The sequence below is a fragment of the Haemaphysalis longicornis genome, unplaced genomic scaffold (assembly GCF_048455015.1).
Source record: "Haemaphysalis longicornis isolate Haplotype H1 unplaced genomic scaffold, Haemaphysalis longicornis Haplotype H1 scaffold_7, whole genome shotgun sequence".
Lineage (NCBI taxonomy): Eukaryota > Metazoa > Arthropoda > Arachnida > Ixodida > Ixodidae > Haemaphysalis > Haemaphysalis longicornis.
In genome coordinates this window covers 16,778,936-16,923,114 of record NW_027526422.1, presented here as the reverse complement: position 1 = coordinate 16,923,114, position 144,179 = coordinate 16,778,936, and the positions used below count along the sequence as shown (strand labels likewise).

The following is a 144,179-nucleotide window of genomic DNA, read 5'->3' as shown; positions in this document are numbered from 1 at the left end:
CTCAACTGTACCCCCAGATATTTTAAACGCAACTGTGCCTGTTCAAGTGCTTCTTCAGTTCATGCATACCAGAAAAAAATACTTGAATAAACATCTATTGTGTAGAAACCACATGTACTCAAAATTTCGTGTATAGTCCGGGAGCAGTTAAAAGTCGCGCTGTTCGTTCAATGCCTCAAGATGATAGATTTACAAGTTGCATATTGAAAATAAAACATCCACGTGGCTGACATTGGCCACCATCCCTTTGTACGCTAGTTTCCCTTTGTCAGCTTCTGGTCAACACGAGGTTTAATCTTACTTTATTGTATAACGATACCTGGAAGCACCTAGAACTAACGCTCTAGTTTTCCCAGAACACGACAAGGTGATCGAACCAGCTTTCGCAAAATGCAATGAAGCAGTAAACGATGAAGTCTTGTTTGAAGGGTTGAAGGATCGTGTACAAAGTGTATTTGTACCAGCTGTTCTTTTCCTCCGTGGAATTGGACTCTGATTGGTGTTTCACTGTTTTTTGTCTCTCGTATGTTGTTCCCCTGTTGCATGCATTTAGGTTGTGTGCTACCTGTACAAGTATTCCTGTTTGCGTGGGGTCTTTCCCCCCTTTATCTCTTACTCATTTTCGCCGTTCTGAATTATGTTTTGACTCAGGCAAATCGCCTTTCCTCCCGCTTGTCTCGGAATCTTCAGGTAAATTGTATGTAACAGAGTAAATAGGTTAATATAAAACGATTTCAATATTTGACCGTACATATGCAGGCTTTGCACGGCGAAACTTTTTTGACAAAGACAGCATTCCTTGTGGTCAGGCTTCGTGGTCCAATGAGGAGACATCTTCATGCCATGAAGCGGAAAATTACCTTTACTGTCTTTCGTCTTGACGCGCGAGGACTTCGTAATCGTAAAACGTGGTAACCAAAGACGCTCCTGACCGCATTTTACGACCAGTTAGCCTTCAGCAAACGCTGCCAACGTGTGCCATATACTAGCACGTGGCGTGTCTTACCTCGTACAACTAACTGCCTTTAGAGGAAGCTAATGCAACATTCCCTCACGAGCGTTGGCTCGTTTCTTCTTAGATTCGTTACTCAGTGGTCCGATCCTCCAGACACATTTTATAGCGTCATTTTCTGTCGCGTGTTCGCGCCCTCAGCGGCACAGTTTTCCTGGTTCGCCTACGTCGGGCGCTAATTTAATGTCGCGTACGCAGAATGGCCAATGGCGAGTTATATCCTTCACTGCTGAACACAGGAAAACACTGTCGTTACACGTTCCATAAGGTGCATATAAATTCCGTCTCCGTTGTCGCTATTCTATATTTCTGAGTGGCCAGAAGCACAGAAACAGAAATAAAAAAAGTCAGACTTCCCTCACAACCCTGAGCGGAGCGTTGTTTTAGTTGAGTGAAAGAAGACACGACATGCCGTTATAATATGAAAAACATAGTGGAGTAATGTCAGTTACACTAGTGTTTCATACCTTCCTTTCTCAGTTTCCGTGCTGTACACTTTACAAAAGGTCAGTGCGTAGGCGCCATCCAGGAAATATCGCGCAGAAGCTTATTTTCTTGGGTTACATTAGCCATCTTCTGCACAAAGTTAGGCACTGCTAGTTATTTCATTGTTTTCTGATTAAATCATTTGCAGTCACGATGTCGTTTCAGCTTGGGCATGGGCCATACGGGAATATGTGTGCATGGGTCGAGGCGCAGATGTCCTTGCAGATATCGGGTATGCCCCTTTCGGTCAATCTCCCTCGTGCACATGTGTCGTGTGTGTGTGTGTGTGTGTGTGTGTGTGTGTGTGTGTGTGTGTGTGTGTGTGTGTGTGTGTGTGTGTGTGTGTGTGCGTGTGCGTGTGCGTGTGCGTGTGCGTGTGCGTGTGTGTGTGTGTGTGTGTGTGTGTGTGTGTGTGTGTGTGTGTGTGTGTGTGTGTGTGTGTGTGTGTGTGTGTGTGTGTGTGTGTGTGTGTGTGTGTGTGTGTGTGTGTGTGTGTGTGTGTAACACATCATAGGTTAGCGCGACGGATCTCCTCTTTTGACATTTCATCGTCAAGGGTGCCGATTCACTTCCTGTGCTTATTTCCCGCACATGGCCGCGTCGCCGTTGCCCTCAAGGCGAGACGGCAGCTTCTGTAGCAATGCATCACGTCTAACGCTTTGCTAATTAAGGCAGCTAGCCGACGTGGAATACTCGACAAGGCATCGGCTTTGGTTCCGAGAAAACCTGGGTCCGACTCCGGCCACGTCTGCGGATTCTTGTTGTTTACTAGCTGTCAGTGAACCTCATTAAAAAAAAACACGGCCCATCCCCACTATCCGCGTTTACATGAATGCGACAGATGGCGCAAGGCATCGCATCGCTTCAACTTTACAGCGGCTAGAACTACCGCCCCCTCACACGTCTCTTCCTTCACCCTTGCAAAGATTATGGCGACAAATTACAGACCCATTCCCTCCCCACCAGACACGTCCTCCACCACATCTGTCCCACATTATATCCCCACCCAAACTGCCCGGCATGTGGCGCTCGAGATACCGCGCCACACGTCATTTGGGAATGCCCCTGTTTACCCCCGCTTCGTTTACCCAAGGCTCCCACTACCTGGCTGGAGGTGACCGGGAGCTCCTCGCCCGAGCTACATATCCTGGCCGCCACTAGGGCTCAGGGTTACCTGGCGCGCCTTCCTCACCTGAGGGACACTCGCTAGGACTGAGCATCGCCAGAAATAAAGTTATACTCTCTCTCTCTCTCTCTCTCTCTCTCTCTCTCTCTCTCTCTCTCTCTCTCTCTCTCTCTCTCTCTCTAGCGCATCGCATCCATGTAAACGGGGCTAATGCGCTAGGAGAGCCCATCGCATTAATTCGCCATACAGCGGTGGATTTAGACGCGTAAGTCGACTTTTGAAGTGCATGTAAACGCTAGCGCATCGCAGTAGGAATTATGCTGACAACATCAGTTAGGCATGCAAACGCACTTTGCGTTTACATTATCTGAATCGGGTGTGAGACACCAAACCATGCGACACAAAAAAAAAAAAAAAAAAAAAAACGCGAAGCAGCCGCTCCGGAACCACCGAAAGCGCCAGAAATGCTGTTTCGCTTTCGATGTGCGACACCGTATGGCGCCACCATCGCACCCGGCTAATGCGCTACTCGAGACACGCTGGGAGATGGGTCGCGTTACCGTCGCATTCTGTCGCATTCACGTAAACGTGGCTATTAACGTGAAACCTGTGGAGGGGCGAAGCATGCAGTGTATAAGTTTAGGATTAGGAAAAACTTTATTTGTGCCTGCAAAACGACGGTTTTTAACTACCGCGACGTGGGCCCGTCGTCGTCGTAGGGTTTGCCGTTACTGAGCGCAGCGCCAATGCTTCCCGTTGCCGGGTCGCCTGGTTTGTGCTTTTCGCGCACACGCTGGACTTGCAGGACGGCCTAGAGTTGAGTGTCCTTGCCGTTACTGCGTGCAGCGTCCTGGATCTGCAGCGGATAAGTCCTTCATTGAACTTCGTTTGGAAACCGGGCACAGTCCCAGAAAATGTGCCACCGGTCTGCCAAACCTGCACCACACACCTGACACTCATCCGTTGAATGAAGTTCTGGATGAAACATGTCCAGCGTTGCTGGAGCGAGGATGGACCCGGTCCGAAGCTGCCGTAGAACTGCCTCGTCCCGGTTCAGGCCCTGGTGGGGTGGCATGACCCGTCGAGCCAAGCGGTAGGCCTTGGTGATCTCGTTGTAGCTCACGAGGCGATCTTTTTTCTCGAACCACGACAGACGGTCGGTCTCGGAGGAGGGGAGGGTAAGTGCTCGCGCCTTCGAGTGTGCCGTCTCGTTGTTGCTGGATGCAGTTGCGCATTCGCCCATGTACGCCGGAAACCACTTGACACAAACTTCTCTGCCCTGAAGCCTGGCCTTTCCAATGATGGCGGCCGCCTTGGCGCAACCGCGACCTTTAGCGTATTTGCGTACGGCCATTCTCGAGTCACAGAGCACGGTGCGGCACTCGGCCTCGAAGTTGTCCAGGGCGACGGCGACCTCTTCGGCGTCCGTGGCGTCGGTGCGCCGTACAATCGCAGTAGTGGTCATGGGTCCAGTGGAGGCCTTAACGGCGACCGCGACGTAGTCTTCACGCTGGTATTCTGCCGCGTCAACGTAACGCGCGTGCCCGCCTTGGGCGTGCATTTCGATGAGGGCTTCGGCCCGCTCTGCACGCCTCTCCTTGTTATGCTCCGGGTGGACGTTCTTGGGCATTGGGCCAACGCATATGTGCGCCATCGCTTCCTCTTTTATGTCGCCCTGTTGCCGGTACGGCGTGCGGAGGTTGTAGCCAAGGTTCCTGAGGATTTAGTGTCCCATCTTTGTCGTATAGAGGCGTTCCAGCTGTGCCGCCAACTTCGCCTTCTCGATTTCTTCCAGAGCATTGTGCACTCCTAACTGGAGTAGGCGCGCCGCGCTCGTTTCCGTGAGGCCCAGTGCCGGTTTGTAGGCCTTGCGTATGAACGCATTGATCTTGGCCCATTCCATGGCCCTCCAGTTAGGGTGCGCGGTCACGTTCGTTATGTGGCTGATGACGAAGGACTGGAAGAGTCTCATGAGGTTGTCGTCCTTCGTGCCCGTTCTTCTCGAAGAAATGCGGTTAATGAGGCGAATTGCATCGGCCGTCTCCCTGTTAAGATTGGCGAGGGTTTCGCCGTTGCTGCTGTTCTTGCCTATGATCATTCCCAAAACCTTGATTCTTGTTACTTCGGGGATGCGTTTCCCTGATGTGGTGACTACCTTAATCCGGTCGCATTTGCGCTGCGGCGTCGAGGCCCTGCGTTTCGGTGCGAGCACGCGTAGTTCTGACTTGCTGGGCGAGCAGAAAAAGCCGGGGACAACGAGGCGCTGCTCGATCTTGGGTACCGCTGTTTGCAGTTGATTTTTGATGTATGCGTCGGTGACCCACAGCGTGATGTCGTCGGCGTATATGGTGTGCCGGACGCCCGCTCACGCCAGCGCCTACGCAACCCCGATCATGACGAGGTGGAAGGGGAGCGGCGAGACGACCGATTTTTGCAGCGTGCCTGTTCTGCCGAGCATCTTCTCTTTGAGCTGTAGGTCCACCGCGTGGAGTTGTATACCGTCCGATCCGAAAGGAAGTCCTTGACGTAGTTGTAGCTGGTTTCGCCCATGTTCAACTTGGAGACTTGTGCCAAGATCACCGAACGCTTTACCTTGTCGAAAGCGCTCTGGAGGTCCAGGCCAAGGGTTGCACTCGTGCCTTCCTTGACGATTACTTCCCTCTTACGCTGGGGCATGGCGCATGGAGTGCTCAGTTTGGTTTGGAAGCCTATCATGGAGTTGGATATAGGCCTTACTTTTTGATGAAGTCTTGTCATCGGCGCGCGAGCACGTGCTCCAGTACCTTGCCCACACAGGACGTGAACGAGATGGGGCGGAGGTTCATGTCCGGCGGCTTGCCCGGTTTCGGGATCAGGATGGCCTTGCCTCATTTCCACTGGCAAGGCAGCTTGCCCGATCGTCAGCACTCGTTGTAGTATTGCGCAAGGGTTTATCGATGCATCTTTGAGGTTTCTGAGCATCTTGTTCGTTACGAGGTCCGGGCCGGCTGCCGGGCGCGTGTTTAGCTTGTGCAGCGCAGCTCGCACCAATAGGTAATCATGATGTCCAGGTCGAGCCACGCGTTGGGCGACCCTCCATACGGTGGTTGGCGCTCCGGGGGGATAGTGGGTAGGTATTAAAGACGATAGTCTTTCTTGGGCTACTGAAACGCAGAAATTTTGGTCTGTCTATATGTCTGTTTGTCTGTCTGTCTGTGACTCGATTCAGCCACCCGGCCAAAGTAAAACAAGGCCGGCGCAATAGTCTTATATAGTCACAGCTAAATCTACCCGTCTAAGTCCGGTGTAATGTTCATACTTGTCAACATTGTTGAAGAAGAACAAGACATTACGCAATTATAAGACAACAAATTTGTACAGAAGTGATATTTGCAGTGTTCCTTTATAAAAATCATACAAGCTTGATTTTCGCGAAATTAAATACTTTATCAACTGCAGAAAAAAAAGTTCACTCCGCCGTCGCCTGCTGTCGCCCGCGCCACTATAGCTTCTGGCGCCATTCTAAGAAATCAACCGGCAACAGTTACGAAAGGTTCCACTAGATAGGTTCCACGTTCTGCTTGGAACGCACGTGGAGTAGTGCAACGTGGTTCTATCAGCGTTGAAGTAGGGCGCCTCTATTCACGCGCGTTTCCGCCGTTCGGCAGCGTTGTCATCGATACACCCGGCCTGGAGCAGTGGAACGCGGTAAATTTAAAATGATTTAAGCAAACCATTGGCATCTTTACCTTGGGAGGAGCGCGACGCAAGAGGAACAGCATATAGGTGAGCGGGAAAGCGAAGGGAGGCATTTACTTAGCAAAAGTCGATAAAGACTATCGTCTTTTGTCGACATTTGCAACGAAAGGAGCAGATACGCGGCCAATTTTTGTCCTCCCGCTTCTTCAGCACGGCGTATTTACCATGCTGCTGCATCGCCGTGTGCATGGGCTTGGCGAGGCGGTCGCATTGGTGTGACTTGGTTTTAGTCTCGTCAAGCAGGCGGCGTAGGAGGTTTCACGTTCTGCCGCCATGTAATCGTCTGTCGGCGTTGTTACAGACCTCTTTCTACTGCTGTCTGCACAGGACTTTGCAATACGTCTCGATGGCACGATTGAGCTCCGCCACTTTCTTGCGCAGTTTAAGGTTCAGTCTCTGTTTCTTCCAGCCCGCCATGATGGAGCGTTTGACCTCGATGAGGTGGAAAAGGCGGTGGTCCATGCTTACGATGTCTTCGTCGGTCTTCGCCTTGGTGTTTTTGCCCACCGAGATGAAACGCTTTGGGCGGGGGGTAGAGGCATACAGCTTTGCTGTAAAAGTCTCGTGTCTTTGAAGCACGAAGTGTTCCAGCGCGAGGCGTTGAAAAACGAGTGTCCCGGTGTGTTCTTTTAGTACGCGTTTTTGCCCACGGAGATGCAACGTTCTAGCGCGATGCGTTGGAAAACGAGTGTCCCGGTGTGTTCTTATCGTACGCGTTTTTGCCCACGGAGATGATACGTCGCAGCGGGAGGTGTTGGAAAACGAGTGTCCCGGTGTTTTAGTACGTGACTACATGTGAAGACGATGACAAGAGACGCCGACAGCCCGAGCCCCCAAAGGCTTCACCCTTAAAAAAAGATAAAAATCCGCTTTCCTAGGCTAGATGTGCTCTCGCAGCCGAGTGGTTTGGAGTTCTTCGCTTCGCCTTCTTCCTCAGCCATCTTTCTTCGTTCTTCGCTCCTCCCTCTCGCTATTTTCTTCGGCCACCCCCATTATCCTTCCTCCTCCCAGCTCCCTCTCCCTCCATTTCCCCGCGCGACGTCTCCCGTTATTTCTTCCGACACAGGCTAAAACAATCAAAAGAAGCTTGCGTAACTTTCTATGGCTGTAATATTACTTGAAAGAAATATATACTCCCATTTCACGTATTTTTCCCGCTTTTATTGCACGCAATATTCATTGTATAACTTATTCATGCATGGCAAACGGATTTTATTTCGAGAATATTCTCATCTCATTTCACTTGATTTTTTCGCATTTCCGAATAGATAACAATATGCCCTTTTTGAATGCTCAGGAACAAGTCACAAGAGCATTACTTGGCCATGACAGGCCTATTACCAGCTGTTGTAGCTATTTTGCGGCAATAAATTATTATATTGTTGTCGTTCCTATTATTATAATTGTTGCTACTACTACTACTACTACTACTACTACTACTACTACTACTACTACTACGACTACTACTACCACCAAGACCATAGACAGAATTTTTTTCAGGGGTTATGGGTTATCGGAAGGGAGTAGTTTTGTCGAAAGGGACTTAAGTCTGGCTTACGCGCTGCCTGGAAAAACTTTTTAGGAATGTTTTCACACCCTTAACCCTCCCGACCGACCTCTGATTACGTCCCCGACTACTGCTAGCATTACTACCCTAAAGCGGGAAATTTTTGTAATATGTAGCTAAGAACCTGAAAAGTAGCGCCCGAGTTTTGTTCTATGGTAGGATTTCACGAGTATTATAACTCCGGCTTGGGCCGCGAAGCACCAACTGCATTCTATTCTCACGAATGTATGAATTGTACGTATTTGTTGATGCTTCAATGATGCTTCATGGTCCACAATCTGCCATTGCGCCGCATTTCGCGCTGCCTTACGGACTCTTTAAATGCGCACGAAAAGCATTTATACCGCTACCAGCTCACTGTTTCTTTTAGCTTCCGCGCCACTCAGAAGATAGCTAGGAGTGACTACTCTCTCGTGCCCAGAATGGGGTCAAGGAGCAGAAGAGGCGGTAGCCCTCTTCCTCCGCCCCCTCAAACGGCGGTCAGCTGCTGTGGCTGCCGTCGAGTGGCGTGGCTTTTGATAGCGGAGATTGGAGGGCAAATGCGCCGGGAAGCTAGCGCCCTCTTCTAGCTGAGGAGTGAAGTAGGACAAGTGGGTCGCAATTGCGCGAAGCTGCCATCAAGCCGCGGAGGAATGCATCGAGCGAACTACGGTTTTCATGCTGTGGAACTACGAGCGAAGAAACCCTTGGCGCCCAAATTCAAGCGACGATCTTCCCTGCTTATTCCTGACAATGCTCCCAGACAGTCTGCGCGCCCACTCGTCCACTGCGTCACTCAGCATTACAACCGCTTTACGTGTAGCGTTTGACTTCTTTTAAGTTCCATATTTTCTGTGACAGTAAAAGCAAATTTGGAGGGGTATTGTAACCGCCCCCTCACTCTGTGCTAACCCCAACATCAAGCGGTGCACGTGGGCAAGTTCCAGATGAATTGTCCACCTCCGCCGCCCCCCACTCGCGCCCTCGTTTAGGATCAATGCAAATTTTGGCGCGGGAAAGGCCTACACGATATTGAGTACCCCCATTTGAAATAGAATCCTGGCTGTGCCATTTCGCACATTCACTATATATGAGCCGGACCATGGAAGGGGGAGGGGGGGGGAGGCTTTGGGAGCTTGGGAGCACTGTGAAACGCAAATATATGGCGTCAGTGCTTTAAACAAAGGCAGAAGATGGAACTGTGAGATCCGAGCATTGAATTGATGATGTTGATGGGACCGTTTATTTCATAATTGAAACAAGACAAAAAGTTTGGCCTGCCAAAGCCACGTAGGGCTTGAGTGGCAGAGCCTGGCAATCATAGCAACCAAGGACACTAAGAAAGTACATGGCAAAATAAAAGCAGAATAGAGAACAACAAATTCGGGCAATCGAAGTGTACATAAAGACATGATTCCAAATACACCTAGGGTGGGGGGGGGGGGGGGGGGGGGGGAGCTGGGAGTGCATTTAGTGTCTATTTCTCAAAAAAACTTTTTTAGTTTGTATCTTGAAATTATGCTAGAAATATCACCACGGAGTTGGTTGAACGCAGCCGGAACATAGTAATTGCAATATTGACTGTAGGGTTTAACGCGCCGACGCAACGCAGGCGATGAGGCGCGCCGTAGTGGAGTGCTACGGATTAATTTTGACCACCTGGGGATCTTTAACGTGCGCCGAAATCTCGTACACACTCGTTTTTACTTTTCGCCTCCATCAGAAAAGTGGGCCTGAACATAGTACAGTCTCTTCCTACATCCATACCTCGCATTGCAACGGGAAGATTACGCGTAGGGGAAATACAAAGGCTTAAAATTATTTGACCATAAATGTTTTAAAATATATTTTCGCTCACAAAAAAAAAAAAGAAATCGAAGTTCGGTAAACGTAAGGTTTTGAACCCATCACTCCCACATTCAATTGCCTAATCCATTTAGGAAAAAAAGCCCCTTTTCCATTCCTCCACCCTTTATGTGGGATGTTATCGGGGCCTGTGCATATACGATTACACGGAACCCAGAAGCGTCCAAGTTAGTGCACGCTATTCTGCTGGGGCAAGTCTATAGCCTGCATGTGCTTCGGCACGTCATGCACCAGGCTATTCTTTAATGTTGCGAATACTATAAACTAAAGCTCGGCACAAAGACGGGACAGGTAGGCCTCATTAAATGCAGCCTTGTAAACTGGGGTGGAGGTTGTAAACCACACCCCCCTCCCCTCACCTGGGCAGTGTAACCGCCTAAAATGTGCTCCTGTAATTGTTACAGCGACATCTGTCGATAGTATCTTATGTAGGGCAGGGGTCGGCAACATTTCGAGGTGGGCGGCCGAGTTGCATGAAGCAGACACGGCAAGAGCAAGACGGCAAATCAAGGAGAGGAGGGTAGAGGGGAAGGGGGGGGGGATTTTTTTAGACCGGTGCAAAGAAAGGAAGTGGCGATAGAGGCTATCTGGCTAGGTGTGAAGACGGGGCAACGCCAAATGGAAGCGACCTTGCTTTGTTCATGTCTAACCCCGTGGTCTAACCCCACTTGAGGTTAAAATTGCCATGTCAGCCTTCATATAGGAAGTCACAAGGGCAGGGGGTTCTGACGTCGTGCCGGTGGCCGCATAATACTTGCTCGTGGACCGCTGGTTGCCGACCCCTGATATGGGGTATGTTTCTGGGGGTGCTTCTATTGGGATATTTTTTTTCATCGTGTGTCAATGTGCGTGCGTAACCATGTTACCATTACCATTTGTGTCGCTGTGTGCATGTCTGTCGCCGTGTTTCCATTGACGGTATCAGACTGCAAGCACTGTCGAACGACATATCTGAATAACAATATTCTTTTGACACTTCGAAAGTTCGTGGAAGTCGAGCCCAATTCCCTTTGTTTTTGGAGCTGTATTCATAATCACTCGGCCACGAGTCTTTCTTTTCCTTTGTGCATAGAAGACAGCCTGGCAGCTATAAAATCATACGCTATCTACAATAACAGTGCGTTCGCTAACGTGCATTTTAAATATCGGACAGAAGACGCTTGTATCACTGCCCGCCGCGGTGGCTCAGTGGCTGAGGCGTTGGGCTGCTGAGCCCAAGGAAGCGGGTTCGATTCCCGGCCGCGGTGACTGCTTTTTAGGTGGAGACGAAAAGCAAAAGCGCCCGTGTGTCGAGATTTCGGCGCGCGTTGAAGATCCCCAGGCGGTCAAAATTAATACGGAGCCCTCCATACGGCGCGCCTAGTCGTCTGTGTAGCGTCATCGCGTTAAACCTCACAATCAATCAATCGATCAATCAATCAATCAATCAATCAATCAATCAATCAATCAATCAATCAATCAATCAATCAATCAATCAATCAATCAATCAATCAATCAATCAATCAATCAATCAATCAATCAATCAATCAATCAATCAATCAATCAATCAATCAAGCACTGTATGCAGGCACACACGGTTCACAGAAAATGAACTCGTGCCCTGGGGTTGCTGGGGTTGCGGTGAACCAAATGCCGCTCACAAAGGCTGCGTTTTCATCGCCGCAGTGCCAATCCTGTCTGCGCATCCCAGTATATATGCTCGTGACTCCAAGCAACGTACATGGCTCGTACTCCTTTCACTTGACAAGAACCAGCTTTTGTCCGTCATTGGCAGTGATGCTCAGACAGGTTGCGTGATTGTTCCTCATGGACGTGTCTCCAAACATTCGTGCCCGCTTTTGCATTGCAAAATAAGCATTATGCGTTAAGAGCCGATATTCTAGGCGCCTCTCGATATTTATCACGACTCCTGTACACAGGGCAGAGGTCGTAGTACTTTACTCTAAAAGTTTAATTCAAAGTTTAATATATGGCTTGAGATGGCCCAGGGATGTTGGGCGCACAACACTCATTCATGAAATATCATTCGTATTTTCCGAACTGAAGAGCTCAGGATTAGAGTCTGAATCAACAGCCAATACGGGTGTCTTCCTTGCCGGTCAGTATTCAGCGACTTGTACACGGAAAATAAGCGGCTAATTCACGGCCACTTTATGAAAGAGGCCTCTCTCTCATCGAGTGGCCGTGGCTAAGCGATCAACGGGCCTTGCTTGTCGAAAGAATGCCCTGCATGGCTTCATGTGCGTCCATTCTGAGCAGCTGGTAGACCTTCGAGGCACACGTTGGCACAGCTGACGACGGGCGATTTTCATCTGGCTCGGTGGCATGGAAAAACGATTGATGGTGCCCCTGCTTAGGCTTTTCTTCTTTTCAGGCCGTCGAAAATTTACCGGAGGACAGCTGAACCAATGGATACTTTTTTTGTGTGAGGCGGCATCGCCTCTTTCGAGGAAGTAGGGATTTCGCTGCTCTAGAGTGAAAAAGTGACGTCAGTGAGTTATCGTCTCGTGATTTGCCCATCCAATTGCGATTCCGCAATTAAATGCTGGTCACTTTCAACCATCGTTTGATTCAGAGTAAATCTGCACCTTTATATGGCTAGGGTTTTATGTATCATTCATTTCTGCGAATAAATAACTGCGGCGGGTGCACGAAGCGCGAGGCATTCTTTAACGCGAAGAGCTGTAAAAGGAATATCGTGGTGTGGGATACTAGCACGCTGTCACCAGCCAAGCCGCACGCTGTTCAAAGCATGATCTCGGCCTCAAACTTATACAATAGGCGCCATTTTGAAGATCACAACATGGCTCAAATCCTAAAGGGACCCTGCTACACTTTCGATAAGCGCTTTCACTCTTTCCTTGGCGTCTGGAACCACTGCGAATGCTATAATTATCGCCAGCACGGAGCGACACTGCGTGGTTTTCTCGTCGCACCTTCCATTTCTGCTTTGTCTCTGTAACTTTTTTTAAAAGTTGCTTTTGAAAAGCGTTCATTGCTGCAACTGAAGGAAAACCGGCCAACAGCCGCTACATGGCCTCAGTGACGTAATTCGATCCGTCAAAGAATGTCAAGGCCGCGAAAGAGAGCAAATTTTTGTGAGCGAGTTTACAAGTTATGTGATGGGCATAGAGCAGTAATTTTCTGGCTGATGTACTTTGCGGCCCCCTAATCTAAGCACTGTTGGGTGACTACTTTCTGCAAGTATTTAAGATTTCAAAAACAAAAAGTGGAAAAGAGTGCTGCAGGATCCCTTTAAACTTGTCCGTACATCGCTTGGATAAATGCAGAGTATATTAGTTATCAATAGGAACCATTTCCGGGATCAATAGAGTGAGAATAAAAGTGTGTGTTTCTGCGCATGTATGTGCCCTTCTTAGGGATAACTGGCGTAACCTTCAAGAAAGAAAATTTGCTTATGCCTTTCACTTAAGCTCTGTGTCACCGCTATGCCATGCGCTAAAGAGGCTCTCTGGTCATTCAAAGAGTTGAATGGCTCATGATTTTTCTTTTCTGTTTCGCTCGCAAAAGGAAAAAAAAAACAACGAAGTCAGCAAAACAGATAATGCAGAGCCGTAGAAGCGGGTCGTGTGCATTTAATGCATTTATTCAGGTATTACAAGAACGCAGGTCGTGAGTATAAGGTTCACGTAGCAATAACACAAACACGGACTCTTCGCAGTACCTGTACACTTTCTCTTTTATCGTCTGGACTTGAAAATGCCAGACGCGAATGTAGTGAGATCACAGCTCGAGGAGAACCTCGCGTTGATGGCCCCAGGCGGAGAAAGCCAGTACGATCACGCACAGTTTCTAGACTTCCGGGATCTCGACAAAGAACAAATAGCGCTTCTACTGAATTCATCGTGTATCCTTCCTCGCAGATAAAAAAAAAATATGTACCAGGCTGGACGAAAAGCAGTTCACAAACGTTATCCCTTACATAAAGATGACATCTAAGTAATCAGTGCTGCTTCAGCAATAGTAAAGTAAATCCACTGAAATTTTCGGCTCCCCAGCATTTCCTGGGACGAAATATTTTTTTCTGTTTATTTCACTTTCCAATTTTAGAACTGAACGTCGTCGTTACAATTGACTCCGTGCGTAGCTGCACCGCACCGACATCATTTCGGGTGGGGGAGGGGAGGTGAACGTGAATACTGTGAAGGACTCACATAAAAACGATACGGACAATAATTAAGTTCTGCCTCATGTCACTGTCCTTCGCCCTCAGCAACGGAACTTTGTTATCACACAGGTCGGTGCATAGAAAGCGAGCGCTGTCTGCAGGAGTACCGTGGCACATTTCAACTCAAAACTTTGTGAGAACTGTTTGTGAGAAAACTCTGTTCGTGCTTCAGAACAAGAACCATATTAGAAGCTGTTGATTTTCAGCACACGCTTCCGATTTCGCTGCAACTGTACATAAAAATGAACTCCTTACAACGCAAATTAAGCATTCCTTAAAAGCTAGCAAGGACAAAGCTGCCGGCAATCAAGCATGTATTTTGCAGTTCTTCGTCGAACACACGCTATAGCTTTCGCAGGCGTATGCGCTCGCATTTTAAATTTCGTTAGCAAGCTTGCTGTTGGCACACAGTGCACAATTCGCAATTAAAACACCAATCCCGTCCTCATAAACAGCCTATTTGAAATTATTCGGACCCCTGGCAATATGGTGCAAAAGCTGATAAATTAAATATTCCACATTCAGTAAACACCCGTTATAAAGAAATCGTGGGGACAGAAATCTGCCTTCGCTACAAACGATACTTCCCTACAAGCGGATATTATGCGATCTCTTTACACTGTAGTGTAGGCCATGAAACACTTCAGATAAAGCGACATTTTCAATAAAATGATATAGTTATAACGACGGTTTACTGTAGTTCGTAGTGCAACTAATCCACTAAACTACTAAAGCGTAACACAAATAGCGTAATGTACCAAGCGCACTAAGCTTAACAAAAGTTAAACAAAACGACGGATACACAGGAGTGGAATGTTCGTTACTGAACGACCATGTACGACAGAAGAATATCTCCCAACGATGTCCCTTACTTTACAGTCCCTCACAGTAAACGCTGCCTCAGTGACTGGTCGTCTGCGAACTAACCCACACCGAATACAGGAAGAGCTACTATTTGTAATGTTACAAACACACATGTGGTTTTCGGAATTTACGGTATTATTGTCTTGCCGCCAGCACTGCACAAAACAACGGGACGGAGGAGTGAGTACTTTGCGGTACGGGTTTTGGCAGCCCCTTCAAGCGCTATCTATTTGCGTTTCCCAGTATATCGGATTCTGAAAATGGTGGAGGGCGGGACGCACTTCTCTGTCGCATATTGGCTTCGTCACGATATTTCACATTTCGCAACATAATAATCACGCTTGCATCGTGAGTTTTCCTGCCAGTGCTACAAATAACAGCTGGCACGTTTTTAAAATACAACACACCGCAGCTTCATTGTTGGCAGTGCGTGGGACGGCAGACTACAAAACCGGTCCTGTTCCATAACAAATGTAGGTATGCACTGTGTACATTCCAGCTGACGTTTGCTGCGTGGCCAAGAAGGTGGGTCGCGACAGCAACGTATTCCTGCAGGCCCCGTCCACACCGTAAGGGCTGTTGGGGCGCGAAGAATTCGATGGCTTGTCGGAAAACCCACGTCGGCTACCACGCTGCGATTGTTCCAAAAAAGTAAGTGCGTAGGAAAGGCCCCGTGCCAGCGTGGGTCCTTGCAAGGCGTCCGAAACGCGCTGTTTTACGGGGTTCAGGAGAGTTGTTGAATGGACGACGGTTCCACAAGCCTGACGGAGTAGGTGACTTTCTTCGATGTGAACATGCTGAATGAGTTGTCGAAGTTTAGCACGTCTGCAAAAGAGAGAAAAATGGGGCACGGATTAGCTAGAGCTCGCGGCATCGTAGAATCACACGTGAGTGAAAAATCTGCAGAAATTTAGAGAATTATCTACTAATGCGTGGCATTCTTATGCCGCCTGTCATGAGTGTGAGTTTTTTTTCAGCCTAATCTTTTGGTTTTTCTAAATCCTGTCCGACCAATTATCTCCATTTAAGTTATTATAACGATTACACTTGGAACTTTCGCGAAATCCGCATTGTTGTGGAAATGCAGGGTGTTACACGGTTCTCCAATTTTCGTAATTATTTTATATTTTTATTATTTATTTAGTTTTTCAAGATTTCTTTCGACCAATTATGTCTATTTACGCTATTACAACGATTACAGATGGAACTTTCGCGAAATCTGCTTTATTGTGGAAATACCATGCGGTATACGTTTTGCCACTTTTCGTAATTTCTATTTTTCTTATTTTTTTAGTTTTTCAAAATTTCGTCCTACGAATTATCTCCATTTACGTCATTACAACGATTACATCTCCATTTACGTCATTACAACGATTACATCTGGAACTTCCGCGATATCTGCGTTATTGTGGAAATGCAGGGCGTTACACGGTTCGCCATTTTTCATAATTGTTTTATATTTTTGTTATTTTTTAGTTTTTTTCAAAATTTCGTTTTACCAGTTACACCCACTTACGTTATTATAACGATTACATTCAGAACTTTCGCGAAATCTGTATTATTGTGGAAATGGCATGCGGTATACGTTCTGACATTCTCTCTTGATTTTTTGAAATATTTTTCTTATTTTTTTTTTAGTTTTTCAAAATTCCATGCAACTAGTTATCTGCATTTACGCCATTATAGCGATTACAGGTGGAACTTCCGCGATATCTGCATTTTTCTGGAAATGCAGGGCGTTACACGGTCCTGTCTGGGGGGTACTCGGCAAAGAATGCTACGCATTAATATCCTGCATCCGTGCGGCTTAGGACGGAAACAGAAAGCTCATGTGAGACATACGGGTCCAATTGATCAACGCAACGATGATGAGGATGAGGATGCGCGGCGAAATTGTTTTCTAAGGACGTATTGTCATAAGTGAGAGGACGAGAAACCTGAGCAGCAGCAAATGATGTCAGCAGTGTCCTGTGCTTCTCGGCTTCAGCCAGAATGCCAAAAGAGAGTGTATCGCGACAGAAAGAAAATTGAGGTTAAGCGACTCCTTGGTCTGGGATCTGGACACTGTGGTCCCGTTCAATATGGTCCGGGACAATTTGGTTCCGGACAATATGGTCCCAAGTGGAAACCCAAGCAATATTGTCCCACGTCAGCTTGAAGTCGGCAATGCATTTTGGTGTAAATTATCGCTGTTAATCAGTTCGTACACATTATACAGCATAGAGTTCAGTATTCATTAAAAAAACACAAAAACAACCATAGAAACCGCACGATATATAATAAGGCGCCTGTGAACAATGGGACTCTCATATATATATATATGTGTTCCTGGTAAAGACTAGCTTTGCCGCTGCTCGCGAAAAGGGAAGGGGGGAGGTGACGTCATTCGGGGATGAGTGCATGCGTCAGGCTCTGCCGCCAGAGAAGCCGAGCGCAAATGGCAAGCATACGAATACGACGAGGAGCATTTCATGCCCTCCCCCATCAGAATGTGTAGTGGCTTACAAAAGCTTCGCTGGACAGCACTTTCGCAGGGCGAGATGCCGGCCATTTTATTATTATTTTTTTCTTTCATGCTAGCCGTTCTAGCCCGGATACAGTCTGTTCGTCACTGGCGTTTTGCCATAGGCCTGTTGGTGTGAAGGGGGAGGGAGGGAAGATCCAACCAGAAGGGGAAGTGGGAAGCGAGGCAGGTCAGGTTGCAGGACAGGGTGTGATATCATTGAGTAAACGTCCTGGAACAGGGGTGAGGAATAATGCTCCTGTGGTCCTGTTTTGACCGGATTATTTCTCTCTTCATCATATGAAGGAATTTCGACTTTAATTTAGCGTGACAAAGGCTTCGTTGCATAAAAAGAGGTCATTTTCGCGCCACATCTTACACTTGATTTTGACTTTGTAACTACCACTAGAACTGGTGCTATGCTTTTGCGCAACGGTTACTCCTACACTCGTATCAAGGTTAACGAATAGACGCTGCATTGGCCCTGCAGGAAAAGGGAAGCTTACAAAATGAAAGCTAGAATTTTGACTAATAGATACTTTTTTCAAGTGCAGTCATGAGCCATTACGCGTTCATTTATTAGAGGTGTTCGCATTATTAACAAAACTGCTGCAGCAATTATTAATACAGAATAATTTACGCAGCAACAGTGCATGCTAGCACAGTGTAACCGAATATGAGCGACGTCGGACCGCGGGTCACAGTAAATCACTAAAAACTACATTCTGGCCCATGAAAACAAAACAAATGAAAATAATAATAAAAGAATAACCAAAAAATTTTCGCGCCCCTATAACGATGTTTCCTTTTTTGAATGATCGTATGTGATCAAATCACCTATTGCAAATCGGCCCATGACAAAACGCCGTGTGACAAACCGGCCTACACCCGCATGAAAACATGCAGAATGCGTATGAGGAATGCCTTGCAATATTGCTGTAGCTTCATTTGACACCTTGAAAGTTCAAACGGTTTATTGTCCAGTCGGCTGAGCTCGGCGGCCAAAACATGTCTTTCCGATGTATACTGGGGGCAGCAACAAAGCACACATTCGATTGTCTCTTCAACAACGCAGGCGTCGCAGTGGGCACTACTGGCCATCCCGATGAGGGAGGAGGCTCTCGCAAAGAGCCTCCTCCCTCGTCTGTATGGCCTGTCTCGATGGTCTGTCTCGTGTGGACTGTCTCGATCACAGTCTACAAAGTAAAGTAGCCTGTGATCGAGACAGCCCGCACGGATGACGCGCTGGAGTAGAGGGTCCTGGTTGTGGAGGCGCGGATGAACAAAGTTTGGTGTATTCCATTTATTCTAGGACATCGACCCCTACAATCAACTTCGCAGGAGGCAAAAAAAGCCCTTCTGCGTTTTGTGAAGGACACACGCTTGGATGAAAGACTATCGTGGCCACAAAGGGACTAAAGTGTGTGAAGCCCCGCTCCTATCCCCTTTTTTTCGCCTGCCCTCTCTTTCATCCCCTGAACACCCCTTCCCCAGTGTCGAGCATCAATCCGGGAACTAAGCCTGGATAACCACTCGGCCTTTTTGTTTGTTTTTATCCTCCTCCTCTTTGAAAGTTCAAAAATAACGCTAAAACATCCCGCTATTTCCATGGCCATCACTTACACAAAACGTAATCGCTACAGATGACGATGACTTTTTGTGGAGTAGAAGGATGAATTGGGACCATTTTGTCCGAGTTTTTCACTTGGAACCATATAGTCTGGGACCAAATTGTCCGGGACCATTTTGTCCTACACCCCCTTTGCCTATGTCTGTCTGTTTGTCTGGCTCTCTTTTCTAATTTAAAGTTTTAGTGCAAAGCCAAAACTCCGCATTCAGTTTTATCTTTTGTCCACCTGCTCAAGAGGACACGAAAACTACTAATTAGTGTGTACATACTCATGTCTAATATTTAGATAGCAGCAAGGCGAATCGCTCTCAAAGTTTAGTAATCCCGTCAACTAATGGCACAGAGGCGGAGGTGCTTATGTATAGGCGCTAAACGGCTGCGATAACCTGCGGATTACAACAACCCTGTAGCCATTTTTGCTAAGGAGAAGCATGAGACGAAAGCTACGAGAAACGCAAGGCCGGAAGTTGACTTTGTTCTTTCGGTTTAACCTGCAACCACGCAATAGGGGCGCATACGTACAGATCCCGGGTTTGTCGCAAGTCAGCGATCCGGTCTCCACCGCCTTTCCCCCTGCAGCCTTCAAGCGCGACGGCTTGAGCAGCACCTGGTCGTAGGAGTCGCCGCCCAGCGTGTCGTTGGCGTTCGCGTCCCGGTAGGAGACCCCGAACAGCAGGTCGTCGGAGGCGATCTCCCAGGCGAGGAGCGAGCCAGCCTGTTCGACGCGCACGGGCACGTCCAGCGTCGCCTGCCGATTCACCACGGCGCTGGCGCGCACTATTTCCGAGGGAATCTCGGCCGACGATAGCTGCTCGTTCGCCGTGCCGTTCGTCGCACGGTAGTAACGGACTGGAACTTCGCCACCGTCGGTCACCTGCGAGCGAAATCGAGCGGGCAGGGATTGTTAATGCCGTCCACTCTGCTACACCGTACCACACACGGCAGCTTTTCAGCGTCTGGAAACAGCGCACTCACCAGAGAAGGGCAGCGGGGGTTCCCGTCGGGGTCGCACCGCGTGCCTCCCCAGTATTGCGGCAGCTGGTCGGGCTCGATGGATTCCAAGAGGGCCCGCCTCCAAGCTTGCTCGTCTGGAATAGAGTCACTGAATAAGCTTTCAGAGCACTGCCTCTGAGGCACGCAGCATGCAAGTGAGCAACGGGGGCCATTTTGGTGTTTATCAATGTTGCCCGATTGCCGCATCTACGGCCTCGCAGTTAACTTCGACCGGGTCGCTTGTTAACAACACTATCGAACATGCAGCTAAGCGGCGCCATCTTTGGACACACTCCTGCAGCTAAAATGCTGTTACGCGCGTTATCTTTGATTCGCGTTCACAACGACATCAGTCGCACGCAGCCACAGAGCAAGGAGGGCAAGCTAAGCCTACAAGGGTCGGCCGACTACAACGTGTAAACAACAAAATTCCGGCGCCCTTGAACCGTCGCAGTGTAAGCAAATGTTACGTGATGCGAACTCATAAATGATCATGGAGGCGGCACCGAACAATAGGAGAAAAGAGTGCCGATACTGTGTACGCTTTCACACTAGTCTGGGAGAGGGCCACACAGGTAGAAGACGCGCGTCAGTGTTGGAACGCACTGCGCTGCGTGGAACAAGGAACTCGGGGAGGAAGGGGTCAGCAAGAAACGGTGACACCGCTGAAAATATGACACCAATGTGGCGTTTTGGGGCCATATCTCAATTTGGGTAATTCTCTGGATGTTTCGCATAAACTAGACGTGCTTTAATAAACTGTCCACGGAACATGAATGTGATGTGCGTTACCAGTCATTCAGACACGGCATATTGAAATAGGGCGATATTTCCAGGAAGCTTTGCTCATTGGAGAACAGCGTGTACACTAGAGAAATTAATTCATGGGTCTGTTTCTCCATAACGCCCCTAACTGAACAATAGACTGTGCAAGTTTCACGAATAATAAGGCGCGGCGAGCAATTTGAACAAAAAAATTTCGTCTTCGCTGTGATATCACGGCATGAGAAACACCATCTTTGCAGTTAGTGATGTCGTGGAGCAAGTCATATTTGTACGCTCAGTCCTGCCTATAGCCTTCGACGATAATCTGCAAACATAATGCTTTACCAGGAATACATGTGGTGGTCCCATTGTTCACAGGCGCCTTATCCTCGATAATGCGGTTTCGATGTTTGTCTTGTAGTTTGTTTTTAATGAATACTGAGCTCTATGCTGTATGCCTGATTAGCCTGACGCATGCGGTCGGCGTCTTAGGCGACAACTGCTGGGTCCTCCCAGGGTATTTTGTTTACGACACAAACTTTTCCGACCAACGAGAGACTAACAGCTTCGCTGTAATAAATCTCCATCGCTCCCCTCTTCCCCCCTCCCCCTATCCCTTCTCCAGACTGAGACAAAAGTGCAGCTGTCATGTATATATTATCGGGAAGAAGTTCAACGGTAGGAATGTTAGAAATTTATTCGGGTGGGGTAACTTATAACAAAATGATACACAGTTGCCCACCAGAAAATCAACGTTAAATATGAAATTGTGGGCAATTTTCCCGGGAGAAAAGTCGGAACATCCGCCGAGGTAGCAGCTCAGGCGTTGGACTACAGAACAGGAGATTGCGACTTTTTTTTCAAAAATTAGTACCCTTGTAAGTGCCCTTGATCGTAGCTTAAAACATCACCCGTTTACCACTTTTCCCTGTAATGTTGTCCTCATACATGAATCTAGAAAATTGCCATAGCTCTCGTCGCAATGAATCTAGCTTATTACATGCTGCAGGTAAAAATTCAACATTCACCTAAAAGGCAGCTAAACGGCAGCGAAATAAATTCTGAATTTCAGAGAGACATTTTCCTCTCTGGAACCTTAGTCCTCTTTTGGAATTTCCGCCAAACTGGTTGACTGTTACACGTTACATGTATTCAATAAATATGGTGGATTTTGTTGAGCTGTGCACATAAACACTTTGTGTATTCATAGTTTTGAGACAAAATTTGTTATGTGTTTAGGAACCAAATATCTTCTCTAAAACTGCGGCCTAGCTAATTGGAAAGCGTATGGCTGCAGAAAAGAGTCGCAGCTTCCTCTCCAAGGACCAACCACAACCGAAATCACATGACGCTGGGACTTCAATAGGAAATGTTTGCTAACGCAACATAATTATAGTATCTACCCACAAGCGAAATTTTATTATAGCTGGTACAATGCAGCATTTTATTTACATTCCGAAAGCAACGTTATTTGAGCTTTAGATATATATAATTGCATGATACTGAATGCGGTGTTCTTCCCTGGACATTTTTCATAATCATGTCAGGGGTTCAGCTAAACCACGCAGTAATTAACAGATGCACCATACGTAATCACTCTATCTCGTACATGGCCAATAAACTACCATTCACCACGAGTATTCTCGTTGTGATTGAGCCAATTTATGCTTCAAAAGGGAACACCGGGAAGGCAATTCCTGATATTTTTTTTCTTTTAATCAAGACACCGCACTTAAACTTCCGCGAGGTCAGACGGGCATTCTAAACTGGTCTTTCTCTCTTACAATAATTAGGATGAGATGATATTTAGTTTTCTGGCAACATAACTTTTTCTACCAAATCATTCCATACAAATTCTGTTGTAGTACGTCTGCTACTTGCAGCACGCCGTTCCGCTCGTCTTCCATCGCTAACCGTCCAACACAGTATGCCCTGGGCCATGCGTGCCTCGATGGAAAAAGCATGTAAATCGTCTAGGTCGTGAGCAGCAATTTAAAGCCTAATGGTATGCAGTGACGTACGAAGTATGTCATTTCCGAATGAGCTGCACCCCCCCCCCCAAAAAAAAAAAAAAAGAAAAAGCAGAGAGACCACAAAAAAAGGAGGCGAAACAAAAATCAATTCGAAATTCAGAAGAAAAAAATTTGGGATGGAGTGGGTGCAGTTTTGACAACGTTCGAAATGTTTTCCCAATTTTTGTTCTTTTTAGTGGCACTTCAAAATGGATGATTTGGTACATCGCTGGTGACAGAAAAAAGAAAAGATCTGCGTAGTGGTTGTAGGATGATAGGCAGAGTCAGGAGCCTCTTTAAGTGCATCTCTGAATTATTTGAAATCCGATGCCTCTTTATTATCGTAATTACCAACCATTATCAAGTTTCTACGCGATTTATATTATCAAATTTCTACGAGGCTTATTATGTTTTATGAAGTGTGGAACGCTGTTGTACGCTAGTGCGAAAAAAGGGGGTCCGCAGCTGCGTCAAGCTGGCCTTGAGATAGCTTTTTCTGCCGTCCTCAGGCATTGTGTACTCTGTACATGATGCCAATAAAGTTCATTATTCAAAGTTCATTGTTCAATGCACTGGGAGGTTTGTCCGTCTGTACGTGCCACCTTATAGACGTAGCCCGCTGGGAAGGGGGGAGGAGGCGTCAGACGCTCCTAAATGTTCGCTGTCTTCCACCTCCTTCTCGGTGGCACTAAGACCCCGTGACGAGTGTACATGATACCTTCCTGCACCTGCCGATTCCGGCAGCTGCCTCGCGTACTTCCCCTATGAGCAACTGCTGGTGTGTTTGTGAACCTTCTTGGGCGTGTGGCAAGTAACTGAGACAGGGTTCTTGTTTAAGGTTTCTTTTTTGTTATGAGACCCGAACGGCCGTTCGTCCCTGCACCATATTAACACACCCTGGGCGCTCAGCTGATGTGCAGCCGGTCAATGCAGCATACCTTTGCCGTACAGAGCCACCTTGTTCGCCGTCCGTTCGGTCAGGAAGGGTCGAATGATCCGCCAGAAGACTGGGAAGTACCTGGGAGCTGGACAGAGCGGGACAGGGTCATTGACCTAAACGTTATGCAGGGTGATCCAGCTATCATGCGCCCAGTTTTTTTTAAAAAAAAGAGCAATGGTGGTACTCGAAGAATACCTCGTGCACAATGTTTCCAGTGGAGTGGAGTAGCGGTCAGAAATATTTTCGTTAATGAGATTTAATTAATTAATTGTAAATAGTTATCTTCTTAAGAAGTACTGTCCTAACCATTAAAGTCGCGATGAGGCACCTGCATGTACCCACGAGAGGCATCGAACTGCGGTATTTTCAGCGATGAGCTAATTGTGTACTCATTTATTCCGACTGATAAACAAACCCCGCGAAATATGAAAAATAGCATGTGACGACGTTCCCGCCCACACCATAAAGCAGTGCCCTTAAACAGGCAGCCTTTTGATTAGCCAGAATAAAATAAACAAAAAAAGAAAAGAAAAAATCGCGACCGAGCTTGTGCATGCCTTATCTGCCACACGCACCCCGCGAAACTTGCTGTTGCTGCTACTTCCTTGCATGCCATTATCAAGGTGATGCGCTGTCTCTGCTGGCATATGACAGGCAAAACAGTTGCTTTCAATCAGATTATTTGAGGGCGCTGCTTTGTGGTGCGGGCGGGTGCGTCGTCACGTGGTATTTTTCATATTTCGAGGGGTTTCTTTATCAGTCAGAATAAATGAGTACACAAATGTTTAGCTCATTGCTGAAATTACCGCAGCTAGATTCCTCTCGTGGGTACATACAGGTGTCTCATTGCCACTTAGGTGATTACGAAAGTACTTCTAAACTATTTAAACTATTTAAAATTGATTAATTAAATCTCATTAAAGAAAATATTACTGGCTGCTACTCCACTCCACTGGAAACACTGTGCAATAGCTTTGCTTCAAGTAGCGCCATTGCTCTTTTTAAAATATTGGTGCATGATACCTGCAACCCCCTGTATGCTTTTTATGCAATGTCTAAAAAATGCAAACAAAGATCTAAAAAATTACCATATTGGGAAGCCTGTGACTAAACTTTGCAAGACAGAAATTATGCGACCCAAGCAGAAAAGGAAGTGTTCTCAGTAGAAGCCTAAAGCACCGTAATTTTAGAAAACAACGTAATCCCGCCTGAAGTCCCCTCAGAAACATCTCGATGTTGATAGAATGGTACATTTAACGTTAAGAGTACATTCAGTAACTTTCAACTCACCTGCATTGCCGGTAGCCATATCACGGTGCAGTGATAACCTGACCCTATCCCCTCCACTTCGAAACACCAGAAACACACCGTTTCGAAACACACCGTTACAAGGCCCGTGTGCGTGCGTGCGTTTTTATAATGGCAGCAATTTAAGGCTCCCGTTCCCAGGCGCATGTGTTTATAGGCGCACAAAACAAATCCTTGATAAGTAGGGCAGCCTTGCTTGATGCATTGAAATCAACAATATATCAAGTATGCACCAAAAAGTCACTGTTGGTCGCGGGTTCGATTCCTGGCCGCGGCGGCCGCTTTTCTGATGGAGGCGAAAAGCAAAAACGCCCGTGTGTACGAGATTTCGGCGCACGTTAAAGATCCCCAGGTGGTCAAAATTAATCCGGAGCCCTCCACTACGGCGCGCCTCATCGCCTGCGTTGCGTCGGCGCGTTAAACCCTAAAATCAAATCAAAAAGTCACTGTTCCCGAGACATACCCACGCAACGATGTTCGATGTCTAACGATGTAGGAAGCGGTATTCAATTTTTTAAATGTATAATGCGTGCGTCATTCCTTTTAAGTGTTGATATGGCCTACCGTTGATGACGATCGCCTTGTTCAGCCTCTCAGGGTAGTTGTCCTCAAATGTGCACATTAAAGTTGTCACGTAATCAAGGACTGTGAAAAGAAGATTAGCACAAGATTAGAAAAAATGGCAAAGGTGGTAAATCAAAAAAAAAAGTATCACAGAGCTAGTCTTTTAAAACCATGCGGTTTGGCGTCTTTGTTTGTTTTATGCGGCGTTTATCTTTCCGCACAATGAATAGATAAATACACCGACGTGTGTTAAAGATTCGCTCACAATAACGGTACAAATCGGCAACCCACTAAGAATGGCTCAAGGTATTTGCGATATATGACTAAAATTTGGTCACAAACATGAACTTGCACGGTGAAGCGTTCTGCAAAGCTAAACATTGCTGACAAAAAGAAAATTGTTTAGGCGCCTGGTATTCCTTTTGTTTTTTTTTTTTTGCTGTTTTATTACACTCATTTCTTCAATTGTCGTAAGTAAATTTTATTTGCCCGCTTTAAGCTCAACTTATTGGCTCCCTGTGCTCCCATATTGACGCATGCATGTCCATATCACCTTCTGCGACAAAAGTATTAGTCAAACCTCGTTTAATCGAACTCGAGGGGACAAGAAATCTGTTCGAATTAATCGGAGGTCGAACTAGCGGGGTAAGTTTTAGTGGGGGTCCACATGATACCATTATTCAAATATTGTACGTTTTTAGGAGCGCAATAAGCACGGTATACGTTGTGACTAATTCTTTCGAAATTGGAATAGGTCATTTCTTACACTCTGCAGTACTAGAGCAGGATAAGACGAGGGTCTGTGGTGTGACGTACCTGACTTCGAGGCTAGCGTAGAGAGCGCGAACCCGTCGAAGTCGAAGATGTACGTGACGGTCTCGATGACTCTGCCCAGCTGCAGCCAGGCGTGGTGGGCAGCGTAAGAGAGGGGAGTGAAAACTTCAATTATATGTGACCACGAATGGGAAGTGAACCAAAGCTAAAGCTTGAACTCGGCTGAAAACCGTACAGCGCGATAAGACAAGGACGAAAAAAGGAGTATCATCAATGACACTCTTTTGTCGTACTGATCCTTGCGCTCAAAATCTTGTTGATAGGAGACATCAGTATTTATTGGAGGCTGCTCTTTCTCAGCACTGGGGAAGTGTAAATCCAGCGCTGCACAGCTAATTACATACGCGTCGCTTTCTGGAGGCTGCTGTTACATAGCAATTGAATCTGCGTCATCAATTACACAGCCATATACCTTAGACGGCGTCACTCGTTGCAACACCGTTCCCATGCTTGTACTTCAAATAATTTGGAACGTTTATTATTTATTTTGTTATGCGACTCCGCTCCTGTAATAATCCCTCGACAGCATTGACAGTATGCTGAAATAAATGATATATGAACCGTAGGTGTCAACCGGTGCATACAACGGGACAGACGATTTATATAGCCTCTGTATCCTGTTATCAAGACTCATACATAACGGCCGAAATTGCACGGACAGCCCTAGCACATGTTCGTGAAGCAGGAATGTCTGCTCTTGTTTTACCTGCAAATATCGACTGACAATGTCACTAAGAGCCCTTAGCGTCCAGAGTAAGCACGTCATGTGATATGTGGCCTAGCGGCAAAAACGAAAATATGCAGTGCTTAGCTCGATACGAAGAAAGAATGAGTTAAGACAAGAAAACACGTTCGCATGATATCTTTTGTTTATCAGAAAAGCTGGAGACACGCTAGTAAGAGGATGCCGTATCGAATTGAATCGAGCAGCCTTTCAATAGACCTTTTTAACTTCTTCGTCCTGGCAGGTGCCATTTTATCAGTGGGAAGTGCTAGCAGCCCTACAATTGGCGCAGTCGACAGAAAGATGTCACTGCGCATGCGCAGCACAGCCCAGAACATACCCTGATCATTAAGGATTTACCGATGAAACGGTGTATACCACGCAAAGGGAAACAGTCGCGACTACGAAAAGGCACACACAGGTAAGAGTCAGGGCACACGCATTAAATATGCCAGCTTCCAATTCCAGAGCGGCAGTGATAAGCATTGCGTGTAACGTCGCACGTTCCTCCCTAACGCCCTCATTAGGCTCGGAGAAATGACACCGTGTGCGCAGCCTCCCTTTCTGCATTCACTGCGGGTACAACACCGTGGTCCCGTGGTTACTGTCCTTCCTTTCACACGTGGTATGAGCACTGCTGCAGCGGTAAGTTCCGTGAGTTCTGATCACGCGTCCTGAGTACCTTTATGGACTGCGCCTTGAGGTCTTTCTCGCTGATCTCGAACTGGCTTACCGCGAACCTGATGACGTCATCCACGCTTACGCTCATCAGGAGACCTGCAAAGGGAAAAGAACACTCGTCTCTTCGGGGAAATTTGGCGCAATTATCTGCGCAAGCTTCGTGAAGAATTGCTGCATGGTCAAGTTCATTGCTCTCATGCCGTTTAATGACCCTGAAGTTCCTCATGCGCTTAATCGAGCGCCCGTGGAGTGCTTGAAAAAGGTTGTTTGAAACTCTAAGCACATAGCATGAATCACATAAAATTTAATAATAAAATTTAAGGATAGTGACGTTTTTAGACGTTGAGAGAGCGAGATATCTTTATTTGCCCTTCTATAAAAGCTTATGCATTATTTGGGGTGGACCACCTGTTAACAGTCGTTCCTGGCACTGTCTCAAGCAGATAATCTAGGAGTCAGACCATAGGTATAACGCTTTGTTTTGAATTACGTCAAGTCTCATGTTGCTTTTTATAGCTAAATACCTGCACCGAGCTTAGGAAAGGGAGTCCGGCAGTTTTACCAGAATATACCATGATTGGATAGGAATTAAATGCCTAAATTAATTAACGCGGAACATGAAATTCAATGGAGCATACGAGAGCATAGTTGTTGGACCTGTTCCCGCACTAGGCTCCTGAAATTATAACGTAAAATCTTAGATTTAATACGTCACCTTATATCGCACTTTATAATTATGCGGGTAGAATAAGACAAAATTCCGCGGTTCAACGTTGCGCGGCAAATACATCTCAAGGACGCTAGTCCCACTCCGGCAATGCAAAGCAATTGGAAAGCGCCAAAAGTTTGGACTGCAGATAATCGTGACGAAAAATTGTGTCAGGAACAGATATTTTTAAACTAAATGTTAAAAATCGCAAAAGTTAAAAGAAATGACATAGGACTTCAACCTTGTAGTGTGGTTGTATCTTTAACATCGTAGCTACCATTTACAGTTGGGACAGTTACGAAGGCTTTCGCCCTAGAAAATTTGAAACTCTAACTTCTAAACTCGAAAATTAAAAACTTTGTATTTGGTGATTGTCATATTGTGTTTATCATTCATAATTGGATCGCCTTCGCCGCAATTTATTTTCAGGGTGTTCTTTCCTAATGCATTGCAGCGCTCCAGATGAACTTGGGACAAGAAAATACGCAATAAATATTTCCTGTGAGCTACACTTCTCGGTGTCAGCAGCTGGTTGCACGAGGTCGCGGGTCCGATTCCCGACCGCGGCGGTCGCTTTTCTGATGGAGGCGAAAAACAAAAACGCCCGTGTGTACGAGATTTCGGCGCACGTTAAAAATCCCTAGGCGGTCAAAAATTAATCCGGAGCCCTCCTCTACAGCGCGCCTCATCGCCTGCGTTGTGTCGGCGCGTTAAACCCTACAATCAATCAATCAATCAATCAATCAATCAATCAATCAATCAATCAATCAATCAATCAATCAATCAATCAATCAATCAATCAATCAATCAATCAATCAATCAATCAATCAATCAATCAATCATCAGCGGGTTAGTTCATATGAGGTAGGCCACACCGCTTAACATCGGTTCGGCTATCGGGCGCTGCTCGAGCCAACAGCGCCGACAGTGCCTTTTCTTTATGTTTTGTTTTAGGGGAGAAGCCCCTTAGTGACTCGGGCTGTCGGCGTCTTCTGTCTCGTCATCATCATTTCATGAAGCCATGGTAATAAAACACCGGGACACTGGTTTTACAACACCTCGCGTTAGTAAATTTCATCTCCGGGCTAAAACGCGTACTAAAAAGAACACACCGGGACACTCGTTTTCAAACGCCTCGCGCTAGAACGCTTCATGCTTCAAAAACACGAGACTTTTACAGCAAAGCTGTATACCTCAACCCCCAACGGTTTCATCTCCGTGGGAAAAAACGTCAAGGCGCCACGAATACACTTATACACTGAATGCTTCGCCCCTCCCCGGTTTCACGTTGGTGGGGTTGGCTCGGTTTTTATGTATTGTTTCTTTTTTCCTGTTTTGATTTTAGCCTCTCTTTGACGACATTTTCTAAACCGTGTTTTTATATACTTTCTTAATGGCGAATTCGACGACAATTTTGGAATAACAAAAACGCTGTAATTTTCGTTCAAGGGCGTGAGTTTTACATTGAATGCAGTGACTGAGTGACAAGAGGAAAGAATTGGCTAGCACACGCATGAAATAGTTCCATAAACAATGTGACGCTTTGTTTCTTTTGTTTTATTTCTTTTCTCTGCCTGCGCTCGAGCGCCAAGAATACCGTCGATCAGCGCCGAGGAAAACACTTGGAGGACAAAAGAGCTGTCTTTCCTCCATGCGCGTAACACCAGTGCTGCCGTAAAGAGGGCCTGTTTGCGCGGCGCCTGTCGCAACGTCGCGCGATCACCTCCGAACGCGTGACTACGGAGAAACGGCCGGGAGCATGCGCTCACGTGACCATCCGATGATGCGCCCTGCGCTTTCACTCCTCTCCCTCACTGGCGAGGGCTAGAACCACTAAATAAGCTAACGACACTGACGCGTGGCGGCAGTCATTTTGGTGCCTTACGCCCGGGTGGCCAGCTCTATGCGCCCTATTGCGGCTGACATTGACGGGCGCGATAGGGTCCGGGCGCCGTTTGACAACCATGACAGCTGTTTTTACTTTTCGAAGATTTAGACACAACGTGCCGGTGCGACAGGGTCAGTCTCGGTTACGCTAGCGTAGCTTACTTAGTGGCTCTAGGTTACGCTAGAGACCCTAATTAGGCTACGCTTTTTAAGTGGCTATAGGTTAGGCTAGGCCACTGTCGTTCTTTCCCAGCGGGAAGGGATGCAGGCGTTTTCCACCTTCCAGCCGGTTGACACAGCCCAGTACAGAGCAGCACGGCATTGCTACTCGGTCTGGGGACTCGAAAACTCACTCTCAACGTGGCATACAGACGCACTGCGTTCCGAAAATCATGACTTATCGATGAGCGCGCGCGCGGCAACACAAAAAAATTTCAGCGCCCCTGGGCCTTCCAGGGCAAACAAATGTCACGTGACGCGGTTCGACCAATAGCCGCTGTCGGAGGCATACAACAATAAGAGAAAAGTGTGCCGATACTCTGAAACTTGATCAAGTGAAGGCCAATGAAGACGACTAGTGAAGGCAAATGAAGACGACTGGCTGTGACGCTCACCTTTCAGGTCGCAACGGCCGAACGGAATGATGGACACGGGCCTGCCCTCACGGTCGTAGCCCACGAAGCCTCCCGGGTAGTACTTCCGCAGAACCTGCAGCAACGAGTGGACAGGGTGCGGGATGTGCTACAGAACAGTGGCCCCCCGCTCAGTTTGTGCTCAGTTTTAAAAGGCTGAGACTGAGTATTTTGCGTCACTTGCCTAAATAAGCTAAACTTACCGCATGCATGCGTTAAACTCGGATTCAGTAGGGTTTTGTTTCAGTTTAGATGAGAAGTAATAATGGTCGGTGCATGCGTGGGAAAGAATTGGCTGAAAAGTCCAACAGATTTTTAATAGATGTTGTTGGAGGAAAATATTGCAAACAAAAGCCCTTCACTCAAGTTATTAACTCAAGCAATAATAGTTTATTTTTAGAACCGACCGGTAAAAACGAAGTATGCGCAGTTTACTCCTCCTTTAAGAACAGCCCTCCTCAACAAATTCCTCCTTTAATGACATTGACAACATACAAATTACGCCGATCAAACATGTCGTAAACATCATAGCACCCGTGCTTGCTTTGTGTATAACCTTTCCCTTACTACGGCCATTTTCCCTAAACGTATGCAACATTCTAAAGTTATCTTGTTGTTTAAAGGTGGAGATAAGAACATGTCAAATTATAGACCTATCTCGATCCTCCTGGTTTTTTCTTTGAAGGGCTTTGAAAAAATTATATAGAAGTATATACTATAGCATAACAAAATTTTTCACATAAGCACACATTCTTGTGTTCATCCCAGTACAGCTTTCGGGAAGGAAAGTGAACAGAAACTGCTCAGATAGCCCAGAAAGAAATCATACTGGAAGCCTTTGAAAACATGGACATATGCGTTGGAGTACTCATTGATTTTTCAAAGACTTTCAATCGCATTCATCAAACACTTTTCAAAATAGTAGATATATGGAATTCACGGCTTGCCACTCCACCAGTTAAATTCATATTTCGAGTACCGTCAACTATGTTTAGTAATCGAAAATTAGTTTTCTTCATTGCAGAAAAGTACAACAGTCGTGCCACAAGGCAGCATCTTGGGCCCATTACCATTCCTTTTTATATTAATGACATAATTACAATTGATGAAATTCCCAAATACATGATATACGTGGACGACTCGAATTTATATTTTCAAGCGAATGACGTACGACTGCTGCAGCCTCTCATTAACTATGCGCTCCAGTCACTACACACATGGAGTGTAGCAAATTCGCTTCTTAGCAGTTCCCGTAATACAAAAGCAGTATTTTTTCATCCAAAAGAGCATGTCTGCCATCAATGTACATCGATTAACATTGACGGCTTGGACATTGAAATAGTTGGCATGGTAAAAACACGTGCGTTTTTTCCCACAAAAATATGTCCCGGGACACAAATGTCTGTCACCTTATCAACTCTGTGTCAAAGTGTGTGGGTATTCAAGGAAAATGACGATATTTTGTTCATTTGCGGGCAAAGATTAGAATTGAAAGTGCACTCTTCATGCCCCGTATACATTATTGCCCGTTGCTCCCTTCTACCTCGGTGGTAGAAGGGAGCAACGGGCGCGGGCGCCCACCAGGAAATTTCCCATCAAACCTGCAATCCTGTACGTGGATGCGGCCGAATACTGCCATCACGACGCCTTTACCCTCGCAGTCACTAATAGCTCGAATGACCGCCCTCTGAACTCTCTAGGCGTCCGAACCAGCACCCCTTCAGAGGCAGAGGAGGCGGCAATAGCGCTCGCACTAACTCCGCCGTCACCTACATATAATCACCGATTCAAAAACGGCCATCCAAAACTTCGCCCGCAGGTACATATCGTCCGTGACGTCCAAAATTCTCGTTCAGAATCCCCCGACCTCCCTGGTACACATTGTCTGGACCCCCGCGCACACTGGTTTGAGGGGCAATGAGGCAGCTCACAACGCAGCACGAGGATTCACAATCCGTGCCGGTGCCAGCCTCGTCCCCTACCACGGCGCCAGGTCAGCTAGGGATCAGTTAATCACGTACCATGATATCACCACGCATTACCGCCTCTCTCGTCGTCGGTACCCTGCTGCCTAACCCGATCTAACCAACCATCAGGAGCGCTTATGGCGACTCCTGCAGACAAACTCTTTGGCCTGCCGAGCAATACTGCATCGAATTCATCCCTCGCAATTCCCCTCGCCAAATTGCCCGCTCTGTAGGGACCCAGCCGCGCTGGTCCACTCTATGTGGGCCTGTCCTCAAGATCCCTTTCCCTCCAAAGTTAATGAAGAGCAGTGGTAAGGAGCGCTGGGCAGCTCAGACCCAGAGGTCCAGATACTTCTGGTCACCCGCGCTGACAACGTCGCCTCCGGCCTCAAACCGACGGCCACACCGCTCACATAAACCCGCTTAAGACTCAATTAAGTAATGTCTCTCTCTCTTTGAGGCACGAAGATTTCTAGCGCGAGGCGTTGGAAAACGAGTGTCCCGGTGTGTTCTTTTAGTACGCGTTACGTTCCAGCGCGAGGCGTTGGAAAACGATTGTTCCGGTGTTTTAGTACCCTGACAACATGAAACGACGACGACGACAGAAAACGCCGACAGCCTGAACCCGTTTGGAGCTTCGCCCCTAAAATGGCGGCAACACCCCCTCCTGTTGTGTCATGGTCCCTTCGAAATATTTTGTAGGTGGGCGGAACAACATCTTCATCAAGTATAGCACTGTGAAGCCAGGTTTCAGTGATAATAGCAACGTGCGAGCTATGTGACAGAAGTTCGGCCTCGAGTTGGTTAATCTTGTTGGCTATACTTCGAATAAGAAAAGCTGTTTTCTTTTGAACTTTATCACCTTTCGCGCCCTCCCAAAGGAGTTCGCGCTTTTGCAGTGTGCGCTGCGAAGAATCGTTCTGAACTAGAATCTTGGTACCTTTTACCTTTTTAACGTTCTTCAAACGGACACTTTTTCGTTAGAATTCTGACAGAATAAGACGACAGGCCTGTTGGAAGCTGATTTTCCAAGCCGGCTTTCCCATATTTATGGTTTCAGAAAGGAGCCTTGGATGTCTTGTTATAATGCAGCTACTTGAAGAAATATTGCACCCCATTTCACCGCTAAATACACCCTATGGTCATGCAAATTTCATTTGGCCTGGCGCACCGAAAATTTGCGAGGACACCTTTGCACTTTTTAAGGGTTCTAACTACAAAGCATTTATATCCAATGGAGCGCCTGAGACGCTTTGATTCCACTGTGCGTTCTCGAAGGCCTGCATCCGCTTGCCCCTTGAGACGATTTGCTGCGCAGTCCTCTACCGTCCTACGCTTTCACATGGCTTCAGCCTATCTCCTACGCGTTGGGCCGCTACTCCCTCCTGACGCCATGTACTGGGAGAATTGACAACGATCGTGGGTTTCGCAACCTGTCTGTCATGTCAGTTCACTCGCTGGTTGCTTGTTTTCCCTCCCTTACTGCATCTGCGGTATACTGGCCGGACGTTACTTTTTGCAACTGACGAGTTTAGGCGAGTGCTATGGAACGCTTCGCGCAGTGGAACGCTTCAAAAACACGTATGATCATTTTGCTTTCCTACACACCAATGCCAATGCCGATATCAGCTTTATCGCTCTGTGCCATTTATTGCTTCCTCATTAAAAATACTGCATTTGTGGCGATACCTTCAGACTCTAGTAAAGTTATTCAGACTCTAGTAAAGATACAGGCAGATTATTCTCCTATATACGTGCCACATATTCTGGGGGTGTTCCAATGCTGGAAGTGTTCCAATATTGGATGCTGCCGTCGGCATGCAAGTTGCCAGTTCATACCTCGGGGAAATCCTGCTCTGCCACGATGTCGTCGGTGCCGAACTGCTTTCTCCAGTTGACGTGCTGCGAAGTGCAAAGATCAATAAATATCTCTCCATAATTACGAAAAACGAGTTACAAAATATGCACGCCAGTTCTCCGCAAAAATCTCGGCAAATAATTGACTTATGTGAATATTATTAGATTGCGATATAGGATGGTGGGCATGCCACCGTGCGTTTCGGTCAAATAAAACGTAGAACTAAAATGTGCGTCTCACCATTACTTGATTAACTTGACCTTGCTAGAACGGGGTCCAAAGCAGTTCTGCATTTCTTATTAGTAATAATAATATCATTACAAAGTCTGATCAACCCAAAGCATTCGTTTCGCTGATGTTTGCTAAAGTGAAACTACGTAATCTTAGTAAACTTAGCCCAGCGAGACTTCATTCGCTGTACACGTGGTCTTCATAAGTTTTAAATAAGGTATAAATTGTGTGGAAGTGCACGCTTAATTGTGAATATCACTGTCACTCGACACACATTTAGAAGTGCTTTGAACGCAAGTGTAATATCCGGCAATGTGTTTGTAAGTGAAGACTAGATGAAAGAATCAGGTTAATCTTGATGCGCGCTAGACGGGCAATGTGCGTGGGTGCGCGCGTGAGTGGGTGCGTTTTATTCGTCGAGATTATAGAAAGGACATAATAATTCCGAACAAGCGATATTTCTGAGCCAAAATGTCGACTTTTCGCACTGTACTTTAAGGTAATATCCGTTTTGTAGTTACGCGTACAAACTAAACTACTCACCGAACGTAGCATATGCTCCGCCTTGTTGAGGTTGAACTCCCGCGCTGTGAAACGAACAAGGAAGCAACAAGTGAAATTCATGAAATAACCGTCGTGGCAGGATTGTCACTGCAAACGTTGTTACCTCCCGCCGTAAAACTCAGGCCGCAGTGTGTAAAAGGTCAAGGTGAGTCACACAAGACGTGCTAAAGACTGAGTCACAAATAGCGCAGAAACAGGACGATAGAAGAATCACACAAACACGGCGCTGACTAACAACTGATGTTAATTGTCACGAACACGCCATTAAATCGGTAAGCATTAACAGCACACGTTCCTTGAAAGCTCTGCGAGTAGCGCGTACTTCCGCATATCCGGTCTCTGCTTCCGTGAAAATGGATTGTAAATACCACGTTCCTTCGTACTGCTTTCTTCTGATCATTGTTTTATACGTGCGCCTATGCACGCCATGTAATTCCGATAGGTCTGCACAGAATTAGTTAACCGTGAATGTACCTGTGATGAGGTGCCGGTGGACGACGAAGAGGACACGGAGCGCGCAGCTACAGCGTGCAGAAAATCAAACGGGAGGCCGATCAGTGGACGCCTGGGACGCGCTGGGCTAGAGAGCGCGGCCCTGCGATCACTGTTCGGTAGAACCCGGATCGCAACCGCTGCTGTTCCTGAGAGCCGTCCGCCGCTGATCCCGACAACCCGTGGGCTGTCCCGTATCTGGAGCTGGTGACGCGCTGGGCGAGAGGGCGCGGGTCTGTGTTGATCTGGAGGTGGAACCCTCGGCTCACCGTGACCCGCTGCTACGCTATCGAGCCGTTACCCACGTGCGTGATCTCCGATACCTGCTCGATGTGCCGTGCCAGGATCCGACGTGGCGTAGAGCCGTCCATCGAGCCAGCCGCGCCGTGACGCCCCAGTTCACCCCGCACGCGTCGTGACGACGACGACACCCCGAGGGATAGCGGGCAAACCTCCGTAGGGCGTTTCCTTTTTCTCTATCGCGAACGTTTTCATGATAGCCTGTTGCCTCTGTTAACGCTTCCATCTTTAGTTTCGTGTTCTTTCTTGTTTCCGCTATCGGTCTTTTCTTCTTGCGAATCCTGCATAAAGCAACCTTTACCCGCGCACGCACTGACCACTGTCTCGTGACTTTCACGCCAGTCCTGGGCCCACTCATTATATTCCTCATTTGTAGGTCTGTCGCGCTGCTGGTGATGCGCGAAGAGCGAAGACACATTCTGTGTTCTTCCCCCGGGCCGAGAACTTCAACAAATCTTGGTCCTACAAGTCTTCAATGCGCCATAGACGATCCAATGTCTGACTCTGGAATGTATGTGTCTGCGCAGCGCTGCTCACCTTATGACTGGTGTCGTATATACATCATCATCATCGTCATAATCAACAGCAGCAGTATAATCATCATCGTTATAATAATCAGCATGAGCCTGTCTACGTCACTGCTGGGCAAAGGCTTCTCCCATAGATCTCCAATTATCCCGGTCCTGTGCTAACTGCGGCCAATTTATCCGCGCAAACTTCTTGATCTCATCTGCCCACCTATCTTTCTGCCGCCCCCTGCCACGCTTGCCTTCTCTAGGGATACACTCTGTAACCCTCAATTACCAACGGTTATCTTGCCTTCGCATTAAGTGCCCTGCCCACGCCCATTTCTTCTTAATTTTTACTAATATATCCTTAACACGCGTTCGTTCCCTGACCCACTCCGCTCTTCTCTTGTCGCATAATATTACACCTATCATCGTCAGTTCCATTGCTCACTGAGTCGTCGTCAATTTAAGTTGAACCCTTCTAGTAAGCCCCCAAGGTTCTTCCCTGGAGGCGAGTATCGGTAAGATGCAGCGGTCATACACTTTCCTTTTCAGGGACAATGGTAGGCTGCCATTCATTATCGTTTAATGCCTCCCGAATGCACCCCACCACATTCTTATCCTTCTAATTATTTCCGCCTCATGGTTGGGATCCGGGGTCACTGATAGGCCTAACATTGTACACAAAGATTGTATACCAAGATTGGTATACAATATTTGGACTAATTATATGCGTATACGCTCACTAAAAATACCTCAATTGATATGGTTACCTTTAGATATTCGGATGACATCGTCTGATTTAATTGGTCCATGCAGGGATGGTAAAAACGTTTAATGAACTCAGAAAGCTTGGCATCAGGATTAAAAATTAGCGCACAGAAATAAACTGTTAAATAAGCATCTAAGAAAGGCACCTTCAAGAAGGGGAATGAAGTCCTGGACAATCTGAGTGAATATCACTATCTTGGGCAAGTTATCAGCGCTGATCCATACCATGAAAACAAAATTAAGCGCATAAATTTGAGGGTTCGGCTAAATTTCGGAAGAATTCACAAATTATGAGCAGCAAACTACGTCTACCACTAAATAGATTGGTATACAATCAACCTATGGGCTCCCGCTTATGACACTATTGGCGGTAACTTGGGACTAAGTACTCTGGAGGAAAGCATAGGTAGGCCCAAAAAGCCTTAGCATGAAATGATAGGGTTACCACTTACGCATGAGAGAACTCCGTTATGAATTAGGAACAACTTGGATCGAAGATCGTTTGACTCAATCTAAGAGTAACGAGCGGAAGCGTATATGGCCATGGGATGCAAAAGGCGGGCAACCGCCTGAGCATTCGTTCAACGGACTGAACACCGAGCGACAGCAAGCGATCAGGGGGAGGTAAAATACCCGATGGAGGGACGTAATTCGAAAATTTGGAGGCATAGAATGGATTCTAAACGCCTGGGACAGTAGGAGGAAGAGGAGGAGGCAAAACGTTTTATTGAGCAAAAAAAGAAGAAGGTGGGTGGCATCCTCAGTTCAGGAAGCCGCGCGCTTCCGCAGCTCGGGTGGCCCGGTTGATCAGGCGTTGCTGGTCCTCCGGGTGCAGGCTGGTCAGTGCGCGTTCCCACCGCTCAGGATATGGGGAAGGGAGGGGATCGGGATGGCGCGGGCAGAACCATACAAGATGGGCTGTTGTGGTGGGGAGGTTGCAGGAATGGCAGAAGTAGGATAATGTGGTAGGGGAGATGTGTGACAGTACGGTACAGTTGAAGTATGTGCCTGTCTGTAGCCGGCGCCACGTCCGGGCCTCTGCTGTAGTGAGCGACGGGTGGGGAGGGGGGTAGTGGAAACGAGTGTGGCGGTAGTGGGCAAGCAGGTCGGTGTATCTGAGCGGCAGAGGGTGGAGGAATGGTGCGGATGCCAAGTCGTCTGTCCTTGGACGGGAATCCGGGAAAATGAGTTCACGGGCAGCGGCATGTGCCGCCTCATTCCCTGGTAGGAAGGCATGCCCAGGTGTCCACACTATCTGGATGGTTGGGGGAGTCTTGAGGGATTGAAGTATCTTGAGAGCCTGGTAGGGAATGCAGCCAAGAAGGCAGTAGCGGCAGGCCTGCTGAGAGTCTGTTAAGATGGTGAGGTGGCCCGTACTTGTAGTGGTGGTGGCGGCCAGGGCTATGGCGGTTGCTTCTGCTGTTGCGGTTGTGGTGTTAGGTATGGTGGCCGAGGTGAGTATAGCACCTGTAGAATCCTGCTCGGAAATTTATAGGACAAGTCTTCCCCCTCCAGCAGACGCAAACGGGCTGTGGAGAAGGAGGATGTAGGTGGTGCTTCACAGCAGGGCGCTTCGATGCCATGTCATTGCGATTAAGTATCAAAGTAGGCCAATGGCGAAGCCCTGCGCACGATTTGACTCCAAAAAGTGGTGTGCGCAGTGCGCGCAATGCTAACAAAAGACGTTTTGTACTAAATCGTGTATGCGGGCCTCCTTGTTCTCTTCTTTCTTGGTGGAAGCGATTGGTGATTAAGGCGCACTGTGGCGGGAGGGGCAGATGAACAGTGTGTATACAGCCTTCTCTTGCGCTACGTTGGCTCTGTTACATGTTACTCAAGCTCGATTGATTGATTGATTGATTGATTGATTGATTGATTGATTGATTGATTGATTGATTGATTGATTGATTGATTGATTGATTGATTGATTGATTGATTGATTGTGGGGTTTAACGCGCCGAAGCTACACATGGGCCATGAGGCGCGCCGTAGTCGAGGGCTCCGGATTAATTTCGACCACCTGGGGATCTTTAATCTTTAATTAGCGATGAAATCTCGATCCATGGGTGTTTCCGCTTTTCGCCTCCACATGAACAGCAGCCACCGCGGCCGCGATCGTGTTCTTTACTCAAGCTTGCCCTCCTGCCCCCCCCCCCCCCCCCCCCCCCCCAATAAATCGTCAGAATACCAAACGTCTAACGTACTTGGACCTCCGATAAGAATAGGAGAATAACGATCCTTTGACATCCATCCATCCATCCATCCATCTACCCACCTAATCAAACCCCGCTCAATCAATCAATCAATCAATCAATCAATCAATCAATCAATCAATCAATCAATCAATCAATCAATCAATCAATCAATCAATCAATCAATCAATCAATCAATCAATCAATCAATCAATCGTAGCTGTTCTCGTTGTTAGCCGCTCCCACCCACCTGTTTCCTCTCCACTTATGCACACCATTGTACTCTTTAAAACACAACGCAATCTAACTTCTTTTCAAGAGAGACGACGAACGTGAGTGCATGTGATAAGGGCTTGCAAAGCGCGCAGCCCACCCAAACAGCAGTTACCCACCTCGAAGCCAGCGCAGGAGATAGTGGTCGTCATGTTCGGGCTTCAGCAGGTCCCCAACGGCTTGTCTGAACTGAGATAAGATTAAAAAGAGAAAAACGAAATGAACTAGTTACTAACAAGTAAAACAAAATAAGCCAAAGGTCAGCTAACTTTGCTTTACACAAAATGTGAATTGGGGTTGAGATACACGTTTTCGTGTGCGCCCGTAACCTCGAACTTCATCTGAAGTCTTCCTTCTGGTAAACGTTACGTATATTTTGTCTGTTATTTACAAACTTACTGATCATAGCGGGTGGGATGATTATTGCTGCGATGATAGCAGCAGGATGCAGCGCCAATTTTGTCCCGCCCTAGTTAGAGTGCTTCTATCATCGATTCTTGGTTCAAAAAACAAAAAAAAAAGATAAAGAAAGGTTAAAAAATTCAGTGCCATTCTACTCTGTGAAGGTGGATGGCCAGCGGAGCTGTTTGTGGGTTTGTGGGCAAACGGTTGCTTGGCCACAAACTACCGTGAAAGCCACGCCGTCGTGGCGGGGAAGCGTTCAGCGCGACTGCAATCCAGTCGACGTTTCGACTTTCCCGCCTCGCGGTTTTTTTGGGGTCCCGACGGGCATAGCGCTTACACTTGGAGCCCGCAGCCCGATCGTCGTCCATCTCCTTACCGCCGCGTTGGCGCCCATTGCCGACAAATTTTTCTTTATGCGTACGCATCACTGCGCAACACGTAACGTGGGAAAGAGCTTAAAAAAAAGCTTACACGATTTTTCCAAAGTCGGCTTCACTTCTAAACAGCAATACGTTGCTCGGAAGACATTTCTTAGGTTCCTCTTTGTTTTAATGCGTAGCATTCTTTGCCGAATACCCCCACAGCGAGGAGCGTGTAACGACCTGCATTTCCACAACAAAAATGCAGATTTCGCGAAAGTTCCAAATGTAATCGTTAGAACAACGTAAATGGAGATTTTGAAAACGAACGAAAACGAACGCGATTTTGAACGAAATTTTGAAAAACTAAAAAATTAAGAAAAATGTAAAATAATTACATAAAATGGCTAACGGGGTAACGCCCCGCACTTCAACAATAATGCAGATTTTGCGAAAGTTCCAAATGTAGTCCATATAGTAACGTAAATTGAGATAATTGGTCGGGCTAAATTTTGCAAAACCAAAAAAATAAGAAAATGATTCAAGAATTACTGAAAATGGCAAAACGCATTACGCATGGCATTTCCGCAATATTGAAGATTTCGCGAAAGTTTCACCTGTAATCGTTATAATAGCGTAATTGGAGACAATTGTTCGGACAGGATTTAGAAAAACAAAAAAAAATGGCTGGAAAAAACTCATACTCAAGACAGGCAGCATAAGAATGCTACGCAATCCATCTGAATTTCTGCAGAATTTTTTTTTCCGGACTGGATGCCTGTAGGTGTTATGTCAACGCGCTTTTTATGGCCTGGTGAGAAGCACGGGGATGAGATAGGCAAGATGCGAAAGTGCTGAACAAATGCCTCCCGGCTCTGCATCTTCCATTGCGTGGAAAGCTTTCAGCCACTAGTACGCCTCGGTTGATCCTTTGGGACTGCATGGAACGACACTTGTTCTCTAAAAGTGGCGATGGCAGGCTTATCCTGCTCACTTGTGCAGCCAACAACATGGCAATAGCGGGTCGTAGCTTGTGTTGCGACTTTTCTATTTTGCCCCGTCCGTTTGCGTGCTGTTATGTTCCTACGATCTTGAAGTATCGCTAATGCGCGATCACAGATACGGTAGAGATTTCACTTAAGCGACCGGATAAACGATGAAGGGTGTGTTTATTTGATGCCGCGTACGCAGTGCAAACGCAAAAAAAAAGAGTCCTCTAAGGTATTTCAACTTTCTGAGACAAGGTTGTCCGTACAGCATTATATTCTAGGCGGCCTGTGGGCTCATGGTCACACATTCATGCGTTCTGAGAAGCTAGTTCCACTAGTTCCGCTTGCTAGCCTTACTTCCGTAACGCTAGTTCCGCGTCATGTTTGGGAGCTGGAAATATTCTGCGCTCCGGTATCACGAAACGCTGGCATGTACTTTTCAGGAAAGCTATTACCATTTCACTCGAGTTCACATGTCCTAGAGAAGGCTTGACCGTCGCAAACATGTGTCTGTGTTTTTTAACAGCGAAGCTGTTTATCAAATCGTAATTTTTCGTGTCCGCAGTTAAAAATACCAAGAAATTTCCGCGCGCTCGCACGTGAGCGCGAGCCTCGCGGCGACCACCCGGCAGTTAACAAAACCAAGAAAATGCCTAGCTCCCGTGTGTGCGCACTTCGCGAGCACCGCCCAGCGTCCCCGGCGCATGTTTGTCAAACCAAGCATACCCACTCAGGGAGATTGGCCAAGATTGTCCAAAAAAGCTCCAGCGTTCACCGTAATCGTGAAAGACACGAGAAGGACACGTCATAGCGTACGCCCGTCCAAGGTGATGTCTAATGATTATCACTTCAAAAAATGAAAGAAGCTTACACTTATAGCAACAATGATGCAGTAAAGGTCATTGCGGCAGCGAAGAAGAAGCAAATCGGCCGCAATCGTGGACTTAAAGGGACCCAGAAAAGCTTTGTGAAGGTGGCAATCAAATGCATTCTGGTGGTAGAACACATAACGGGGGATTTTTTAGCCATGTGTGAGCCCCATACGTTGTACGGATAATTTGTAAACAATTTTTGAAGATCGCCTTTCTCAGCCGATGACCGCGCCGCCGCAGCGAGCCGACCACGGCTGACGCAACGCCGACCGCGGCTGACGCAACGGCGAGGCGCCCCTCTGATTCGGCCGATCGTCGGTCGCCGCCAACGTCACTGCCATTGGCTTCCGGGTGCTCTTCCTCCTTCCTGCGCGATCCCGAGGCAAAGGCGGGTCTGCAGCGATTGACGCGTGCCTAGGCGCAGGAATGTAGCTAGCGGAGAACGGAAGTCGAGCGTCGCGATGTCACATGGCTATTCCCAGTGTTTCCAGCTGCTTTGAAAGAAGCAGAGAGGGAGGAGGAATCAATCGGCAAGGAGGGAGAGGTGCACTTAATTGCTTCTGGCGCAGCTGATACTGAATGTAGATCAATAATTCCAACGGCATTGCATCGCTATATTGGTACTATGCGACAATAAAGGCCTTTTGTAACCTTTACAAAAGGCTTTTCTGGGTCCCTTTAAACCTTCGTGATGATCGCGAAGGTTGCGTACAGCTTCGCTACCTTCAAGTCTTACGCGTTAGTGGGAGCTTCCTTCATTTTTTTTACCACCAATGCACAAAAAAGCAGCGCAAATTATCAGAAGCTTAGTGTATAACTTTTAATACAACGTACCAACTCGGAAGAGCTCGTCTAGCGCGTTTCAAGCGCACTGGTTATGCAACGTTCATTGCATTCTTGTAAGTTATTTTCTTCCACGCCTAGACAGCAATAGGGATTCCATCAGAAACCGGGGTGCTATTTTGCGATTAAATTTGAATGTAATTCAAAGAATCAAGTTTTCCCCGACAGCAACGCGGAATGAGTGCAAGCATATATGCTCATGAGGGCTGGAAACCCGGGTTAATCGTAGGGGAAAAAAATGACCCCCATCTCCCCGCGAGGGAACCCTGATGTGATGCGACGCATCAGGGGGGAGCGTTAGGACTGACACTGGTATTGGATTGCGTCAGTCCACTCGCTGAAGGGACTGTCGCTTCCATCACGTCTTCATCGGAAGATCTTGCACGGAGGTATGGTCAAGCAAAGTCAAGTCAAGTGCGAGAGCGAGTGCTGGACTGATCCGGCGCCGTGCGCTCCCCCACTTATATTCCCGCTTTTGAAAGGAGAGGAGCCGGGGGGGAAGGGGGGGGGGGCGGGGAGGGGGAGTCGCGTGCATGCGCACACATGCGCGCACCCAGAGTAGCGAAGCGCACACGCGCAGCTGTTGTTATGATAATGAGACGGTGTGAGAGTGTTGCGCACAGCTGTCGGAGACAAGAGCGGAGGAGAGTTGCACATGTGCAGTGAGCGTGCGGACAACGCCGCGACGACGACAACAAAGGAGGGACATACCCGAGAGCAAGAGATGCGTCGCATCTAATAATATTTTCGGATGACTGAGAATAACGTGACGCGAACGTAGATATTATCCACGTCTGCGTCGCACTATTCTCAGATGCGTTATTCTAAGTCAACCGAACACTGTTCACGTGCTGAGTTCACATTCTGTTTTTAACTTCCTTGGTGCGGCCCGCGGTGTTCTACTTTATCGTTGGCGCTATACGCCCCTAACTGAAACAGAATCAAAACATTATAAGGTGAGTTATTTTCTACATATTCTTTTTAATTGGTCAAAGGAAGCCCTCTTCAGCAGAGCGTGATCATTACTTGTTAGGAACGTTGTCGATTGTTGAATCTGGTGTTCGACCTTCATCACAAACTTAGATGAGAAGAAAAGTACTAGCGCAGACAAAACTTCCAAAAAGGTTTCCTAAAAACGTACGCACAGCCTATTAGTAAATACCTACACCTTCTTTATGCAATATCACTCCTGTAAGCTTCCATCCGTAAAGAATAGAAGATTGCTAAAATAATCGCAGTACATAAATCAGGTGATGCCTCATGAACTTCAAGTTACAGGCCTATCTCCCTCACTTCAACATTTCCGAAAATTTTTAGGCACGTCATCTTATAATTTCTCACTGAAGCCGTTGAAACAGACAGCCGGCTTAATCCGAACCAGCATGGCTTTAGAAAGGGACTATGGACTGTATACCTCTCAGCTCATTGAGACTATGCACGATCTTGCTAGAGCCGTAAATGAACAATTACAAACTGGCGTTATATTTGTGGACTTTTCTAAGGCGTTCAACCCAACGCCTCGGAGAGCGGATATGTGTAGTACGTAGGACCCGAAAGAGTACCTGTTTACGAGAGAGTAGTACCCAGGAGATGGCGCACCGCCCGGAGGCGAGCGCGCGAGCCTGAGAAATGAACACACTTTACGGCTCAACTCCGCTGTCTGCAGACGTGTTTTTCCTACACTCGGATGTCCCGACTGGCCGCCGGTGTACACTACGCTGTGAAGAACACAACAGGATGTTTACTCGCCGCGGTGGCTCCGTGGCTAAGGCGTTGTTGCTGAGCCCAAGGACGCGGATTCGATCTCAGGCGTGGTGGCTGCTATTCCGATAAAGGCGAAAAGGAAAAAAACGCCATGCATTGATATTTCGGCGCTCGTTAAAGATCCCCAGGTGGACAAAATTACGCCAGGTCCCTCCATTACGGCGCACCTCATAGCCCAATGCTTCTGTGCTCATAGCTGCTGCGCGTTAGATCTCACAATCAGAATTTCTAACTTGTATGTTTGTGTTCTTCGATTTCCTTCAATCAATAACCTCAATTTGCCCTGTCGTAACGAATAAACTTGTTAACTTCAGCAATTGCGCTTTTTTTTTTTTTCAGATGCTGAGCGTCACGCGTTGGTGCTGTCCGGTATACTCATCAGAGGCGGCTTACGCATTAAGCATGCCTTTTCTTTCCTTTTCACGCATGCCAGACTACACAAGCAAGCGACCTCTAAGTGAACCGCGCCATGTTCCCAGTACAATGCGATTGCCTTGTTAGATCGTGGAACGAAATCACAATTGCCGTCGGCCACGCTCGAGAGGGTGCGCTTCGCAGTTCAGCGCTAGATGCAAGAGATGCCAAGAAAGCGATACGGACAAGGTCCGCGACTGCCCGTGCTTCGGAAGAGAGCTGCCGCGAGGGCAAGTAGCGGAAGCCGCGAATGCAACGTCGTCCCCTGCATGCGGCATTGCTGTTATAGATGCAGAGCATCTGATTCACTCGCCTTGTCCCTACGGCGTCGTCGTCGTCGTCGTCGGAGTTGTCCATCCCTCCCCCATTCTCCTCGCCGCGCCAGCTGCGCTCTCCGCCCAACACCGACTAGATCGGTGTTGCTCCGCCGCTCACCCCCTCTCCTCTCCGATAGCGAACACTCTCTCGCGGGGGGCATTGGATTGGATTCGATTAGATTGGCTTGGCTTGGCTTGGCTTGGCTTGGCTTGGCTTGGCTTGGCTTGGATTGGATTGGATTAAAGTGGATTGTGTTGGATTGTGTTGCGTCCACGCCGCTTTACAAGTACGCCAACGTCGTCATCGACTGGGACCGGCTTACGCAGTCCCCTCAACGTTATGCGCGCTATAAAACGCGGTCCCTTCGCCGCTCCGCCTATGCGTCGCATCTACCCAGGGGTTCCCGCGAGGGGAGGTGGGAGTTTTTTTCCACGAATACTTTTAAAGACGATAGCCTTTCTTAGGCTACTTAAACCCACCAATTCTCGTCTGTCTTTCTGTCTGTGACTCGATTCAGGCACACCACCAAAGTGACACAGAAGCTGTGCAGTATTCTTATATACTCACAGCCAAATCTGTCTACGTCCGGAGTTAATGTTCATACTTGTCAAGATTGTTGAACGAGAACAGGAAATTACGCAAATATAAGGCAAAAAATTAATACATGACTGATGTTTGCAGTGTTCCTTTATTTAAAAAAAATACACGGATGCTTAGTTTTTGCGGTAGCAAATAAAATACATAAACTGCAGAAACCTTTGCCTGCTGTTGCCCACGCTACCTGGCAGCATTTAAAAAACCGCGGTCGAAATCAAACCTGGGCCCTTCGCGTTATGAAGCCGGCGTCTATCCGATTGCGCCATTCGGACATTTTTTTTTAAATGCAGAGCATTTCAGTAACTCACGATGTCACCCGCGTTGACGTCCGTAGTCGTAGTCCGCGCCCCTCCCCCTACACTATATAAAACTGCGTGGCGTGCGAACTAAACTTTTAAAGAAGGGCGATGACCCCGCGCCGGCGCCGGTGCCCGCGGAGGCCGCAGACGCGGCCGCGGAGACGCCAGCGCCATCTCTCGCCCCCGCCGCGGATCCTCTTGCGGCGAAGTGCGAGGAGGTGGCGCCGCTCGTCGTCACCCCAGCAAAGAAAGAACTGAAACTAAAGCGTGGCAAACTGTTCGCATGGCGACGCAGTGAAACATCCCCCTCGCGAGGGGTACGATCAAATGCAGAGCATTTCCGGGGGCGCACGACGTTAAGTAGTTTGCGTTACGTTAATGTTGTTGCACTTGTGGCAACAGAGAGCGCTCGTCAGCAGTAATTTGAATGAGTCAACGATATAAGGCGCGTTCGTAGCGTCCCATACTGTGTCGGCTTTGTGGCGCAGTGGGTAGAGCACCATCTGCATTGCGTTCCGCCCGCAGGGTCGAGGGATCGAAACCGGGCGCCGGATAGTATTTTCTTTTATATAGTGTAGGGGGAGGGGTGCGGACAACGACGGTGCGTACTACGACGGGACAACGCGGGTGACATCGTGTGTTACTGAAATGCTCAGCATTTAAAAAATTGAAAGGCGACAGCAACGGACGGTTCCACTAGATAGGTTCCACGTTCCGCTCGGAACGTTCGTGGAGTAGGGCAACGTGGTTCTATAAAATTTGTAGTAGGGTGCCTCGAATCACGCGCGTCTCCGCCGTATGGCAGTGCTGGCATCGAGACACCCGTCGTGAGAGTAGTGGAATGCGTTAACTTTAAATTGGCTTGAGCATACCTCTAGCGTGCTATTTTGGGAGGAACGAGACGGGAGAGGAACAGCAGGTGAGCGGGAAAGAGAAGGGAGGCATTTACTTGCCAGGGGCGCCGTTCGACCATCGTCTATCGTCGATATTTGCAACGAAAGGAGCAGATACGCGGCCATTTTTTTTTGTTTCGGGGCGTTGTGAGCTTTTCGCAGATGGACTTTTCAGTCGTCCTCGACACCTGTTTACCTTTCGGTTCGACGGGGAATCCAGTATAAAATAATAAAAAGGCAAACACGTGATTCGCTTTGCAGGCACGCGTGGGGCTACGTCTTCATCGCTGCGTTTATATATGTTATCACACTTACAATAATCTGTGATGTAATGATTGTTACTATGACAGAAAAAGACTGTGAAAATTAACTGCAGCCTATTTTTCGCGCTTGTTTACGAGCATAGGCAGCCTATAGAATACGCAATGATTTGGGACAAATATTCGCACGCTTGATAAAAACTATTTTAGTTTCTTATTCAAAGCAATCAAAGTATTCAAGAGTGTTTGAAGTATTGTGTATTGAAACTGCTACCGGATCGTGTAGTACATATTGTGCAATGAATATTTTGCGATGGTTACTTTTAATTGAAAGGTTGTAGCTCTGTGAGAGAAATTGTGTTCATTTCCCTCAGTGTCGCATTGCAAATGCCATGAAAGGGTTCATGGGCCCAGTCAAGCTGTTGGGTCTGCTTTTAGCTCACGGACCCCTTGCAGATGTATTTCTGGAAAATAGACCTATTGATTGATTGATTGACGGCTGTAATGCACATGTTTATTGCAGAAAATAGAGCCAGTTAATAAATAAAGTTCAGCGCCTGAAGCTCGTCGAAATAAAGTTTATTCACTCACTCACTCACTCACTCACTCACTCACTCACTCACTCACTCACTCACTCACTCACTCACTCACTCACTCACTCACTCACTCACTCACTCACTCACTCACTCCTCTTTAAAAATTCACACCATCTTCCCGCGAGGGGAACCATGGGGTAGATGCAACGCATCGGGGGTTTCCGTTGCGCTTCCGTTATGTTAGCGTGTCCATTGTTGTTGTGTGTCCATATTTTACGCAGCATGTTCACCCCCGATGCGTCGCATCTACCCCATGGTTCCCCTCGCGGGAAGCTGGTGTGAATTTTACGGTTGCACCGACCATCGCGATAGCAGGCCTGATAGTCTCCCTTCAAATCATCGGTGGTCATCGGAGGGTGTCATCGGCGGAGCGGCGGCGGAACGACTGAGCGGAGCGGCGCAGTTACGCAGTTACCGCGTTTATATGCAGCGGAATTAGAGAGAGCAGCGCATAGCAGCGCATGCGCATGTGTTTACCGAGCGCAAGCTGCGCGCAAGCTGCGCGCTAACCCGCCCCCACGCACAGCTGGCACGGTGACGAAGCGAGCGCTGGCGAGGGCTAACACGCAGATGGCGCTGCGGTGAGAGCGGCGCTAGCGCGCAGCTGGCACGGCGAGGAGAATGGGGAGGGATGCGGACTACGCCGGACGACGCCGGAGGGACAAGGCGAGTGAAAGAGATGCGTCGCACCTAAAAAGAATCCCATATCCTACTGGGGGTGACAAATACGAGTCCCAAATATTTCCCCTAATTTACCACATCAAATAGCCCATATAACCCAAGCTCTTGACCAAATGCGTAATGTGAGCAAGAAAGCTAATGTATCGGATGGTAGAACTTTTGCGGCGCGTATCTCGAACTACAAGACCCAATCAGGATTTCGGTAAAGTCTGCTGCCTTTATTTATTTTCTGGCTTCGCTTCCTTGGTTGTTAACATAACAAGTAAATAGTGAACTAACAAAATTTGGTTAGTTGTGCTAATCATTGAGACAACCACTGCGTTCTTTTTGCCTGCCGAGACGAGTAAGCACTCGCAAAAAGTGGGATGCATCTAACTTTAGCCCCCGTTTTGCAAAAATTTAGTGGAAATAGCTGAGCGCGAATGAAACCGCCCTACGATACTGTAAGTTTTCAAAGGACTACGGCCATCTGCTATACCACAAATACTCGGAGCAGATGCGAACCTTGGGACCAGCTAGAGACATGAAAAAAATGCGCTGTTCAAACGGCCTTGATACAGGTATCCGTCGCGCTGTGATATAGGGCGTCCTTGAAACATCCCCCAATGGCCAAGCGCAGCGCTCATAACAAATAACTTTTCCGCATTTTACCGCTTGGGCGAGCGTCACGTGGCCGGATTCTTTGGTTCAGGTAATAGCGTTATACGAGGAAATCATAAAAAATCTTGTCCAGCTTAACTCTGACAGCACAGAAGGGCACGCTTCGTTGCGCATTCTTTCGAAAAGAAAAAAAAAAAACAATGAATGAAAGGTGGGCGCTTGTCAGCACGGGTTTTTTCTCTCTGTCTTTTAAATGAAGATTGTCTGAAAAAGCAGCCAGGGCTGTGCTGAAGAACCCGGCTCCATTGTTTCGCGTTTTTGCAAAGGTGCGTGTGTGCATCGCTGACATTTCCTGCGATCGATATGTGACGGCGACGGATCTCGAGGTACGCGATAAGTTCGCAAATGGTCCTTTGTCGATCTCGCCCCGGCTGGTGCTTGCGGTTGTTTTTATCGATAGACTGAATTTAGACTATGTTTATGTACTATATGCTACTCACATTCGTTTTTCTTCTGGATTGAAGTCCGTCAATAGCTGCGTCAATAGGTCAACGTCGATCGATGCAATAAAATCGAAACGCAATCTAGTTTTTTCCCACACGCTTCTGTACGCAGGACACTACACCAGGATAAATTCGACACTTTCTCCAGCACACTAAAATAGCTTTACACCCACCGCGTTGACTCAGTAGCAACGTCGTTGTGCATCTAAGCCCAATGACGTTGTGATTTCCCGGCAATGACAGCAGCTTTTCTGGTGGATTTGACTAACCACTGGATAAAGATTCTTTGAAAGCGGTCTATCTGTCGGGATAGTTCCCGCTTCAAAGTTGCAATTGTCGCGTTGTGAAACACGGCCCGTCGCGAATGTTGCACGAGCATGGGTCAGCGCATTTGAGCGGGTTCGTTTTCAGCAGCGGAGGCTCAAACAACGAATCGTGTCCGTCACCCACTTGGTAAATGCAGCCAAATCTGAACCCTAACATTTAACGGCGACTACACCCTTTAGTTTACAAGCAAGAAAAAAGAAAATAAAGAGGAAAGTTCTCACACCATTTGTTGTCTCCGTGGAGGAGTCAGATCCCGATTTTAGCTCTCCCTCTTTCTCTCTGTTTTTTTTTTTTTTTTTTGCGAGCCAGAAGTGCGAAGACCTTGGAAGTGTTGACGTTCCTCATACGAGTTTCCTGACAGTTGCCATTTCGCGCGACAAGAGTGGATTGATGAAGAGCGCTCGATACAACCGAGACAGTGTCGCTGTGCGCCTGCTTATCTCTTCCGGGCAAACTTTCGCTAACTTCTCAAAGGCGGTGTTTCCCTCAGTACACCTCTGAGACCGCGCTTTTCAGCTTGATCCTGCAGCTCACATTTTCGGAAAGCTACGTGCTTGCACACCAGCGCTAATACACAAGGACAAGAGAAGAAAACGACGACACGGTGCTTATGAATATTCCGTAAAACGACTAGCCCAGCTTAGCATTCATCAATCTAGGAGATTAGACTTTAACTCGCGCATGCGCCCGCATTCTTACAGTAAAGGATGGGGTGGTTTTGGAAGCGCAACATTTTTTGTAATTTCTTGGAGCATTAATGAGCTCTTGTAAACACCGGTTGGCGACTTCTTGTCACGCACGTTTAAAAAGCTAAATCATAGCCGGCTAACCATCCTCCAAGACCATAGTCGCATACACGCTCTGACCATAGTCGCAATTTGATCAAATTATCACTAGACGGCACCATCATAGCAAGGAAAGAAGAAATTTGAGTGTTCGGCTTTTGGCTTCACCAACAAGGCAAAGCGGACACTTGGGTAAAAAAAAATCACGACTCGGGTCAATCAGACCACGCACATGGTGAAACGGATTTCAAGGAAGCGACATGGGGTAAAAGAACGTGAAATACTACGAATTTTCGAGGCCTTCATCATTCCCCGCATAATGTACGCAGCCCCTTACATACGGCTAACACGCACTCAGATAGACAAATTAGAAACGCAACTGCGCAAACCTATTCGTGTTGCCCTGGGACTCCTAAATTACACCCTACTCCATGAAATTCGACGAATGGGAGTCACACTCCAATATCACTCCGCATAGACATCCACAAAGAAGCGCAAGAGTCTCGGCTGCGCGCCTATAGACAGGGGCGAGCTATACTCCGTTCCCTACGGGTACAAATTGAGGAACCAGAATGCTACATTACAGAACGCCCCCCCTGGGATCACCTGCCGAGGCTGACTGTACATCCTATTCCCCACCACATGAGTGTGGAAAACGACCACGAGCGCGCAGAGCCCACGGAGCGCGTGCCACCCGGTGTTTAGAAGACAACCAGGAAACCTAAGAATAACCAGCTGAACCTTAGCTCTCGCTACGTATATCCTGGCAAAGCCGAGCTTAGCCACTGCTAATTTTTTTGGCCTCCATCTAAAAAAAACAGCCGTCGCGGCGGAAACCCGAACCCACGTCCTTGGGCTCAGCAGCCCAGCAACATAGCCACTGAGTAACCGCGGCCGGGAATTTATGTCGTAATTCTGTTCTGCCACACAGACAGCTTTTCCTCCTGCTTGCGAATGCTTCTGAAATAAAGCGAGCGTTCTATCGCAGCGCAGGCAACCACGCCAGTTTGCCTCTTCTCGACCAGCTCGGAATGGCGCAAGCATTGCTTCTTAGCACTTGATCAGGCAGCACTTCACGTAGATGGTCCAGTCCTTCCGCGTTGGCAGCGGGGAGATGCTTCGATTTGTGCATATCTTCCAGGCGGAAACGGAAAAAATGGTCCCGGAAAAAATGGTCCCGGAGAAAATGGTCCCAGTGACCTTCTATGAAAAAATGGTCCCATGGCCCAGCCAACGTTTTTCCCTTCAAGGTAGTCCGATCTGAACTTCGTTGCAGTTTGATTTTGTCCTTTTGCGTTTGAGCTAAATGTTTGAGAAAGAGATGGAATGCTTTAATATTCCTATAAGGAGCCGAAATTAACGCCTTTGGAGGCTAAAATCTAACAAAGAAAATTGGGTAGACAGACAGACGGACGGACGGACGCTTTGATGGATGGATGGATGGATGGATGGATGGATGGATGGATGGATGGATGGATGGATGGATGGATGGATGGATGGATGGATGGATGGATGGATGGATGGATGGATGGATGGATGGATGGATGGATGGATGGATGGATGGATGGATGGTAGGGCTGAACATGGATTAAACATTTTAATGCAAGTAATTGAATTAAAGCCGCACAAGCAACTGCGAGGCCTGGAACCATCGGTTTAGTAGTTTAGTCGAACACAGCCATCTCCGTGTCTGGAAGGTCATAGAAGCTCTACGCTGCGAGGTTTCGTCAGTATCGGTGAAAATTGCACAAGAAGCCGTGGGGGCTCCATCAAAGAAGCTCACAGCGTCGTCCCGGGTCTAGGACATTTCGGTGCAAGGCATATCGGTGTAGGGCGTTTTGGTGCAGACGTTTCGGTGTACGGATATTTCGGTGTACGTACATATCGGTGTATGAATACCGTTTAGCTGCACGGACACCTCCGCGCGCAAACATTTCGGCGACCGAATTATCGTGTGCTTGCTTGTTTGAAACAGCCATTATATTTTTACTTTCGCTTAACATGGGTTATAGACAACAATCTAGTGCAGCGCTTGCATTTTTAGATTGGTGCCGTCTTCAAGTTTTTCCAGGTATTTTTGGAAATTAACATTTTTTTATTTTTCTTTAATACCTCGTTCATTTTAGCAAGGCAAACGTTCTTGGCTCGATTAACCGGCTTTACTCGAACAAGACTTTTTCGTGCCTTGGCTTCGGGGCCAATTTTTCCGGGACCATTTTTTCCTACCTTGGATTTGGGACCATTTTTTCCGGGACCATTTCTTCCGGGACCATTTTTTCCAGGATCATTTTTTCCGGGACCATTTTTTCCGGGACCATTTTTTCCTACACCCCTTCCAGGTCTTCTTTAGACGCTTAGAGGCGTAGGTGGTTACCTCAAGTGAAACAACCTTTCCAGTGGCTGCTGCAGAATTTAAAGAATATATAACCAGTCGGAACGAAAAGAACATGACTAAAGTCATTAAGCATCAATTAGAGGCGGTCGCTTCGCAGTAATTATAAAAAAAGGCTGGTTGATCTTCGTTGCTCATTTAACCACGCAGGAAGATTAACCATGAGCACGCTATTAACAGTAATTAAGAGGACCGATAAAACTGCGTGTTGCCTGATCTTAGTCTGTGTGTACATCTATCGGTAGGTTCCAACTTATCTTAGCACCTTTTTTTCTTCGCTCGTTATTTGAAGTAAGATTTTGTTTCTTTGTATGTCTGTTTCGCATGCTACGTATATCGCGAGTTCGCAGGACACTTCCGCATATCTTTCTCGGTTATTGAAACTCTGTTCCATCTCGATATTCGCCATTGGCACGCCTCGTTCAGACTGTGCATGGCTTCTTGGTTTCTACTTAATGCTCGCATTTTTCTCATTGTTAACCGCAACCATCCTCCGCTATCAAGTGGTCCGGGTCGTGATAATCGAGCTAGGGCACTACCCTGCCTTTACAGAATTCGCTTCACAATTCAGCGACCTTTCGTATGAGCGACCTTTGGCACGTTTCCTTTTTTCCGGCGCTCCTCGATGAACGAACGCGATTAGCGCTCGACACCAAGCGCATTTCCTGCCTCCACACGGCCGCTGGCGTCCGTCGTGCACGATATCGCACGTGGAGCAGAGCGCTGAGAGCGTGAGGCCTTCGCCTTGCGTTCTCTGTATTTTTAGTTTAGCGTGACACGATGGCCGTCGTATCGACGATTATCCGAAAGGGGCGCCTTTGTAAGCCAAGCCCAGGGAAGGAGACGGGGGGGGGGGGCAACAAGTTCCGCCCGGGAATCGCGGACAGGGCGCTGGCCTTACGTAGGTCCGCGGCCGACCGTGTGCGTTTCCGGGCCCAACAAGGTCGCAACGTGCGAGCGTTCTTGGATGCAAGCGCTCATTCATTGATTCACGCGAGCGAGCGTCTACACGTGGGTAAAAGAAAAGTACGGGAGAGAGAGAAGGGCAGTGATTTTGATAGCAGTGGTGATAGCCGGTTGCGAACAGATGCAATCTTCGTTGATTTCAGCAAGGAGCCCAACTGCGTTTTACGCAATTATGCCGGAAGTGAGTAATAAGGCAGAGGGTGCCTAACGGCAAGGTGGACGAAGTGGCTTTTAGGAGCACCCAGACGAAGGTTAGTTTGTTTAAATCGAAAGACTAACTATTGCTTCCTTGGCACCGATTGCGCAGTTTTGTACGCATATAAGTCTTTCGTTTCAATCAATAAAATTTCAATTGTTAGAGTGCGCTCGTCCTCGTCGTTTTCTTGTTTGTCCTTGCTTGTTTTTGCGCAATCGGTGCCATGGATAGATCCCAACTAGGCCGGCTCGCGGTGTGGCTTTATTGCTTCCTTTACTTTTAACGAAGGCGATGGCCTTACTTGTCCCATGACGAGAAACGGCGGAGGCCTCGCGCCCGGTCACAAAAAATTCATGCCCTTCGACTCTGTGAAGAAGGATGACCAGCCAAGCTTGGCGCAGTTCAGGAGTGCACGAAACAAAACATGTTTTTTTTTTTTTGTAATTTGCGATTGGGCATACTTCCTAGCTAATTGGCTGAACGAAACTGGGAAGGACTCGAGTTTCATCCTTGCCGACAAAGATGGCCCACATGGTTCGGCGAAAGGCTGCACAGTTATCTGCTGCTTTCATCTCTGGGAACTTAAAAAAAAACTGCAAGTGGGTCGCAAGAAAGGGCTGTGATGACGTCATGTGCAAGCTATGTATACATGGGAAACGCCCTCAGCGAATCTGCAGTCGCAGCTTAGGATAGCTACACGTAGAAACATTACTCGAAAGCATTCCATCCATGACACGATATTGCTTTTGAATTCCTACACATAAGCAGCCTCAAGATTTCCGGCTGATGTTTTTTTTTTTTTGTGCGCGCTTGCATGTGTGTTTGTGGGCAATTCTAGAACAGTTTGGAAGAATGACGGGTGAGCACTGGGTATCGAACCGTGGCCCAACTGGTTTCTAAAGTTGCAGGCTTGATCGCTTCCCCCCTTTTGTGGACTCGTTAGATTTCTCAGCCGAATTGTTAAGAGCAACAAATGACAGCCTGAAAGGTCTATAGTATATCAAAGTGTTCAGCTAGATTGAAGGATATTTTACAAAACATGTGTTATTATGTTTTGACTTAAGCAGTGCCCTGTGTTTCCTCTCTTGTATAATCCTACCGGACCACTCGGTATGCCATTGAACCATCAACTTCTTAGGGTAAAAAAAAAAAGATGTAAGCTGTGAGGGTGGCATGGAAGGTGCCGACAGGTCTTCTAATTGTCACAACTATTATTTACTTTACATGAGTTGCACTGCACCAGATTTTTTTCTCAAGTGTTAGGATGTATTCGCTGCCTTGTGCGATCACTGCTCTAATACGATTGCAGAAAAGTGGAACATTAGCTTCAAGGTTACTTATTTTTTTAGGAGAAGGGCAGTCGGTAAAGATGATGTGTTTTGGGAAACAAAATGCTCACAAGGCAAGGCACCTACACCGTTAAGCTCGCTAAAAGAAAAAGCTCCACCTCCCTCCTCCTCTTATTTTCCATCCACTAAAAAAAAATGCGGGGATTCAACCTAAGATTCTATCCGATATTTTTAGTTTGTCATGTTGCTCTTCATTCGCGGCGGCACGACTGAATGGCAAAACGTTGCCAGAAACGTTGTTGTATACAGGCCAGTTAATAGGCTAATGGTTTCACTACTCGATGGAATCGTGCATCACAACAATTACATCTAGTGCGCGAATTATTTTGTAATCATGAGTATCGATCGCACTGTGACAATTCCCACAATAAACGCAATGCATTCGTTCTTGTCGGGCGTCTTGATGCGTTTTCGGGTTTTATATTTGAACACGAAAGTGTTTTATGCCGGAATACATAAAGATTTCGCTGACGTCATATCCGTCACGGGAATGACGCCAGTACACCTTTGCCGTAGTGACCCGCCAGCAGGACGTCGCTCGCCAAGCACACCCACAAGACAGCCGCCGACCCGCAAATCACGCTCAGATGCCGATTTCGCTGCACATTTCACTTTGATGTTTTACTTATTCCTATGACCGAGGAATCAACCACAGTTTTTTTATCTTTTTTTCGCGATGGCTCTAGGTCAGATCGCTCCGGCACTTCCAACCAAACGCCTCGTGATAACTCAACGCATAACTAGAGGTTTTCAGCTCGGCGCATGTAAGTGCGCACTGTAAAACCGGTTCTTTATATCCCGGTGAAAAAAAAAAGAAAAAAAAGAAGGTATTCCGGTATACAGTATACGGAACAGAAGGCTCACGCCTTGCTTCACCCGTCCTCAGAAAAGTCGAATAGATACCACGTTTCTCGGGGATGGATGTGCTAATCGACTTTCACAACACCTGCCAGTGCACTTTCGAAATCGTCTGAGGACAAAATGAATGAAGAACGCTGTGGCCCTGCTTACATTGTCCTTACAAGGAAATAATGCCACGTGCCTTTTTAGGTGCTGCGCAATTTTTATTGGCGCACACAGCCGGATGGAGTTTTTGTCCTAATCTAAAATTCTTACATACGAGACGTTCACAGTTAAAGCTGCTGCTGTCGCCCTGTTGGTAAAACCCTGTCTTCGGGAAATGGAGGAGCATAAGTTGACCTCTCTTTTTTTACGTGCAGCAGTCTATGGAGAATTGTCAAGCACCAGTACAGTGCTCAGCTTCATGCACGCCGAAGACCCAGCGTTGAAGCCGAAATTACGAATGGCGCTTTTACGTATTCAACGCAACGCATGTACGTCCACCTTCAAAATAGCGTAATGGCAACGCAAGTGGCTATATTAAGGGAACAATAGTTGCTAAAACCGGCGATATTTTATAGTTCCTCGGAGTTTCGGGTGCAGTCTTCAGTCTAGCTCGCAAATATTAGCTCAGAATCCGATATTTGAAACGGACGAATATGAAATGATCAACTTGAGTATACGAATCTGCCATTATAAATATCCCAATCGTATTATAAATGTCCAATATTCACACGACTTTAACTTATCGCTAAACGAAATCTGTAAAGATAACTTCATAAAAAGTCTTAATTAGGCCAAGTACGGGACCTGTAACGTTATAGCCGTATAACACATTACACGTATGTTAAAAGGGTTTGAACTGCAATACAAGCTCGTTTACCAGTAATCCTCATCCAGAAACTGCAACTCAACTGTAGTGACATTTAGTCGTTCGACACTGCTTTTGCACGACGGACACCTTTGCGCATTGTAGTTGCTTTTAGCATGTGATAGCGTGCACAGTCATAGAAAAATGAAACGCGAACACGAAAATATGAACCAGAAGACACAAATAGCTGATTTCTTTCTATGCATGCTAAAATTATGCGTAGCTTAGTTACAAAAACGAAGTTGGGAAATGTGGCTTTCCACATATACCAATACCTCGCCATAATTGGACCTCCACGAGCAGTATGTTTCAGTTTTGCGTGTTCTAGTTCATATTCCCGTGTTCGCATTTCGTTTGTTTGTGGTGTACGTCAAAACACAAGACTTCAATCCATCCGTGGCTGCTTTTCGGGTAAGGCAATAATACGTTGGTGCGCATCACAATGCCAACCATAAATACTTGCTTCTCTATTCCGTCTGCGCACTTTGTCGCGAGCCTTTGAGAAGCAGCCGGAATGAAAGACTTAACAAAATAAAACCTGTCAGCGTCGTTGCTTGCTTTGCTGGAACAAAGGGTGCGTTAATTAGGGCTAAATGTGGGACGCTGTTGGGTCGCTGGTCTACTGCATTGTGTACTCCTCCCACAAAAGAAAGAGGAATGGTGTCAATATCATGCGCTCTTCGCAAGTGTACAGCTTTGTTAATTCGGCAAGACTGGGAATCGTTTGAAACATTGAACAAACACTGTTATCGTGGCCGCACCTGGACAACGAGGCATGTCGTGTAAGAGAGCTGTTCAATTTATAGATCCCTGTTGAGTTTACGCACGTCCAAATATCGCAAGCACGGAAGCCACACAATAAAAAAAAAATCACGAGGACACGCCAGTATTTAAGTATTAGTGTCCAATTGTCGAGCAGACGTGCCGGCACACGGCGGACGTCGTCATAGCGCCCTGGATCTCTAGTGACTGCTGCGGTTCTGGGTGGGGCAGCGGAGTAAGCACGAAGCTGAGCCCGGCGCGTGGTGTAACCATGTTCCTTCTCGGGTTAACCGTAATCTTTCATCCTTTACGCCACCTTCTTTTCTCCGTTGCTATGACTGGCAGCCTTGGAATATCCCTTGATTGGCCCATGTGTAGGCCTAATGCTAGGTAAATGCAACGTTAAGCCTCACAAAATGCGAAGGAAAACTGAACGCCCTGTGCGTAAAACTGCAGGTATAATTCACTGAAGAGTTTAGCTGCCAATTTCTACGCTTGCCTATTGTGGAAACGGCCACGAACATGACCGAAGCGCCGAGGACATGGCAAGGCTTGTGGCACTGCGTCCGCACGCCGCAGGAAAAAAAAAAAAAAAAAAAAGAAGACACCGGCGTGCGTCGCCTGCTTCGTTTCAATCCGATTATCAACGGTGGTGTCAACAGAGATGTTATTAATCACACTCACATTGTACTGGAGGCATTACTTCGCGTTCGGCGGGGTAGAGTTTGGAACGTCCAACGCAGATCATGTGCTTAGCGCGGACAAGTACCGCCATACCGCAGAGCCCGACGTAACCAGTGGCGGCGCACTCACATGGTTGCCTGCATGGGGGCCTCGCCAGTGAATACAACCTATTGGCTCATAGCTTAATGTTCGGTCTAACGCCAGGCTGACGCATACCCGTGTTCGCATCGCCAAGCAAAGAGGGCGTTCAGCGGGTGCGTGCTTGTCCAATCCCCCAATTGCCACTTCGGTAACTAGCGTGTTCAAATTAATGATGTAGGCATATGTACATGCCTTTAACATGCGTGTCAACGTCACAGGCCACAATTCATTCACTACGTCCTCGTTTGATCGGCTACAGCCAGACAGCCGTGGGGGCGTCGGGGATGCGCGTTCGTTACATCGTAATTTAGGTATGTCTTGTGTGTTTGCTCATAATGATTATGCTCAGATTTCATTTTTTCTTCGTGATCGGTATAAAGCGTTACTAGTACTTATTACTTCCTATACTGTACCTTGAGGAAGAATGTAGATGCACTGTTATCTTTGCACATTTTGTTAACGTACATTTATGCTTCATTGTCCGTGGTACTTTCTTAAAGTTTGTATGATACGCTTCTTGTGTTACTCTACGTGATTAAGTAATCGGAATTTCATTACATTTGTCTGTGCTTGCTGCTACTGCCTTGTATGTGGTTTCCAGGGCTTTGTCAAGCTGCCCGGGAAAACACACAAGATTCTGGGAAATAAACTCAACTCAACCGAACTCCAGAAATTCGCCCGGAAAACGGTTCCATTCCAATTCATTCTCAATTTACCGAATTTTCTTTTCAACTGAATAGCTCATCCAAAACTTTCGGGGTCTGTCACTTATCGTTTACGGAGCCGTCGACGCTGGATTCTTGGCCAACAGTGTCAACAAATGCGTCGCCTTAAAATCGGTTTCCGCAGGGAAGTTCATTCATTCGTCGGTCCACTTTGCCGACAAAATTCACCCGCGGCATTGTATCAACAAGAATTAGTTAATTTTTTTAGAAGTTCATAGTTTTTCGAAATAAATATGTGCATTGTTTGACCACACAACAACAAAAAGGAAGCGAAACGTCGAGTATATGTGCATGAATAAACAGTAGATTTTGCATAGACAGAAACAACACAGAAGCCGTAGTTATATATGCCGTAAGTGTTGCCAATACTTGCCGGAAATGCTTTTCACTTAACAAGCATTTCTCTCAGCTTTTACGACCCGCCGTGGTGGCTCAGTGGCTAAGGCGTTGTTGGGCTGCTGAGAACGACGACTCGGGTCTGATTGCCGGCCGCGGCGGCCGCTTTTCTGATGTAGGCGAAAAGCAAAAACGCCCGTGTGTACGAGATTTCTCGCACGTTAAATATCCCCACGTGGTCAAAATTATTCCGGAGCCCTCCACTACGGCGCCTCATCGCCTGCGTTGCGTCGGCCCATTGAACCCCACTATAAATCAATCAACATCAGCTTTTACACAAAATTTATTTCGCGAGCACGACTGTGGTAAATGTAAGAAAATATAAGCGGCCTTACAAGCACAGGCTTAACGGGTGCATAAGTGAATATTGCATAAATTTCCATTAAAAAAGGCTACCGTGATTGGTACTCATCCACTAGCGGGTCGTTGCTTCATGAATCTATTTCATAGCTTAACGACACCAATGCAGATTTTCTAATCTGGGTGACAACCTGTGTATAGCATTGCGTATGACAGTGCTCATATAACAACCTGCGTATGACAACCGACGTATGTCAGTTGTCGGAATTCCAGGCCTCCTCTGAAGCAACAGTTGCGGTATTAACACAAATAATAAAAGCAGAATCCAAGAATATGTCGCTGAATCATCAAGTGCGCCTTTCACTTATTTTCAGAGTCATTAAATAAATGGACCCCTTCTACACCACTCATGCTCACTAAAAAAAATCGGTAAAGACAAAAGGTTGGATGCATGGCTTCAGGCTGGTTTTTTTTCTCAGCACCATTTTTTTTTTCTTGTCTTGTCCTTATTGGCATAAGGTTGTTGGCAGGGACGAATTGTTGGCCGATTACGAGTTTTCGTTGAGGTACATTTTTAGAGAAAGGCAATGAATGGGCCGAAGCATTCAGTCGCGGTGTCATTTCTCAAGGGCTATCAAGCTAAATTGATTGCCTTTTGTCGTGCTATAACTCGAAATGGCGCTTAGTGTATCCACAAACATACTTACCTGCAGCAACAAACGTAACCACCCATAATCAAGCAAAGCCAAAGTAAGCACACTTACGTTTTGAAGCGCTATCTCCTGCGCCGGACTCAAGTCCCCAACGTGACCACTCATCGCCGGTCCGTCTCGGTTAACAAACAAGCCAAAGTCTACGCGAGTGGATATCCGGCGTCGTACGAAGTGCAAACGCCTCTCGTTTAAAAGCCCGCACGGTGAAACCGGAACGGCGCGCCCCGACCGCGAAGTGTTCTCGAGGGGCGCTGAAGCGACTGTTGAGCAGAACGCAGAGTGGTCGTCTGCTCGCAAGCGGCCTGGGTATCTGGCGGGGCGAGTTCTCGTTCGTGCGCGTCTGTGTGTTGTAGGGAGGAGTGTGGCCAGCCGCGCCGGGCGCTTTCCGCCTTCCTTGACGGGGAAACCTTGTACGCGGCTGATGCGGTACGGGTAGCCAGTTTTAGTCGACTGACCCCCGGCTGGGCAGCGAATGAGGTGCGGGCAGGGTCGACGGATCGAAAGGCCATCCTTCTCACCGCGAAAGGCGGGGGGTAAAGTGTCGCCCAAGGCTTCAGCGCACCGGCCGAGGCCGCTCCAAGCGTGCGGGCTGGTTTACGTAAGAGTTTGCTAGAAGGAAAAAGATTAGTAGCGATTAAAGATCAAGCATAAGTGTTACGACAACGATAAGAGCAAGGTGGTGCCTTGGTTAAGAAGAAGAAGATGAAGAAGAAGAAGACAAAATGATGAGGATACTCCTTTTATTTACCTGAGCAACCAATATGAGTGCGGCAAGCCAAGAATTCCGGCAGTCTCTAGGATAAAACGAAAACTAATAGAAGAGAAACAAACGCGTAACAAAAATTAAACGTTAGAAAATGGTTCAGCCAAGGCTTTCTCAAAAGAAAGCCAGCTAACTATGCGAGGTTAGGAAAAACAGTTTGTCGGTGAGTTTATTAAAAAGGGCTCGGTTATACCAAAAGTACCCCTTTATGTACCTTAAGGGGTCTACAATCAATCAATCAATCAATCAATCAATCAATCAATCAATCAATCAATCAATCAATCAATCAATCAATCAATCAATCAATCAATCAATCAATCAATCAATCAATCAATCAATCAATCAATTAGGTAGGTAGGCCTTTGTACACGCGCCCGTATTGAAGCCAAACAAAAACAAAAGGAAGGCATAACTATCAGCGTAAAAATGTATACACAATGAGTATTGAAATGCAAATTTCTGAACTAGTCAGAACAGCACAAATATGGCACATCTGTCTCCTTAAAACTCGGATTAGTCCTCTGATTGAGACTCGTTTTCCTTATCCAACTTCAATCCCCAGAAAATAGTTCTACTTATGCTCCTGCAAACGTTCTGGTATTTGTAGATTTGCAAAATGCAGCAGAAATACATCCTCCAGAATTTTAATGGCTATATGTGTGTACTTCGTACGGACTTAAGTTGTTGTTACTGGTGCTTCAGAAATATAGGCAGCCCAGGGGCCGTGTTTTTGTTCACGCACTGTTTCAATGACTGCAGTGACCTTTTGTCGCCTTGTAACAAGATATTGTTAAAATCTCGAGGAGCCTGCTTATCGCTCTTTCCACATACAAAGGCTGCAGCAGCGCAAGCGATGTCTTTGACCATAGCCCAACAGTGCGCTCGTCAGGCCCAGGAAGGCACCTTATCGCAGCGTACAGACACGACTTCGTTATCAAACTCCTTCCCCACTGCGGTCATGGCCTTCTACAAACAGACCGTGCTGCAGAGTTCCGTAATAAATGAGGCAAGGCTAAAAGCGACGGCGGTTTTGCTGGAACAGCAAAATGTTTGGCGGGTTCTCTAACTAATAAGGATTTTCTTTTTGGCGTGTCCTAACGGGCCCCTTTGTAGTCACGAACAGTGCAATAACGCTAATGAGATCGGTGTCCGGTAAGATAACGGTAAATAAGAAAATCTGCAGAGGCTCACAAAGGGTGTACACGCCCCGAAAACTTCTTGGTACTGCTTCGACTTGTCATAATACGTCTTCAGGCGACTCCAAGAGGTGGCCTCACTACGCATGCCATTGATTAAAGGAGTTTGGGTGCCATAATGATGTGTGTTTTTGTGCATCTGTGTGTGCGGGCGTGTGTGCGGGCGTGCGGGCGTGCAGCCCCATATTATCATATGCGACCGTCTACCATCATCATCATCATCATCATCATCACCAGCCTATCTACGCCCACTGCAGGGCAAAGGCCTCTCCCAGTCTTCTCCAATTACCTCGGTCCTGTGCCAACCGTGACCAATTTATCCCCGCAAACTTCTTGATCTCATCTGCCCATCTAATTTTCTGCCGCCCCCTGCAGCGCTTGCCTTCTCTAGGGATCCACTCTGTTACCCTTAACGACCAGCGGTTATCTTGCCTTCGCATTACATGTCCTGCCCACGTCCATTTCTTCTTCTCAATTTCTACCAATATGTCTTTAACACCAGTTTGCTCCCTGACCCACTCCGCTCTCTTCTTGTCCCTTAATGTTACACCTAGCATTTTCCGCTCCATTGCCCGCTGAGTCGTTCTCAATTTAAGTTGAACCCTCTTAGTCAGCCTCCAAGTTTCTGCCCCGTAGGTGAGTACCGGTAATATGCAGCTGTCATACACTTTCTTCTTCAGCGACAATGGTAGGCTGCTATTCATTATCTGGGAATGTCTGCCATATGCACCCCACCCCATTCTGATTCTTCTTATTATCTCTGCCTCATGGTTGGGATCTGGGGTCACAACTTGGCCTAAGTAGATATATTCGCTTACCACTTCCACTGTCTCGCCACCTATCTCAAACTGCTGTGCTGTCCCGAGGTTATTGATCATTACTTTAGTTTTCTGCATATTAATTTTCAGGCCCACGGTTCTACTCTGTTCGCCCAGTGCAGAAAGCATGCTTTGCAATTCGTCCCCCGAGTTACTTAGCAACGCAACGTCGTCAGCAAATCTGAGGTTACTGAGGTATTCTCCATTAACCCTCACTCCCACCTGTTCCCAATCCAGCGTTCTGAATACTTCTTGTAAGCATGCTGTGAATAACATTGGAGAGACTGCGTCTCCTTGTCTGACACCCTTCCTTATAGGTATTTTACTGCTCTCCCTATGGAGGATGATGATAGCTGTAGACCCATTGTAGATATCCTCTAGTATTCTTACGTATTGCTCATCTACCCCCTGGTTCCGTAATGCCTGAATGACTGCTAGGGTTTCGACCGAGTCAAATGCTTTCTCATAATCTATGAAGGCTAAATATAGGGGTTCATTATACTCAGCGCACTTCTCTATCACCTGATTGATCGTGTGAATATGGTCCATTGTTGAGTAACCTTTACGGAGCCCTGCTTGTTCTTTAGGTTGACTGAAATCTAAGGTTGCAGAGATTCGGTTAGCGATTACCTTGGTAAATACCTTGTAGATGACTGACAGTAAGCTGATCGGCCTGTAATTTTTCAAGTCCTTCATGTCGCCTTTCTTATGGATTAGGATGATGTTCGCGTTCTTCCAAGATTCCGGTACCATTGCGGTCATTAGGCATTGCGTATACAGGTTTGCCAGTTTTTCAAGTACAATTTCTCCGCCATCCTTCAAGAGGTCTGCTGTTATCTGATCCTCACCAGGTGCTTTGCCCCCTTTCATTTCTTTCAAAGCCTTCCTTACTTCTTCGGTCGTTACTGGTGGGATGTCTATCTCCTCTGAACTACTGTCTCGTTCGGCATTATCCTGTATGTCCCGGCTACTGTACAGATCTCTATAGAACTCCTCGGCCACTGTGACTATTTTATCCCTATTTGTGATGACATTTCCTTGCTTATCCTTAAGAGTGCATACAGCTGATTTTTCCCCACGCCAAGACGTCTCTTCACTGCTTTCAGGCTACCTCCGTTTTTTACAACGTATTCGATCCTCTCCATATTATACTTCCGTATGTCAGCTGTCTTCCGCTTATTGATTAACTTCGAGAGCTCGGCTAGTTCTATTCTGTCAGCTGCGGTAGAGATTCTCATGGTTTGCCGTTTCCTGATTAGATCTTTCGTCTCCTGTGAAAGTTTACCAGTATCCAGTCTACATTTGCCTCAAAATGCGTCATCCCGGCAACGAAACATAACACTGAAGTGGACTTTAAAGCGGGGTAATGTCAAGCGGTGCGTAGAGATACATCGTGTCTCGTAATAGCATTTAATAAAAAGCACTACGGGCTTTATACATTGTAGTCTCTCTACCTCACAATATGCATGACCCTAGCATTGCACAAGGCATGCACTCATGCACACTGCGAGGAACCACCGTGGGTTCGAGCTAACTATGCACGCTCACGATACTGAAACGCCGTCGCAACACCTCAACACCACCTCTATTGGGCAGGTGGAGTAGGGGCGACAAAGAAATATGCCCAGGGTCGGAGGGAAGACGTTTATTTTACACCAACGTCCCCTGTTACATAATTTACAGTACAGGTACACACTTCCCTTTAGGCGACAGGGGCGATGGAGCGCCACGCGCAAGTGAGCGCGCGCCGTCGGCGCAGAGCTAGTGGGCTCTTCGGTCAGGGCAAAATCCGGGGCGCGGCGCAACCGTTGTGCGCGCGCATCGCCGTGCTGGTCAGATCGGCTCGCAGCAGCGAGGAAGACGCGGTCGGTTTGCTCACAGGAGCGTACCGCACGGCGTGATCGTCAAGTGGTAGGTACGGCCTTAGTATATGCAAGCGTAGGGACAACAGGAGCAGCCTAAGGCACGCGCCGGCAGTCGGAAGGGCTGGTGGGCTTTCGCCGGCGCAACAGACTTGCAGCCGGCTGGTAAAGAAAGCGTCACATACCTTCGGCCAACGCCTTCGGCGTCCTGGAAGCGTCTCCCCGAACGGACCCCCGCGCAGGGCGCGCGTTCGCGTCCCGGCGAAAGGGGGGAAGGGGGGGGGGGGGATTCGGGAATCGTTTAAACGGACCAATGAGGTGAGGTTAGCTCCACTACCAGGGCGGTGCACTTGCTGCGCAACAGTGTTTTATCGCCGCAACGGTCGCTGCAGCCTTCACCTCACGCAAGAGTTTGAGAAGACGGCTCGGCTCTACACAGTGGCGCCCAGACGAGCCGGAATTTCGAGGAGAGAGGGGAAAAGCGCCGCGCAATGGCACAAACCCAGCGATCGCGCAATGGCTTGGGCGCCAGGATCCCCACAACATTGATATCGTACTCAACAAATTGCCACCGAGGAAGTGTTTTCCTGGTAATCCATTTGTACATAGTTGTGAAGCTGTATGTTTAGCATTTTATACATTGGATTTTATGAAAGAATTTAATAAAAGGCCCTGAGACTTACTACTTTGATATCAAAGTGATTATACTGTGCGTAAAGATGCCTTCTTAGCAATTCACTGGTTCACAGTAGTAAAGTCGACTTTAAACGGGCTCGGTGTATAAGCACAAGTCCCGCTTCGGAGTTTCTGCAGTTTTTGTTTTCTTCTCGAAGTGTACCTACCGACCGCAGGTGTCACGTGGCCTCCAGCCGTGACAATCATTCTGGACAGTCCAGGGAGCGAGCTCGTGTCTAGACTAGGAATCAGAGTTCTTCGTATGACTGAATGGTGCGCACCACGAGTGCGACACATGTTATCGGTTGGGCAGAGCACCTTTCAAGGTTCGGCTGCATCTCATCACGGTCGCTGTCGTCACCGCCGCAGTGGAGGACCTTGCCAGCTAGCGATGTCCTCTCCTCTTTCTTGTGTACTTACGTGCATAGAGATGTATATCACACTTGAGGGCCACAGCGTACGCACAGGAGGGGGAGAGGAGAAGGCTGCTGCGTCCCGCGAAAAAGATGGGAACGAGGCTACCGATTCAGCATACCATCAAAAAAGGAGGAGGAGGAGGAGGAGATAGCCTTTATTACATTAGGAAGACGCTAGGTCAAGTGGGGGAAGTGGAAGTAGAGGGTGGGATATTCGAGGCTTGGGACATCTTGAAAATAAACCGTTCAAGTTGAAGCTGGTTGGCTCCTTAAGGCGGAAGAGGCCACGTGGGGTGAGGAGAGCAGGCTCACGGCTCTAAACTGCTCGCGCTAGACCGCTTTCTAGAGAGTAGTGCGCAATTAAAGTCAGCGTGGAGGGTTCCAGTGTTCGAGGGTCGATGTATGAGGAGGAGGCATTTGGAGGAGGCTTGAAGTTTCTGTAACGCGTAAATTTTGGACAGTGCCAAATTAGGTGCTGGAGATTGGCGGGTGTGAGGGAGGCGCAGAAGGGACATCGAGGCGGCAGCCGTCGAAGATGCGTAAGCTGATATAGCGCAACACTTGGTACATAAAAACGATTATCACGAGTCCTTTTTTGATGTACTTGGGAGGGAGTCCATCAAAAAAGGACTCGTGATAATCGTTTTTATGTACCAAGTGTTGCGCTATATCAGCTTACGCATCTTCGACGGCTGCTGTCGCCACACTGATCAGTAAATTACAGTTTCCCCCAAGAAAAACACAAAAAGAAAACAGAACAATCTGGAGGTTGAGCGAATTCCGCTCTTTGCCTCTCAAAGTTTCCGCCTTATTTTAAATTCTAAATGGAGTTCTTCTTCTGGATGTTCTTTTTCCTTATTTCATTTTTCGTCGCATATTCCTGTACATTTTCCTTCCCCCCCCCCCCTTTTTTTGTAGCCCCTGTGAAATTAAAGACAGCGTACGTTAATATTTTGGGGTCGTTGCCACTCGGACAACTCGGTATGATGGCACCTTCTTTCTCGATCTCTCAAAAGAAAACTCCGTTGACCGCACACTCTTGAATTGAAGGCAACGTTCTTGCTGCAATAACAATTGGGTGGTCATAACCAGCAGGCAATAGCTGAAATCCAGGTAAACAGGTCGACGCTCTACTTCATCGTGGCAAGAGAAAAAGAGGTGTGTTGCGCATAAATCTGCAAGTGCTCCATTGATTGCAGTCGTGTTAAAGGGACCCTGCAACACTTTCGATAAGCGCTTTCACTCTTTCCTTCGCGTCTGGAACCACTGCGAAAGCTATAGTTATCGCCAGCACGGAGCGGCACTGTGTGATTTGCTCGTCGCACCAGATACGCCTTCCATTTCCGATTTGTTTTTGTGGCTTTTTTTAAAGCTGCTATCGAAAAGCGTTCATTGCTGCAACTGAAGAAAAACCGGCCAACAGCCGCTACATGTGCTTAGTGACGTAATTCGAGCCGTCGAAGAACATTAAGACCGGTAAAAAGAGAAAAATCTTTCGAACCAGTTTACAAGTTATCTGATGGGCATAGAGCTGTAAGTTTGGGCCGAGCTACTTTTCGACCCCCTAATCTAAGTACTACTGGGTGTGTTGGGTGACTACGTTCTGCGAGCATTGAGGATTTCAAGAAAAGTTGAAAAAAGTGTTGCAGGGTCCCTTTAAACGTCACCGGCAGAATCAAATTCGGAGCGAGTTCACGTGGACGCCGCTTCTTGTGGGACGCAAGAGGACGCTTTTCGGGCGTAATAATTGTAGGACTCTGTCAGCGTGCATCGAAAGAGGCTATGCCGTTTTTCCGAGCGTCTACCTCGTTTTCACATCAGCATGCATTCGCAGTCAACGGCACGTAGGGGGATTTTTTTTCCTTCTTAGAACGCAGGGAACAGCAGCTGCGTCAATGTTACTGAACGAGAGACCGATGGCAACCGGCGAGTCCATAATAAAACAAGACGACCGTGTAAGGCCTCCAAGGGAGAAGCAGTTACCCGTGTGACGTTCATCGGCATTGATAAGTGCGCTAGGTCCGGGAGGGAATTAGCCAAGGTAAATAAATACGGCGTCATTTTTTTTTCTTTTTGCGGTCTTCCGTTTACAGCTGCATCAGGAAGACCAAAGAGCTTCGGCACGCGGACTTAATTTCTAGATTTCATCCCCAGGCTTCTTGTTTTCGGTGATTGATCTCAAGCATGCTTGTGACGCAGATGTATGCTAGTTGTTGCGAATGAAGTGACAGAAAAACAAGGCTGGTGTTCGGTGCGGGTCGTTTTGCGCGAAATTACTTACCGGGAAAAAACTAAGTTGCGTTCGTTCAGAATAGAGCATGTCCGTAAAATAAGCGCGGGAGGGCAGGCAGCTCCCAACTAACTTTTTTTATACCGCATGCGCAAGGCCAAATCAATTCCACGATGAAGCGCGGGAAAAATGAACGCCCAATTTTGAAAATCAGCTATTTGTACTTTACAGATGCCTTCCGTGCCTTTTCCAATACCCGCCTCGGTGGCTCAGCGGCTAAGGCGCTGTTGTGCTGCCGGTGGTGGCTGTTTTTTTTTTTTTTAATGAATCCGAAAAACGATACCGCCTATGAGCCAAGACTTCTTAGCGTTCCTTTTGCGGTGAAAATTAATCCGGAGCCCTCCGCCATGGCGCACCTCACAGCTGCACATTGGGCGTGTGAGACCCTTAGAATTTGCTATTTTCATGTTTTGTGGTAACAGTGGCGTCAGAAGGATTGTGCAATTTAGAAATCAAAAGGCAAAAAAATTAGTTGAAAACAGCTAAATCACTACCTGATAGTTGTAAACAGTTCAAGCAAAATTCGCAAAGCAGTCACTAAAATTATTTAGCTTGTTGAGAACCTGTATACAGTTAAACCTGGATGTAACGAACCTCCATGTAACGAATTCCTGGATTTAACAAATTTTTTCCAATCCCCAACTCCATCTCCATAGAAGTCCATGTATTTGTGACCTCCACGTAACGAAGGTGTTGCGGTAATCGACCTGAATGTAACGAATTCGCGGCACTGATCATTTATGATTTTGAGCCGTAACACTACTAAAAATTTGTAAATACAACGCGCAAGTTCTATATAATAGGGGAAAAAATATGGGGCAAGATGGCGGGTAGAACGCATACGATTGCAGCAAGCAAGTGCGTGCCATCCATGCGAGCATCGATGTTTTGTGACGTCTGGTGGCGCTGCCGTGCCGAACGGGCGAGCGCACTCTGGTTAGGCTGGTCCGGTAGGTGTTCTGTTGTTAGGCGTAGCGCATTCTCAGCGCGGCGACGTCGTGGGTATCGTTGTGGCACTTGTAGAAACTGTTAGAGATCGCGGCGATGATGAAGGTTCGTCAGAGGCGGATACATTCCCGTTGCCTACAGCAAAGGAGGTCTTGGATGCGCTGGACGTGCTGCGCCGTCACGTCGGCTCGCAGGATGATGCGGAAGCTTTGGAGGAGTTCGTTTCTCTGGACCGCCGCGTTGCGTCGTCTTTGACGCGAAACACACAGGCGAAAATAACGCAGTTTTTTTGTGTTAAATAAACATTTGAGGTAAGTTGCGCTAAATCGGCATCTGCCGCATGTTTTTTTTTGGTGTTCGTGATGATTTCCCTGGTGTTTACTTGAAAACTGCATGTAACGAAAACCTGGATGTAACGAAAATTTGCGAACTTTTTTCAATTTCGTTACATCCAGGTTTAACTGTAGAGGTTTTTGTGCCGAAGACGCAATTTAATAAATTTTCATCCAGCCCAGAAAATATCGTTTCATACATGCTGCATAAAAAATAGGAAAAAAAAAAGAAAAACCTCAGGTTTTTCTGTCGTTTCGGCTAAGAAATGTCATTGCAGCAGCCCCCCGCCCCCCTCCCTTCTTCTTTTTTCTAGACGTCTTTCCCTGAAATTTTTTTTTTAATTTCTGTTGAGATTGTATCGAGCTTTTAATGAATAAACGGAAGATCAAAAGAGGCTAAAATATTACTAGGTTGGCCCAACCACTACGCAATAAAATGTCTGCCGTGCAGTGCGCATTACTTTGCCATTGGGGAGTTTTCGGGCATTTTTGTTATACGCTTAATTTACAGCACCCCACGGTAAGTATTTGTAGTTAAGCCATCAACTCATGACCACAGTCAGTTACTCTCCGATTTATCGATACTTTCAATGCCCGGCTTCGTGCATTAACTTATAGCATAATTAGGCTAACACAAATTCTGACATTTGTCCCCGTTTGCTTGACTTAAAAAATTATAAACTCCCCTACCTGCGAGCAAAAATTGATCTGTGTAAGTGTACTTTGTGAATGCTATCGGGCAGAGGCAACAATAAAAGAAAAGAGTGGATAACAAAGACCCAGGTACGGAAATCCCATTAAAGATTCGGGGTGAAACGGAGTTTCCTGCAGTTGTCAAACTGGAAAGGCTGAACACACAGATAAGAGAGCTTTATATGTGCGCATAACTCAATCGGAAGGAATTTCCGTCACAGCCTTGAAAATTTGTGCAGAACTGCTCGATCTGTCGCAGCGACGCACAGCTTCAAGGTTATCACTTTTTCAGAAAATTTCTTTTCTTCACCGGCTTCCATTCTTCCCGGACACGACCATCCTTTCAAAGTGAAGCGTTTAGCATGTCATACTTTGATCTATTCACGGTCGTTCGTTCCGCGTACCATCGTTGACTGGCACACATTGCCATTGAAGCTGTTAAATTTAATCAACTAATACAAACGGAAGTTGTGAATTGAAAACAAAACTATCGCTTTTTCATTGTATAACTTCTGACAGATTGTTCTTTTTCTACGGAGATTTGTTTGTTGGTGCTTCTTCTGAGTTTATTTTTACGCGTTATTTCGAGCTAATATTACCTTTATCATATTTGTGTTCGCGCATGCGCTGTTCTTTTTATCTTCTATTTCTCCCAATGTACATCTTTGTTCGTATGTTTGTTTCTCTTGCATTGACCACGTAATACCCTCCTGCGTGAGGGCCTTTAGGGGTACTTCGAATAAATAAATAAATAAATAAATAAATAAATAAATAAATAAATAAATAAATAAATAAATAAATAAATAAATAAATAAATAAATAAATAAATAAATAAATAAATAAATAAATAAATAAATAAATAAATAAATAAATAAATAAACAAACAATTTTCACGTCATTCAATGAAACACACACACGCAGGCTTTATCAACACGCTGATTTTATTTTTTCCTGAACACAGTGTTCGCGAAGAGACCAAGAGAGCGCCACTGACACGCCACTTTACGTGTGCGGCAGGGCACTGGCAGCCGCCACTACACTACTGCACAGCGTCACCGCCCGTTCAGCTCCCGACCGTCACCGTCACAGGTCGCACGAGCCCAGTCAGCATCGCAACTTATTCGCTCGCTGGCACAGTCTTTCACACGAACTAAGTCTACCTTCGGGGTTACACCCGTTCTCCGCTGTATAGTCAACCGCCGTGTACTACCGCCCATTGCGCGGGATTCGTCCCCGTGGGCATATCACATGTCAGCAACTCTACAGAGCCCGCAGCTCTCTTCATCGTTTACCATTACCCCGTGCACCTGAGGACACGCAGGACTCGTTCGTGGTAGTTTCGTGGTAGTGTCCTAAAGGGACCCTGTAACACTTTCGATAAGCGATTTCACTCTTTCCTTCGCGTTTGGAACCACTGCGAAAGCTATAGTTATCGCCAGCACGCAGCGGCACCGCGTGATTTGCTCGTCCCACCAGATACGCCTTCCATTTCTCCTTCGTTTTTGTGGGTACTTTTTTTTAAATTGCTATCGAAAAGCCTTCATTGCTGCAACTGAAGGAAAACCGGCCAACGGCCGTATCATGGCCTTAATGAGTTAATTCGAGTCGTCGAAGAACGCCGAGACCGGCAAAGTGGGAGCAATCTTTTGAGCGAGCTTGCAAGTCATCTGATGGGCATAGAGCAGTAATTTATGGCTGAGGTGCTTCGCGACCACCTAATATAGGTGTGTTGGGGGACTACGTTCTGCAAGCATTTAAGATTTCAAAAAAAGTTGAAAAAAGTGTTGCAGGGTCCCTTTAAAACTGGAGGACTGGATCATTTCACGTCTCTAAGCCAGCTATATAGATCACCACTTAAAGGTCCGTATGCTTCGTCTGGGTTGTGAATTTTTCCGAGGTCGCGAGTTATTTAGCATTCCATCTCCCTAGATGAACATAAATCAGACGGACAAGGACGCAGGAGGGTGTATTTTCATAATGTTCATGTGGATGTGGAACAAAGTGTAGACGCCCGAAACGTTCATTTTTCTGTCCGATTTACAGTCTCATTTCGTCATTTATCAGGCTTATAAACTGGCCTACACCATTGAAAACTGCTTACGCCATATCTTATTTTGAAGTAGCGTAACAAGCCAAGCAGATGCGACAAAACCAGACGCCTACGGTAGCCTCGACTAGTTGAATTTACGCGCAACTTTGCACGGCTGCATAGCCATATTTTGTGGACGAATATCTCTCCCCGTTTGGACCATGAAATAGCATTAGTAGTTGACGCTTTATTTTGTTTTTTAGCGACAGCTTTGAATAAGTGCCAGAATTGAGTGAACACTGATGAGCAACAAGGGTTCCGTCGTTCCAACTGCTACCCTCATATACGAGTATTTGTACTTCCCGCCTTTACATAGGCTTATTTAGCATACCCATTGTGCAAGACTCCTGACAGTTTCTTTACGGTTTCAATGGCGAAGGACGGCCTCTCGTTCAGAGCATGTCGTCACTGACCTCCTTTACAAGCCTCACAACGTCCGTGCACGACGGATGTTTATCGCATCAAATTACAGCGTGTGTCCTTAGTTGGGAAGATTGCAAAGAGCCCACTAGCCACGACCGAGTCCCACGTGTTCTCGACTGAACGCGCCTGTGCCCTTCCTAGTGTGTCTACGCCTACGTGCATAAGCGGATATATCACATTACACCAACTTACGTAGTCGAAACGTCCCCGCAGTCAGTGCCACGACCAAAAATAAGCGGTCGCCACTGAGCTCCGAGCCTTTATTAACACTGTAACACATCAAAAGCAGGAGAATCAAAATATTTCGTCTCCATTGTTTTCAAAGACACGACGGAACGATCATAGCTCATCGATAGAGCAAAACAGTGGCGTATAGACAGCAAGCAGTGAAACGGCTTTCACGACATGACAGCTGCAACGACCTAAAAAAAAATGAAATCACAGATGATCGTCCCCACGTGACACGACATACAGCAGAACCTGTTGACGGGCAGCTATACGCTTACAATGATTTTCCAAGGAACTTCACGCTGCGCGCTTTACAGCTGCATATTTAAAACGAGGGAAAAAATTAATAAAATATGTCATAAACCCAAGCGTGGGCATGTACCACGTGTCGATATGAGGGTGTTGGCAAATTGCCGGAGGACCCGCGGGCCCATGAGTAAGGTATTGGGACTGCGATTTCTGTTCAGACCACTTCTAGGCACGTATCATATGCCGTGTGGGCATGTGAGTGTAGGTGTGAGCAGCAAAGACGTGGAGTTAGGGTGATCCTATTTTTTCGCTCGCACGACAATCTACAAGCCAGGGCGAATTTTTCTCCCCCTTTCAAGGAATTAAAACATGCTCCAAACCTTGAATACAAAGAGTCATTTATAAGAGGGAGTCAGTGGCTATGACTTCCTCTTCAGAAGCAGGGGGGGGTCTGGGCCAAATCCCCCGCAGTTTCGAAGCGTCAAACGCTCGTTTTTTACTCCTGGGCTCGGCAGCGTAGGCGCAGTTATACAAGCGATGCGTACATGGCAACGAACACGCTGCGATAGACGTATAGGTGCACGAACACGTGGCAGCAAACACAGAATAGCGGAGGCTTCAGCCGGTATCCACACCACACAACTGCCGGTCAGGTGTAGGATTCTTTAGAATGTTCTGGCACAGAGCGCTGTTTACAAGATTGGACATAATATCCGGATGGAACGTAATGTACGTTGCTTTGAATGAGACCAACAAACACTGAGCAAACGTTTTTTCGCTCTGCGCAAAAGTAAACGCGCAGAAAGACAACTAGAGATAATAGAGAGATATAGAGAAGGAGAAAGAAAAACCCCTGAAAATATGCGCGAAATTATTTTAAACAAGGATTGTTAGTCCCTTTCCCAGCTTTTCTAAGAAGCATCAAGCAGGTCGGCGGTCCCTTCACATGCAACCATCCAGCTATGTTTTGCAGTGGTTCAAACCTATGTTTGGAAGTAGCATTTACTTTTTATAATTCTAGGGATTTTGTCTTTTGTATGCCCAACTTACAAATCTTTCTTCGAGCGAGGATGGACGTCTGGGTTTACAGAATTTTGAAGAACGGTGGAACCCAGCCTTGAAGACGCGTACACGAGGAGAGACTAGGATAACACACACGCTGGGATTAGCAGCCGTTTAATGAGTAAAATTCCGAAGGAAAAACAAGGTCAGGGAATGCGCCCTAAAAACTAAAGTAAAAAGACCAGCTGATGACGCAATTCAATATCGCCTCTTTTTCTAATATTCTGCTTCTTTGCCTGATACCGTTAGTGAGGGCACACTCACGCACTTATCCAAACCATGCTTTCGCATTTCATAAGCTTCAATAAGCTCCCTCTCGTTTTTACTTCGAAATGTTATTCATTAAACTATTGCTAGTCCCAGCATGTGCGTTGTCCTACTCTCCCTTCGTGTCCGCGTCTTCAGGGCTGGGTTCCACCGTTTTTCAAAGTATGTACCAACAGGCCCAACACTAAACTCTTCTATGGGTTTACAGGCGGCGCCGTTCGCCGCAATTTCGAAAGGGCAGGGAAGGCCAAACTTTGCGTGGCCCCTGGAAGCCACTTGAATATGTCGCATTTGCGAGACGGGCCATGCCGCTTTGTATCGCGAGGCAACGGTTGTTCAGGGTTGCCCAGACGTTTGAAGCACTTTATCAAGGTTACCTCAAACAGCATAGAGTTTGAGTAGAAAATAATGCTCAAGAAAACAATTTATGTCTTGGAAGTCTTCCAAAAAAAGTAGCACAACGTGAGGAATGGAATTTTCTCTAGACACAAATGCAACATTTTAAGGAACCCGAGCGCTTTTGCTGATATTATTCAACAGCGAAGTGTAATTATTTGATGGAGTAGCGCGTAAAAATCGGGAATGATGAAAACTGAGCGAAAATACGTTCATTTTTTTTTTTCGGAATGGTGCCTAAAGTTTGAAATTTTTGTCTTCTGTTAGATGAAAGGCAGCGAATGACCCAAAAACAAAGCTCTTCCCCTATGAGCCCTACATGCTCGAGGGGGAAGAGCTCTACACGCTGGGAGAACAAATAAGCCAACACCGCCTCGATTAGCATGTGTGCGCATGGCATTGCGAAACGTCAGATTAGCACGGGGATTCAGCACATACCGTTGGTAGCCGTCAGCAATAGCTCGCATTATCCTGAACAGCGACCTCAGCGAACCATGGGCCTTCAGTTTTAACACGAAAGTGTTTTGTTCCCGGTTACACGAAGATTTCGCTGATGTCATGTCCGTCACTGAAGTGACGCCTGTACAACGAAGCAAGCGGCCTGTAAAGGTGCACCCCTGCACGCACGGTCTTCTTGCTGCGAAGCAACCTTTAGTACTAAAGAGTACGTTATACTTAGGGTTGTTCGTTTTCGGGTTTTATATTTTAACACGAAAGTGTTTTATGCCGCGATTCCCCAAGATTTCACTGACGTCATATCCGTCACAGAAACGACGCCAGTACACCTTTGCCAAAGCGACCCGCCAGCAAGACGTCGCTCGCCAAGCACACCCACAAGACAGCCGTCGACCCGCAGATCATGCTCAGACGCAGATTTCGCTGCACATTTCACTTGCGTGTTTGACTGACTCCTATGACAGAGGAATCAACACAGTTTTTTTACTGACGCGTTTCCTTTATATTGCCGCTAAGTTCAGCGTGGTCAACACGACTTGAGCTGCACACAAAAAATATGAGAATTCTATATTTTTCCTAAATTTGCACTTTCTAATTCACGTATTTTATTCTAATGACGTCAGTCGTCCACGCCCAATCTCCACCCGTGTTAAAAAATTCTCCCTCCTTCTTCCGTTCTCGCTCCGGCGTACACTTTAGACAAAGAGAAATAGAACAGAAAAATTACGCCCATCTTCCCGCGAGGGAACCCTGGTGTGATGCGACGCATCGGGGGGTTCGTTTGGAGTGACGCTGGTATTGGATTGTGTCACACCACTCGGTGAAGGGACCATCGCTTCCATCACGTCTTCATCGGAACTTCAAGTTAAGCACGCAGTCGTCAAGCAAAGGGACGCTAAGTCGAACGAGAGCGAGCGCTGACTGAACCACCGCAGCGCGATACCCGCTTTATATTCACAGCGCCTCAAGGAGAGGAGACAATGGAGGAGAGTCGCACATGCGCACACTTGCGCGACGGGAGCGGAGCGAAGCGAGCGAAGCGCGCGAAGCGCGCGCGCACAGCTGTTGTTTATGATAATGAGACGGAGTGAGAGCGTTGCGCGCACAGCTGTCGGAGAGAAGACGGGAGGAGAGTCGCGCATGCGCAGCTGGCGTGCGGACGCCGGACTACGCCGACGCAGGAGGGACATGCCTCAGAGCAAGAGATGCGTCGCATCTAAAAAAAAAAACTGTGGTTGATTCCTCTGACATAGGAATCAGTCAAACACGAAAGTGAAATGTGCAGCTAAATCTGCAGCTGAACATGATTTGCGGGTCGGCGACTGTCTTGTGGGTGTGCTTGGCGACCGACGTCCTGCTGGCGGGTCGCTTCGGGAAAAATGTACTGGCGTCATTTCCGTGACGGATATGACACCAGTGAAATCTTGGTGTATCCCAGTATAAGACACTTTCGTGTTAAAATATAAAACCCCAAAACGAACAACCCTAAGTATAACGGACTGATGATGATGATTGCTATTGGTTTCTTCTTTGTAGCGGGGTGATGACATGTCATCTTACGAAAAAGGACTAATATATCTGTTTTATACTCTTGGTTTAATACTAGCGCTGCTTAGGGCAAGCACAAAAAATAACATCCCAGGCACAAAATGCTTTTTTTTTCTGTTGCAGGTGGTAACTGTCCTAGGCAATATTCCCCTCTCTGCTTTTCGTCCACCAGCATTCTGATCATCTTTTCGTCCCCTCGACAGCCTTGAAGTTAACTTCCTCTGTGCTACCCTTAAATCCTAGGGCTTCTGGAAGCCGAATATTTCCCTCATGTAGATTAGGATGAATACCCTCACATTCCAACACTATGTGCCGCATAGTTTCTGTTTCTTTTCCGCAGACCACGCATATCCCATCATTTTGTGAATACTTCCCCACAAAGCTCTTAATTCGCAAGCAACATGCTCTAGCCTCAAAAAGCAAAGCACTGCCCTGGCAATTATCGTATAAAATTTCCTTTCTGATGTTCAATTTTTCAGCCCTGTACATCTCTAACGACATTTTAGCTTCCATTTTCTCTCTCCATTTATTCGTTTCAATCTGCATTGCCTCTTTTTTGGTTACCTTGGCTGTTTTGGATTATCCACTGTTCTTTCCGTATTTCATCGTTAGCCTTCTAGTCTTCCTTAACCACTGCATGTCCACGCTTTTCAAGTATAGGTACCTAAATACCTTAGCTGCCCACCTTTGTTGACCCTTAAGTACTAAAGGTTACTTCCCCGCAAGAAGACCCTGTGTGTAGGGGTGCAACCTTTACAGGCCGGTTGCTTCGTTATACTGGCGTCACTTCCGTGACGGATATGACGTCAGCGAAATCATCGTGTATCCGGGAATAAAGCACTTTCGTGTTAAAAAGCACTGTTTTTGTTCGCACCCAGTGCAGGACACGTAAATGGGGCACAGCAGAATGCGTGTTTGCGTCGTGACATCACAACACAGAAGCGTACAATGCGGATGAAACTGGACGCAGCAGGCGATATTATGAATGCAGGCCAGCAAGTTGGAGTGGCATAAGAGCCTAGTATTGCATGCGCGTCGGACGCAACGAGAGATAACTCGAACAGTGTATAACTATCAAGAACAAATATATGGGCGCAACCATAGGTAGACTGCCGTTGAAGGGCTTCACACACAGAAAACAGGTAATGTGAAAGTGGGTATGGAATGCACAAAGTCCGAAATGTCGGCTCAGCAGTTCAGAACAACACTGATGAAGCTATTTCTTTTACAAAAACGCAGAACTTTCCCGTCCTTCTGCTTTTGTAAGCGCCATATTTTAGATAAAAGCGAAAAGTCGAATTCGGAAGTCCAGTGCCTGAAATTACCACAGCTCGGTAGGTTACAATATACCGATGATTAAAACAACCACGTTTACAACAATTAACATTTCGACTGACTCGTTCTGGGATATGGTTTGACATTCTACAGCGCTTCACCCTTTGTCCGCCGTACTCGGCAATGTTCGCCGAATCGACTGGGACGAGAGGCGGCGGATCGTCTGCGAGGTTTTATTCTCACTTGCGTAACTGAAGCGCTGACTACTAGATAATGTCAAAACGCGAAACAGGAACAAAACAGCAACACAAAGAGCAGTCTAGAATTGCTCCAAAAGACCCTGTTATTTCGTTTCCTACAGTTTATTTCCTCCGCCTGTCTAAAGTAGTCGAAACGAGAGAACACTGGTATCCCCAGTCGAAGTCTCTCGGTAATTAACCTTCCCTTTTATGGCTAACTGTTACTATCTTCTCGATTGATTGCCGAGGTTTTCGTCACCACTTTCTACCTAAAACGTATACAAATGTTCTAAAGCTCAGTATTCACAGCAGCCCTTTTCCTTTTTTTCACCTCTCCGTGCTGATATATAGTTTTACCGTCGTTGCTGGATGGAGTTGCGGAACATCAGTTTCCGATGTCAGCTAATGAAATAAGGAAATAATAAAAAAAACAAGCACGAAAGAAAGACGTCGAATAGAGTCTTGGCCGCAGTTCTTTTACGCGGGCGTAGGAGGCAGCACCTGGTAGTGGTAGAGAAGCTTCTTGCTCCGGTACCAGCTGAAGCTGTTGTCGAACTTTAGCACATCTGCGAAGAAAGAAAAGAAGGATGACGAGTCAAACCCTCGGCAGGAAGTGGGTAAATGGGCCAGGACGGGCAAGTAGCATAGCAGGGGAATAAAGCATCCAACGGCTTCCTTGGGAGGGACCGAGAAGTAAGCATCGCATAAAAAACAGAGCAGCTCAGAAAGAAAATACGATACGGAAGCTACGCAGAAATAAATGGATAGTTGCATCAAGGTTAAACAGCAGTCAATATGACGAAGCTGTGGAGTGCGTAAAATGTGAAAAGGAACCTTTCCATTGAAGTAACACAGTTCAGTCTAGCACGGCCAGGCAGACAGCAAGCCAGCAATCAACGTTTAAGATGCACTCGGCATGGTGCTTCTGCTGTTGGACCTTAAAAAGATGGCCGCCAAGCTACGGAGGCAGCCTGTCTTTCGCGACTCACATTTCCCGGGCGTGTTGCACACGAGCATGCCGTCCTCGGGAACGAGGTGGCAGTTGACTCGCTGCATGGCGACCAGCTCCTGCATCCCGTCGCCGCCGCCGTCCACCGCGCCGTTGGAGTCTGGCATGAAGAAGACGCCGAAGCCGATGTCGTAGTTCTCCGTCTGGAACTCCCAGCGCAGGATGGAGCCGGCCTCGGCCACCTCGACCGTGAGCGGCACGGCCGACTTCTTCTCCACCACGCACATCTTCAGGTTCTGGTCCGACGAGAGTCGCCGAGACGGCGCCGTGTAGCACGAGCACGGAACGGGCCCGCCAGTCCCCACCTGCGTGGGTGCGCCAAGCGAGGGTGGTGGTGGGGGATGGGCTGCAATCGACGCGTCGGAAATCTAGCCGTGCTTTCCTCACCAGTCACACTTGGAGCGGCTGCCCTCTAGAAGATAATCTTCAAACACCTGGGTCTGTTCCATTAGCAGGGGTCGCGCGTTTTTTTTTTTGGGGGGGGGGGGGGGGGGGGGGGCGAGCCGCCACTATTTCCTTCATAGGCTACAAGGCGGTTGGTTAATTGATCGGCTATGAGGTTTAACGCGCCGAGGCGATGAGGTGCGCTGTTGTGGAGAGCTGTGGATCAATTTTGACCACCTGGGGATCTTTGACGTGCGCCGAAATCTCGAACACACGAGCGTTCTCGCTTTCCGCCTTCATCAGAAAAGTGGTGGTCTTATGTCGTCTGCTGTGTTTCCAGTCTTCTGTTTCTGTGCGATTTCCTGCGCGTAGTCCTGTGTTCCCGCCTCCACCACTTTTCTGATGAAGACGGAAAGCGAGAACGCCAGTGTGTGCGAGATTTTGGCGCACGTTAAAGACCCCCAGGTGGTCAAAAGTAATCCACAGCCCTCCGCAACAGCGCACCTGATCGCGTGAGTAGCGTCGGCGCGTTAAACTTTAAAATCGATCAATTAACCAGAAATACAGGACTGTAAGCATAGGAGAGAACACGGGACTGCGCCTGTCCTGTGGTACGTCTCTCCTTTTTGTGGGCGTCTCAAATTGCGCAGCTTTTTACTTCACGTTAGAGGTGAACGTGGTCGCAAGAAAAGAAAAAAATGCACAAAAATACGAACGCATATAAAGAAACTACACAATAAATGGGGTGTAAAAAACGTTCTAGCGTTCTCTGATTTAATTGCGACAGACAGCAATCGTAAATATTTTAGTCGTAGTTTTAACTACCGCTTCCGCAGTCGTTCCAGCGACCAGACAGGCTTCATGAAAACGGCTGTAAAACAAGTCGTGATGCGAATTTACTAAATCAGATTAAATGACGTTCATCCGCTAGGGTAACAGCCGTAACTTTAGCAGATTAATTGCACTGATATCACGGAGCAAGAATAATATTCTTGCTCCGTGACTGATACACTAACAATAATTGAAATCACAATATGATACAGATCTGTGCTGAAAGTAACCGAGCAAGGTATCCCCCAAAATTACAGATGGTTTGCATTAAAAGCGCCTCAACCCCAGATATCGGCTTGTAAGGCAGACCATTCAGGAGTAGAAACATTGCAAAAAAGAATTATATTTCGCAGTGGGCAAAGACTTGCCTCGAGCACGAACACTGCAAAAATACTTCGCAAAACTTCCAATATTTTTTCTGTTATTCATCGTCAAGCGTTGCTTCAAATAGAGTTACGACTGACAGCTTCCATGTCTCTGGAACCTGGTGGAACCACTGCCTGAACTGGAGGAGTATGCGCGAAGCAAGCTGTCAATTTAAACGACAGCTGCACGAAAATTCTTTGCATAACACTTCCTTCATCATCATTTATTAAACCCTTAAGGACCCCAGAAGGGTATAACATAAGGGGGGGGGGGCAGAGTCATCAGTAGTGCATATGTGGTACAAGAAAAATACGGTTGGGTACATGGTTCATTAGACAATTTATACAACAACAAATCTAATTAGAGAATTTAACAACAACCGAAATATTAATAAACTGAAAAAGGCAGCAGCGGCAAGTCTTGGGGATTATATAAAATTAAAGTCTAAGGTGAGATAATAATAATTCTTTGAATTTCGTCGGATTGCGTTCACGAACAACAGAGTCTGGCAGCTTGCTCCATTCTTCGATGGCACGTGGTAGGAATGACATATTGAATGCGTTAGATGAAGCATGCAATCGTTGTATGCTCATGGAATTGAACAGACGGCGTGAGTAACGGGACGGTGTGATCAAGAGGGAAGTACGGAGATGGTGAAAGTGATAATACAGTTTGTGGAAGAGGCATATCTGTCCGATTTCACGTCTAAGAAACTTACTCCGCCTTGGGTATTTATCCTAAATCTGGACGGATAAAGCGTGGACCTCAAAGTAGTCATCCGTCCGCAAGAGCTCTGATGAACAGGAAAGCTGCACTTTTGCATCTAATATAAAGGCTTCTTTGCTAGAAAAGAAAGCTGAAGACATGGTTCCCAGCAGGGAATCACCCAAAAGCATAGTGACCCCCCCCCCTCTCCCCTTCGCGAACAATTTTCGTGGACAGATGAGTACTGCGCGGAAGATGGACACTATGCATCTCAGGATAAATGAAAGTGTACGTGTTGACCTCCTCTACGCTGTTCAATTCCACAGCTGTTTCGCTACACAGACTGCTGCAAAAGGTGGAGCCAGTGTCGAATGTGGCCTAGGCGGGGAGAATGGGGAACGGGGGATAGGAACACGAGGAACTGCCCTTTGCTCCTCTGTACTACTTCTTCCAGGTTGTTGCGGGTCGTTATTGGCCGTTTCAGATTGTTACGCGCTGGTACCGACTGCTACGGATCGCTGATGATCATTACTTGCAACGAACTGTCGCTGAGCGCGGGTCGATGTCGGCAAGAAATTCTGCGTCGCACAGGTTATGTGGGTGAGCAAATTTGTATATGTCGCCTCTTCCTACTCCTCCAACGCTTATCTGGCTCTGCAATTTCTTTGAGGCTATGGACCGCGTACGTCGGGCCCCACAGAGAAGGACCTCAATCACATCGTCATGGTTATCACAATTCTGGTTCTCTCGTCATGAATAGGGGCGTCACACTGAATGACGAGAGCGATGAGTTATCCCTCCCAACTAGCAGATAAATCAAGGTAGAGCTCTTGATGAAGAGCAGTGTCGGATGGGTGGAAAGTACAGCAGAATGACGCCCCCCCTCCCCGCCTCGAAGGGCGAAATCTTCCTCCTTCTCAAGAGGGCACGGAAGTACCATTCACTCCAGACGCTTGTCGAAAGCGGATTCAGCAGGAGTGTTTTTGTAGGCGCTTGGGTTGAAAAGACTCATCACGCGTCACCGTTATCTACTGTCCTACTACCGGCAGCAAACATATACCCATATTTTCGCTATCCTACTTACAATGTGCGTACACCTGGGGTCTCCGTCGGGTCCGGTCATGGTGCCACCCCAGTGAAGGGGCAGTTCCTCGGGCGGAATGTCTTGCAGAAGGACTTTCTTCCAGTTGTCTGTGACAGTATCCAGAAATGAAGGCATTAGCGAGCGATAACTTGGAGGCAAGGTTCGCGGTTGCCTACGCAATTCAATAAGCTATTGCCGAAACCTTAGATGAACGCTGAAATTTAAGACTACGTTGCTACACAAAGCCTAGCTTTATGAGCAGGCATGTCCGAAGATATTATAAGAGAATTTCCGGCTCGTAGGGCTAGATCCGAGCCATGAACAGAGTTCTGTCAACAGAACGGCGCATATAGTAGAGTACGGCGCACGCCTTTTGTGTCACGTGCACTTCGAATGGACCGCAACCATGGTCGTGGGGCGCTGCCCGGTCTAACTAAAGCGGCCTTTTTTTGTGGGTCTAAAATACACACAAGTTGTTTAAAAGTATTTCAGAAAACTCAAGTTACCCATGTATAAGCCTTTCCAGTGAGGTTCCATCAGGACTAATTCTCAGTTATCCAGGGCACTTTATTTATATTCCTCGTTTCACTCGCGGATAAACAAGGCATCGGCGGCCTATATAGTACTGGACACTCGAGAAGGAAAAATAAACATCGCTCTGTTTAACAGCTTACCCGATAGATATTTCCCTGCCCTACAAAGTTCCCGGAAAGCACGACACTAGAAGAATCAGAAGGCGCAAGTGGCCTCACTAGATTTTTAGCCACCCGCCGCGGTGGCTCAGTGGCTAAAGCGTTGTGCTGCTGAGCACAAGGACGCGGGTTCTCTTCCCGGCCGCGGCGGCCGTTTTTCTGATGGAGGAGGAAAGCAAAAACGCCAGTGTGTGCGAGATTTCGGCGTACGTTAAAGGTCCCCAGGTGGTCAAAATTCATTCGGAGCCCTCCACTACGGCACGCCTCATCGGTGCGCCTGCCGCGGTTGCGTTGGCGCGTTAAACCCTACAATCAATCAGACTTTTAGCCCAGCCCTGCAGCATATACCTCGAAGCTCGTTTCAGTATAGACCATTGCGGCTGTTTTGAAGGTGACTTACCTTTGCCGAAAACGTGTATTTTCTTAGCCGTCTCTTCACTGAGGAAAGGCTTGACCATGTTGTAGATTATGGGGTATATCTTTGGCGCTGAAAGAAGCGTACAAACAACGAAATCAGGGACGGCTACCATACTGCTGGTGTCGCTTACTGTCGGCAAGTCTGAGTATTCCTTAATGAGACAAAGTTTCTGCCACACCGGCCGTTTCTATGATGGTGCAAAAACGAAAACGCCTGTGTGTCGAAATTTTCGCGCTCGTTAAACATCTCCAGGGGGTTGAACTAAGCCTTCCCAACGGCGCTCCTCGAAGTCCAAATGCAGCTACCACGCGCAAAAACCACATCAATTTTTAAAGTGAGAAAGCTTTCTTTTTTTAACTGCGTAATAATATACGGATTCCAAAGCGAAGCCAGAAACAATACCCAAAGTTTTTGAACATAGCGCAAAATTTGCGCACTCAGGAGAATGCTTACTGAGTTCGGCCCGCGTAACAACGCACTGTATATAACTGGAGTTGATCTGGCCGGTAACCCTGTGTGCTAATGTGATATTGGTACAAAGAAAACTATATTATAAGTTAGCTTAGCAGTTGGTGTCCCTTCCCACAAGCGTTTGCTTTTAATAATTTGTTGACTCAGCGCAACAGCGAATCAGTCGTATGGCATGCCAGGCGGGAAAACCGCGACGGCAGCATCGTCCTGGACTGGACACCTGATATTGAAATTGGAGAAATGCAGTCCTCCCTCCTCCCCCTAGAAAAAAAAACTGCAGCCTGCATTCCAGTACACGCATCTTGGAACAGGTTACGCCAGGTTTGAGAATTATCCGTTATCACATTGCGGATGCGCCCGGAGTTCCGGATAACTCTTTATGACATAAAAGATTTAAACTGGATCATTAGTATTGATATATGATTAGGCAATCGCTGTTAGGTAAGGCATGACGCTGCAGTAACTGGCTTTCGTAGTTGCGTTAGAGATGGGAAAGACAGTGTGAAACAACCTTCAATGTGAATTTCTTCAATCCTCATGTGGACAGTTTGTCCACCATAGCATACAATATAACAACCAAATTCTATTACACTGATTAGCTGAGAAGTGTGTGACACCGCAACATGAAAACGATCGTAATGAATCTCGTCCATGGCCTGTTGTCATAATTATGGCTACCGAGGAATCACACACGTCCCTCGCCCTTTACCTTACACTGTCCCCGTGCTAGTTTTTCTTTGCAGCCACTTTCATGCTGCACCGGGGTTTCCTCGATTTTTGAATAACAAACATTTCTTCCGTCTCTACAAAGCGATTCCTTCCCATTCAAAGGTAACTTAGTACAAAGTCAGCAGCAACCAGAGAAAGAACAATAGAATGGCTTCCGCTATGTGTAGTGTGCCACCATTATTGTCGCAGTCCATTAGGGCTTCGAGCCTATGCCTGCCTTCTCGCCCTGATATCCCGCGGCCGAAGCCAAGACCCAATTTCCGGCGTTTCGGTAGTTCTTAGCGATTTCTGGCTTAAGGTGTATGTACAGTCGGTAAAACGCTTGTCTATAACAGCGATTTCAACTTCAACCAGCTACATCCTAAAACTGCCGAAACATACTCGTTCCAAACATGTCGGAGGCAAAAGCGAAGGGCTAAGACCTCAGTATTCCGCAGTAGTTTTATTCAAATCCCGCTTCGGCGGGGTAGGATAGCGCTGAGAGTACGAAAGCTGTGTTATAGACAAGCCTTTTACCGGCTGTACATGAAAGGAGAGTCCGAGACGCCTATAACCGCCTTACTCTTTTCTGGGAAATAGAGCATTTATTGCATCTCGAACTTTCGGTATATATTCGATAGCAGAACATTTCGTTCAACTGGCGCTCGGTGCTCCAGTTGCCGTTGTGCTTCAGAACCTGAATAGCCCATTCAATGCGCAGATCACGTTGGGAGTTCTGGCAAAGATACTAAGAAAAGCTATACCGGAATCCTTCAATGCGCTTCTGGTCATGAAACTTCAGCGTAACGCTATAGCGTTACGCTGAAGTTTTATAGGAAGCTCTCCCATATATGGGAGAGCTTCATATAAAAACCGAAGCTCCCGCGCGCAGCGCTGCAAGTCCGCTGGAGGCGGCTTGGACGTGCGGCCGCATCGGCAGTGCGTTGGGTCGCGATCTTGCTTTAGTGTTTGTTGTGCGATATACCTTAATTCACTCATCGCGAATGGCAAACCATGTAAACTACGGTGCCTCAGACGTGCTGCGTGATTAGTTTTCGCTCTGGCTATCCAAGGGGAGAGAGAGAGAGAAATAAACGTTTATTTCTCTAAAACACAAAACACAAAAAAGGAGGTATGTATAATCTCGGATGCTAAAAAAAAAAAACAAAAAAAGCTTCGCTGTTCTCCTTCCCGAGAAAACGCGAACAGAACGACAGATGGAAGCGAGCCCTTTCACGACAGGAGACGAACGCTTTCAGTTTCGGGTGGATGCACTTACGCGTGTGCGAGAAACATTCCGACTCCGAGTATGCTATTCGGTTCGATGGGTTCATAACAAGCGGCTAATCTGTGTCTTCCCAGCGCGAGAAGCCCAAGCTCCGCGTCGGCGCAATCCCCCAGATATTCGAAAAGCTGCCGGAGTATCTGGCGAAGCCGAACACACGGTCGCGATCACAAAAACTAAACTCGCCTGCAAAACGACGTCGGTTGTCGTCGCTTAACAACGATGAAACGGGAGCTGCTGTATGCATGATGTCCTCCATGATATTTGTATGACGTCTGTCATTTCCCTACTTGCATCCCGCTGTTGCCACAAGCTTATTTATTCGACCAGATTTAGGGGAAATCCCTAAGGTGGAGTAAGTTTCTGTGAAGGAAAGTTTGACCAGGACGAATTTTTGACCAGGACGTCCTGGTCCAGGACGAATCCTGGACCAGGACGAATTTTTCTTCAACTGCGAAGTTTCTGAGAAAGATGTATAGCTTTGCTTTGTAGCCGTATGGCTGCATTTAGGTGGATGTCAAACTTTCATTCACAGAAGCTTATTTAAATAAACACTTCTGCTCTACAACCATGGTGAACTTGTGTAGTCTCTTCTGCACGTGCTTGGCAGCTGCCTGCTACAGCCGCCTAGCGGTCAATCAGCTTCCTGTCATCTGTGTTGCTCACCTAAAATCTGCGGTGGCCACATTATGATAATCCATCAGTTATATCGACTTCTCAAAAGCCGGGCATGGATAGCTGTTCCTGTCTGTTTTTTTTTTTTAACTTGCTCTTTGGTTGGGCGGGTGGGAGGCGCTCTGCGTGCGAGTTTTTATCTGACACACTACGTATGCGTGCTCAGCCTAGCGTCACTCAAGGTTATAATAAATACACCCCCCCCCCCCGCGCGCCCATTATGCTGCTTATTTTTTCTGCTGTCCATGCTCACTACCCAACTGCAGATTTCTATTACTATGTTATTGCCTCGCTATAAAATCACGCAGATGTAGCGCTAAACCAACGTGCTAGGAGGCTGACTTTGTATACCTATTTGATCAGCGCAGCAGATCACCCAGGGCTGCATCCACTTTAATTTCGGTGCTAGTTAACTCATATCATCCACGCGGAAAATCACAGGGTAGTCAAAAATGAAAAATTTTGAATGTACGCCCTCCCAAAGCAAAAATTTAGCCGTGCCTGTCGCTACTAGCGAACACCGCGGCATGCATTTGTATCACGCATGGCCCCGCCTACATCTCGCAGCTAAGCTACGCGACAATAACTGGCACAAAGATATGCAACCTAACCTTACCTAACCTAAGCTATTATGCTGAATGAAATGGACAGCAGAGGAATCTAGGCGTGTTTCTGCGGGAGAAAAAAAAAATGGCCGGGTATCTGCTCCTTTCGTTGCAAATGTCGCCGAAAGACGATAGTCGACTGGCGCCCCTGCCAAGTAGAAGCCTTCCTCCTCTTTCCCGCTCACTTCTCATGCTGTTCCTCTCCTGTCTGTTTCGTCCCAAGATAACACGTTAGAGGTTTGCTCAAGTCAATCTAAATTTACGGCGTTCTACTGTTCCAAGTCGGGTGTTTCGATGCCAGCGCTGCCGTACAGCGGAGACGCGCGTGAATTTAGGCACCCTACTACGTTTATAGTACCACGCTGCCCTACTCCACGAGCGTTCCAAGTGGAACGTGGATCCCATCTATTGGAACCTTTCGTTGCTATTGCCGTGTTATTTCTTAAATGTCCCCAGGAGGTAGCCCTGGCAACAGCAGGCGACGGTTATTTCACTTGCTATCGCAGAAACCAAGTATCCATGATTTTTTTAAATAAAAGAACACTGCAAATAAGATTTATGTATTGATTTGCAGCGTTATATTTGTGTACTGCCTTGTTATTGTTCAACAATGTTGACAAGTATGAACACTGGCACCGGACTTAGACGTTTAGATTTGGCGGTGAGTATATAAGCCTATTGCGGAGATTTTGTTTCGCTTTGGCCGGGTGGCTGAATCGAGTCACAGACAGACATACAGACCAAAATTTCTGCGTTTAAGTAGCCCAAGAAAGACTATCTTCTTTAAAAACAGGCCAGCAAGCGTCGCCAGAAGCCGGCATCTCATTGACAGGGGCGATCCCAGCGGCAGCTTTTGTCCCTGAATGAAACTTCGGCCGGAGTTCTGTGACCAGAGAAGCATTCAAGGACTGTGGCTTTACTAAGGTGGTCGTACCTCGCTCTAGAATGAGAGAATATACGTTTCCTCCAAGGATGAACGCGGGAAAATGATGGAGGTAGGTCTTGGGGCCACTGATCGGTACTACCGTACTTTCCTTCTGACGACTTGCTCTCCAGCCGCATAACTGACATATATCGGAAGCAACGGGATGCGTGTATTCAGCGAGCAAAATAGACAAGTACGACTTGCGCTCACCATTTATGACGTACGCTTTCTTGAGCATTTCGGGATAGTTGTCCTCATACATCGTCACCAAGTTTATGATCATGTCCAACGCTGTAAGAGAAAAGGCCGTGTAGGGGTTAAAAGTCACACGCACACATTTCGATGCACAACGAGAACACACGTGATTACAAATAAAGGGCTTCTTATTTGTAATCCTCCTACTGGTCATTTGTAGGTGCATTTGTAGTAACGTTTTAACAGGGTTGAAGACAGTAATTGCGACCGTATTTTCCTCACTTGTGTGAGAGTCGCGGTGCTCTCCGCCACAAAATCGCACCGAATGCGACCACGCTTATTCACAGTAAAACTTAGTGCAGGACAGACAAAACACAGGTGGGGCGGTTAGAGCTGGCTCCAGTTACTTCAGTTTTTCCTATCATTTTCTATCCTGAGCTAACTTTTATTGCGATTGCAATTGACTAGCTAGCGAGCAGTAAGATTTATTAAGACTGTATACGGTTATGAATATGTGGGCAACGTTACTTTGCGTTAAATGGTGGCCTCAACCACGATGTGAGTGAGGCATACAAATAAAACTGGGTACTGACTGAGTGCTTTGAACAGAAATACTTGTTCGCCCTAGTTTATCAAACTTCTTCTGCATTGGGTATTTATACAAATCACTGCACCTATCTTCACGTGCACTCCAAAAAATTGCCGTAGGTGGGATTCACCACAACGCCTCACAACGACCAATCACCGTGACCAAATGTGAGAATTTGGCGAATGACGAGGCCCGGCATGCGATAAGAGCAAAATAATGTGCGCTGTTGCCCCAGCGCAGATCCTAACAGCAAAGCTGCTTAAGCTCTTGGTCGCGCCGTCGATGAACAAAAACGCGCGCCACCTGTCGTCTGTTCCTAACGTCACTCACCCCGCGTTGCTAGGGGCAACCACCTGCGCTCATAAAACTCACAATCTGCGACGGCAGAACTCATAAAACTCATAAAAATGCGGCGGCAGAACTCTATCCGACGATGTGCCGCGCACATGGGGGATGGTACGACCAAAGAAGATCCGGACAGCCGAAGAAAAGGCTGTTTATGGGGAAGCGCGCCGCGCTGCCAAACGTAAATGGAATCGGGGACGAGGACTCGAGGATCCCGAACGGGTGCGTGCCAGTCAGCGTTTGAGCAAACAGCGTCGCCGACAAAACGACTTTCGTCTGCTCCTCACGTCACTTGCTCCGCATTTGTAGGGGCGACCACCGCAACGGCGGTGGCCTCTTTGGGAGAAATGTGGAAGCCTGCCGACAAAGCGATCCAGGCCTGCCATTCTTGGAGAACTCTAAGGGGCATGTTCGAACAACTATGTGAGGTGCAATAGCCGGGCCACCGACGAAGGGAGAGATTGGGCGACAGAAGAAGGGCGTCACTCCCGAAGAGCCGCTACTCGAGAACGGATGCGACGACTTCAGTTGAATTTCGAAATGAATGACTGGCACTGACAATATACAGCACATTGTACATACTTCAATGAGCCAGTGTTCATTGCTCGTCGGGGGATTACGACGGCAACTGGCAGTAAACTTGACCGAGTCTCGAAGCATAACAACGCATAAACTTAGCCGAACCAAAAAAAAGCTAGGAGGGGCCGCCAGCTGTGCTGTTTCTCCAGCCTTGCACCACTAGTGCGAGCTGCAGCAATTTTTTCTTCTTCTCTGATCCCGAACTGTTCCTCGTCGGGCGCCAAATTCGAACATTTGGTCGCGTTGATTGTTTGTTCTGGGGCTTCCTGGTCAAGCCCACCTGCGGCAATTTATAGAGTAATATTCCTGATCTTGTGACAATATACATAGAGTGGCAGTACTTCCGACTTTTAATTAGTCAGTAAAATCATGTAATGACTCGCGGACCTGGATCGGAACTAAAGTTTTAGCCGTGAAAATAGTAAAGTAAATTAAACGTCTGGTTATCTGATGTAACAAAGCGGCGCATACGTAGTCGGTAAGGCTCCCGTTAAGACGCACTCGGTTAAGCTGAATTATCGAATATGACGAACAACATGGGTACGTTGCTTTAGTTTTTCACTGATTCAAAAAATCCTCTTAAAGCTGTTCTACATGATGCGAATTACGCCTGCGAATTCGCAGCTGCTGCGCCGTTCATGCAGCATAACTATTCATTTTTCCCTATTTTCACTGCTGCAACAAATTGCAAAATGACAAGCGGCGTTTACAGGGGACGTTCGACTGTTCCAAACATTCGGCAATTTGCCACAGAAAAGAGAATAGATCGTTTTGCCATAGGAAGCCCGCTCTGCATGGTGCGAATTTCGCCAGCAAATTTGCAGCTGCAGCGTCGCTCGTACGGCAGAATGATCTATTCGCGTTGCTGTGGCAAATTGCCAAATGTTTGGAACAGTCGAACGTCTCCTGTGAACGCCGCTTGTCATTTTGCAATTTTTCGCAGCAGTGAAAATAGGAAAATAGACCATTTTGCCGCGCGAGCAGCGCCGCAATTGCGAATCCGCAGGCGTAACTCGCACCGTGTAGAACGAGATTAATGCGAACCGCCTCACACGTACCCTTCCGTTCAGACTTCCGTAGTGACCGCCGTCGCTGAGGCTTGGTGGGGCATTCACGCGACCGAATGGAAAGCAAAAAGAAAAGAGAAGGAAAGAAAGAAAATGCGGCAACGGCGCGAAACGAATCTGCGTCTCCGCGCCACCACACAGGGAAAGAGCGAGAAAAGCGGGAAAGACCCGCGGATAAAGCCGCCACCTCCGCCACCTCCACCCGCGGAACCGGCGGTAAAGCAAAAGAGAACAAAAAAAGCGAGTAGTGCTGCGGCTTGTCGCGCACACACCGGCCTCACTAAAAAAAGACAGGTCGGGGAGGACAGGAGAGAAAAAAGTAAAAAGAACGCGACAACGGATACTCTTCGTATTTGCGAACAGGGAACCTTCTGACCAATGCCGTCCGATCAGCGTGATCATAGGAGCTCCCATCACCGCCACCTACCGCACCACCACCATCACAGCTATCGGCCGCAGAACCAGCGACTCAACTTCGTGTTTGTCTCGCAAGGAGAGACACTTGCCATGTCTAGCGAGCCAGGCATTCAGTGAGCGCCTATCGCACTTTCAGACTTCTGCTAAGACTAACCGAAATGGCGCGCAGCTTCTTTATGTGTGTATTTGTGACCACAGAAGTGCTTTCCAGAAGTGCTAGCCCAAATCTAAAACAGGAGGAAAACACCGAATCCTGCGCCTGAAACCAAAATAAGATTGCATCGACGGCGTGATTTATAAGATGATGCAACCGAATTTCTCAGGTTCTGGCAGCCATTTTTCTGTTTGAGGCAATAACCTTGTCAACATTTATTTTTGGGAGCTTTTCATTTCAGAGACAGCGCGAACAAGCAGAGAGAGAGAGAGAGAGAGAGAGAGAGAGACTAAACCCGATTGAGTTTGGAAACTGTAGCAAAATATTTCAGTTCTGTTAAAACAATTGGGAGAAATACGCGAAAAAATGTGGAAAAAGTCGGTGTTAAACGCCCTGTATAAAGATTTTGAAGACTGTCGAGAAACACTAACTTGCCAGAAAAAATGTCAGGTATTCTCGCCAACCTGCAAAAAGGTTTGAGCTTAGAGATCGTCACGGGCAGGCAAAGCTATATTTTATCGCTGTGATTTAAAAAAAAAGAACGAAGTCTCACCTGGTTTCCATGCAATCTGCTTGAGGTTGAAGTTCTCTAGGTCAAAAATGAAGCTGTGCATTTCTATCACTTTTCCGAGCTGCAAGAACAAAAAAAAATCATAAGCTTGTGAAAACTAGTACAGGAGATTCACTCAAACAACACTGATACCTACTCAAGAAAGCCGCGTAATTAAGGAGGGCGTTCTACGCAGAACCTATTTCCGGTTACGGTTACTTTTCCCACGCTTTGTGTGTGTTTTTCCTTTCCGCTATGCTCTGGCCCGGTGCAACAAAAGCGCCTTACGGTGACCCCAAAGTCAATACTAGTACTCACTGCAAAATTCTTCAACAAAGCGAGCGCCGTGCAACGTCGAAAAGGGAGAAAACGGCGGGAGTATATGGAATTTACAGCGGACAATGCCAAGTCAGCGAAAATTCCAACTAAGCCCCTTTGTTGGAGCAGGGGAAACACTTCATCTGCAAACTGGGTCTAGGGGAGAGGGGTGGCGGAGGATGCGATGTTCTCCGCGACCTCGGCGGCGCCGTTGGTTAGTGCCAACTGCGCTTCCGGGTCGGAGCTCTCCAGGGCCTGCTCCCAGTGTAAGGGGGAAGGAAAAGGGGGAAATGGGTCGTGGGGACACTCGCAAAGGGAGCCCGCGGGCAACATTTGGAGGACACTATAGTTGGGAATTATTCCGCAAAAGTAAAGAACAGGGAACACTAAACTAGACTTTTTAAACATTTGTTACCGAACACAAGCCCTTGCAAGGTACCTGAGGAGACTGTCTATGCCTGCTTGTTAAGTCAAAAGGAAGCACTCAACTCGCAGTCGTTCACGTACAGTCTTTCTTTATGATGTTGAGCCAATGGGACGAGCTTTCGTCTTGGCGAAAGCGAGAGATTTCTATGATTTCTTAAAATAGCGCCATGACAGTTTCGGCGCGCCTATTAAGTTTCGCAAGCGACTAAGCTGGCTTGTCGTGAATATATTAAGCTAGAATTTCATTCAGGGAGGCGACGGCAGGGGGATATTATTGTAATCCTTTCTCTGCACTCCCATTACGACGCGTGGGCTCCGGAAAGATTTTATTCGCGTAGCTGCTGCATCGTCTCAGATCAAGTCGTTGAAAGGAATTTATTTTATCGGAAGTACTAAGCAGTAATTTTAATGTCATATTAAAGATAGAAGGAAGTACGAAACTGCAAATCCTTTGCATATTACGGGTCTCTTCAATCATTCTTGCAAACGAGAAAACGGTTTAAGGAAAACGTGAACAAAACTTGACTGAGCTTTGCAATGTGCTTTTGTTAATCCTGTCAGCAAAACCTTTATTGCGTTCATAGCTGTATTTTCAAATACCTTGGTTGTAAAATGACAGGCGAAATCTCGAAAAAACACGCGTTCATCGGCTCAAAATGAACGTCCCGCAGTTATCGACACGTTATTTCCGGCTCATTGTTGCTAACAGATGTACTGCTCTGAATTAGTGCGTAAATAATCTTGCTTTTTGCGGAGAGTTGGCTTTTTATCGAGAAAAACGCGAAGTCAAGACAAAAGGCCGAACGCGGGAGCAGCTTTGCGAAACACCATTTATTCATTCCTTCCTCTAAACGTATAAAGAAAACAAAATTCGAGTTTGCGCTGCCATAGTAGTCCAATGTATGGCACAGCCGTATGGGTAGAAAGGGATGGCTGTAAAACAACCCTTTTAGAAGGAAAGTAGGTGGACCCTTAATACTCCTAAACTGACCATGAAATTTTATTCAAGCAAAAAAATATATCCTCCATTCTGCAGCATAACTTATACAACGCAATCGCGCGCCAGACTAGTAGCGATACACACAGGAAAGGGCTGCGTGCCCATTGTGAGTCTTTCTCAACGTAGGGTTTCGGCAACACCATACCATTACGCATTAACTCTGTTTCTTAACCATTGCTACTACTGCTGACGAGAAGCGTACCATCCTCAGACCAACCATGGCTTTCATTTGGGCAACACCTATCGCATAGCGACACATCCAGCCGGTTGCGTCAACGAAGCGTCTGCCCTGTGCGGGTAACGACGTCCTGAAAGTCGAACTGGTTGAATTTGGGGCCGCAAAGGCTTTCGCGCCTTCTTCTTATTATTATTTATGCGTGGCTACACACGTCCTTCTGCAATGTCCTTACGGCGTAATGCGCCCGAATATAACTTCTGATTTACAGGCTCAGTCAGCCTGTGTTGAGCAAAGGGAGAGGAGGAATGAACAGCGACAACAAAGAAAGCGGTTTCATACATTCGTACACAACCGCAAGAGAAATATGGCTCATGGTGGGCTGGAAATCCGTAATTTATATTCACGGCGTGTTGTCTACGCGCTGCAAGAGACGGTATAGCTTAAAGCGGCGAGAATCCACCGCGTAGGCGCGCGTGTGTGGGCGTACGCGCGTGCATGTCCATTTGAGATACGCATGTGTAATTTGACACACAACTTTCGCGTTTGTTTGATTATATATTTACTTGTTTGTACGTTTATTTGTTCATTGATTTATTTAAATACTCACATACTTGCAAGAAAAATGTAATGAAGATTAAAAATAAGACAGGGCTTAAAACACTGCCTTGGTACTCAAGATAGGACTCCCGCGATTGTGCATTTATTTATTTATTTATTTATTTATTTATTTATTTATTTATTTATTTATTTATTTATTTATTGTCAGTACTCAAAGCGCCTCCGCCGAGGCATTTCAGGGGTGGGAGAGGGTAGGAATACATACACTCTAAGAAAAAAGGGTAGAAAAAAGGAGGAAATCGAGGGTTTTCTCCCCCGGATCAGCGAGATTCTCTCTTTAGCTAATTACACGTAGCGCCCTCTGTACGGCCTCTACGAAAGTCCGAAATGGGGGAGGAAATATTCTCCCCTGTCGTCTGCAATCTGCTGTCGGCGCCGACGCCGAAAACGAAACCGTTCATCGTTGCACTGTGGCTTTCGCCGATCGGGCGCATACGACGACTATGAGCAACACCTCCCCTGCGGTGTGCTGCTTGCTTGTTTTCTCGCTGTCTTTCTTTTTGTTATTACCATGTGCCCGCCACACTAACGCACGGCTCGCAAGCAGTGTGTTTGAAGCGCATTCTGTGGGCACCGCTGCATGCTTGCTGTGGGCGACTCGCCTGCGCCCTGTTCAACGTTACCACTGCATTTGTGGACGTTTTATACTGACGCCCAAGGTTAAAAGAGGTCAGCGATGATAGCAAACTGCCCCTTTTTTCGTCAACGAGCACGGACCGCAGCATATTGACGCATCAGTTACCAACAACAAAAGGCCCCCATTCGGTAACATCTTGGCTGAATGGTTGCCAGGCCAGTGGTGCGCTCTACGCTAAAAGAGCGAAGGCGAGGCAATGAGTGTCATTACCCAAACATACCTGCCGCACTGTTTCCTGAAACGTTTTTTTTTTTCTTTGAGCTATTTTACTGCTTTTTACGAAACCTCAAATTAATAAAAGTTTGCAATTGCACGGGCTACATTTGATGAAATAACAAAACCCACCTAAGGCTTACGCACTGCCGTGGGTTATCGAAACAAGCAACGCTCTCACTGTTCCTACCTGCATTCTCGGCGATCAGGGTTATAAATACTTTTTCGCCGTTTCAATCTTTAGTTGTGGCTTGTGATCATGCGGAGATCATAGGTTTTGTAGTAGAAAAAATTACGGAAATAGCTGAAGGCCACAACGGTAAAATCGGGGCGAAGTGGGAGCTGTATAAGCAAGACGTTAAAATAAAAGCCATAGAAAGGTCTAGCTGTATAAAATATGAGGAGAAAAGAAAAGAAAACCTTTTGCGAGCGAACCTACAAAAGTTGATTGCGTTGGAGAACAAAAATCCAGGAATGTTCAAAGGCGACATAGGGCAGATTAAGCACAAACTCGAAGTCATTGACCAAGACCGCTATCGCGGAGCGCTAGTACGGGCGAGGGCGGAACATTGGACGTTCGGAGAGGCACCCACAAAACGGGCGTTAGGAATAGAAAAGACGCAAGCCCGGCGGAATATGATTAAAGAAATAGAAACCAACGGTTATGTAACTTCGGAAAAAGAGGAAGGGGAACGCGCATTTTTCGATTACTATAAGGCACTGTTCGCGTGCAGAGAAACCGACATAGAAAAATACAAGCGAGATTTTATCGGTGCGTTGCCACGCTTGGATGACGAAACAAAGGAATGGCTCGAACAACCCTTCTTGGCCGAGGAAGTTAAGTGTGCCATCGAAAACCTGAATCCGGGCAAGTCACCGGGTCCTGACGGGCTTAGTGCGGCGTTCTATAAACATTTCAAATATTTGATATCTCCTGTTCTTGCCGACATGTACAATCAAGGCTACGAAATTGAAGCGCTTCCTCCATCTTTTTCTACCTCCCATACAATACTAATTCCGAAAACAGACGACAGGCAAAAATTAAGGGATGTTAAAGCATACCGACCAATCTCGCTGACAAACGTCGATTACAAAATTTTTATGAAGGTTCTGGGGAAAAGGTTACAAATGGTAATCCAGAAAATTGTAGGTCCACATCAGACGTGTGGCATCAGGGGTCGTAACATATTTACGAATATCCACAAGGCGAGAAGCGTACTGGAATCTTGCGATGCAATGGGCTCGGGCGTGGCGATTCTCCAGCTCGACCTGGAGAAAGCCTTTGACTGCGTCTCCCACAAGATCCTGTTTTATATTTTAGAGCACATCAACCTTGGTTCTGTCATTGTACGGGGAGTGGCGATGGCGTACCGGAACTGCACTACACGGTTGATAGTGAATAAGGAATTGGGAGCGGTCATCGAGGTGCAGCGTTCGGTGCGCCAGGGTTGCCCCCTAAGTCCTTTATTGTTTTGTGTATACATAGAAGCGCTGTGCCTCAGCATCATTCATAATGCTAAAATAAGCGGATTTAAATTACAGGAGACAGAGGTCAAACTTCTCGCCTATGCTGACGACATTGCCGTTGTTTGCTCGAACAAAGAAAGCGTGATGTTCGCCGTGGAAACAGTGAAGCATTTTGGGGAGGTCACGGGGAGTCTGGTAAATTGGGGAAAATGCCTGGGGTTTTGGCACGGTGAATGGATGTCAACGCCAGCGATCTTTGCTAATGTAGCTTGGGTAACCACCCCAGTAAAGTACTTGGGAACCCCTCTGGAATACTATCGCGACAGTGAGCCCTACTGGCGGGGGCAGGTGCAATCACTGAAAGAGAAAGCGGAAAAAATGAAAGCAACTGGGCTGTCAGTGTTCGCGAGAGCCACGACTTGTAATCTTTTTTTCGTGGCAAAGCTTTGGTTCGTTATGCAAGTGCTGCATTGTTCGCGTTTGAATGTCCAGAAGCTGCATCGCGTATTTGCTGTTTTTGTGTGGGGGTCCACGTGGGAAAGGAGCAGTAGGACGAATTTGTTTCGGCGAATCCGTGAAGGCGGATTAGGACTGACTCATCTGTTTGTACGGCAACTCGTAAATCGATTTTTATTTCTACGCGATGTACAGGACCCTTTTCTACGCACTGTAATCCAAGTTGGGTTAATGCGTGCTTTGCCAGAATTTGTGGTTTCTTCAAGTTGCATGCCAGGTGGTGTCCATGGATAGTTTAAAGAAATTGTTTTGTCATTCCGATTTTTATCAACGCGTTTTTCGATGCAATATCTGGCCAGTGTAACTAGGAAAAAATTATATAAGGTTGTATGTGACGTAGTCTTCCCAGTGCCACTGTATAGAGCTCTGTACAGCAATGGTCCAGGACAAGATGTGTTAAAAAGAGTCAAGCGAATGGAAGTGTCACCTGGGACAAAGACTTTCTTTTTTAAATTGCACACGGGTACACTTTCAGTCGCTACTTGGATGAATGAAAGGGGGCTCTCGGTTCCATGGCGAACCGACTGCCCCATTTGCAAACAACCCGAAACTGTGGAGCATGTTTTTCTTCATTGTTGGGCCGCAGTGTTCCTTTGGGATGTCCTCCAACGGTCACTCCAGAAAGATTTTCCGCTTAGTCCACACGGTATTCGTTTTTTGTGCATTGATAGAGAGGATGGTGTACCATTTGACAGTGTCATGTTGTTAGGTCTGCACAGCATTTGGCGTTCTTGCATGGCTTGGCTGCATTGCGATGTCGACGCGTGACCAACGAGACAGTATTTTAGGGAAAGTGTGTCACAGTTTGTTGAAGTTCAGAGAGCGAAGAACTCTCCGCCAGAGTGGTTGTCTAAAATTGAACCCCTGACTACGCTTAGGGAATTTTAAATGACAACACCGGCCCTGGGGGGCATGGCGGCATTACTGTGATTTTTTTCTTTGCCATTGTACCTGGTACCTTGTGTTGCTGTCCGAGATGGGCAATAAAGAAAAAAAAAAAGATCATGCGGAGATGTGAAAAGTGTACTATATGTTGTGGTTTATACGTGTATTATGCTTGCGATGATGTCTGTTGCGTGTATTGTGCGTTGGCAGTGTCATTAATGAAGTGTATGTCGCTGTGTTGTGCTATGTTTCTTCCCAATATGTGCCCGCCCACATGCGGCCTCCGTGATGTTGGCTATAATAATATACGTTATCCATAAGGGGAACAAAAGAAACCCCTTGATGTAAGTGCCCAACTGATGGTGATGCTTAGTAGTTGCCCCTCCCCACTCCTACTTTTTTTTTTTTTTGCGTCATCTATCGGTCATTTTAAAACGTTTACGATTGCTTTACTTCGAGCACGCTAGAGGGCGAGCATTGTCGAGGATGCGACAGCGACGGATACGTTTTAGCGACGGATACGTTTTTCGTGTTGCCTGCATTGCCTTTGCTGAGATTTACGATTGCAGACGATCCGCGTTTTGGTGCATCGGTTGTAGCAAGGTAAGACGACTAACAACAACTGGTTGTTCTCAAACGGCCGCATTGGATGCTTGTGATCTCGTGTGAGGTGAACGGCGGGGTTACGAGCCTTTCGGAAATAAAGGCGGCATTTTGAAAGCAATCGGTATGACTTCTACTGTGTTTACGGCGGCGCGTTCGCTCTGAACGCGTTTGCGGGGCGCGCAGCGAGACGAATGCAGGTCGCGCATATACGATTGGCGACATCGCTTGCTAACCGCAGTTCTGGTGCTCGGTAGGTAATTTCTTGGTTATTTTAGCGCATTTTAAGCGCACATAGCCACAGTAACCTACGTATTTGTTCTTCCTCGATCCTCAAACCGATCAGCTCGCTAGGCCTTTCTCGCATGACAAGCCTTGCTTGGTGACGCTGCCAGGGGAGGAACTCTTCTCCATTAGCTCACGAAAGGGGGAAATCTTCCTCCACTCCTAGGGGTAGAAACGCGCTCCTCCCTCTTAAAGGGAGAACCTTTCTACCTCTTAGGGAGCAATATATGATACATTCCTGTTTCACCCGTAGAAACTACCACACCCTTTTTTCTTAGAGTGTACATTAAAAGAACATGCAAACAGCTTTTTTTGGCGAATGCTATTAAAAAAAAACAAAAAGAAAAATAGGCAATAATGGTGCTATTTACCCTTTGTTGGCCTCACGCCCTTAAAATCCAAACATCATCAAACAGGCATACAGGCATTACACATGAGCCACAGTAAGGCATCGCCAAAGAAAACGCAATTCAAACAAGACAAAAATTCATAATTCGTCATAATTGACACAACTATATTCGGTAGCTTATTTCATTCGCAAATAGTTTTAGGAAAAAAAGGAACGCTTGAACAATTCCGTTCTACAACGTATTTCCCTTACTTGTTGGGAACGGTCAGTCGTTAAGGAAACATAGTGTGGCTTCAGGAAATAGCGGCTTCTGTCTATTGCAGTTACATTATGGAATATATAATGAAAAGAAGTTTAGTCTGGGCACGTACCCACGATGCTGGGGTGAAACCAAACCTCGGCTGCACTTAGCACTTGACACACTGAAGTTCCTGGAGCTGTTGTTGCAAACGAATTGAGTTGCCGGTTTTTGCCCCTTCCCAGCTCCTCCATATCAGTCTTAGCACGTGGGTCCCATATTGTGCAAACTCGAGTATGGGACGAACGTTGGTCATGAACGGAGACTTTTTAGTTTTCACTGGGAACTGCTTCGCACTGCACTGAAGGATTTCCCCCAAAATACGACGAGCTTTTGCGCAAACATAGTTTACATTTACGGCGACAAGAAGGCTCGGAGGTTGGATACACAGGAATCACTGGTTCAGAGGTGTACCATTAATGTTATAGGAATAAACATGAGCGTTTTGCTTTGGGGTGAAATATATATGAGCAGTTCTTTGTAGGTTCATATTCAATTCCCAAATCTGACACGGTGGTGATATTTAACGCACTGTTTTCGGTTAGTTACAGCTAGTTCGGTTAGTTCGGAGTTTTTTTTTTCAGTGGTACCCCATAAAAAGCTCACCCCAAGTCAAGCGGATAAGGTCTATTTGCTTCCGATGCTCAGGTAAGACAATCAATCGATCCAAAAAAAGTTGAGGGGCGGGTGATTAATAAAAACCGGGTTCAAAGGGCGAAAAAATGTGATCTTGGTTAATTAAAGTAATTGGTGCCTAAGGACGGTATGCCCTGGCACTTTTTTCACTTCGTTGTGAAATTGATGTAATGTTACAATTATCAGTTTAGCTATATATCAGCGTTGTGAACGGAGATTACTTTCGCCATTTTCCACCTGGAGGGTAAAGAACTGATTGGCAGCAATTTGTTAAAAAGTGCTTGAATATTTGACTCTCTATTCGGCGCACCCCTCCTAAAAATACAACTGGAATACCGCAAAAAGCTAACAATAATACCTGTCGTACGACAAAAAAAAATTTGCTGTGACAACAGAAGTCCTATTGTTACGACTAAGCCATCTCTTGTTACGACACGCATTTCTGTCGTAACGACAAAGTCAATTTTCTCAACGACAAACATTCCTGTAGTCGCAACAGAACGGCCATTGCCCATTTACAATGGGCAATAACTTTCAAACCTTGTGCAACTACGGATGGAACATCAGGATCACGACAAGACAACAATTCGGCACGATTGAACATCAAAATCAGGACAGGATTGCGGTATACGACAAAACATAAGAATCACGACACGACAAGAATGCGACAAGACGATAGTACGACACGCAAAAATACGACAAAACTACAGAAAGTTTTCTTGTCTTTTTCGACTGGGTAGTCATGGCCGGTTTAGAGAAAAAGGAAACGATGTCGGGGGAAAAAGCGACCGCCTTGTGCAATTGCGGCGTCTCATTACTTGCGAGTGCCTGCGCGCTTACAAACTGAGCGCCTGGGCTATGTTAAAAATGATGATCAATCGTAACCTCCTTTCCTGAATTCGCGGCAACGGCACGGCGAAAACAAGAAAAAGAAAGAAACTCACCTTTTCAGACTGGGCAGCCATGTCTTGAGCGCTGTATTCCAACTGCTGTATAATATGCCTGATGAAGTCCGACTTTTTAACCGAGTAGAAAAGGCCTGGAAGAGATAGAACACAATAACTAAATTTTATGCCGATGAAACCACTTGGTCTCGCGCAAGGTATTCTAGTTGGGATGGAAAAGCAGCGCCCAAAAGTCAACTTTACAACCAACGATCCGTCGAAGCGGCCGTGAGCGGCATTGTTCGATACGCTTTCTGCAGGCAGCGCACACCGCCTAATCTTCTAATCTGTATCGAGTGCTAACAACTCGCTTCTCTCGCTCCCAAAAGTGAGATAAATGATAAAGACATCAAGGCAAGCCCCGTGGTGAATCCGCTCTGTGTTGATCAAAGTACAAATATTTTGGTTGACGATTTATTGTGGGGTTTAACGCGCGGACGCTTCACAGGCGATGAGGCACGCCGTAGTGGAGGGCTCCGTATTAATTTTGACCACCCGGAGATCTTTAACGTTCGCCGAAATCTTGAACGCACGGGCGTTCTTGCTTTTCGCCTTCATCAGAAAGGCGGCCGCCGCGGCCGGAAATCACAAATATTTTGGGATTATCTTGAGGTCGTGGTCATATATTTATGTGGTTCTTCGAATTAATGTCCTCGGTAGTTCAGGTTACTAAGTGTTCGACTCTCTCTCTCTCTCTCTCTCTCTCTCTCTCTCTCTCTCTCTCTCTCACGCCTTTTTTGTTGTAACGCATGCTGGCTCCGTAAAAGAGCGCTGCCACCCCAAGACGTCAGCTGAGCATGCTTCAACGCCCCTTTCTTTACTTGGCAAGCTAAGCGCATTTAAACCCCTCACTTAAGACTGAAAGCTTCCAGTGGCAATTACTGAATTTGAACGTTTAGTGCTTCAGCGCTGGGCATACCTGACTGCTCCAACTTTTCTTTATTCTTTCCTTTCTCTTTTTTTGCATATTTTCCCATTACCACGTTCAGGATAGCAAACTACGTTGTGGCCAGGTTAAGTTTCTTACTCTTCCTTCTGCATCCTTTCTTCTTTCGTTAGTCGCATGGCTCCAATGGGGTGCTTTCTCAGAGCAAATGTATTTGGCGTGTTTACGCTATAGAAAACAGCCGACTCCAGTTTTAGCGGAGCCGACAAAGCATTCAAAGGATGCGTATTTACCCGAGTTTGTAATGCAGGGCCAGAGTAATGTAATTTCCGCACAGAAAGCGCTTCCTTTTAGATGCGACGCATCTCATTCACTCGCCTTGTCTCTGCATCCATCCGGCGTTGTTGTCGGCGTTGTCGGTGTCCACCCCTCCCCCATTCTCCTTGCCGCGCCAGCTGCGCTCTCCGCCGCTCACCCCCTCTCCTCTCCGATAGCGAACACACTCTCGCGAGGGGCATTGGATTGGATTCGATCGGATTGGCTTGGCTTGGCTTGGCTTGGATTGGATTGGATTGGATTGGAACTCTGAGATGCTTCGCATCACCTCAGGGTTCCCCTCGGGAAGATGGTGTAATTTTTTATTTTTTCCCCTTGTGTTAACCTGGTCACCATGGCCACCGCAAAGCTCAAAGACGTGCTTTTTAAAGGTGTGCGGCTTGTCTAGCAGGGCTTGCACGAGCAAACATTCGTAATTTCAGCAGCCATACCTCGTCTATTCACTTCGTCAACTTCTGCGCGCTTTGTGCTAGCCTTGTAGTCGTTTAGGCGAAGGATAAAATCTTCAGACACCCGTTTTATCTGTGCTCCCAATTTTGAACCAAGTTAGCCTCGAAATTCCTTAGAACGAACAAAGCACGTACTGCGCCCACGAATAATAACCTACGTAAGTCATTTGAAGAGAGAGAGAAGAGAGAGAGAGAGAGAGAGAGAGAGAGAGAGAGAGACGAAGTTTTGGGGATATCTTCCTTTCATTAAGCGGGCAAATTATCCGCAAAGTGTATAAAAATGGGGACGTATATTAGCAGATCTATTTCTTTCAAATTTTTTAGTTAGTGGCGAATGCTCTTCAAAATCGGCCGGCGTTGGTTTGTCTGTAGCGCGACTGCGTCTTCAAATCCTATATATGGTCGCGTTCTCGGCACAATGAACAGTTTCAAGCCGGCTGCTCGCTGATGACGAGTTTTCTCATTAACTCTCTTTCCTCTCCCTTCCTTTTCTGCCGTGTCAGTATATCTTACCTTTGATGTCTGTGTAACCGAAAGGTATGATCCAAAGAGGGCAGCCTTCTTTGTCGTGACCGACGAGGCCTCCCGGGTAATACTTCTTCAGTACCTGCGTTTAAGATGCATGACAGTGTCAGACTGCATTCGTGATCCCGGAATACCGACCCTTTGACGTAGCCCTTCCGTGAGATTCCGTTTCCTAGTGAATACAAGGCGGCCACTTCCTGTACGCACCCAGTGCCACCTACTGGCTCGCTTCCAACATTTCTTCTACTTTTAACGTAGAAGATAGAATACGTTAAAGATGCACCAACTCAACCACCAACTAGTCATTCCTTCTATTGTTTCGTACAACTGCTAAAACAGCCCTGTTGTTTGGCCTCAGTAGACTAATGGGTAGAACCGAGGCTTTGGCTCGAATGGTTCGATCCCACGCGGTGGAGTTTTTTTTTTTTTTTTTTTTTTTTTTTGCGAGACACTTGAATCTTTTTTCACTGTAAAATGTTGTCTTGGATAAATTCTACGCATTCTTTTTGTAAATAAGGTGGATATTTTAGGTCGGTAGGGGCGGAGCACGACATATCAACACGGTTAATAAACTCTCTGTATCGGACCGGAAGTGCCTGGCTTGTAACCGTCTCGAAACGGTATATCGCTGCCCTTCCATAAAATACACATTTCCTGGTTATGCTGGCAGTAGCAAAGGAGCGGAGTGCCGGGTCTCAAAACAAAAACTGGAGGGGGGGGGGGGGGGAGGGGGCGAGGGGGCTGACAAAGGTGGATCCGATTTCTGAGTCGCTGCCGAATCGCAGGTAGTAGCCTAATAAACCTAAATTATGTGGAAACAGGGAGAAACCCATTTCCGGCAATACTTCTGGAATCTAAAGATTTAACCCTGAAAGCACGCGGTTTCGTATTCGGCCTTTTGTTGTAAATAGGCCGATCGGACTCAAAAATAACAGTGAAAATGTGTAATCACCGCTGATAACCGAGGGATAGGTGTTAACAGAGCGTCCGCATACATTTCTTTCAATGTGTGCATTTCCACCTTTTCATCAAAAGTTAGGAAGCCATAAACATTGAAGATTCGTTTACTGCTCCTTTCGGACTACTTATTTCTATTGGTGCATGTTCGCTATCAGGATGTCACATGACCGCTTTCAGATAGGAGAAAAAAATGGGTAAATAATGTCCTCGCTCGTGAGCTTGCGACATCAAAGGCCACAGCGAGATTACGGTAATTTGACGCCTATTTGCTGGTCGAATCCGTTAACCATAATGAACCGAAGACAGACAATGCCGGCTGCTCAGCTTACTGAGGGGCGAGCATGGCGTAACCGTGCTTTTGCAGGCATAGCTAGCACCGCACTGTAGGCGATGGCGTGGGCGATCGTGTGGCAGGGTCGTGTCCCTGATCTCAGGGTGTCAGGGAAAGTGAACGTTAGGGGTTGAAGTCCCACAACGTCGCTTCCGTTGCCGGTGTAGAGTCACGTTCCTGGACAATCGTGATACGCCTATAACGGCAATGCTGTCAGCGCGCATCAACGTCAGCTGCTAACGCAAAGCCGTAGCGCGCATGGTCGAGGAAAACTTGTGCCACCCGTGATAGTCCGAGGGTCATGAAGTCGAAAATTTCGGTCACCGTCCTTTGTGGGGTGATACAGCAGTCTTAGGCCTCATTCACACAGCCGTCACCTTCTCCGTCACGGCACCGTCACGCCAAAAAACCGCGACGGAGACGTAACGGAGTAACGTTCGTGCTGGAGCTCTCCGTTAGAGTACAGGGCAGTTTGCCTAGTGATCAACGCATAAATGTGGGCTAGTTGGTTCGAACTGTAAAACATGGCTAAGTAGCGCGGTAAAGCCGGGACAATAAGTAGAGACCACACAGTACTAGTGCTAGACTGGTCTAGGGCTAGTCCTGTGTGGTCTTTAGTTACTGTGTGGTCTCTGCTTATTGTCCCGTCTTTACTGCGCTTATGTAGCCTTGTTTCACTGTGCCTAGTGATCAGTTTACCCTAGAATTGAGCGTGCTTAATCTGAAAAGCAAAAAAAAAATCGTGATATGTGCGATACAAGGTGACTATAATAGCTTTAATGCAAAAATAAGTTTTCTGATTGACGGAGTGGAAACGTAGAGCTCGGCTTCCCGTCACCGTCGCACCGTTTTCGGCGAGAAATCGCCCGAGAAATCGTCGCCCATGACGAAAGACGGTGACTTGACGGTGACGTGACGGGGTGAAAGCGGCTGTGTGAATGGCGCCTTAGAGGCGACGCTTACGGTGCTAGTCATGGTCCCAGAGGTCGTCCTGGGTGGGTGGTCCCCGTTGCAGACTGTGGTGAGAATACTATGCTTCGCAAATGGGCGGACCCATTTCCAGGATGCCCCGAGCGATCGGGTGTCCACTGCCCCATGATGAAGCTGCCGTAGGCATCGCAAATAGATGTGCACGGGCCTTCGATGCGGAGAGCCACGGAGTTCCGACAGGGGAAGTGGCAATGAGGGCTTGGAGGGTTTCCGCACAGTCAGTTTGAAATGTCAATGAAGTGATATTGTCAGCTGGCATTAGCCGCCCAGACAATGCGCGCCAGTTGGAGAGCTTCATGATTGGCACGAAGTTCCAAGTCCATGTGGCCAGGAAACGATATATGAGAAGTGCGTTTTGGCCGTTGAGGTCCGCGACTGCAGCGAGTGGCACCACATTTGTGTTTTGTTGCCACGAAGCACGCACGAATGTTCGAAAGATGCGCCAGGCTGCACAATGCGTTTCTCCCACGCCTTCTTTGCTTGTTTCGCCCATTTTTACACCCCACTATTTCGTGCTTATCCTTCGAAATCAGAAAGTTTAAGGCGAATTAAATTCGGCATTCACAATCTCTGTTTGTGCGCAATTTCCATCCCTAGAGCGGTTGGTTCCCAACCTCGTAGAATCGTGTCTGTCGTTCTGTCGGAGTGTGAAGCCTGGCAACCAAGGTCACAGAGTGAAATATGGCGCACAACGAGAAAGCGCGTTGCTAGAGAGCGCCCACGGGCGTTGGGAGTTCTAGGAGCAGCGGCTGCTGCATGTGCCGATAAAGAGCGCGATAGCTGCACTCTGACTGAGGTTAGGATGTTCAGCCGAGTTCCGCCTTACGTGGCCATATTTATGTTTGTGAGACCATCGCCTTCAGCGCCTGTATCGTCTTTCAGTGGTTCCAGAGAATGGACGGACCAGGTGCTTCAACTGACGTCGATGGCCAGCGCCGCGCTCGTCGATATCCTTAGCAGCCAAGTTCAACGCGTCTCCGTCGACCGCAACGTCGTGGCTAACCTAATGTAAAAAAAAGATAACTAGTGGTGGCTCCCGCTCTCGACGGTGACCAATCGCATTCATATTGTTACGAGGCGGAAGCATAATGATGTGGCGAACCACGGGTGATGGCCAAGCGATGTATTTACAACATGACACCGATCGGAGCTCGCACGCAGGCTACGCGCCACACACAGCTTCTTTATCATTAGACGTTGGGATAATAGCAATATGTACCACTCGCGTCGTCATCATTGTCTTGTGACACTATTTAGAGAAACTACTTCCAATTCCTTTCTTCAAAGGCAAAGGCAGCGTGCCTTCTTCTCTTACGTAAAAATATAGCTGTGCTGCCTTTTACATTGTTGTTGCTTGGTGAATAACTGAAACATGCGGTCACTCACCTCTGTCGGTTCATAATCGTCTAGTATTGTGTCGATGTTGTTTTGCTTGCGCCACTGTAGATTCTGCGCGTGCGTCAAACAAAAAGAATAGAAAACAGATGTCAGTCCGCTCGTCCGCACTTCTCCTTCGGCACCAGCAATCATAACCGAATTATCTCACGTATGCCTCATTAAAGGACAAAGATGAGGCCTTCTGCAGTGGCTTTGAAGATATTCCGGTGAATACCAAACCACAAGGCCAATTTTCTGATTCATCTTTATATATTTAATTCTCCTAACTTATTGCTCCTGCAGTCGTTTTCCTAATTATTACTTATTCTATTGGATAGAACTGCTTCTTTGGCAAAATATTTTGCTAATAAACTAACCGACTTCGCTGTACAGGATTTTATAACCCCGTTTGGTAACACGGTTGCTCGTCTATTGGCCGACCGACCAAAGTAAAGACCTATACTAACAAAGAAACAATCCTTCGCCAGCTCCCCGAAACCCGGGCTTTTTATTGTTTGCGAAGTGCAAACATCTTGTCCTTCCCAAGAACATCTGAGAAAGACATTCCATCACAGGATAAAGATAGTTAAAGCTGGTCTCGTTTAATTAGAAAAATTTCAATATTGTATTTTTTATAATTTACCTCAATTTGTTTCGAAACATCTGCGTATTGTAACTTGGCCCTAAGGATTTTAACCTGCGTTAATTACAGCACTTGCCCCGCAGCGCACAATGCGAACAAAAAAGCTCCGCCGCTGATCTCACTATCTATCCGATGTTTTCACGGTGTCTGATTATCGCCCTTTTTTTCTCGTCTCCCGTTATCCGAAATCGATTTTTGCTAACCGTACCCGAGTACTGATTTTCACAACGTATCATGAAAATTTTCCTGCAATCAGGCTAGCTTCACCTAAAAATAGGGACCCGTAGATTTCCTTTACATCTCAAGGGCTCGTGCCCTTGCTGTCTTGCATCGAATGCTCGTTTAGAAAATGTTTACACCCATGAACCATAGGGAATAACCCGATAGGAACAATCCCAATGCCTGTATTTAGTGCGAGCTTAAATAATTTTCAATTGTGAATCGAAGAACCACTTGAAGGGCTATGAAAGCCCTTTGGTACCTCGTCTGGTGTTGTTAGGGCTCAGAATAGGATACCAGGACGCTTACCTCACGAAGCATGGCTTCCGCTTGGGCGACATTGAAGTTCCGAGCTGGGGACGGGAGAAAAACAGTAACAAATATAGCGGGCTTCGACAGTATCTAATATATGCCAATACGTGGCAAACATTTTGTGATTCTTTTTAAAGATTTTAGACTCACCGAAAAATTCCGAAATATTTAAAATGTTACTTCTCCTTATTTCTCCTCCAAAACAACCGTGATGTTGGCCTCATCGTCGGCCTGTATATGTGCCCGGCAACTATAGCACCCCCGTAAAAAACAGTCGCCATTTATTTGCTCTGCGTGCAAAGGGAAGGGATTGGCAGAGCAAGCAGTATTATAAGCGCGCACAGCGACTGAAACCAAGCGACCTCGCAAACGCTTTTCTAGATTCTTTCACACCCAACCAACCAGTTCCTCCTGAATCGCTCAACACAAATTTTCAGCGTTTGCCTCACAGTTTTTTTCTTTTACCCACTTCGCCTGAAGAAGTGTATAGGATTATTCACAATTTGAATGACACGGGCCCGGGATTAGACAACTTTAAGCCTTCATATATCAAGTTGATTGCACATCTCGTCTCTGGAGCGTTCGCCCACATTGTAAATCTTATCTTTAAGACTGGGGTTAAAAAACGCCAAGCTAACACCAGTGTTTAAGAAAGGGGACAGACTTCACATATCAAACTACCGCTCGATAGCCGTATTATCTTTCTTTAGCAAAATTATTGAAAAGCTACTTGTTGTGAGGCTCACAAGTTATATGTCAAAATTTAGCATTCTATCACCGAACCAGTTCGGGTTCAAGGCTGGGTATTCAACTGAACTTGCCTTAATATTTCTAACTGATAAATTTAAAGAAGTCATTGATGCGGGATATCTGGTTGGTGCGCTGTTTATTGACCTGTCTAAGGCTTTCGACTGTCGGAACCATCACATATTGTTTAAAAAATTAAATGCAATTGGAATTACCGGCCCTGCTCTAAGCCTAATAAAAAGTTATTTATTCGATAGGAAACAAACTGTATGCATCTCAGGTATTTACTCCGAATTCAAATTAACGAATATAGGCGTACCACACGGATCTCTTCTTGGTCTCCTTCTATTTTTAATCTTTATCAATGATCTCCCGCAATGCCTTAAATTTTCAACTGGTGTACTTTATGCTGACGATACCACTATCTTTAGAACTGATATGAATTTAGAATTGCTAATTGTGAAGCTTAATGGTGATAGTTATAATTTAGCTGCATGGTGTCGGGAAAACATGTTAACCATTAACGTCCAAATCTCGATTGATATTTTTTAGATGTCAACACAAAATATTCCCGGAAAACTGTTCCATCTGCCTAAACGGTACTCAACTTCTTTGCTCGGACTACGCAACTTTTTTAGGTGTTGAGCTTGAAAAACACCTCAAATTCCAAAAACACATCTCTTTGTTAACTAAAAAAGTAGCATATGAAAAACAAATATTAATCAAGGTTCGTCCTTATTTTGAGTTGAAGGCTCTAATTTCATTGTACTATGCTTTCATTCATAGTCACATTAATTATTGTATATCGTCTTGGGGCAATACATACCCGACACACCTGTCCCCCTTGCAACATATTCAGAATCAAGCCATACGGATCATTACCCATAGTCATTTCTGTTGCAGTTCTTTACCACTGCTTCGTGCTCATAACATTTGATCGGTTTCTAATTTGGTTAAGTATTCTCTTTGCATCATAGTATTTAAATTCTTCAGCGGTAGGCTTCCTATCGAAATGATCACTGCTAACCAGCTTCCACTTCAGAGCTGCGCTCGTTTTGCCCCGAATAACAATGTTTTACTTCCTACAGCTCAAACTAATTATGGTAAACAAGCTGTGCGTTTTTCTGCTGCTTACGAATGGAACTGTTTGCCTCACTTTACAAAAAATGCTTCAAATATTTTTTCCTTCAAGAATAGCTTACGTACTCATCTTCAGTCAATTTGAGTTCATTTTGTTCGCTTGTATCTCGTGTTTTGTTTGCTTTTTTTTACTTTCAATGTGCAATCTCAGTTTTGTAACATCTGTTTTGTCTGTTTCAACATTATACTGTGACCACTGTTTGTTAAAACATTTACTTGTTGATGCTTGTATTATAGGAGGTCCCCCTGCAGTCTTTGACTTCGGGACCTCCTCCTGTATATACCCATTTTATGTACTTTCTTTGTGTTGACTAAAACACCATCAAATCGAAAGTGGTCGCGGGTTCGATTCTCGGCCGCGGCGGCCGCTTTTTGATGGAGGCGCAAAGCAAAAACACCCGTGTGTACGAGATTTCGGCGCACGTTAAAGATCCCCAGGTTGACAAAATTAATCCGGAGCCCTCCACTACGGCGTTCCTCATCGCCTGCGTTGCGTCGGCGCGTTAAACCCTACAATCAATCAATCAATCAATGAGCTTGAATAGTGTACACCGGCAATCCGTCGAGCACACAGTGCGCGAACGAGTCGTCGAACGTATCTCTCTTCCGGTCTGCTGTAGTACGTCTTTGCGGCAGCTGTTCGAGAAGGTTTGAGACACAAAGACACGCAATGCATCACGCGGGGTTGGGAACTGTGTCTGAAAGTAAGCGTCCGCGCCCGCATACAACCCCTTGAAATGAAGACACTGTTCTAGCTTCGCTGCGTTCTCGGCTGCACGCATCTTTTATTTTTTCTTCTCTCTTTCTCTATCTGTAACTCTCTGCTCTACCCTTTCGCTCCCCTCTACTTCTCCTCCCTCGCACTAGCTTGTATGCGGGTGAGCTCCCTGCCGAGTTAAAAGGTATCCCCAGTGCACTTCCCTTCGTCTTCCCTCAAACCACGAACAACAACAACACTTAATTCGGGGTGTTGCTGAGCTCGCCGCTTTCGCGGCTGTCTTCGCTTTCACCTCCAGTCGAGCATGGCACTGCCGCATCCCATGCCGCGGTTGCTCATCGTTCTTTATGATTTTGCTATTGCGATAGGACACGCACGAGCTTCGGTTATTCGGGCTTCTCCGAGATCACGCACCTTGCGCTGTCAAAAATTTATACTAACATGCTCAGGAACCTTGCAACGAGTACTATTGACATAACACAATGAGTGAGATTATCCTTCGCATAGCAGAAGCATTTTGGAGTGACAACGTCCGCAATAGTGGGGATAATTCTGCACCTCCCGGCGCAAAAATTGCCTTCTGCTCAGCGTTTCGATGCGCAGCTGCTCACCTCTTAGCCAGCGCAGCAGGAAGTAGTCGTCGTGGCTCGGCCTCAAGATGTCGTCGACGTTTGCCCGAAGCTGCAGCGGAAAAGGTGTGTAATGTTAGTCGGGATTACGGAAGGCCGGGGCTGCGCATGGTTTAAATCGGCTTAAGTGAGCATTGGTAAACCGGGAAAAGAAACACATGGGAGTCAAGTTGCATGCATCTACCACTAAGACACACATGTAATCATCCGGAAAACATGTAAGGTTGGTGACTGCGTTTCGTCTAACCTCGTGTGTATTTTGCGTGTGTGCACGCATATCTGCTCAAACTAAACTTGGTTATGGGCGAAGAATCACACACACACACACATACACATACACACACGCACACGCACACACGCACACACACGCACACACGCACACACACGCACACACACGCACACGCACACACGCAAACGCACACGCACACGCACACACACACACGCACACACACACACACACGCACACACACACGCGCACGCACGCACACGCACACACACACACGCACGCACGCATACACACACGCACACGCACACACACACACACGCACACACACGCACACGCACACACACACGCACACGCACACATGCACACACACGCACACACGCATACGCACACACACGCACACACGCACACGCACACACACACGCACGCACACACACACGCACACGCACACACGCACACACACACACACGCACACGCACACACGCACACACACACGCACGCACACACGCACACGCACGCACGCACGCGCACACACGCACGCGCACACACGCACGCACGCACGCACGCGCACACACGCACGCACGCACGCACGCACACACACACACGCACGCACGCACGCACACGCACACACGCGCACACGCACACACACACGCACGCACACACGCACACACACACGCACGCAAGCACGCACGCACGCACACGTATTCTGGGTGCCTATTCTGGGGGTCCTGGGTTCGGATCCCACAATAACCTACCACTTCTTCCCCTTTGCTTTCCGAGGTTTTCTTGACTGCCAACCCTTATTTCTGTCTTATTTCAATGAGCCCCTCATTTCATATTCTGATTCGCCACATGCATAGCGAGGGCCTCTGTTATGGCAGTCTTGGTGCCATAGGAAGCTTGAGAGGGTTCAACGCTGGTCGACCACTCTCGACATGCTCTAGACACTCGAGTCACGGCCCGGGGGTGAAAAAGAAGGTCCCCTTCACCCCGAGTGGTCCGAGTGGCGCTGGCTACCACCCCCACGCGCAGGAAACTTAAATACCTTAACAAAAATACCCCAGAAAGTGGAGGGGAAAATAGTCCCACCCGTAGCGTAGTGGTCATCGCACCAGACCGGTATTCTGGAGGTCGCGGGTTCGGATCCCACCCGGCGGGCGTTTTTTCTCCAATTTCTTTCTTTCCAAATTCTGTATGTTTCAATGACCTGCCACAGCCTCCCCTTTGCTTGCCGAGGTTTGCTTGACTGCCAACCCTTATTTCTATATATATATATATATATATATATATATATATATATATATATATATTAAATAAGAAAGAATCACCACGAAAAACATAACAATATTCAATACGCCGTTTCAGCTGGTATCCAGCCTTTTTCAAGTGAAGTACAAGGGTCGAATACAGGGTATATGTAGGTTCGTAGGGAGCGCTGTGAGCACGTGGACACATGATTTCAAAAGCGTACAAAGAGGACGTACAGCAAGAAACAAGTGGAAAGAAACGTACTGCACGACTGGGCACGCAGGTAATCCATCTCAATATACAACGCGGCGAAAAGCAAAAGCGAGGCACTTAGGCAGTGTGTTTCTTTCAACCACCGCCCACCCACGCACAGCAATATTAAGAAAAGTAAACAAATAAGGAAGGGGTACTGTGAATCTCACTCCAAAGGAGCAGAAACAAAGTGCCGCAAAATGCGGAAGCGTAGAATCGACAATTAGTCCTCCAGACACTGGGGAAAGCAAAACGCCAGCTATGTCTCGGGAGAAGGTGACGTTGCAGTTCAAGAACCCAGACGTGCGGATTAGCAAAGGGGCCGAGTCCTTAAAGGGAAATGCCGCCGCTTCCCGAGGAGACCAGATAATAGCCACAAATGTCTTATCCGCAGCCCGCGTCTCGGGCACAAAGCGGACAATGACGACCACTCGATGGGCGCCGACGCTGACAGATGGGTGCGGGAGCCACCCAAGAAGAGCACAGGATGTACGAGTGTCTTGAGAAATGACACACAAGGCAGGAAATAAACAAAGAAACAGCACACAGAAAAAAGCAGTTGAGCGAGCCCCCGGCTCATGACATGAAATGGATCGATACAACGAATTTTTAGCTTACATTTCATATTTTTGCACGTAACAAGGGCTTGCACATTATGAAAAAAGGCAAACAAAGATGTGACGCACGTATGAGAACAAATCTCCAGTGATCTAGGAAACAAATGACACTTCATAGCTAGTCATCAATAGCAGTATGAATTCGCACACAGCGTTCTTTAAACAAACTGACAAACGAAAGAACAAACAAAGAATACGCGCGTACAAATCGTAGGACATGGAAAACCATATCAGTCAACAAAAATAGCTTACAAAATGACATTTTGGGCATAAGAGCAATGAAGCATACGGAGAAAATAACTTATTCACAACACAAGACCGAATAGTGCTTGGAAAGTGTAATGATGTGATACAGCAAGATTTCGTGCATAAGAAGCCTTAAAGGTGCCATGAAGAGAAAACACAAGTTTGGTTCATTCAAAAGATTGTCTCGTTAGAATCATACTGACACCACTTTTAACGTAAACTTCGCTCAAATAAGCTACATAATTAGGAAAAACGGGAATGGTCATGCGACCCACCAGCTCATTTCCCGCAACAGAACCTGTGATGTCACATGGGCTAAGCTCTGCGATTGGCGGAGGCTGGCAGAAGCAGACGCAAATTAGGTAGAGCTTACAAACTAGACGAACGAGCGATTTGCGCTTAAATTTAGGGCACATTCTTTACAAAGCAATAGGAATGATGGGACAAACAGTGGAAGTTACGAAAGCACATGTAAACATAGAAGCACTGATGCGTTCTGCTGTTCGTACTGCGCACAGCATGCTTTGGTTTAGCTGCACAGCACTATGGGGCTTGGGGTTGTCTCAGACGACACTGACCGATTGACGCAAGCAACGGTGTCTTACGTGACCCCATTTGTCGAGCGAGCACTGTTTCAGGGAACGAATATTTTCTCCCAGAACAAAAACAAGCCAGGTTTAAATGCGGGCAAAAACAAACCAAACGCTTGCCACGGTATGGTGGCACCATCTAGGTTACGGAACGTAAAGAAACGCGGGTACAAACCAACACCGCTGTACAGGGTGGAGACAACCTTTGAACGGTCCCGTGCCGCCGCAATTGGGCCAACGGGCTCAACGCGTTATTCTTTTCGTTTCCCACGAGACCTAGCAACGCGAAACAGACAATATGATTCAAACTTCTTCAGTAAACCGCGTTGCGGCGATAATTTTAGCGCGGTTTTGACACAATGACTTGCTTCGGCGGCGAGCGAGCAACCGAACATGGCGGCGCCAGCGTTACGTGTCTCTACCCTGTACGGCGGATGCGTGAATGAAGGTACTCTAGGCTGCAGAGCGGTCGGTTCCCGTGATGTCACTTGGGGCCACGAAAACGCACGATTGAGCGGGAAAATCAAAATTTTAACCTAAATTGTTTAATTTCTCAGTGAATAAAGCACTGTTTGTATCCGGACAAGCGCTGGGGGCACTATAAAACACGAAATCTTTCGAATAAAACCAACTTGCATTTTCTCTTCATGGCTCCTTTGAACCATCCAGCACTTGAGAAGTAATAACCTGCGATACGTGCCGCTACAAGGTCTAGGTTTGAAGGCACGACAGCCCTCCCGGAGACTCATTGATACCCCTTGTGAGAGTGTTGTATTTGTGGATCAGATAAGATTCGCAGGCTTCCCTGTCGAAATGGGTTTTAAATCCTGATTGGAGCACTGTGGCCTTAAATTGGTCGAACGGGTGTTTCAAAGAGTTGATATGTTTTGAAAGGCGGAGATAAGGTTTTGTTTTTGCATCGGATCTGTGATTATTGATGCGAGTTCTAAAAGAATTTTCAGTCTGTCCAATATATTGCGCACCACAAGCACCACATACTAGGAGATAAACTATATTTGCAGTGTCACAATAAAAGCTGTCCCTGATCTGCATGGAAAAGTCGGATTCCCTGCTCTGAGCGCTCAGATCAGAGCGCTCAGAGCAGAGCCGCCCCTCGACCACCGCGGGAGACGTAGACCGTCTTTTTTTCCAGCGGCCGCCACGTAAGACGTGGTCGGAGGTCTGGGTTAGCAATTGGCATATCCGAACTGCTGGAGCCAGGGCCCTCGTATAGTGTGTAGCATTACGAGGGCCCTCTGACCTCCGACCCCGCCGGTAGCGTAGTGGATATCGCACCGGACCGGTATTCTCTGGAGGTCGTGGGTTCGGATCCCACCTGGCGGGCATTTTTTCTCCGCTTTCTTTCTTTCTTTCCAAATTCTTTATCTGTTCAATGACCTACGACAACCTCCCCTTTGCTTGCCGAGGTCTTCTTGGCTGCCAACCCTTATTTCTGTGTTATTTCTACGAGCCCCTCATTTCCTATTCTGATTCGCTATATATATATATATATATATATATATATGTGTGTGTGTGTGTGTGTGTGTGTGTGTGTGTGTGTGTGTGTGTGTGTGTGTGTGTGTGTGTGTGTTGTGTGTGTGTAGCAGCATTGAGAAACAACACCTTTTCCGCTGCGTGTATGCCGCATCGACTTCCATCTCCTCAGCAGTGCTACTTGCTAGTTGTGTTTCATTGGGTACGTCGCCGGCAGTGCTTCTATTCATCCGTCGGTAATTACGGAGTGGAAGATTGAGCGCTCACACACGGCCGAATTCGTGTAGCGAGTGGTTTGCGTCAAAGGTCAGAGGCCACGGAACGCAGTCCCATCCCTGATATATGTACCTTCGAGACTCGTAACAGCAGCGGCGGCGTATTTGTCGGCGGTGCTTTCCCAGCATGTCTCGGCCGCGTAGACAGGCGAGCCAATAACCTGCCGGCCGTGGAGAAATCCAAGGCGGCGCAAAGGCAGTGGAGCTTCTCCGCAGTACTCTTCGCTTGTCAGGAGAAGACAGCCGTCGCGACGAGCAATCTCTAGGCAACCGCATTTCTCACGGCGGCGCTGACGGGTAACGCAGACGCAAATCGAGTCAAGGCCGTCACAATTGCGGACAGCTCCCTTCTTTTCCTGTCGTCTACTTCCCTCGTCTGCTACTCGCCGGGAAACCCTTCCTTGTTGTTTGTCTCGGGCGAGAGGCGGGGCGTAGCCGTCAGCTCTAATAACATTCAAGACAGCCGAATCAATGGACAGTGGCAGGAAAGTAAAGAAGAAAGGGTAAGAGCAGCAGAAGATGTGCCGGGGAAGCCTCGAATAGCCCTTGCTGGCACCGACGGTTCTATAGAGAGAAGTTTGCGGCTCTTCAAGTGGGAGTGCATAGCTTCGTTTCACCGCGCAGTGAACGGGACTGGAATCCTCCCATGAAAGCAAGCAAACGTCGTAGCCATTCAATTACGTTTTCGCCGAATGGTTGATACCTGTAGAGGAAATTTACCGTGATTAACTTCGAACTTGTCTCAGTCAAGTTCAACAGGACATCAGTTGAAGAGCTGTTGAGTCGGCGTACTGGAGTTATGACCACACGAGCGAGCGCTGAGTCAATATTGTAGCCTTTATCCTATAGCTGGCGGAATGCAAGACTTACAAGCTAGCAACTTCATACTCTGGGTACAGGTCCAATCACATTTGAATTTCTCACTAACTAAAATGAACGGTAAAAAAGTCCAGAGCAAATACCCCTTATAGTAGGTTGTGAAGGATACGCAAAACATCTGCCCCGCAGACCAATCACTGTAGTAGTAGCAGCAGTAAAGCGTTTTACCGTAAAGCGTTAAGCAGCAGTAAAGCAGCAGTAAAGCGTTAAACCGTGGGCCCGACGATTTCGGGAAATAAACGTAAAACGCAGTCATGGACAGAGAGGGAGCTTTGAGCATTTGTCCATGCTCAAGTGTGCAAAGTTTTTCTGTACGAAAAACGTGTTCACCCTGAGAAATTCCTCCCGTCTGCAAGGAACAGAGCACCAGCTCGGTACCAGCTGGTGCTGGTACCAGCTGTTCTAGTGTGGTGATCGCGCCCTGAGGCCTGATGAAGAAATAATCAATTCCTTCATGTATAATTTGGAGGGAATGCCCACATTTTTGTTCACGAGGTCTTTTTTTTTTGCTTTTGTTCTTTTTTAATACGGAAAAGTTGTACTCCTTTTCCAATAAAGGTTCTCTATTACTACAACTACGTTAAGTGCTTCTACTTCGTTTGTGTGCACATTCGTTATATTCATTACAGAACCAATGGCGTCTAGGGCTGCCAGCTGGTTTCCATAAAGACGTCGTGAATTCATTCAGTTGTTTAAGTGCGTTTCTCGCTATATTTTTTATTCTCTCCAGGGGACAGATAACGCGTGTATTGCAGCAGGAGTTGTTTTCTGTGCAATGTATTGTCGTCCATGCTTGTATGTCATCAAGGTCACTGTATAATGATGTTTCAGATCAGACATATGTGCAATCAGCCGGCTACGAAGGCATTATTGTTGAAATTACATACATCGTCACTTTTTGCTTAAATGTTGCTACACTCGAACTGGTGTTTAGTACCATGGTCTATGGACTGTAGGTCCACAGGTACTTTTAGGTACTTTTTTTACTAAAATGTATACGTTCTATTTACAGACTCCGGGGAACCTACACCGAAGATGCTATATATGTGCCAGCTGCACGGCCGCATTCCGATCAGAAAGAATGCTTACCAGGTGGGTTTTTGGTCCTGATGCCTACCAGCTTTTTAATAACATATATCAGTTAGTGAGAATTCATGATTTATCAGCAAGCCCTGTCACTCCTGCAAAACGACAGTGGTGGTGGCGCATTATAAATGCCCGTCTCACCGCAAAAACAAAATTGATTCGCGTAACTTGAGTTGCGCTTCAAATTGAAATCGTCATGGTCGCTGAAAGGAGGCTAGTTACAGAAGCTTAAGAAGATAACACTAAGAGGAAATTGAGATTGAGAAAGTTACATACTGTTCCATTTTCGCGTTGATGAAAAATATGTCGCCTTACGGGGCCGGTGCACTATCAAGTGCAGAGCACTTTAGGGTCCCGCCTTCTCGTTCGCTGTCACGATGTCAAGTCACCACCGCAATCAGACCAAGTAGCGGCGTAACGGACCCGAACAGAGCCTCACGGCGTAACAGAGAAGCTTCGAAAAACAATTGGTTTATGTAGTCATAACCATTCGAAACTCCTGAACCGGTGGTACTTGTCATGCATTTCCCCATTATTTAGCGCAAAGAAAACTGCAGGTACGTGTGAGGTAAAATCTGCGTAAATAACCTGCAGCGCCCGCGTTCATTTAGTTAGGAACGCTCGTGGGGTTGGTTTTTACGATAGTAAGCGAAAAAAATTAGCAGCGGCTTAGCTCGGCCATCCCAGGATATACGTAGCCTGAGCTAAGGTTCATCTGGTTATTCTTAGCTTTCCTGGTTGACTAGGATCAGCTTGATCATCACGCTTACTGCTGCTTCAATGACACACACGCACTGTATACGCATTATGTGACACGTGTATATTTATCAAGCGGCTCCGGCGCTGCGTCACCAATCGCCCCAGAGCTAAGGTGGTTCCACAGGCGCACGCCGGTGTTCCTGCGACGCACGAGCCATCGGTTCCACATCCGGCCACCCCTCGCATGATCATCAAGTGGACCTGGCCGCCACGTGCGACACAGAAATCGGCAAAGACGCTGGGCTCGTGGGGTCTGTGAGAGACGCCGGGCAACGAGCAACGTTCTGTGCGCCATGTGACGTCAGTGCTCCTCGCGCATGCGCCACACGGCTCTCCAGGAGCCACGCGAAACTGCTCAACCTCGGCCAGTGTAGCTCACGCTACAATAGTGGCCGCGGAAGACGCGCGTTCAAAACTGCGCAGTAAGGCTCCGGCACTAGCGAGATGAAAGCAAGCACAAAAATTACAGAGCTCCCGCTCGTGCTGTTCCGGGTGGAGGGCGCGCTAGCACTTCGAAGGCGGGAAGTTTGAATTGCGTTGGACAAACCTCCGTTCATTTAATCAACAGAGGAGTGAGACATGGAAGGGAAGAGCGTGAGCGGTAGTAGCAATGAGCGGATGTCGGCGCCACAGCCTCTCTGGCCAATCACTGCTCTACACTTCCGAGAGCTTTCACGTTAAGTGGAACGGCTTTAATTTTTTTTATTATTATTCTCGTTGGCCCCTGCTCACAGTTTTCCCGGCCATACCACTCCTCACATTTTCGGTAAATTTCCTCACCCGTGCACTCGTCGCCAAACGCGTTACAGTCTTCGTCAATATCCCCGACGACAACTCGTCCCCTCGCCGTCGCGCTGCTCGTTGCTCTCCAGCCTGCCGAGCTGAGGCCGCGATTTGTCAACGTTAAAACTGACGACAGCGACTGAACGAATATGCAGCACAGCACTGCGTTCAACTTTCATCATTTATTTATCACGTCAGAACTTTCTATCGCGTTATTTAAGCATAACGAAAAAGGCCTTTTTTTTTTCTCCCTCGGGATCTATAAGACGTTTTGCGCCGCTGTATCCCAGAGCGTTCCGGGACGAAATTCGCGGGACAGAAGTTCTCGACTCCGGGACTAAGATGCATTGCGATAGGCCGCTTCCGTCGTGCGTGGGTGAAATGGGGTCGCCGTCTGGGACGAGACTTTCGCTAGGACATTTTCGTTCCCTGGCCAGACACGATGGCGAGCTTTTTTTTTCTAGTGTACGTCAGAATGTGTGTGCCTACATAAAGAATCATCTCTGCTATCGCCGGACGCTTGGCTCGTATATTCCACGCCCACTGCTTCTGCAGTGTGCATGCAGTCATGCGCGGCGTCCTCATTCACGGGAAGCTCGAGTTTTTTCTTCTTTGCCTTTGTTATAGTAACAGGGCAACTTTTCTTACGCGTCAAAGGTCCTTTCAGCGCGGAGCCGTTCCGGCCCCATTTCTTTGAATAACATCACATTTTTGTGCGTCATGAGTACGTCATAGGAACTAAAACGATTATTTTCTGGGAAGGCTTGGACGGAGCGTTTCCGAGTGTCGGCTGCTCAGTGGCCGAGTCTTCCAGCTCTTCACATACAATTCCTGGATTGGCACTTGCCCGCAAACACGCACGCACACACACACATGCACGCACACTAGGGGAAAAGGAGAGAGGAATGGATGAATAAATGGACGAAAGGACGGACGGACGGATGGATCGATATGAAACAAACCTGTGAACAAGAAAGCAGCCTCAGCCCGTCGCCAGAGACACCCGTTGATCCGCAGAAAAAAAAGTGAACGTTGCGGCCAGACTGATCTGCCCCTTGGTACAGTTTGGTTCGCTGTTTTTCAACTATCCCCTAAACCTCATTGTTCGTCGGGATCTTCAAAAATGGTGCCTGCCTTCTCTTAGGAACATAAAACCTCCAGCCTCATTCGCTCCATTTTTTTTTTCTTTCTGTATTACCTTTCCCAGAAAATAAGGTCACTCCAAAGCGAATGTCCAGTCTTTGAAGCGGTATCGTCTTCTCGTCGGACGTCCATTAGAGCGTTGTGACCCGGCAGACAGACAGCGAACGTTGCGGAATCGATCTGCTCTGTTGTGCAATGCCGCCCTCCGTCTGCTGTTCCCGGCTGTCCCTTTTTGCCGACTGTAATAATTTGATAGCGACAGTTAGCCACAACCAATAAGCTGGCGTACCTCCGCTCTGTATTCTTGCCTTTTTCCCCTCACCGTGCGGGTCTTCGGTAGCCAGCAGAGCTCCAGTTTCATAAACCCTCCCGTCATGTCGATCCTTGGTTTCAGCGCTTTTCAGAGCAAAAGTGCCATTAGCCAGCCTAGGGCGATCTCGCGAGAACAAATTGATGCGTCATGTCGTCAAGCGGACCGTGTTTTCCTGTTTATATCTCGTTTGCTCATGGATTTATAGACCACTTACGCGGGTATGGGATGCCCGAAGTGGCGACACCTCGTTTCCAAGTCAGGTCGGGCAATTCCTGTTACACCTAGTGCTGTCAAGTTAGCCGTCTAGTGACGCGGAAATCTCCTTGATCAGCTGCTAAAACAAGCTAGCTGCTGGACCACCTGCCTGTAGCGTCGCCATTTCTGGCGCTTACGCCCTTGGCTCTAGGCCCAGCAATTCCACCTTATTTTTAATTCCGAGGACTTTTTTTTATTGGAAAACGGCTCCGCCTTAAAGTGGCCATGAAGACAAAATACGAGTTTGTTTTGTTTTATAGTGCTCCCAACGCTTGTCCGGATGCAAACGATGCTTTATTCCCTGAGAAAATAATTAATTGAAGTCAAAATATTGATTTTCTAGCTAAATCGTGTGGTTTCGTGGTCTGCAATGACATCACAGGAACCGAGCGCTCTGCAGCCGATTGCGAAGCCTTGTTTACAGTTTTTGAACCTAGATGGCGCCACCATACCGCGCCAAGCCGTTTTCTGCCTTTGTTTTGTTTTGACCGTATGCTTAACTAAACCTGGGTTATTTTTGTTCAGGGATAAAATAATCGTTTTGTGAAACATAGTGTCGGCTCGAAAAATATGGTCACGTAAAACACCATCGCTTGCGTCCATCGGCCATCTGAGACAACCCCAAAGCCCCCAAGTGATTCAGCATATTTAGATCAGTTTAGGTGCGGAGAGCAGCCCATCACCCGTTTAATTAAAGTTCTGCGTCGCACCGGAAATGCCCGGCCTGCATTGACTTGGTGACCGCTTCCAAACTTGGCGACCGCTTCCTGATTCAGCTGACCGTTCAAGGTTCTTGGACTCAGCTCTTAATTATCCAGAAGGGAACAAAAGCGCTTCTTCGCACCAGGACAAATGACATGTCACTTACTCGTACGGACTGCTTTGTGTTCACGCCTGATATCTCTTTTTTCTTTGTTTGTAGAGTGTTTTGATCATTCCTATAATACTTCTTGTCCTTTCTTTTTACGTGTTCTTTTCTTTCTAACTTTCGTTTCTGGTCTTGAGAGTAGCCAAACGGGTCTAAATTGCTCAACCCCGACACATTTTATTGTTTTCGTATCCTTTCTTCATCGGTACCATCGCTCTTAACAGTGCTACCACATTCGGTATTTTATTTTTTTGGCAGTTTTACCCCCATCATTGCGTTTCTCGTCCTATAAACGTTTCAAGTCCCGATTCCTTGATAGGGTAGAATGGTTCCCTCAAATGAGCTCTAGAAGTGTCCGTTTAGCTGTCGTTTCAGTGCTATTTGCCAGCACGGGAGGTCCCGTACGTATGTTTCAGCGCGCACAGGATATTCTGACGTAAATTTTATCATGCGTACTTACAATTCGACGTTGCGAGTGAGCATATATAAATACCTCACCAAACAAATTCACGTCGTTAGCAGCGCTCAAACGCGTAAATACACAGAAAAAATTTCTCGGGGCACTTATTTCTGCTTGCATGCTTCGAAGGCGAAAGCCTGAAGTACTATTGTGACGGGTGCCTTCTATTACACGTCCACCCGCCGACAGAACAGTCACGCTATTTTGCCGTCCTTAGTCTAAGTTTATCCATCTTAATCAACTCTAATCCACCTTAATCCATCCTGATCTTGCCTTAATGATCCTTGCTATCAATCATAACCTATAATTATAATATCCCATTTTTTTATTTTGGTCCATCTTAATCCCACCTTAATTCTCCTTACTACTAATTCTTATCAATCACTCATCGATCGTTATTGCCTTTTGCAATAATTCCTCATCTCTTATGCACGACTGGCATGCTTTGGTTTGCTTCTGGCTTAGGGTTTTTGTACCGTTTGTGTCGACGCCGGGGTCACTCAAAGTCAGCAAGGCTAAAACTGGCGTTGGTTGGTTTTACATACTGCTGAATAGCGCTGATTTAGGGTTTAAACAACAGAGAAGGATCAACGCACAGGCAGGACGATGCGCTAACTAATAACTGGCTTAATTATTTAAACGCGTACTAATATACAGAAAACGTCTCTGGTACAGAATTCTAAATGATATGAATATGAGTACAAGAAGGCACAAAGCCATCCCAGCCGTTCTCCTCTCGGCTCCTCTGCGCGTGCGTGAACATCTCGACCTCTCCATCTGTGAGGGTCAATGAAGGCACGCTTACACAAATCTGCTTTCATGATGGCTAAGGCTGAATGAGCGAAATTTAGCAGTACGCAGTCAAGGTCACCTTTCTATGAGACGTACGAGTCTTTCGACACAAAAAGTGCGTTGCATTGTGCGCTGTCAGATCTGTCGCTATAAAAACTGAGCACAGCGCTCGTCTCCAGCGGATCGAAAACGCGGCGGCCACGGACCGTAAGAGTACGCCTTGCAACACCCGTTTTTCTTCCTGCCGCGTGCGTGAGCGCCCCGAATTGATAAGGATTCATCGGAATGAGAGACGTAAGCCAGTTCATCTGGGGGCATATCGGGGGCTGTACGAAGAAACCAGAATGTGTGGGAGGAATGGTGAGGAGGAGGGAAGGGGAGGAACGCTACTTGCGCATCACAGCGAGCTTGTCTCATAGGGAGGCTGCCTGGCTATCGCGCTGCCCGAACACAGGCGAGGCCGAATTGGATGCACTCGGGCTCTTGTGCAGGAACGGCGAAAAACAATTGGAGATACGGTTATGGAAACTACACAATAAGAAACGCGTGAATGCTCGATAGGTTAGTTATAACCGTTTGTTCGTTGTTCACTTATTCTTTTTTGAACTTTCTTCTTCAGCAAAAGTAATCAATTTTGTTCTCGCAATTCGCTCGGATGAATATTTCCGCTCATTTATTTGTCTGATACTTTACCGATGCGCATGAGCCGAAATTTACATAAACCATTTCGTCCCGTTTCACAACGCGGCGGTCTTTCTGTTTTCCGGGGGCGGAAACTGAAACTGGCAGCGCTGCTTGCCTTCGTCGTTGTTACGAAACGGACGCTGTCGTGCTTTTGCTTTCCCAGAACGTCGACTTTATTTTCCGCGGAGGTCTCCTTCGTAACATGTTTCTCTACTTAGCTTGAGTTCCTCTACAGACGCATTGCTGGCTGCTAATCGAAAGTGTTCGTCGATTGCCAAACGGTATTGCGAGCCCAGCCTCGTCGAAAATAAAATAAAAAAACATGACCGACACGCAATGCTTCTGGCGTTTTTGCAGTCTCAACGCTGTCACATAATCTCACTTATGTAAAAGTGGGCGGCACAGAAATTCATGCAATCCCAAGGTGAGCAGGACGATTTCAACTCCCTGCAATTTCCCATGTGGGATCAACAATCTCCGGCGTGCACTGTGGGGTGACATGTATGCAGAGGAGATTGTTAATTCGTTATATCATCGCTTGTTACCCCCTGCCCATAGCTACCACGCCAGCGGCAGCGTATTTAAATGGAACTGTACTGATTTGAAACGATGGATTTGAATTAACCCTTTCCGCCCCGGTGCCGTCATGTGACGATACCACGCAAAATATCCTCCAACGCCTTGACAACACAACAAAAATTGCTAGATTTCTCGGTAGGAGTTCTTCAAGGATGCCTATGACGATCTACATCCCCATTGTTGCGTTTTCATGGAGCTTGACGCTATGAAAACGAAAAGGCGCCAGTACAGGGTATAACGACGGGCGGGTTAAGGAAACCGAAATAATGGTTTGTCCAAAAGTCCATAAGTTTGTAAGTACTTGGACTGCCAGCTATATTTTCGTATGTGGGCTCAGGGTGTCGTACCTTTTAGGAAAAGAAGGAAAAGAAATTTCTACTCGAAAGGAAACATTGTATTTCTCTAATGACCTCATTTTTTGTCATGTCTGTAACTTGATAAGTATACTCACAGGTGGAGGTGAAAAACAAAAGCGCCCGTGTGGTACAGATTTCGGCGCACGGTAAAGATCCTCAGGTGGTCAAAATTAATCCGTAGCCCTCCCCTACGACGCGCCTTATCGCCTGTGAAGCGTCGGCGAGTAAAACCACGCAATCAATCAATCAATCAATCAATCAATCAATCAATCAATCAATCAATCAATCAATCAATCAATCAATCAATCAATCAATCAATCAATCAATCAATCAATCAATCAATCAATCAATCAATAACTACTCACACTATATCAGCTCAATTTTTTGTTTCTATCGTTCCGAAGCCGAAATCTCTACAAAAACACGCAGAAAAACAATGTTTGTTTGAAATAAAAATTTCGTGGCTGAAAGGGTTAAACATCCAATACTGATACTGTAGGAGCTCTGGCTCCCCGATTGCCTTCCATAGCGCTGCCGGATTACGTTCGAACGTATGGCACTTCGGCAGTCAGCTCGCGGCCCGAGCGCCATGAATAGGAGAGTCCCAGTGACAACTTTTCAAGCCGATAGTCTTTCATGGGATACTTAAAACCGAAAATTTTGCTCTGTCTGTATGTCCCTCGATTCAGCCACCCGGCCAATAGTTAGAAATGTTCTGAAACGAGAGGTTTACATAGGCAAAACCTTTCCAACCACTAAATGTGGTACCGCAGTTCATACTTGTTAATATTGTGGAGAAAAAAGAAAACATTCGGCATATTTGAGGCAAAACATCAACATATAACTGGTACTAGCAGTGATGTCTAGCTTTTAATTGAAAATGAATGTGTGCTCGCTTTTCGTGATGGCAAATAAAAAACGCGCTGAAAAGATTGTTCTGCCCTAAAAATAACCTACCGAAAATATTAGTTTATTTTACTTAAAAATACACGTCGGGCGCAAATTTAAGAAAAAAAAATATATATACAAGGTCAAGTTAAAAAACGGCACCAAGATCAGGTGAACCAAGATGATGAGTTCAAAACAAAATAAGAGCAAGAGAGAGACAAAAAATTGTAGTTTACTTCGCTGTCATAGGAATCGGGAAAACGCGAAAGTGAAATGTGGAGCTTAATCTGCAGCTGAGCATGATTTGAGGGTCGGCGGCTGTCTCGTGGGTGTGCTTGGTGAGCGACTTCCTGCAGGCGGGTCACTTCGGCAAGGTGTACTGGCGTTATTTCCGTCACGGATATGACGTCAGTGAAATCTTGGTGTATCCTGGCATAAAACACTTTCGTGTTAAAATATAAAACGCGAAAGCGAATAACCCTAAGTATAACGTAAGCTTTAGTTCTAAAGGTTGCTTCCCCGCAAGAAGACCCTGTGTGCAGGGGTGCACCCTTTACAAGCCTTTTGCTTCGTTGTACAGGCGTCATTTCCGTGACGGATATGACGTCACTCAAAAGTTTGCGAATCCCGGAATAAAACACTTCTGTGTTAAAAAGGTCGAGTTAAAAACGGAACTAAGATGAGGTGAGTTCAATAAGAACAAGAGAAACACAAAAAAATTCTCTGCCTCGCGATGTCGCAAGCGGCGGCAAACACAGGAAAACGACGCTGGCGCTTTCTTGCACTAGCGCCACTGGCGGACCTAACAATTGTGCTTGGCTGGCTTAAGCCGCTATGATCCTGCCAACTCAATGCCAGAGATGCGGCCAAGTAAGGATTTCGCCGTTATGGCGCAGAGGGTCGTGGCGTCTTTCCCGCTCCGCCGCGCCTTTAGGTTTTAAGACTGGGCCTGGCAAATGTGGGAACCAACTCGTTTGGTTACGCGCATGTTTAGTGAACCAACAGATTCTTCTCGGACTCGTCGCCGAAGCTGACGCAAACAAATGGAGTAAAATCTTTTTATCCCCCAAAGAGAGTGCGCAGAAATAAAACCCAGCAGCAGGTCACTCCTGGAGACGAGGTACTTGCCGAACCCTACGGCAGCTCCTTCACAAAGGAGACGAATCGATGCGCCGGCTTCTGCACTGTCGCCTCCGGCTTCACGGTGAGGCTTCAGGGTATGCGGAAAAAGCCTGCCGCTGTAAGGTGCTTTGAAGTTCTTTTTCACGAGGCGAGATCGACTGAGCCCACTTTGAGTGCCTTTTCTTTCTGCGTGCCTGGGCGGCCAAGTTTGCCGAGTAGAAAACGCCGGGAGCGCTAAAGCTAAGCACAGTCGGCTCCAAGCTTGCGCGTGCGTGCGTGCGTAGCCTGTTTTCGCAAGCCCTATCCAGGCGGTCCCACGGCTGACGCAAAGGCCGCACGCGAAATCGACGGTGTCCAAACTTACCCGAAAGCACGGAAATAAAAGTGCACCAAAAAGTATTTCCCGATTGATGTGGTTATCCAAGCGTCACATTGAGTTTTCAAATATAATATTCTGCGCACACAACTCAATAGCAGTGTCTAACCAAAGCAGGAAATACAGTGAAAGCTCGTTAATTCGAACTCGAAGGGGAACAGAAAATTGTTCGAACTAAGCGGAGTTCGAATTATTGGGTGGGCGCTAGAATGAATGGAAATCGCAGCACACTGTGCGGGCAGAGCTCAAAGAAGCCACTTCTGGACTCGTTATCGCGAATTAGGCGTTACTGCACGTTTGTGGCAGGTGATTTCGTAAATAATGTTTCGTAAATAATAATGGAATGCGCCGGAGTACTGGCGCCGGTGGCGCGGTGCCCTCTGTAAAAGCGAAATAAGCTGTTGCAGGAGCGGAGCGCACTCGCCACGCTGTTTGTTTTTCTGTTTCGTTGTTTTTCATCTCTAGTAAATTGGGTTTAGTTTGGATCTGCGACACATTGAGATCAATCTGGGCCGACTTCTTCTGCCAGAAGCGATGGAAACCAGGGGATCATAGTTCCAATTAACCATTCTGGACGCCGACGCGTCCGAATTATCGGGAATTTTCTCCCATTGAAATATACAGGGCTGTGCCGGGACCAGGGCGTAAGCTCGAATTAACCGGAAGTTCGAATTAACCCAGTTCGAATTAACGAGCTTTTATTCTACTCTGTGCGTGCTAAGCGGCTGTAATCTTGTTGCGGTTGAGGGCAGTTATAATACAACACAAATCGTTGCACAAAATTTCTCTAAACGTTCTCTGCAGCCTTCAGCCACTCCGTGAATTGGCCGGACATTTGCATTTTGCGTATCCCATCAGTGCATTTTAGTGACGTTTTATATAATATTCCGCACCCACATTAAAACTTCACCTTCTTTTTTCGCTTTTTTTTTTGTTCACACCATTACTTCTATCTAGTTCGCAAAATTCTCTACAACATTAAATTACCTTCGGTTAACAGTGAAGCCCACAAATGTGGTAACATAGTTCTCTAGAGAGTTTATTTTGTCGCATGTAGAAGTAGCGGCTTGAGTTGGCTGCATCCGAGGTAATGCGAAGGAATACTCCAAAGGGCTGCAGATGCAGCTTCGGTGTGTTGAGCCTCAACGCGCTACATATCACTTGGGCTTTATTAACGGACTGTCTGAAAATGATGAGTCTCACCCTTTTTTTCGCGGCTTTTCCCGATTCCTCTCGCAAAACTCCATAGTGCTGACTGATTTGACCCACGCAAGTGTTCTGAACAGCGAGAAAACGCGGCCAAGCGAAGCCAGCGGGAACACGAGGCTGACGTGCTTGAACACGAAGGCAGGGAGGGCAAACTCGGACCAGTGAAGATGATCAGCACCGGCTAAGAGGACCATCCCGACGCAAGCGAAAATTGGAACATAGATTGCACTTTCACCTTCCTCGTTAGCCTTGTGGTCAGCCCTAGCGTGCGAGTGTCTCTCATCTCACCAACGTGGGCACAAAGATACACAACAGAGAGCGCCAAAAGCTCTTGAAAAGCACGCGAATGGTAGACTTCTTCGACCGAGTAACACTTACATCGGATTGAGCAAGGGGCAGCACGAAGCCCGCTCTGCAGCTGTTTTCACAGGTCTCCTCTGGAAGAACGTGACGTTCGCGTGGACCCCTCTTTACCGTGATACCCGCGTCGAGTAAGTGGAGCGGTCGATGCTTGCCGTGTTGTCGTTGTTGCGCGGGGTCAAGGGACCACCCAGCCGATCCCTGCACGGTCTCCCACTCCTCCTTACACATGGCGCAGCTTAAAGCTGTCCCGTGGGTCCGCTCTTTTCTGCCCTGGAAAATCACCTTTGTATAATTAAGGCCAGGGGCACAGCATAAGCACAGGAATCTCTGATCTGCTGGTTGACGTTGGCTTTTCCGACGAAAAAAAGACCTCGGTTTAGTGCCAACCTGGGTGGAAAATGGCTACGCCATCATCATCATCATCATCATCATCATCATCATCATCATCACCATCACTGTCATCGTAATAATTGTATTAATATATAATAATACTCGTCATCACCTTCGCATCACGACCGTTATAATTAGTATCCCTACCACCAAAACAACCGCACAATCCCCTTCACTATTACTACATTGTCAACTACAAGAGGCAAGCGTACCTCAGGGATACCTTTCCCTCCTGAGTGGGCACGCACCATATTGCATCTCTAGTGTCACTTCCACACCCAGTCATTTTGCATCCTCTGAATAATTTACCTGTAGCCAAATTGGCGGATCCCATCGCTTCATCTAATTGCTTTAGCTATCTGTTCCTCATCCCGTCCAAGAACCGCCAACTGGCTCATAGAGTCGTCCTAGAATATGATCCCTGATCCTAGATCAAGTTAGTCGTCTGGCTTAAACTAATCTCCCTTTCATCATTTCTAGCTGGGATCTACGGTACCGAAGTTCGTTCTCACTTTCAGCGTGCGCGCTTTTTATCTCACCAGAAGTCAATTTCTGCCCGTCATCTCCAGAATTACTGAACCTAACTTTCCCGCCAGCAAATAACAGACCGTAAAGTGTTTCACAGGGGCATGTACTGGCATTATTTCACGACCAAGCTTCCCAAGCACGTGGTATAAGCAAACCGAAATGCGTACGATGCCGCAAGATGAACGGGGACTGTCGGCATCGTTTGAGCATGCGACTTTATTTGCAGCTCCGCACGAGGGCTGGGTTTGTTTTCTACAGCAATGTTTTCTGGAGAAGCCATTTTTCGACGGACTGTTTGCGTCATTTGTGTTTTAACACGAAAGTGTTTTATTCCGGGATTCACGAAGATTTCACTTACGTCATATCTATCACGGAAGTGACGCCAGTAACACCAAGCAAGCGGCCTGTAGAGGGTGCACCCCTGCGCACAGGGTCTTCTTGCGGGGAAGCGACTTACAGTATAAAGAGTACGTTATACTTCGGGTTGTTCGTTTTCGGGTTTTATATTTTAGTGCGAAAGTGTTTTATGCCGGGTTACACCAAATTTTCACTTAAGGTATATCTGTCACGGAAATGACGCCAGTACTCCTTTGCCGAAGCGATCCGCTAGCACTACGTCGCTCGCCAAGCACACCCACAATTCAGCCGCCGACCCTCAAATCGTGCTCAGCTGCATATTTCGCTGCACATTTCACTTTCGTGTTTTACCGATTCTTATGACGAAGGAACCAACCACAGTATTTTTATACTAAAGGATAACAGCTCAGCCACAGACTATTTTGTCAAAAAATGACGGGCAAAGTCAACCACGAGAGAGAAAGAGAAGGAAAATAAAGTGATGATAATGAAAGCCGGTGATACGATGAGTACCATTAATGAAACGTCATCTGCTAGACATTGACACAAAATAAGTCTTTTTTTCTTCTGATGAGCTTGTTCCGAGTTTGGCTCTATCAGAATGCGCCATCTTGTCGCACTTGGGAAGCGTTCATGCTCCTTTAGTCTTGCCGCATTTAGGGTGCTAAGTACGTTTGGCGGCGTTCATGGAAGCATTACCACACCACTTTGTGTCTTACAATAGTGTCACATCGCCCTCCGACATTGCTTTCAGCTCTGCGATTTGTGGCCGAACGCCTCCTGCAGTTTAAAACCGCCATCCCAAGGCCACTTACTCAATCGTTACTCGATCCTTACTCAATCCCTCCCAAGGAAGAAGAAAACGCACGCGGCTTTAATGGTGCCGGCTGCTTCGAAGATCACATGAGTGGTCCGTAATCGTCTTTCTGCGCGTTCTTTCCACCTTCGCTCACTTATCGACGTGAATCTACCTGTGTGATATGCTTTCCACACAGCGGCGATGCGAGGCATCGTACTCAGCCGCTCCTACGAGGTAGTCAGTTTAGCGGCGTACTTTTAGGGCATGCAGGGAGGAGGCGCGTATACGTCATGGGGTCTCGTAAAAAATGGGGGCATTTTCTTTACAGCTTTCTACCCATCATCTTTGTCTTCTTCCATTTTAACAGTTCGTTCAGACTTCGAATCAACATAGATGCGCCGTTACTGAAATGCCTGACTTGTGAAATCCCCCTAGCGACAGAATGTCTGAATACAGAATGCCGCGTCAGCAAGAAAGAGCGGAACTCGTCTCCGTTGCCAGGCAACGTCCAGGCTAGCTGGGCGTGGGCGGAGCGGCTCGCCTGGTGCCAATGAAAACGAGGCTTACTCTTCCTTCTTTGACCTTCTTCCCTCTCTTATTTGGTTTTTCCTCTTTTTTAGCACTACCGTACGCCTACGCCACACCTCTTTCTTCCTCTAAATCGAACAATTTATCATACGCATACCGCATGCGCCCCCCGAAACATGAGTGCGGTTGTATTAACGACGAAAGCGAAGCCAGATAACGTGAGCTTACATCGCCCACGTCTTCTCCCTTAACAAGAAACCGCCGGAAGAACGAATGCGTCGTTATATAAATCAGGACGGGCACAAACACGGTCGAGAGCCAGCGAGACAAAAAGAACGCTATTATTCAGACAACACGCCAGGTTCGATGGCGCTTGAGTAAACATGTTGAGAAGCCGCAAGAGTGCAGTCATCAATAGGAGACGACTGCAGACACACGAAGGCTCGTGAGGCATTGCAGGTTTCGGCGGTAAACACACGTTTGTTTACATAATTAAACAACGGAAAGGGAAAGCACAATAGAAGGGCCGGGGAGGAAGCAATTCCGCTGTTTTACCTCCCGACCTCTCGGCGTACATCGTCTTATTTCGAAAACAAACAGGCTGTAACTGGACGCCTTTCTGTGTGTATTTTATGTAGGGGTGTTTGGTTTGCGTGGTAGCGTGGTAGCGCGCCATCTGTGCCGGCATGGGTATGCCAGCAATGCCATTGAACTGTGAGGGTGGATAGTATCTGTTTTTAAGTGCAGAGCACTTTACGCGCTCGCCTTGTCGTCGTAGTTCGCTCGCTGGACCCAAGTAGAGCAACAGGGCGTCCCGTGGTAACGCTGTCATTCGCGGCGTACCCCAGATGCTTCGAAAGCCAAGCGGTTTATATACAGTCATAAGCGTTCCAAACTCGTGAACCGCTGGCGCTTGTCCTACATATCCCTGTTGTTTAGCACAAAGAAAACTATAGGTACACTTGAGGCAAAATATACGGAATTAACCGGCAGCGCCCGCGTTCATTTAGTTAAGAACGCCCGTTGGGTTGGTTTTTACGATAGTGAGCGGGAAAAAGTGGCAGTGCAAGAAAACAATGGCGCGTTCGAAATGACGCAGAAAGGCTCCAGCCGCGCAAGAAGAAAATGGCGCGTTCGAAATGCTGCAGAAAGGTTCCAGCCGCACAAAAAAGAAATAACGCATTCAAAATGACGGAGAAAGGCTCTAACCTCGCAAGAAAAAAATTACGCGTTCGAAATGACGCCAAACAGTTCCAGCATACGAAATTAAAACAAGCAGAAAAATAACAGAACTCCCGCTGGCGCAGCGTCACGCAGGGTGCGCGCGAGCACTGCGAAGGCGGGAAGTTTGAAATGCATTGGGTAGCACTGGCAGTGAGTGGATAACGGCGCTGCAGCCCATTATGGCGAATCACTGCTCTGCACTTCCGACAGCTTTCACGTTGAGTGGAACGGCTTTAATTTTTTCATATGTTCTCATTGTTATTAAAGTCTTGTGTCTGTGAAATTTGCCATCCACGGTAAATGCAGCCGTACGGGTGCATTTCAGGTGGACATTAAATTTTCCTTCAGAGAAACGTATTTCACCTTGGGCATTTACCCTAAATCCGGTCAACGAAAGTATTGTCTTTCTATACTCATCTGCCTTTAAACGCACGCAGATAACAGGAACGCCCAAGTTTCGTAAGAACTTCGCCATTACATTGCGTTCGATTCTCATTTCGAGGCGCAGTTGTTCAGTTGCCCAGTTGCCCAGACTTCTTACGTGCGTCCGTTCCTCTTCAAAGTATTTCCCCGGGGGGGACGCTGAGAGACCCGTTCTGTCGCCCAAGTACCTCATCTTAACTCTGCGGCAGGTCTTCTTCGTTTCCGAAACCCTCCATTCGATACGCAGAGGGCCGGGATGAACCGCGGGATAGCCAACACATCCCGGGCGTCAGCCGCTGCCCGATAAACAGAGAGCTCGGTTACCGGCAAAGTTGGCACGGGGAAACACAAGCCGTGCTCATTTCACAGGGCGCGCCGTCGGCAGCGGCGGAGGGGGCTCACGCAATATTGATCAAGCCGGCGGGTGTCAGCGTTTTCGCTTGTATCGACCACGCCGTCTGCGGCGCGCGCGTACTGTAACCCTGGCCTCCGACAGCAGCTGCGCCTTCCCAAGACGCCGTCCGAGGTTCACTGTGTCAATCCAATTAATTCGCATCTCCCCTGACGGCGAGAAGCCCGCTCGGAAACCCCGCGGTCGTGACGCGGGACGTTGCCCCGGTGCTGCGTTTGCGCCTAGCTTCCAATCTTTGCGGCCACCGTGCGATAAACGCCGCCATTTTCGCTTACGTCGTCAGCTTTATTCGGCCGATGTTTTAAGCTTATTTGTTCATACGTCACTCAACGTGTGAGTAACGTTAGAGCTACGTGCGATTAATGTGCAAGTAATGCACGGGCCGAGTAATATCCTATGTCGAAAGTTATTGAGCCGATGGTCATTCATCATGCCGGGGTGCAATTCGCCGGCTAAAACGCCGCGTCCGTTACGCTTACTACCAACAATTTGTCGATGAGCGGGGAAATTGAACGGTAGTGCTCGCCACTGATTCGTTGGTACCAACAAACTAAAAACGTCATGTAGACACCGTTGGAATGACCACTGACATTAGTCACGTGACACAGATATGAAGTATTCAGTGCTCTCCGCCAGTGTTCTTCTAGTGAGTGGAGAAATTGTAAGCGGAGCATATCTATTGCATTCTGTTCCATATCTCTCGCATTCTATAAGATGACCATAACAGTACGAACTGTCGCATTTTCTTTATTTTCGTGAACCAGGCTTTCGAAGGAAATTTTAGCACAAAATCGAGGCATATTTTTCCAGCTCCGAGAGCTATAAGGATATGTTGTCGTGGAAATTCTTTAAATAATTTTAAAAAGTTAGAGCAAGAGTGACGCGATGCTGTGCTGCACCAGAAGCTATGGCGCTCACTTTGACATCGTACTGACGATTGAAGTTCGATAATGAAATTTATTACAACAGACTTTTATAAGTATAAGTACAGTTCAGATGAGAGAATATGGTAGGAAAAAACAGCTCTAAATACCGTTTTACTGAACTTATCTGAAAGCAACTAGCCCCATGTACGGCAGCTAAAACGAGTGTATAATGTAACCATGTTTCATGGCGTTCATTTGCATAAGATGATTTTGATTTGATTTGTTCTCTTTATCAGTACGACCATAGCGGTTTTCGTCAATAATTCTAGAGTAAAGAGAAATTATGCAGTATGGCGTAAATCCTGATACTCAAAAACCTGACGTCCAGACTGGGATTAAAATGAATAAATTGGAAATTACTAACTTGTTGGACTCAGGAACAAGTGGTCGCAACTAAATCAAGAAGTAACAAGCATAGCTAAAGTAAACAGCTAAAGTAAACATAGCTAAAGTCGCATGTCGCTTTAGGTACGTACGTCTTAAACGAACACAAAAGTGGGCTAGCAACATTTTGTAATCCCCTCACCAGAGTAAAATCTAGAATGCGAGGCCAGGTTGGAGCTTCTTCAGCCGATTTACATGCATCTTTAACGAGAAAAACGGAGATCTCTAGGGCTGCTTCCATCTCAACGTCTTCTCCGCTGATTTGTTGACGTCAGCTATGACGACACACTGACAAGTCCGAAGGGCTAAATTTCGCGCGCGGATTGCTATCATCTCCAACCTTCACAACCTGTTTGTGAACAAACAAACAGTCTATATTAAGCCTGAAGTAAGCAAAAATCAAAAGTTTGTAGTGTGAAATAGCATGAAAAGCGATTGTAAACCAGAGTAACTTCATCACAGTAGTTGGCGTGGCGATCACGAATGGCGCATGGTGCTTTCTCTACTACCAGACATTACATATAGAGACGCTCCAGAGTTTCGCAAAGCAATTAAGTAATAGAGTACACGGGTTCAAGCTCACAACGCAGCCACACAAAAAAAAAGACTTCGGAAAATTCCCTCCAGTGACCCTTCAAACCAGCCATTGCAGAAAGTTCCCACATGCAGACTGGTAATATCCCCCTCGTTCGATAGTACTATCGACTTGCTTTTGTTTGAATTTCGGAAGGCCCATCCTGACTGTCTGACCAGTAAAACGCATCAGAGGTCCAGCTCAAGAATGGAGTGGCCATAGGCGCCTATGATGATGCTCCTTATCAGTCCAATAAATTGACACATACTTGCACTCGTTCTATTATATCGTTAGAAATTCCAGAGCCGGATGTATATTTCTTGTGGTATATCCAGCATACCAGTAAATGCAGACGCTTTGCGGCTCATTCCGAGCAACTGTATGTTTTACAGCGGTGTTTTAAAAACCGGGGAACAGACGTTCCAGACTGAAATTTTTATAGCTTGGTGCAGTAGAGCGGTAATTTTAAGCCCCTCAATCTCACTGCTAAGTGCAATGTCTCAGCCTCCAGCTCCTAGCATCAGAGATTGTTTGCTGACAGCCGCATGCAAAGCGAAACGCAGTTCGCGAAAACATAAATGCTTTTTTTTTGCCGTTGTGAATTGGTTTTTGAAAATTACGCCTAACTGATATGCATTCGTACTCGCTGGATCGCCTGTTCGTCGTAGCGTGCGTCAGTAATTAAAGAGTTGCTGGTTGGAAATAATCTGCACCGCGTCCCGCGGACAAAGTTTTGCGCGAGAGAAGCGGAACTCTGAGACGCGCGTAGGCGCGCTGCGAATAGAAAGGAGAGAAACGATTTCAGCTGACCTTTCCGTGAGAGAAGTTTTCGTGCGTCCCCGAAAGGAGGCGAAACGCCGACGTTCGACCTTTTCACTCGTGAATGGAACAAGTGGAAGGAATGGCGCGGCCTCGATGGATAGATAGTAGGGCACATGACGTCGCGAGCTACGGCACCCAATCTTGCTCGTCAGCCTCCCTGTCCGTATGTCCACTTTATCTGGCCCTTCCGAGCTATATGCTCACTCCCTTCTCTACGGTCGACGGGCTGGCTTGGCAAACGCCTGGGGGGGCGTATCGGGAAAGACATTTGGCAACCTCTCTGACGTGGTAGCATTCTCCCTTGCAGCTTCAGCTGTAATCACCGGGCACTTCTACATCAGCGTATGTACTCACAAATAGGACGTCACTAATCACGTGACGATGCTAAATTCGTCGTTCGGCTCGTCCGTCACCCCCGGTGACCTATCACTGTATCTGTTGCCGAACGTCATCGGTTCTATCACCGGCTTCTGTTGTACTATGCATGCAAAACAAATTTTAATTTACCGGGTACATGCCGTCTTCTTGGTAGCTGGGACCACACCGTCCTCTGAATAAGATTTATTCCTCCTTCAAAACATACGGTGCTGTAAATAATAACGCGTCACATGTATAGATACCATTTTTCAGTTAGGGTGGCAACGACGCGGGCGTTCATTATGAAACAACTCAACGTCTGACGCCATTGCGGGCATGTTTTTACATTCGGGCTTCGTTCCGATGCTCTTCTAATTCGAGGATAAAAAAAGCAACAACAAGTCAGTGTTTCACCCCAGGTTCTGTATAAAGACCTCCCCTGCGCCGGGGGATGCAGTAGTGTAAGATTTACAGTGACGCTTAAAACCGCATTATCGGTGTCTAATTGTCATCGAATTTCTAAAAAGTAATCTTTTTTAAGCGTGTACGAAGTAACGCAAACACGCATGTAAAACATTTAATTATCTATTGACATGTACCTTAATTACAAACATTTTACGCCTTAAGTGTTGCGCAAGACAGGGGTTAGCTCTGAAAATTGGCTGAATTACATGGGCATTTCTAACGTGGATCTAAACGTTAGTCAATTAATAACAAGCTAAAGTGTGATCCAGCATAGGGAGAATTGAGAATTCTAATTCTCAAAGAAGCGATGCGAGACGTACAAACATGAAAAAGCGGTCAACAAGGGGTGTTTGTAGTTACAAAGCCGTATGAAATGTTCTTGCAGAACCTAAAAAAAAAAACGATTACTGTACGAAAAAACAAAATTTGCTGTTTCATACAGTGCCACAAGAACAACATATTTTTGAAAGATTAATTGTTGAGAACATCGCTTGTAGGGCATTTTTCTCGTATGGTCATTTTGAGTCAAACGCATGCGGCAAATCGTCTCCGTCATTGTTCCGCGCTGCACGTTTCTCTCTTCTTTCCCCAGTTCCCCGACAACGCGTAGCTGCACTGCCACTTTCAAGGCCCCGCTTACGACACATCCTTTACAAATTTAGCGCTAGTCACTCCTGCTCTTTTGTTCAAGGATGGCAAGGACACGTGAGCAAGGATGCGATAAAAGACCTGCTTCCGTGGAAGCTAAAAAGAACCAATTATCCAGAGCCTAATCCACGTCCCTCCACTCAAGCTTGCTACTTTGCCTGAGCGTAGCAAATAAAGAAAGCCACGCTTTCTAGCAAGAAAATTTTATTAAATAAGCACTGTGTTGAAGCGGCCCACGGAGACAAGAATAATGACGTAGCAGGAGCTCTTTAACCTGTGCTTCTCGCGCCTTGTTTGCCGTTTCAAGGCAGCACACAGCGTCTCTTTTTTTCTGTATTGTCCTGCTTCTTTCTATCTGCTGTTGTTTTTTTTTTCTTTTCACGAAGTCGTAAAGTATTAAAATGTCTTTTCCAAGCAGAAGGTTCCTCAAGGATGCATATTGACTCCTCTAGTTTTCCAAAAATAGCTTGACATTTTACAAGGGCGGAATTAGTTTGGGAAACCTGCGCTCTTTTCTGTGAGGTCGCCGTCGTAGTGTTTTACACGCACAAGAAGCTCTTCTGCCTAGCTTCATTGTGTGTGCATAAATGAGTAGGCCGTGCCTCTAATCTTAACTTCCAAGAGAGCTCATGTAAACAAAATCTTCTAACACAAAAATTTCTAATTAAAAAAATATTAGCAGGGTTTGCAGGATTTTTCTGTGTGCAAAAGCATGTTTTAGATTGCTTAGAACGAGTTTTAGTTCCTTTACTTTAAACGACGCAAACCCAGGAATAACAACAGCCTTGGGCGATCATAAATAAATGCTTGCGACGCAATTCCATAACCACGACGGGCCACCCTTCCTACGGCGGACATAATCAATACAGCGAGCTCTCCGTTAAGTCCGGTGGATGTCTTGTCATTTCTTCGACACGCTCCCATTTTCCCCCGCTGTACCGTAATTAAAACTGCCAAGAGACCCAATGAAATGCTTTAGATAGCGAACGAAAACGTGGTTATCCAAAACCGCCCATTACGGCACCGGACGGAGCGGTGAGAGATGAGGCACTCTGCCTCCTCAGCGCTACTCTATAGCTAGATGGGCCGGCACAGACTCTTTGTACAGCCTTTATCCGCTGCATTCGATAACACTCCCGAAATGTATTTGGAACTGCAATAACTTAACTTTTTTTTCTTGTTAACCGGCAACATATGAGCTCAAAGCAAGCTAGATCTTTTCAATTTTTGAATGCTGATGTTCAACTGAATGTCAAGTAAACCAACCAATAATTCATCCGGCGGAGAGTTGATTCAAAATCGTCTCCACATTTGCGAGTGGTACACTTGAGTCAAATGGTCCACTCTGAGCGTTATCGTCGCCCCTCTTCCCGTCCAAGAGTCTTCGAAGAAATGGTAACGCAGTTATTGACGTTCAACAATGATCCAGCGTGTTTCGTGAGAGTTGGTCTTAGCGGTGTTACATACACCAAATCAACTTTTCAGCACCGCACCATCAGCATAGAGATTTTTGAAGAAAGTTTATATACCCCATAACTTAATGCCAGAGTAGGCTGCGCTCCGGGATACACAGGGAGCCTAAGGGCTGTAGCTGGTGAAAACTCTTAGCATAGCATGTCGCACTACCTCTTAAATTGCAGTGCCATTTTTAGTACTACAACCTAAACAGCCACGCTAGGGTTAAATTTTCATTGTAAATAAACACATTCCTCGAATGCGATTTTTTTTAAATCCTCCACTATTTATTTTCTCAGTTCGCGATAGGGCACAAGTTTTAAATTTTGGTGCGTAATTTTCCAACCTTTAGCAGCTGCAGAGGTACAGTCATAGTGGCGATTCCGTGAGCATGAGTGCGCATGCGCAGTGACTCTCGGTTTCGTACTGCGCATGCGCAGTGACTTGAGCGAGGTGACGGTCTATGTGACGATAATGCAGTCCCGTGAAAGTAAAACACCATAGAACAATATTGTGTGCAAAAAACGGAAAGCTAGCTTCACCCTTAACTTTGTTGCTATGAAAGGAAGCTTAAGAAGCTGTAAATGGGGATCGGAAAGTGTTTATTATTCGTATTCATTTTTTTCTTGTGCCCATTATAGCAGAACACGTAAGTGTGGACCCTCACCTATTTTCGGGGGACGCCAATATTTTTTGTTTTTTTTAGTGCTTACACTCCCTATAGGAAGACAAATGAAAAAACAAAAAAACAAGGCATTTGTAGTCCTCTACTGAAGTTCCACCGGCGTAACGTTCTCCGCGCGTCTCATTAACCATAATAACCGGGAACCGAACTTGAATCATCTTTAAATTATGTAGGCTACGCTACATTTCATACTCGAATCCTATCGTTTCTATCTCTTGCGAAGAAAAAATTCTACCCGCGTGAAAAACAGTCCCGTTAGTTAATCGGCCGTGTGTCGACAGTCGTGTTTACACACCGAGCAAAACGCGCGCCAGAATAAAAGTACACAAACACAGGAAGGGTCTTCTTTGTGACACCGAAAGCGCTACACTGCATGGCGAGTGTCGCAGTGAAACGCAACTATGATGCGGTTGTGCGTTAAAGAGTCAGCGAAGCATCGCTTCTGACCTTTACACTCGGTTCGCGGGACCGCCCCACTGCGCCAGCGTGAGCGCCCACAGACGCGGTAAAAAAAAACGCCGCCTCCGAAGAGTATCTTTTCTCGGCGAAGACCGCATGCGACGACCCGTAGCCCGCGTTGCCAAGAGGTGCAATGCTCGGAGTAAGAACGCCGACGGCGGATGACGACTCGCAAGCGGGCAGCGCTCTTTGAAAGCCAGAACTTACTTCGTCGAGTGCTGTCATCTGCTGCTCAGTGAGATCTCCTACGCGTCCGCTCATTGTGAAGGCGCCTCGTCCCCCGGTGGGCGACGAACGATGCCCGTTGAAGAACTCTAGGCCTCGGGTTCCCCCGCGTTTTCCGCTGAACTCGCTCTGTTCGCAGGGCTTGCTGTGTTCGTCGCAGAGCGGGTTGAAAACGCGGGCCACCAGGCACGACGCTACGGTGCTCTGTCCATTGCGCCTCCGCGGCCTCGAAAAACGCGTCTGGCACAAACGCACAGACAGCTGGGGCTCGAGTCACGAACGCGAAACCGCAGAGGAGGGCAAGAAATGCGGCGAGAGAATGCTGGGCGCATGCGCGAGACGCAGCGCCCCGCCACCGCGCCTGCCGGCGACGAAAGCAGACGAGGAGAGCAGACGACCGCCGAGTCAACGTTGTTCGAAGAGTGCGGACAACCACTGAACTGTCGTCTCACGGCGCGCAAGCAGAAAATAAACAAGAGACGAGCAATTGTTTTCTTTTATTTCGCCAAAAATAACTTAGCTTCAAACATGGCGAATTTAGGGGGGAGGGGGGGTGGTTGAATTAGCAGTTTTCCTCTTAGACACATTTAACTTCTGTTCTGAAATATTCCATCTTTTTCATCGATCACATCCTCACACGTTTATAAAACGACAATTCATGTTGTTTCATTCACTTTGGATTGCAAACTGGTCTTCCTGTCAACAATGGTGCCATAACTCAGTGTAAAGAAGCTTCTC

General features: G+C 47.0%; 2 protein-coding genes across 2 annotated transcripts; both read right to left on the bottom strand.

Moving 5' to 3' along the window:
• Positions 1–13,356: 13,356 nt before the first annotated feature.
• LOC144144598 (SEC14-like protein 2) lies at positions 13,357–62,443 on the bottom strand. Its single transcript, XM_077676105.1, has 12 exons — positions 62,058–62,443; positions 40,286–40,355; positions 35,609–35,652; positions 34,816–34,878; positions 30,992–31,085; positions 27,783–27,877; positions 26,359–26,437; positions 25,543–25,623; positions 23,669–23,755; positions 19,936–20,048; positions 19,483–19,834; positions 13,357–15,652 (listed from the first exon to the last, which is right to left on the bottom strand). The coding sequence occupies exons 1-12, from the start codon at positions 62,109–62,111 to the stop codon at positions 15,552–15,554; spliced, it is 1,233 nt and encodes a 410-aa protein (XP_077532231.1). The 5' UTR covers positions 62,112–62,443; the 3' UTR covers positions 13,357–15,551.
• A 10,483-nt stretch (positions 62,444–72,926) lies between these two features.
• Positions 72,927–143,727, bottom strand: LOC144144600 (SEC14-like protein 2). The gene is made up of 12 exons (XM_077676107.1): positions 143,424–143,727; positions 113,903–113,972; positions 110,684–110,727; positions 109,522–109,584; positions 105,843–105,936; positions 103,659–103,753; positions 94,289–94,367; positions 90,600–90,680; positions 85,703–85,789; positions 84,611–84,717; positions 81,221–81,545; positions 72,927–80,797 (listed from the first exon to the last, which is right to left on the bottom strand). Exons 1-12 carry the CDS (start codon positions 143,475–143,477, stop codon positions 80,709–80,711), a joined length of 1,188 nt encoding a protein of 395 aa, XP_077532233.1. The 5' UTR covers positions 143,478–143,727; the 3' UTR covers positions 72,927–80,708.
• Between the last annotated feature and the right edge of the window lie 452 nt (positions 143,728–144,179).

Bases quoted from the DNA above. Each gene is read 5' to 3' on its own strand.
- LOC144144598 (XM_077676105.1), bottom strand. From the start codon at position 62,111: ATGAGTGGTCACGTTGGGGACTTGAGTCCGGCGCAGGAGATAGCGCTT. The intron at 35,653-40,285 runs GTGGGTAACTGC...TTCGTTTCACAG, and splicing joins TCTCCTGCGCTGGCTTCGAG to CGCGGGAGTTCAACCTCAAC. The intron at 27,878-30,991 runs GTGAGCGTCACA...TTCCCTTTGCAG, and splicing joins CGGCCGTTGCGACCTGAAAG to GTCTCCTGATGAGCGTAAGC.
- LOC144144600 (XM_077676107.1), bottom strand. From the start codon at position 143,477: ATGAGCGGACGCGTAGGAGATCTCACTGAGCAGCAGATGACAGCACTC. The intron at 94,368-103,658 runs GTGAGTTTCTTT...TTGTTCTTGCAG, and splicing joins TGGCTGCCCAGTCTGAAAAG to CTCGGAAAAGTGATAGAAAT. The intron at 90,681-94,288 runs GTGAGACTTCGT...TTTCTCTTACAG, and splicing joins GCAGATTGCATGGAAACCAG to CGTTGGACATGATCATAAAC.